This window comes from Tachypleus tridentatus, chromosome 7 (assembly GCF_004210375.1).
Source record: "Tachypleus tridentatus isolate NWPU-2018 chromosome 7, ASM421037v1, whole genome shotgun sequence".
Lineage (NCBI taxonomy): Eukaryota > Metazoa > Arthropoda > Merostomata > Xiphosura > Limulidae > Tachypleus > Tachypleus tridentatus.
The window spans coordinates 129,912,686-130,056,864 of NC_134831.1; the positions used below are offsets into that span (position 1 = coordinate 129,912,686).

Below are 144,179 nucleotides of genomic sequence, written 5' to 3' on the forward strand. Positions count from 1 at the left end.
AAGCTTCTTTGTTCTTCAAGATGAGCTCTGCTTCTGCCACAATGTATCCGGTCTGTGCGAGGCAGTTGGAATTGCCTGTAACCCGAACGAATGGCGCCTCTTCATTTATAGCTCATCCAGAAGCCTCAAAGCTGTGCTGCTCCATAACAGGAATAAGTAACCGTCTCTTCGTCTGACTCATTCGGTGCACCTCAAAGAGGAATGCAACAGCGTCAACATTTTGCTAGAAGCCTTGAAGTATGATGAATATGGCTGGGAGGTTATCGGAGACTTCAAAATGTGGCATTCCTGATGGATCTCCAAGGAGGCTTTACCAAGTTTCCCTGTTATCTTTGTCTTTTGGACAGCAGGGACACCGCAGCGCCCTACAACAGAAAGCACTGGCCACAACGAACCGATTTCTCTGTGGGGAAACATAATGTCAAGTGTGAGCCAATAGTGGACCTCCAGAAGATGTTGTTCCCACCATTGAACATAAAATTAGGTCATATGAAACAATTTATCACAGCTCTTGATAAGGAAGCTGCAACCTTCAAGCACTTTTGACACTTCTTCCCTGAGCTGTCTGAGACTAAGGTCAAAGCTGGTGTCTTCGTTGAACCACAAAGAAAGAAGATCCTAGAGTGCACAGAATTCCCCAAGAATATCAGTAGGAAGGAAAAGAAAAGCTTGGGGCAGCTTTGTCGCAGTTGTTCGGAGCTTCTTGGGCAATCACAAGGCCGAAAATTATGTGGAACTGGTTGAGGCTCTGGTGAAGAACTATGGCAAAATGGGCTGCACGATGTCTCTGAAAGTCCATATCCTTGACGTTCATGTTGATAAATTCAAGGAGAACATGGGAGCATACTCAGAAGAGCAAGGCGAGCGCTTTCACGAAAATGTACTGGACTTTGAACGCCGCTACCAAGGAGTGTATAACGAAAACATGATGAAACACTATATTTGAGGGCTAATACGTGAAAATGATTTACGTTATAGTCGAAAATTTCGAAAAACTACTCACTTCTAAATATTTTTGTATAACTTTACTATAAATACATGTAAATATTGATTCATATGTTGTTTTATTCAGACCTTATGTAAATGAAAATGTGCAAATTTGCCCATTTTTACATAGAATATAGGTTAGTTTCTAAATTTCATTATTCAGGTCACAAAAGCAAAGTTTGAAGGGAATAATGGCCATTTTCTGTACTTTTACAACATAAGCAATTAAGAAATAACACATACTACCCAGGAACAAAATTTGTGTTACATAGTAGCATGAAAGCAACTGACTAAATAAATATTTACCTTCATTACCATACCAAATTTGCTCCATGACCAGTTCGTTGCCTCTGTCCTATCCGTGATGCATCTGGTGAACATTCTAGGGTCCTGGTGACGAAAAACATGTGACAAATATTGAAGGAGTTTTAAATTGTCGCAAAAATCTTTTACCCAATGTTTATAAAACTCACGAGTGAGATTGTTGGAGTTGTATTTTTATTTAGTGAGCACAAATCTACACCATCTGTGCTTATTACAAAAATCAAATCCCGAACGTTTGTGCTACAAATCCTCTGTTGAGCTGTTGGGAAGCCAGCTTGTTGTAAGTTAAAAAAACTAATGAGATGTTTCCGAATTTCAGTTTAACGTTAGTTTTTAGTATCATTGCAATGTGATCGGTCGGAAACTACTCGTACAATTGATGTGGAAATTTTACTGATAATAAAACTCATAACTCTGAATAAAGTAAGATATTTTTAGGTAACAAAAACAAACAAACAGTATACTTATTTCGCTGGGGATATACAAAATACAATATATTGTGGAACCTACAATATAAACCTGGAAAGTACCAAACTGATATATATATATATATGACGAGCAAATTATTTGTTTGTTTGTTTTTGCTTTTCGCACAAAGCTACAGGAGGGCTATCTGCGCTATCCGTCTTTAATTTAGCAGTGTAAGAGTAGAGGGAAGGCAGCTTGTCATTTTCACCTGCAGCCAACCCTTGGTCTACTCTTTTATCAACGAATAGTGGAATTTATCGTAACATTATAACGCCTCCACGGCTCAAAGGGCGAGCGTGATTGGTGTGACGGGGATTCGAAACCGTAACCCTCGGATTGCTAGTCGAGTGCCTTAATCACATGGCCATGTCGGACCGACAAGCATATTGGAATAAGATGACATTTTAAGAAATGGCCTTTATGGTCTTTTATATTTGTTTTTTTGTTTTGAATTTCGCACAAAGCTACTCGAGGGCTATCTGTGCTAGCCGTCCCTAATTTTGCAGTGTAAGACTAGAGGAAAGGCAGCTAGTCATCACCACCCACCGCCAACTCTTGGGCTACTCTTTTACCAACGAAAAGTGGGATTGACCGTCACATTATAACGCCCTCACGGCTGGGAGGGCGAGCATGTTTGGCGCGACTCGGGCGCGAACCCACGACCCTCAGATTACGAAGCGCACGCCTTAACGCGCGAGGCCATGCCAGGGCCCAGGTCTTTTATGTTCTAGCCTTACTTAATTACAAAAGTATTTCAGTTCAAAACAAACTTAATGTGGTTTAAAACTCATGAATCTCCAGCTGACTAATGTCGTATTAATGTATTACTATTACTATGCATTTAAATCCTAAATACATTCTACAGAAAAGGTTTAGTAAACTTACTAATCTTGGATTTGGTACACAGACTGCATTGGCTGCTTCCTCCATGTTGGTGAATTCCATTCCCATATTGGCCAAGCAGGTAATCCAGGTGTGTATAAACTAGCGTAAAAAAGTTTAAGTGCTTTTATCTGTAATGTTTTAAAGAATGTCCTTCAGAATTTATATTAAACATACAAAACGTACACTGAAACTTTCACCGAATTTTAACTGTAAACATGAACGTACGATAGGAGTGGCGAGCGGGGAAGGCGTTCGAACCTCTTATTTTGTTCACGTAAAAGTTCTGCACCTGCTTTTCACCGGTTGTAAAATTATTTGATGTGTACGTAGACCGAAGGGAAATTGAGTATTGTAGTTTTAACACATAACCATTACGACACTGCTGTCAACACTTAAATTGTATGTAAGTTATATATGGAAAGGTACCTCAGAAGAACGGAGCATGCTATACGATAACCAATGACTGAAATAGCTAATATACTATTGTTGAACAGATTGTCTAAATTAGTAATATAATTTTAACAATTAATAAGTGCTCTGTATATAGATAGTATAGTACTTTACTATAATGAAAAATATATATTTATATTAATTGTAGTCTAGCTCCCTATGTGGCGTTATAACAAAATGATGACGTGTTGACTTTTCATTGAGTGCTTGTGATTTTCATGTGAACAGCTGTATGATCGTTTAATCTCAGAGCACCAATGTCTTACAAAATCTACGAAGGAGACACGCCCTCAAACTCTCCTCAGCATTAGCACGTTTTGCATGCTGATTGTGCTTCGTACAATGTGTGTTGAATTTTGATCTAACATATTAGAACCACACTTTTAAACATACTACGTACGGGTCTGGCAATCATCTGTTGTTAAAAGTCCCATTCTAAGCTACCATGAAGAGAAATCTATTTCAATCTGAAGAAACATTCTTATTTAAGACAGATATTGTTGTTTTTTCATTAAGGAACCTAGTTTAAGATTTGTTGATGTGCCTGAAGAGAACAAAGTTCGAATTTCAAGCTGGGATCTTACACAAGATTCATGAGATATCCTTTAAAGCTTATAACTAATTCATGAGAATCTTGATTTATATTTGTCAAACTATAGTCCAGTTTTGTAGATCAGAGCTCTATTATTTAAATATTCAACAGAGAGTTTCACTGACGTGACCATATATTCCTATTTGATTAATTCACACACGTACATACACGCGTGAATTTGAATAAACATGTTTAATGTGGGGATTATGTTCTTCACAATCCTGGAAACTTCTAATGAAAACGTCTGTTCATTTTTTATCACTTCCCTCGTATAGTGGCCACTCTACATCTTCTCACATACAGATATACGAAAAGCAACTGTTTCTCATATCTTTGTGTATACTCATGTGTAACTTACCGCGTTATTCATTTCGAAAGTCTTGTCCACACATTGCAGCAAACCCATTTTGTGTCTTCGTGCTAACGTGAGAAAAATATATTGCTTCTTGTTAAAAGTAGTTAACGTACATTACACTAAATACTTTGTAATTACTAGCAGAGCAGTACTTAGAAACTTGAAAAAAATCTTATAATAAAAAAAACACCTAATTTGAATGGTTCAGCTTTAGTATTAAGTCTTTCTTCATTTAACTTTTGATATGAAGTTGGTTGTTATCATGTGTTCGATGGTTTACCGGAGCTATATGCGTTAAAATAATCTTTCTAGCAACTTACTCTTCACCTGAACTTGAATGTTCAGACAAGTTTATTTTATAACTTTATTATGTATGTCGTCAAAATTACGAAAACTGATCTAACACACATCTTTATATATATAATGGACATCTAAACTGTATCTCCTAGCTACTCGATAGTATACATTGGAATTAGCTCTGTAGCTAGTTTTTTAGTTCATACAAAAGCGTGTAACCTTTCAAGTATTTCTTTAATTATGTACCTGTGTTGTATATACACTAAATATCTGTTACTGATAACTGATTTTTGAGCTAGTGCCCTAGATTATACAAATTATTAATCATTTTATTCAGTTCTCCTGAACGAATAATTGCATTTATCCTTCTAACTTGTAAACAAGTTTTGGCTGAATAACAAAACGTTTGGCAAATACTGAAACCGTATACAGTACTGTATTGAATAGTAAGATACACGATAAATTTCGTGGGGTAATATACATTTTTGTTGGTGTTCTTAAGTGCATATCCCACAGTTCATTCTTTAAGTCTAAATATTAAACTTTCTACTTTCAATATTATTAACATTTTATCAATTTTTGGTTCTTGTAGTAAAAATAAAAGAAAAACCTTGTAACCAATGTAACTTACTACAGTATCCAATGAAACCTTGAACGACTGAAAATTCATCTTCTGAGAACGAATTTGTTGCATCTCTTGTTATAAAGCACGAAATAAAAACCAAAATTAAAGGAACGTGCACGTGAGGCTTAAAAATTTTCATTATAATACTTATCTCAGTATGATTACGAACTTAGTCAAGTCGGAGAATTTTATAACAGTTTAGTTACGTGGTTATGGCTTCATTTTATCCGCTCATTTCTCAACAATATATATGTACAGGAGATTTTGACCAATGTCTTCTTTGTGGGTGGAGTTATCTTTTAACAAACAAGCTCTAAGTTTTTGTTTTCTTTTTCATTCTTTTTTTCTTAGCCGTCAATCTCCAATAGGAATAAGGTCACGTGCACAAGTGATTATGACACATCTCAGCTTCAGTGACACTTTATGAGAGTCACCACATGATATTAAAAAAAACACATAACTAGCGGCATCAAATCAACTATTCACTCACTAAGAGATTTAAATATGTGTTATTTTGTGACATTTTCACAAAACATTGTTGCTTTATGTGGTTTTTCAGCACAAAGCTACATAAACGAGTTACACGAATTCTGTTCACCACAAAGAATCGAGTCTCAGATTTCAGCGTTATAAGTCAGCAAACTTATCGATGAGCCACTCAAAGACCTACAAGGCATTGTATAAATTCCCTCACATTAACTTAACGAAACTGAGAAACCACTTGTAAAAGTACTAATTTAACTGAAACGAAATTCAAAAGTGAACTTAGGCAGTTCACAGGTAAACACTTTTCTTCATCATGTTTCTCTGAATATTACATTGAAACAAATATCCATTACCAAGTATTTTAAGTTCTTTAAAGAACACTCGGTTTTGTTATATTTACTTATATCGTTGTTGTCCAGAAAGAAGTTAGACCATGCTTTTGTGAGAAGTCTCATCCCATCCCGTACAAGGCCTAAAGTTAAACCATGTTTTTGTGAGAAGTCTGCTCCCATCTCATAGAAGGCCTAAGGTCGTTGCACATGTTCTCTATCTATTATGAATAACTGAGCAAAAAATAATAATTGAGGATACCAGAGAACTGTTTCTATTGGCCTTAGGTGTTATAAAACTCATTTGTTTAACACACTTTGATGTAAAAGGCGATGTACCATGATTGGCAGAATAGATCAGTCGTTATACAATAAAAACAATATTAACAACATTTGGAACTCCTTGTATGTGTTAACAACTTTATAAACTGTAATTAAAAGTCAGACACAAGTGTGTTAAGTGTCACTGCTTTATAGCTCACGCGTGCAACAGTGGGGACTTGGCAATTCGTTCTAAAAAATTGAAACAATCATGTTTGTTCTTATATTTATATTGCCAGTACAAGAAGATTCCGAATAAATACAACTACCCCTGGTGGTCCACTTAATCAACGTTTTGACTCTCATTATAACAAGAATTTAAGTTTTGCCGCTGTCAGTTTTGATATTTTCTCTCGTTTGTCTACTGTCACTAGTATAATACATTTCCGAGTTACCTCTTCTAAAATAGTCTCTTATAAATTTCTCATTGCCTCTGTATCTTTCTCATGCCACAAATTATGCTACGAACATCAAATACAAGACTTTCGTCAGATATTAAAACTCTTCTCATGTCTGAATCGCTGTCCCCTTTACTGGTCTGCTTCGCATATATGTTTCATATCCCTGGTGCAACTGGTATTTCCTTCATGAGCTCAATCCTTTCAACGTCCTCAAACGTGTCCTCTTTGTTGCCACTACTTGTCCTCATTGCAACAAATCTTGCCTTTCATGTTATCACGGATCTGTCTCTATTCATGTTTCCAGTGAAGTAGATAACCGTTTTTAATCCATAATTCTACTAATATTACCTTCTGCGTCACAAACGATACAAGTATCTCCTTTTAATGTCCCCTGGAGTATACGATATTACCTTCGTTTTTTTCCCCTTTAATTTTCTATTGTAAAAATATCATTTCGGTTTTCATTGTTCAATTATCTCTCTTTGTGCTCTCCCCGCTAGTACAGCGGTATGTCTCCGGATTTACAACGCTAAAATCAGGGGTTCGATTCCCATCGGTGGGCTCAGCAGATAGCCCGATGTGGCTTAGCTATAAAAAAACACACTCTCTTAGTGACCTTATTTACTTTTGTTTGGTCAGTAAGTTCACTTGTATTCATTGAAATTGTATTCTGTCAATAAGGTAATACGAACGTCTAACGCTTTCGATGGAAATTTATAACACATTTAAGTTTTCTGACATATTATGTGAGTTTATAGGCCCGAAACAGTCACACATTAAGGGTGATTTTAATACTTTACGCTATCGTCTGAAAAAAACAACACTAAGATACGAAAACTGGGAAAGAGGAGTGAGAATGATTTTTTTTTAGTATTTTTCTAATATTTACGATTTTGTTTGCTTGTTTCGAGTTTCGCCCAAAGCTACTCGAGGGCTATCTGCGCTATCCTTCTCTAATTTAACAGTGTAAGACTAGATGGAAAGCAGCTAGTCATCATCGCTCACCGCCAACTCTTGGGCTACTCTTTTATCAACGAATAGTGGGATTGACCGTCACAATATAACGTCCCCCCGACTGAAAGGGCGAGCATATTTGGTGTGATAGGGATTCGAACCCTCCATGCTCCGATTACGAATCGAGTGCCTTAACCCATCTGACCATGCTAGGCCTAATATTTATGAGTAGTTCACTATCAACAACAATTTTGATGCATTTGCCACATTTTAAATTATTTAACTTTGTCAGATTTTTCCGAAATGTTTAACTGTTGAATAGCATTTGGTACTATTGTACCTTTTATTAAGGGAACGTATATAAAAAAAACTCTAAAAATGTGTAAATTATAAAATATCATGTTTTCAATTTACTCTTTCTTTATTTAACATATTTTCCCTTCTGCTCAGTTTTGCCAGCGAGTCAGTGGAAGTAGAAACAGGACAATATATTTTGTTATTTTTAATGGCAAAGTACCCACCCAGTAAAATATATTGTTGTGACTTAACGTCTCAATATCTGCAGTGTTTACCACGTTATATTACAAAACTTAACTTAGTGGTACTAAAACACGTGTTTAATTAAATTATGGCTACACCACAAGAAAAATTTGATTAAAAAAGACCTCTGCTTAAATAAAACGTGGATCAAAATTTTGACACAGTATGAGAAGAACAACAAACTAGTTGGAGATTACACTTGGTAAGCAACGATAAGTAAACCCAGTGCAGTTCTGAAATTTTATTATAATTTTGTGTGTGGACACAATTAAACAAATACTTTAACAGAAGGTTCAGTATTTACAGCTTCAACAATACTTTACGTGATATATATGCTGACCGACCAGATGAGAAACATTCAGGCGTAACTATCTCTAATTTCAAACTGCTGGTCAAAGGATAACTAGCCAATGGCATCTACCGCCTAGATGGCTACCATTAACCGAATACCACCGAAAATAGTTAACACGTGTAAATGGTTTGGTTTGTTTTCAATTTCGCGCAAAGCTACATGAAGGCTATCTGCGCTAGTAGTCCCTAATTTAGCAGTGTAAGACGAGAGGGAAGGCAGCTAGTCATCACCACTCACCGCCAAATCTTGGGGTACTCTTTTACCAACGAATAGTTGGATTGATCGTCACGTTATAACGCCCCCATGGCTGAAAGGGCGAGCATGTTTGGTGTTACGAGGAATCGAATCTATTTTCCTGGGATTACGAGTCAAGTGTCTTAACCACCAGGCCATGCCGGGGGCCCACTTGTAAGTGAAAGTCGAAATAATACATTAGAAACATTTTCGTAAATAACATGCTTTTTTCAGACTAATGTGGTTAAAAACTGTTTGTATATATTTATATATATTAATGAATATATAATTTCACAATCTAACTCTTAATTAAGAAATAAAAATAGTAGCTACTAGATACAAACTTCAATTTAATCTTTCACTGCAAAACCTTCATAACTGAAAGCTCAGACCTCGAACTTTCCTATCAGTTTACTGGCACGTCAAAATCCAGGCCACCCCAAATCATTCTTTCAAATAAACAGACAAACACATTCTATATTCGACGTGCACTGTTATCAGTAAAATACAAATTAAATATAACACGCCATTATTATACTAAATATTACGCAGTCTAAAAGAGGTCTTCCAACCTACATTCAGTGTTTTAAAGATTCTGAATTACGTTTTTCTTCCCTCATAGTGTTTTCTAAAGAGTACTAAACATTAAAAAATGCAGAAGAAACTTTTAAAATGATTTATCAGAAAAAAAAACACGTAAAGAGTAAAACTGTGTAAAAACACGTAAAGAGTATAACTGTGTAAAAAACACGTAAAGAGTAGAACTGTGTAAAAAACACGTAAAGAGTAGAACTGTGTAAAAAACACGTACAGAGTAGAAATGTGTAAAAACACGTAAAGAGTAAAACTGTGTAAAAAACACGTAAAGAGTAGAACTGTGTAAAAAACACGTAAAGAGTAGAAATGTGTAAAAACACGTAAAGAGTAAAACTGTGAAAAACACGTACATAATAGAAATGTGTAAAAACACGTAAAGAGTAGAACTGTGTAAAAAACACGTAAAGAGTAAAAATGTGTAAAATCACGTACATATTAGAAATCTGTAAAAACACGTAAAGAGTAGAACTGTGTAAAAAACACGTAAAGAGTAGAACTGTGTAAAAAACACGTAAAGAGTAGAACTGTGTAAAAAACACGTAAAGAGTAAAACTGTGTAAAAAACACGTAAAGAGTAGAACTGTGTAAAAAACACGTACAGATTAGAAATGTAAAACACGTAAAGAGTAAAACTGTGTAAAAACACGTACATATTAGAAATGTGTAAAAACACGTAAAGAGTAGAACTGTGTAAAAAACACGTAAAGAGTAGAACTGTGTAAAAACACGTAAAGAGTAAAACTGTGTAAAAACACGTACATAATAGAAATGTGTAAAAACACGTAAAGAGTAGAACTGTGTAAAAAACACGTAAAGAGTAAAACTGTGTAAAAAACACGTAAAGAGTAGAACTGTGTAAAATCACGTACATATTAGAAATGTGTAAAAACACGTAGAGTAGAACTGTGTAAAAACACGTAAAGAGTAGAACTGTGTAAAAAACACGTAAAGAGTAAAAATGTGTAAAAACACGTACATATTAGAAATGTGTAAAAAACACGTAAAAAGTAAAAATGTGTAAAAACACGTAAAGAGTAGAACTGTGTAAAAAACACGTAAAGAGTAGAACTGTATAAAAAACACGTAAAGAGTAAAAATGTGTAAAAACAACACGTAAAGAGTAGAAATGTGCAAAAACGCGTAAAGAGTTGAAATGTGCAAGAAAAAAACTTAAAGAGTAAAAATATATAAAAACAAAACGTAAAGATTAAAAATCTGTAAAAAACAACAAGAATTATAAAACAGAAAAGATCGTGATTAGTGTTATTCATTTTGTTATTCCACGTGGGTCGCTATAGCAACAAATGTTTTGAATGAGCTGTCAATCTGTACCAGGTATAATGGAGAACAACGTGTAGGGTATCTGTAGAAGTGGTGTACGTCCCGAGGTTGCACTTTATGTTTACTCACCGGTGCCTGTCGGTACTGTCCACTCTGAACACAGATGTTACTTTAAGCACAACATGATAAGAGAAAACTGAAGCTTCCAACATGGAAGCGTAACACTTCAACTTTATTTTATATCATAACCATATAGTGTTTCCATAAAACTTTATGCACGATTTTAACAGTCAATTTCTTTTCACGGAGAAAACGATTAGTTTTGCAATTAATACAACGTGCAATTTATATCGAGCTTTAATGAACTTGTAAGTTACAAAAATGTAGTTTTTTGTGCCTAAAGTATGCGTTTAATAGCCTAATGAATGAAAGTTTAAATATGTTTCTGAGTGCGTTTACAGTTCACTGAGAAAACATCGCTTTTTACTAGATTAGTTTATCAAATGTGCATTTCACTTGAATACCTATAAATACACTTTTAATATGTTAATCTAGGTGATATTGTAAGATATATTTATAGATTACTTCATCAGTACAATAACCTGGATATTGTTGTATTGTGTCTTGAGTTATTAGGTGGGAAGGGAACTTATGAATGTATGAATTATGTAAGAAACTACAGGTGTGAAATATTGTTTAGCTATTTCGATGAGTAGAGAGATACTGTTTTATTTAAATAGAGGGCTTTGCTGTTCTCTGTTGAAATGGATAAACATGTTTTGACTGCTTCTACTATAAGGTTGTTATTTGTAAGTAATGTTTCTGGTACTTTTGGTATATCCAGATAATAAATATTTGTCAATTGAACATGTATTTGATTTGTAGTTTTAGAGTGCTTTTTTAGCGGTTCTTTTCAACTGTGATTGTGTTTGTTTATTTGGATGAGGTATTTGTTTACTGTGTGGTTGTGAGCAAACTGCTGCTACATAAGTAAGTAAAGGTGTTGACTGTGTAAGTGAAGTTGTGTAATTATTTTCTGTAGTTGATTTCTGTGTGCAGTTTATTCCTACATATTGTGCACCATAGAGAAAAGCAATATCCCTCCACGAGCCTGAACCGACAACCAGATATCAAATGTGCTGTCATCTGGGAGCATGAGTGGGAAACATAAGCAAAAACATTTCTTCAGCTTGTCCACCAGTCAGCACACGACGAGAGGCACCTACACACAGAGATAGCAGCTAGCTGTGGTGCTTTATCTGTGTTTTTACCATACTTTAGGTGAGGTATTGACGCCATAATGTCAACGTATGCAATGTAGGTGTGTCTTATATATCAAGATGCATAATGCAGCGAAACATACTGCTAACTTGCAGTGTTTCTTGGTGGAGAAACGATACTGATTGGGGACTGACTGTGAAATACAATGACCCGATGAAAGGGTTAAATTAATTCGTGGTGTCTTTTATTAACCTCGTTGTAATTCGCCATTAAAGTTGCTAGAATTTATCCTAAAAATAACTGTTTTAGTGGATATTTTGATTAATTATTTCTTTACTGTTATTCCACAAGGAAATACCCTTATATTAACGGTTATTCCACGTGACGTAATTGTTTTTTCATGTACTTCAAACGTTTTTCACTGTCATTCCACAAAAAATACTTTTAAACTAATGGGTATCCACATCATATATATTTCACACAAGTATTTATAGTGTTTTTTGTAGCCATTTCACTCATAAATAGTTTTCAATCAATGTTAATCAACATAAAATAATTGTTTTATGAAGTATTTCATCATCATTTCACAATTAATTAATTTAAATTAATGTGTAATACACGTAAAATACATGTGTTGCATGTATGTCAAGCGGGTTTTTTCACAGTCAGTTTTTTTAAATTTTAGATTAAAGTCACATTTGGCTATCTGTTCTGTGCACAGCTGGGAATCAAACTGCAGATTTTAGCATGGCAAGCCTGCAGACTTACTGCCATCCTATCAAGGGACCAGTTAATTCAACAAAAAAGTGTTTAAAATATAAAGCTAATCCACATAAAATATTGGATTTTATTATACATTTTGAACGCCTAAACACGCTTGGCCATGCACGGCCGAACATATAGTTTAATAGAAAAATTAAGGCCCGGCATGACCAGGTGAGTTAAGGCGTTCGACTCGCAATCTGAGGGTCGGAGGTTCGAATCCCGGTTGCATCAAACATGCTCGATTTTTCAGCCGTGATGAGGCCGTTATAATGTACGGTCAATTCCACTATTCGTTGGTAAATGAGTGGCCCAAGAGTTGGCGGTGGGTGGTGATGACTAGCTGCCTTCCCTCTAGTCTTACACTGCTAAATTAGGGACGGCTAGCGCAGATAGCCCTTGAGTAGCTTTGCGCGAATATCAAAACAAACAAAGGCCTAACATGGCCTAGCGCGTTAAGGCGTGCGCTTCGTAATCTGAGGGTCGCGGGTTCGCATCCCAGTCGCGCCAAAACATGCTCGCCCTTTCAGCCGTGGGTGCGTTATAATGTGACGGACCAATCCCACTTTTCGTTGGTAAAAGAGTAGCCAAAGAGTTGGCGGTGGGTGGTGATGACTAGCTGCCTTCCCTCTAGTCTTACACTGCTAAATTAGGGACGGCTAGCACAGATAGCCCTCGAGTTGCTTTGTGCGAAATTCCAAAACAAACAAACAAAAAGCACAATTAAATGTAACTGACTTGAGAGAATAACGATGAAAATCGCGCAGGTCACGAGAAGTAGAATGTTAACAGTTTATAAAAACAGTTGGAAACAGTGATGATACTCCATAGTTCTCCAGAAATGAATCTAGTTGAAAAAGTCAGAACTGTGTTCTTATCACTGGTGTTTCGTGCAGCCGATTAAACGAATAATCCGATCACAAGTATATTAGAACATCCGTCTGAAAATCTTGGAGAATTTCCACATGTAAGGAAAAGTAAGGCTTATGTACTCTACCTAAAACATGAAACAGTTTAATACGACTTCGACTAGAGTTAACAAAAGAGAACTATTTTGTTGATACGAAACGTATACTCCGAGAGTATTCCCCGCTGGTACAGCGCTAAGTCTACAGATTTGTAACCCTAATATGGTGGGTTCGATTCCTCTCGGTAGACTCAGCAGATAGTGGCTTTGTTATAAGAAAAACACACACTACGAGAGAATGAGATAGTTAGCACTTACATTCCTCAAACGTTATTAAAACTTGTTAATTTGAAGAAAACGTATCCTGACGGAATCATGTTCAAGACAGTTTTAGTGTTTTATGAAAATATTTCTCCCGGTACTATTAATTAAAGCTTTGGTTCTGATACATTGTGTAGTTTTGCACTTAACAACAAATAAAATATTAATGAAACTGAATTCCAATTATAGCTCAAAATATAGGTGAACGGAAACTTACTGATAATCATTTATTTTAGGATTATATTAAAACATGCTACTTGTTCAAATGAATTTAGGCCTTTTATTGATTATTAATATAACATAGAATAACCTTAGTATATGAAAAACTTTTTTTTTAAAATATAACTTCATCGCACAGTCCTTGTCGTAATCCAAAGTTCATAACAGAGATTGCCCATGGTAATATCACCCGAAAGAATTGGGGATATTCCATCTATCAGACAAATATCTGAATATTTATATATTTATATATACAAAATTAATTAAGGCTGCACAACTGAGTGCTTATACAAACAACATATTAATTGTTTGTCTTTCATTGTCTGCGCCAGTTGTGGGTAGACAGTTATCCTTAATGTTTGAAGTAAAACGTGGATAAATGAAACCACCCTAAAAATATTTCTGCTGAACATTACCTAGCATTCTCTGTCCTTAAAAAATTAAAATTCCTATAGCACAATAATAACCGTCCTAAAAAATTATACTACGTGTTACTCATAAACTCTGCCCTTTTGGATAGCGGCCGAGAAATGTTGCAGTTTATTTATTCTAACGTCTCCCGCTGGGACAGCGATAGGTCTTCGGATTCGATTACCTTCGGTAGACACAGCAGATAGCTCGATGTGGCTTCGCTATAAGAAAATATACAAACATTTATTCTACCTGGAAGGTAACAATTTGTTATTTTGTCATTTGACTGGCAATCACTTTTTATAGCGAGGATAGCAGTTTGTTTGTTTATTCGATAGCAGTTTGTTTGTTTATTCGATAGTAGTTTATTTGTTTATTTGATAACAGTTTATTTGTTTATTTGATAACAGTTTGTTTATTTGATAAGTTTGTTTGTTTATTTGATAACAGTTTGTTTATTTGATAACAGTTTGTTTATTTGATAACAATTTGTTTATTTGATAACAGGTTATTTGATAACAGTTTGTTTATTTGATAACAGTTTGTTTCTTTATTTGATAACAGTTTGTTTATTTGATAACAATTTGTTTATTTGATAACAGTTTATTTGTTTATTTGATAACAGTTTGTTTCTTTATTTGATAACAGTTTATTTATTTTACTGAAAGTTGTTTATTGATAATAAACTGCTGTTTTACGTCTTTATAAAATTATCAATATTTTATGATTAAATAATTCATTCTCTTATCAAATCCATTTTCCGAAGAAAACAACAAACAAACAAACCAAAGCAACTACTTATTAAATTTTCTATGAAGAAATGTCAGTACTTGATTAATAAAAAGAACATTAATCTGTGAAAATGTTTCTGGAAATAAATCGACTAATTTTTTGTGATATTGAAATGTTGAAAAGCGAAACAACAGTAACAACAGAGATTTTTATTCAACACCATCTCTAAGAATTAGCTACAAAACACACACCTTACAATGAATCATAATCATTGTCTTACTCCATGTCCATAATGATTTATTTGTGCCGCTTAAGTTCCAACCCTATGGATACTGATCGTTAAAATTCAAGTTTGGAAACACAAGTATGTAACACATATATAGCTGGAAAATTATGGGATACGTATTACTCTTTTTAAAACAGATCCGCAGGTTTCATATTACAAACGTTTTACAACAGGGGAACACCGGAAGTTAGGGCTAAGTACAGCTAACACAGCATTATCCTAGCAGTTCGTCGCTTATCGTGACCCAGGTGTATGTATTTTATAATAGCAAAGTCACATCAGGCTATATGCTGACTCCACCTCTTTAGAGGAGTCGAACCCCTGAATTAGTATTGTAAATCCGTAAACTTACCGCTGTACCTCATTCTTAAATTCTTCAGTACGTCATTCTTAAACTCGTCACTAAACGAAATCGTCTAGAAATAACTCAAAGAGGAGAGACCTCTACTGGTTGCATTGTTGAGATTTATTTGTAGTTTTAACGTAAATATCAATATTCGTGCATCATAAAACTCCCTATGATATATTTTGTAATGCTAATCTAAAAACTATAGATTTCGTTTCACACAAAAAATTTACTGTTAGCATCTCCGTCTAGTAAACTATCTTAACATTACATGAGAAGTCTACTGATCGTTCGTCCTGTCTGCCCGACAAGGGTCTGCAATTCTCTTTTTTTTGGAGTTGTTACGGTTTTCGTACATGAGACAGGCGCTCGATGAAAAACACTATAGTAGACGTGGCCACTCCAACTGCGAAAAAGAAAAATATTCCTTGAAGATCATCCAAAGCTATTCTCCGCTTGTGTCCATCTTCTTCACAAATACCTTGTTTGGGCCAATAGCGCTGTCTCCACTTCTCCATTATCCCTGTCTGAATCATCTTCATTATTCTGAATCACATAAACAGGATTATTTACAGTAAAAATCCCAAATAACTGAAATTAGCTGAAGTGATCTAAGCCTTAAATTTAGGGCTTATAAGGTTAAAAGTCGAGATGGCCAGATTGTTTGTTTGTTTTTTGAATTTCGAGCAAAACTACTCGAGGGCTATCTGCGCTAGCCGTCCCTAATTTAGCAGTGTAAGACTAGAGGAAAGGCAGCTAGTCATCACCACCCACCGCCAACTCTTGGGTTTCTTTTTTACTAATGAATAATGGCATTGACGGTCAAATTATAACGGTCCCACGGCTGAAAGGGCGAGCATGTTTGGTGTGACGGGATTCGAACTCCCGACCCATAGATGACGAGTCGAGCACCGTAACCACCTGGCCGTGCCGGGGCCCAAATGGCCAGAGCATAGATAAAGCGGCTTTGCGTTAAAATTCTCTTTTCGGGTGTATTTACCAGAAATGTAAACTGTAATAATTTAAATAGTATATTGTATAATTTGAAAAAAAATTACAAAATGACTATTAGTAAAAAACGTAAATTCAGCGAGAATATAATTTCCTACACAAAATTTCTGTTCATTCGACAAAATTTTAAGCATATACACGCATAAGACTCTTTGAAGTTTTCCAAACAAGTTGAACGCGAGGCCTTATTCTTAGGTAGTATGAAAATTTCTCAGCCATATATAAGTTTATGACTTACACGCATCGTGCGCAGTTTGTGCACACTTTGGACTAATTATTGAGATGTACATTTATTCAGTTTCAGATTTTTAGCCGCACGACTCAAGCACAAATTAAACACACATTAAATGTACTAAATTTATATATGTATACAAATTCACTTACTTACCAGTTTATTACTTATATGTGTAAAGTACAAATATATATATATAAACGAAAAAGAGCCATCCCCTCAAAAATACACACAAAAAAACGCTGCAGTAATGGACATGATCCCTAGAGCACAAGATATAATGTGGGATATATTAGAGCAACGATTTTGATTTTGTTTGTTTATAACAAATTATGATTGATCAGAGGCTTGTATTAACTGTTTTTAACGTAGTCCTTCTTTTTGATGTGTTATATCTTACTTTACTGTTGGGTATTAATATTCTATATATACATACATTTACTTACCAGTTTATTACTTGTATGTTTTAAGTACATATTGTACATACTTTTGATTTACTGTATATATATATATCATAGGTATATGCATCAATCCACTTACCAATTTATTACCTGCTCATCTCTAGCACAAACTGAATATATTTTGGATTCACTATACACACATTAATTTACTAGTTGATAAGGTATACATCCATTAATAAACTAAACATAATCTAGTTCTTTCATATACCTATATTTTCCGAAAACAAACAAACAACAAAAAATTGAAACAGTGTAACATGTTACTTACTCCATGTTGAAGATTCTTAGGTAAGGAGAGTTTTTCTGTAACGCTATCCCAAAGCCAACCTTAAAGAATTCTTCTTTAGCTAAATGCATTCTGCAGGAATTTGTGTTTTTGTAATCTTCAGACATTTTTACGTCCAGATAAGATTTCTCTTTGATGAAGGCGTATTGACCAGTGAGAACGAGATTAAGTCCATCTTCTGACGAAGCCACCAGTGTCTTTACTTCTTCACCTATTTTTCGGTATACGACATTGTTTGATGTCTGTGAACGACATTACATATAAATATTGGTAGATTTATATCAACGAAAACATAAACCGTTTTAATGATATGCGATCTGAAAGAATAATACTCTTTGTGTTTTCTTATAGCAAAGCCACATTGGGCTATCTGATGAGTCCACCGAGGGGAATCGAACTCCTGATTTTAGCGTTGTAAATCCGTAGACTTACCACTGTACCAACAAGGGACAATAGTCTCTGAGTCATTAGCGGTCTTCAGTACTGATTTTATTTATTGCTGCATAAGGGTATATTTTGTAATGTCATTTATAAAGCTCAAATCAGTAATACCCGTGGTGGGCAGGGCACAGATAGCCTATTGTGTAGATTTGTGGTTACGAATAACAACAACTGTTATAATACTCAAACTAGTAATCAAATTACTAAAGGATTAGCTCCCCGCTAGTAGAGCGGTAAGTATACTGATTTATAACACTAAAATCAGGACTTCAATTCCCTTCGGTGAACTCAGCAGATAGCCCGATGTGATTTAATTATAAGAAAACACACACACCAAAGGATTAATTTTGCTCCTTGCTTTTCAAAGAACATACGTGGCACAAAGAACTGCCAAAAATAACTTATTTTAAATGCATTAATTTATTAAACTCATACTTCCCAGCTACACAAGAAAACTCCCCCATCCTCCAAATAGTTCAGCGGTAAATGGTAAATCTGGAGTCTTATACTGCAAATTATCTGGTTTTGGTCCACCAGTGGTACAGTAGTGTGTCTGCAAACGTATATTGCTAGAAACCAGGTTTCGATACTCATGGTGGGCAGATCACAGGTGGTCCTTTGTGTAGCTCTGTGCTTAATAACAACAACAACAATTTCGAGTTTCGATAACTCTGGTGAGCACAGCTAGTCCATTGTCCGGCTAATATTTTTGTTAGTATTGTGAAGAATTTCGCGGAAAATTGTAGTGTTTAATTTGTATTCAAAACTTCCTTTTGTTTAATATCGTCCACAAATTATTTATTTTGCTTGCAGAAAAACAGACGATAGTTCATGGTAAAATATATATTTTTCTTTCTAATCTCTCAGCGCGTTTCCTGGTGACTCAACAGGGAGTTTGACGCTTCTAAGGAAAAATAGGGTTTCGATACCAGCAGTGGGAAGAGCGCGAATAACCTATTATGTCACTATGCGTTTAACAACAAATAAACGGGATTTTTTTAAAACTACAACATATATAATAAATAAAATAATACTTGTTAATACCACTTACCAATTTTCAAAAGTGGGTCTACGTAAGTTAACAAACGTTATTTAAATTAGGCTTATGAAAATAACAGAAACTTCAAGTCTGTGTTCTTAAATAACGCCTTCTATAAAATGCATTAGAATGTAACTTCTTTTCAACAAATGGACGCAATAAAAATGACAAACAAATATCAGTAAAAGTACGCAATTAGATGTAGTCTAACTGGTTATCTAATCGAAAAAAGAGAAAGAGAGAAATGTAATTTTATATCTTTAAAAACGAAGAAATTACAAGATTAGGTACATGTACAGGCTTCCATAACTCATCAAATATGAAGTCTATAAAAATAAGAACGATCGAGAAAACGGAACCATAGATTCTATTTTATTTTTAGGGCTAAGATTAATCAGGTAAAATATGTCATTTTTATTTCTTCCATAATAAAAGCTTCAATTATTTATTAATTTAAATACCTTAGAGAAGAGGTCTTGATGTGCTGAGTTTTTCAGAAACGTCCATTGGACCTTATTCTGTTCAACCAGTTCTGCTAAAGAGTCTATTGTCTTCATTCGTTTCGGTACAGACAGGAAAGCTACTAAAGCTCCATTGTAAGTGTGGAACAAAACAATGGCAAACAACCACCAACAAGCAATAACCAGTTTTGTACCGTTGAATAAATGTGTCGTATATCCTCCTGCTTGTTATAATCAACAGTACAGGAGATTAATATTTACGTAAAATATTATTCTTATATTACTTTTTTTTTGCTTTATTAATAAATAAAGTATTTCTTTTTAGATCAGTTGAAATCGATTCCACCTTCTAGCATTTCTGAACTCTTTATATTGTATCAAATGACCTTTCTAATATAAAATATTCAAACAAGTCAGTTTTAAACTAAAGTTATTGAGTCAAGAGCACGAAAAATAGACAATAAGACACATATTTGAGCGAAAAATAAATTATATTAAAAATAAAGAACAGCTTACGTTTGAAAATGTATACGATAACGTTCAGGTAATTTTAAAATAAACCGCAAATTAAAATAAGATCAGCCTTTGAGATTTTTTTCACCCTAGTTTGATTACCTTGTTGAACTATTGCCCCAAAAAGATACCAAAATTGTCTGTACCACCATCGAAATTCGTACGTGCTGCCATCTTGTGGTTTTATTTGTAATTGCACTGCTTGATAATTCAGAAAATGGATAATAGCGCTGATGAAGAACAATGCTACCACTGTTGCTAGCCACACCTACTTTTGAAAAATAAAAAAAGTTTTTATTTAAATCAAAAGCATTAAAACTAGAACAAAGATTGATTTATGAACATAACGTTTAAAATTTACGATTTTAAAATAGATTTGCCAACTCAGAAACACGAAAACGATTATGATCTTTAATTATCACCAAACGACTTCTTAGTAAATGATTTCTGGAACACGAGAACACTCAGACAGAAACTCTGAATTACAAGTTTGATAAAATATATTTTATTTTCTATATTTCTTTACTACGATTTCTCATTCACCTGCCAATGAAACGGCTTAGCCACTGCCCACAGTTTGCTCTCTTCTTCGGGCTGTGGCAGCAAAATCTTGGTGGGTTCTTCATAAAATGGAAAAGTAAAGTCGACGGCATCTTCCCGGTCACGTGTTATTGTCAGTGATCCAGCTGCTATGTGGACTTCCTGAGGACAAAGATTGATAGAAGTGTTAACAGTGTAAAGAAGTACTAAATACATTGTATTCAGATATGTTTGTTTCAGTTAACAACAACCACTGGACTTAAAACGCTAAAATTCAGGGTTCGTTCCCCGCGGTGAACACAGCAAGCAGTCAAACGTGTCTGAAGAAAGTAAGTGGGTCAACCAGAAATAAGGTGATGACTAATTTGGATATATTGTGATGAAATGAATTGCTCCTTTCTAATATTTTTCTTTCGAAGAGACTAGAAACGACATAATTTATAATCTACTAGGAACTGGAAATGTTAGCTTTATAGGAGAAGCTGATAAAAAAAAACACTTTTATTTTTAGTATTTTTACATTCAATTGACGTGCTGATAAGATAGTTTGATCAGTTTTTAAGGTTTCTAGTTTTTTATTTTTAACACGCGTGATTCCTACGGCGCCTGTTGCATGGGGTTTATGAAAACAGCGGCTTCAATGACCAACCAAAAGAATAAATAGTTACAAGGAAATGAACTGATTGACTTTTAGACCTTGTGTGGTTATAGACAGCAGCATTAGTGGAATGAGGAAGTCGTTGACCTTATTAGGGGAATGGTCACCGGATGAAGTATCAGTGGTATAAATGATAAAGCTCACAAATTCACACTGAAATGGGCTCGACATGGCCAGATGGTTAGGATACTCCACTCATAATCTAAGGGATGCGGGTTCAAATCCTCGTCGCACCATACTCGCACTTTCATCCGTGGGGGTTTTATAATGTGCGGTTGATCCCACTATTCGTTGGTAAAAGAGTATCCCAAGAGTTGACAGAGGGTGATGATGACTAGCTGTATTCCCTCTGATCATACATACACTTCTAAATTAGAGACAACTAGTGCAGATTGAAATTTACTGTAGATAATTTGCCGAAGAAATAAAAGATCTCTAAAAGTGCTAAACTAAAATATGAGTCCGTTTGACTCCTTGGTCCGTGCAAGTTCTAATTCGTATTGTGAAAAAACCCATCACTCGGTACTACAATGAAAGTTCACTTCAACATTTTACATAGAGATCCCTATCCTTCAGATAAATTTTCCATTCAGACTGAGGCCTATAAACAGCTCATCACACCCATAAGTGTAAAGTGTCAGTTCTAAAAATGTCTTGAAAATTGAAAATGAGTGAATACAGTTCTTCAGTTACCACGTGGCTTATCTGCACTGAAAAGCCTGTTTTGACAGTAACTTGGAGAAAAGTTTGATGAATTAGATTGAGTCGTTCCAACGGTGAACTATGATCCACCAGTCATAGATGAGGTACCTCACAAGATCATTATCGAACTGTGACATTCTGGTGATTGCTGAGATACCTCACAAGATCATTATCGAACTGTGACATTCTGGAGATTACTGCACTGTTTGCATTGATGAAATTTTATGGGAAATTATTTACCTCTTTAAGAGTGTTAAAGCGTCATGATGTGCTGTGTGCAATATCCAGCTGTGGTTTGAGACGAACAGCGTTCAGTATCGGTCAGTGTCAGCCTAGATCCTATGACTGCACCAATTTGAAACGATGCCTGAATGGCAGAAAGAAAAAACTGGCTCAGAAATCTCACGCAGCTCTTAGTAATAAAATGACGATCTATTCTAATATCAGTTGTTGGCAAACATAAAAACAAGTACAGGGAGTGTAAAAGTGTAACTCAAAGAGAATCAACATCAGGTTTGAATGTGATGGTTTTTCGTGTTTAGAAGATGTCGTTGAATCTGAGAGGATGATAATCACTTGTCATCAAAACATACTCGTCAATTTGTAAGAATCGACACTCAAACATATCATTATCGGATCTGATAAGAATTTTTCCGTTTCAGCAATTTCTTAGGCCAACAATGGACAGCTTTTCAACTTTGTAATTATTAAATAAGTTAAAATAACTACCTGATTCAACCTTATTCTAGATAGTCAGTCTATGAAATCAGATGCAAAAGATACAAAGGTATAAAAAACTATTTTCAAAAATCTGTAAAACAGTTTGGTGATCTTAAAGGTCTTAATATTTCCAATCATACCTGCTTATTAAGTCTCTGAGATATTCCTGTAATTATGTGTCATATAATTTAAACCTTAGCACCTGTATACACGAACGTAAGGAATTTTGACTGGATCACTGAAACATATTGTTTACAGGTCAATGAGGAATCAATATAACTTACAATTTATTACCCTGCTCCATGAATTATTTTTTTTATTATATGTTTCCATTAAGAGCTGATATATGTGCAGAGCCATTAGTGGAAACTATGGACTTAAAACTCTACATTGGCTTTAAAATTTTGATCCTCAGTAAAAATCATTCTATGAAATCAAATACAAACGACACAAAGATTACAATGTTATTTTAAAATTTTGAAATATTTAAAGCAAGTTCACGATCTTAAATATCTTAACCTTTACAATAATTCTTTTCCATTAATAATTATTTAACGTTGCTTCAAAGTTTCTATTCTCAGACTATTCAGTTAATGATATTGGACATATTACCTTTCGCTCAACCATTCCAATCATACCGTTCCAGGAACCATTACTTAACTTTGCTCCAAAGCTTCCATCTCCAGGTTCTTCAGTTTGATAACTGAAAATGTGTTTCTTATCAAAATTATTCAAGAATAAATTAACCTTATTTTTATGACTTTCAGATAAAACAATGTTTTTTTTGTATTTGCGAGCTGATTATGAAAAAGGTTTTCAGACAAATTAAAACTGAAGAAGTGAATTTTCTGATTACAGGTTATACTCGACCATGATCAAAATCAGGTTAATAACTCACTAAAAAAAATTGTATGTTATGCGGTTGTAACATTAAAACCATAAATAACGTTAGGCTTAAATTGTGCTATTGTGCTTATACGTTTCCGTGTTTCCATAAAGACAAAGATGTTGGAAGTGTTGGAGAAAAGAAGATACGTAAACTACAGACGAATATAACACTGCACAACAATTGTTTTAAAAAAGTTATTCTTCCTGAAAAGTTTTTGCTGATTGTAACAAGTGCCTGGTGGGTATGCACAGATATAGTTTTGGTTTTGCTTCATCACGTAGGAACTCTGAAAAATAACGTATTTAATTGCGTTGATGTTTCTAATACGCTATTACGTTCAACATAATTAAAAGTGTTTTGCTCCTGATTTTCGTTTGTATTCAATGTCCGGTGCATCACGTTGCAGTGTCCAACAGTAGTCAGCAAGCATTGACGGATTCCGGTTGCCTTGATATCGTTTTTTCATTGTAGCAATATCCTGGTGAAAACCTTTCATCGTGTTCGTCACTGACAGCACCGAGATTTGCGGGGAAGAAGTCCAAGCGGAGGAAATGAATCTTGAGTGACAAGTTGCACTTCGTTGTTTTGTATGCTTTGAGAAGTTTGTCTACCAGCTGAATATAATGTGGGGCTCTGTAATTGCCAAGAAAATTCTCAACAACGTCTTTGAAGGCTTTCCAGGCAATCTTTTCCGGCCCATCTAACAGATCTTCGAACCGCTTGTCACTCATAACATGTCTGATCTGAGGGCCAACAAAAATGTCCTCTTTGATTTTGGCCTCAGTTATTCTTGGGAACATCTGTCTTAAATAATGAAAACCTTTGCTTTCTTTGTTCATTGCTTTCACGAAATTCTTCATAAGTCCCAATTTTATGTAAAGAGGAGGCAAAAAAATCTTTGCCGGGTCGACAAGCGGTTCATGCGCCACATTTTTCTGTTCTGGAACTAACGTTTTACGGAGTGGCCAGCTCTGTCTAGAATAATGTGACTCTTTGGCACGACTGTCCCATTCACAGATGAAACAACAGTACTTTGTATAGCCGAGCTACAGTCCCAGTAACAGAGCAACGACTTTCAGATCTCCACAGATATTCTAATTGTACTTGCTGTATTGAATGTACTTCAGCAACATTTCCATGTTCTTGTAGGTTTCTTTCATGTGTGCTGTATAGCCAACAAGTATTGAAGGGTGAACGTTGTCATTGTGTAACAGAACAGCTTTGAGGCTTAACATTGATGAATCAATAAAGAGATGCCACTCTTGCGGGTCATGGCCACAACCCAAAGCAAAGAACAGTCCTTCGATGTCAACACAGAAACAGAGACTGTCAACTTGTGCAAAGAATTTGTTATATCATTTTGGCGGCTTTGAAAAACAGGAATTTTCGTACCTGCTGACAGCAAACGCCATTCCTACAGTCTCGAACCCAGCAATTCGGCTTTTGCGTTTAACAGACCCAAATCTCTGACCAGATCGTTTAATTCTGACTGTGTTATGAGATGTGGATCGCCTGAGGAGCACGGTTTAAAATCTGTATCAATGTCACTGCCAGTTCCCTGCATTGCAGTTTATTCATCTGGTTTGTCTAAGGTCCATTCTTCTGGTGGTTTCGGAATTGGAAGACTGTCGTCATGTAACACGGGTCTCATTGCTGAAGGCAGATTATGGTATTCAATTGACTTCTTGTTTTTGGCAGTGAAACCAGACACATTAGTCAAACAGAAGTAACAGTCCGTCACATGGTCTTTCTGTTCTCGCCATATCATCGGGACAGCAAACGGCATTGTCTTTCGAGTGCCTCTGAGCCAAGCTCTCAGACAGACAGCACATGCCGCACAACAAATGTGAGGCGCCCATTCCTGGTCTTGATCACCAATTTTACAGCCGAAGTACAGATGATATACTTTCTTCACAAGAGCAGTCATTGAGCGTCTCTGATGAACAAGCGTATACTCGCCACAAATATAGCAGAATGTATCACGGCTGTAACGACATTGACTGACACCAATCGTCCTGTAAAACGTCTATAACATCTAACTTACTTGTTACAGTGCTACTCAGGCAATGCTATATTCTGAAACAATACGTACACAGTATAAGGTCTATATTAATCCAATGAGCAGCATCAGTGTATGCAAGCCACTTTTATAGCCTGCTGAGACAGTGTCAAGCTGGCTCCGGCCTGCCCAGGCATGCTCGGGCCGCATACTTCCACAGAACAGCTTCCAACCTGGCCTGATTTCATGCCCAGACTGCACAAAACATTGTTCATAGGTCTCTTACAGAAACGAAATTTTTTAGACACAAATATAAAAAAAACACATGACAAAACTGAAGATTTCGATGAAACGGTAAGTGATGGGCAAATCTGAATGTGATTTTTGTGATCAGCAGCCAAAAATCTATAAGGAACACCGAACAGTGTTCAAGAAGCAAAAACTTTGTTGTGCGGTGTTATCTAACATTGCTTTCATAATTAGGGATTTAATAAAAAATTAATAATAATTTAAAATAAAAACCTTAAATAGATGATAACTCAAGGTGATAATTATGGTTTCTATTAATTTGTATCCTTTTTCTTGCACAGACCATCTTAGATGATGAATTTTACAACTGGGTTCTTAAGCCTAAATAAATATAAACTTTTAATAATTATTGTAGGAACATTATACCGTATTAACCAAAGACGTTGATAAGTGTTTATTGCTGTTCATTAAGTATTTGAGCCATGCCTGTCATATAATTCAAACCTTATCACCTGTGTACATGAACGCAACAAACATTTACTAGAACATTAAAACATGCAGTTTGTAGGTTAATGAGAAATCACTGTGTAACTCACTACGTCGTTCGATTTATTACACTGTGCCATGAAATGTGTTTTGTTTTTCTATTACGTGATTCCATTAACAGCTGATACACGTACAGAGCCGTTCGAATGTTATTGCAATTATGGCCTGGAAACTCCACATTGTATTTTAACAGGCCCCTTACGAGCCAGTAGGGGACATTTAAAAAAAAAAAAGTCCGTTTTTTTTTAAAACTTGAAGTAAAATGTTTCGAGCACTTTTGTTGGCTAAAAATAAGGCATTTCTCGCAATGTTTTAGCGCTGGGACTGCGCTAAGGTGACTGGAATCCGTCAGCGGATCACGAGTTTAATGGTCAACTACAAGAAGTATGGAAGTCTTCAAGTAACACACAGAGGTATTCAGAAACTGTTCAGAACCTCCTTAATAGATATTGTACAGCAAGCCGAGTACAATATTATGTCTGTAGCTACTTTCAAAGAGTTCCTTTCTGCTCGTCCCACTTCTGACTATCGTGATACTTCAAGCTTCCCTTCTGAATCGCAGGTTGAATTGTTCGTATCTCAATTGAAAGCTAAAGGTGATAGCAGAAGTTTAAAAGATTGACGACTATTTAATGATAATGATAATTACTGATAATGTGGCTTTATTGATATGTACTGAATATACTCCCAGTGGGTAGAGCTTAGTATAAGTTAGTATGGAGACTTGAAAATGATGAATTTCAGTTTAAAATTTATCAACTAACAAACTAAAACTTGTCATGAAGTTGTCTCGTGGGCCGACATGGTCACGTGGTTAAGACACTCTACTTGTAATCCGAGGGTCGCGAGTTTGAATCCCCGTCACACAAAACATGCTCGCACTTTCAGCCGTGGGCACGTTATAATGTGATGGTTGGTAAAAGAGTAGCCCAAGAGTTGGCGGTGGGTGGTAATGACTAGCTGCCTTCCCTTTAGTCTTACACTGCTATAGAGACAGCTAGCGCAGATAGCCCTCGAGTATCTTTGCGCGAAATTAAAAACAAACCAAACCTAGTTGTCTCGAAAACTAACGTGTGGGAGTTTCCTGATTGAACTTACTTTTAACAGTTAATAAACTGTAGTGTATAGACGTCCCGTGACTCATAAAGGACGTGTTATAGTTTTGATCTTCAGGAAAGTAAATGAGTCAGTAATTTTCAAATCCTCCAAATATTCTTAAGTCAACTAACTTAAACTCGTTGTCAGATCGTGTCACACGCCTGTTTGCTGCTTAGTTTTCTTACTTTTGTCAGTGTCAAGAGATTATATACGTTGTCTATCTTCCATGTCGTTGGTTTCGTATATCGACCAATATTGTCGTTGTCTATCTTCCATGTCGTTGGTTCCGTATATCGACCAATATTGTCGTTGTCTATCTTCCATGTCGTTGGTTCCGTATATCGACCAATATTGTCGTTGTCTATCTTCCATGTCGTTGGTTCCGTATATCGACCAATATTGTCGTTGTCTATCTTCCATGTCGTTAGTTCCGTATATCGACCGATATTGTCGTTGTCTATCTTCCATATCGTTAGTTCCGTATATCGACCGATATTGTCGTTGTCTATCTTCCATGTCGTTGGTTTCGTATATTGACTGATATTGTTTTCTTTCTTTATGGGGCGTGGTCTAATGATTAACTTGTTGCGTTCCCGAATCTAAAGGTCCTAAGTTCGAGGCGTGTTGTCGTTAAACACGCTCCACACTTTCAGTAATAGTTCCGTTATAAAAGTGAATAGGTAATTCTGTTACTTGGTACAAAAAAAACTGAGATTCCAGAGACTCATAGGTCATAGGTCTTAAGGTCCATAGCGCTAAAAACCGGTTTTAGACAGTCGTGATTGTCACAACACAGATAACCCATTGTGTAGGTCAGTGCTTATAAATATTCTCATGTTCATAATATTGATATAGAATATACTACAGATAATTTATACGCAGACTCCTAACTATAAATTTTTGAAATGTTATCTTCAAAATTAACGGAAGTTCTCTGGATTATGTATCTATAAAACAGAAATATGATCAGTTTCATTATTCGCGTAACGGAGAAATTATTTTTACTTACTGGAATTTAAACCTTTTGCTTAGCTCGTTCAGGAGGTCGAATACTAATCCTCTATATACTTTCTGTTGTTTGTGGCTTTCAGTCTCCAAAACAAATGGTGGTCTCTGCATCAAAAGACATTATGAAATATCAAAACCAAAACCTACATCCCAAAAAAAAAACTGACAAAGCGAAAGTCCAAACGAAATCTATAATATTAATACATTACTTTATAGTACTATTATAAATAATTAAACGTTTTTATTAAAATTTGATATAGATGTGAAGAAGAAATGCCCATTCATAGTTTCTCTTGAAGGAAAGTGGATTATTATCACTGGATTCGAAACTATACAAATATCAGGTTTTTTTAACATATTTTCCAACAACACGTCCATAACCTGAATTTTTAAACAAAAGGTTAACTATTAAACTAATCAACGTCCACAAAACTCGTGTATTACTGTTGCTTAAACTCACATATCGCCTCATCCTCAGTACTTTAGTGGTAAAAATTGGGTTTGGATACCCGCAATGGGCAGATCAAAAGTAATAATCATTCGTGTAGCTTTGTGCTTAACCACAAACAAGTTTCAACTGCTTTAGCAAGTTAGCTCTCAGTTACTAGTTGGTACGGCCCAGCATGGTTAGGTGGGTTAAGGCGCTAGACTTATAATTTGAGGGTTGCGGGTTCGAATCCCCGTCGCACCAAACATGCTCGTCCTTTCAGCCGTGCGAGCGTTATAAGGTTACGGTCAATTCCACCATTCGTTGGTAAAATAGTAGCCCAAGCCAAGAGTTGGCGGTGGGTGGTAATGACTAGCTGCCTTCCCTCTAGTCTTACACTGCTAAATTAGGGACGGCTAGCGCAGATACCCCTCGTGTAGCTTTGCGCGAAATTCAAAAACAAACAAACACACCTGTTGGTACCAGTTTTACTGGAGTAACTGGGTAAAGTGTTGTTGAACAAGACGTTGTATTATAACAAGCAAAATGAACATTTACCTCTAGAAAATAAAACGATACTGATCTGTAAACAAGACAGACTTTACTGGTGTCAGAAGACTGCTATAAAACTGTAAGCAAGTCAGGTTTTCACTAGTACAGATATAAGACAGTGCAAATTTTAACATGAACTGTTATTTATGTTGTAAATATATGTTAGGTTTCAGTCTCTTTAAACTGTACGACAATTCACTGTAAAAATACGATTTTACTCTTGTTTAAATGTAAAAATATCGTTAAATAATTATAGGCTTTTATTTGCGATAAAGTGATCAACAATGCTCATACGTTACGTTTTAACCAGGCCCGGCATGGCCAAGCGTGTTAAGGCGTTCGACTCGTAATCCGAGGGTTGCGGGTTCGAATCCCGGTCGCGCCAAACATGCTCGCCCTCCCAGCCGTGGGGGCGTTATAATGTGACTGTCAATCCCACTATTCGTTGGTAAAAGAGTAGCCCAAGCGTTGTCGGTGGATGGTGATGACTAGCTGCCTTCCCTCCAGTCTTAAACTGCTAAATTAGGGACGGCTAGCACAGATAGCTCTCGAGTAGCTTTGTGCGAAATTCAAAAACCAACAAACAAAACAAATACGTTTTAACCACTATAAACACTACACTAACTCTTAAAACGCCCCCTAGTGGCAGAGCAGTATGTTTTCGGTTTCACACCGTTTTAAACAGGGTTTCTATACCCGTGGTGAGCAGAGCACAGATAGTCCATTGTGTAGCTTTGTATTTAATTCTAAATAAACACACGAACTTTTAATAACATAGAAAAATTGTTTGTTTCTTGTGAGGTTTGCAATTACAGAAAAATATCAGAAACGGTATGGAAACTGTTTTTGTTGCTAATATCATAAATATAAAGGTTTTTTAGAGCTAATAAAATAAATATATCAGATTCGGTAAGATTCAACTTCTTCGATATGCACTTGTAAATGTCATGTGAAGTGTGTTGCCATGTTTTTAATATAAGGTCAAAGTTAAGTACAATCTGAAATCCGAAGTGTCTTTTAAAAAAATCAAGGCCATGTGTTTGTATATTTTCTTATTAACTATATAAGCTTAAAGCTAGATAAACTGCGTATTTCGTACTGCTTTTGTAAGGTCAAAGTTATGTGTAACGCGGGTTTTCATGCCACTTCTACATTGTCACGATCGAGGTCATGCAAATTATGTTTAACGTTACTGTTATAAGACCAACGTGGCCATCCCTAGAGGCACAGCGGAATGTTTACAGACTCACACCTCTATAAACAGGGTTTTGATATCCATCCATGGTGGACAGAGCACTGCTAGCCCATTGTTGCTTAATTCCAAACAAACAATAGGACTAAGGTCACGTAAAGTCCATGTTTTAAGATTAAGATAACGTAGGCTGTGTTACAGATTACTATTATACTTACAACAATTGTGACAACTTTCAAAATCTTGTTTCTCAGGTATGTGCTGATTATATCTTGATCTCTCTGACGGTTGGACTTAATATTCTGAGAGCATCGCTTCATCGTAGAGTTTACATCCAGTGCTAGGTGTTCCTGAAATAAATCATCGCAAAATCAGTTACATGCATATTGTGTGTAAATAACAAACTAATGGCAAACTTTTTTGCTCAAATATTTTTCACGTTAGCTAATATTTATAGTTGTTGTTCAGTAAGTTTTTATTGTCTTATATTAATTACACTGTGTAACACAAATTTTGTTCCTGGATAGTAGGTGTTATTTTTTAATTGCTTGTGTTGTAAAAGTACAGAAAATGGCCATTATTCCCTTCAAACTTTGCTTTTGTGACATGGATAATGAAATTTAGAAAGTAACCTATTTTCTATGTAAAAACAAGCAAATGTGCACATTTTCAGTTGCACAAGGTCTGAATAAGACAACATATGGATCAAAATTTACATGTATTTATACTAAAGTTATACAAAAGTGAACAAAAATGTTTAGAAGTGAGTAGTTTTTCGAGATTTGCGACTGTAATGCAAATCACTTTTACGTATCAGCCCCCAAATATTGTCTCCCATCATATTTTAGTTATACGATCCCAGGTCACAGAAGCAAAGTTTGAAGAGAAAAATAGGACTTTTTCATTTACTTTAGGCATAAGCAATTGAGAAACAACACTTTCTGCCCATGAACAAGAAAAAGTAAAAAATTTGTTACATAGTGTTATTAATGGGTATTACATAAAATTACTGTTTATATTTATTTGTTAGGTCTAATATTTGGTGTAAACAGAATTTTGTTTGCAGATTTTTTCACATTATTTGTAATGTTGTTTTACATTTCTAATTTCATATGAGGTAAAATAAGCGTCTCGGATTTATCTTTTACAATCCATTGTCAAGAAGGTCTTTTCAATTCCAAAAACTCGTGAGCTCTGATAGATGATGAAAGACAAAATTTTATCTAAAATACAGCAATAACATTTTAGATAGAAATTTTATCGCAAATATTAGGCGTATTGGATTATAATGTTTTGCCATGTTTTTTGGTATTTGCGTCGTAAATATTGACATGTGTCGTTTCGTCGTTGGTTTGAATTTAAGAAACACCCATTTTGTTTAGGCTTACCGTTAACTTTTGTTGCTTACACACTGTTTACTTATGTTTGTGATTTCAAAAACACCTCTTTTTACTTAGTTTTAGCATGAACTTTTGTTGCTTACACACTGTTTACTTATGTTTGTGATTTCAAAAACACCTCTTTTTACTTAGTTTTAGCATGAACTTTTGTTGCTTACACACTGTTTACTTATGTTTGTGATTTCAAAAACACCTCTTTTTACTTAGTTTTAGCATGAACTTTTGTTGCTTAAGTATTGCAACAAATGTTTATGATGTTTATTGTGTACCCTTATTGTTTATGCTATTCACTTATACTTAAGAAATGTCTTCTTCACTAAGATTTGTTATTAAAGTTTACTGCTTACATAGGGTTTTTCAGGTTTGTGATTTTCCAGTACGGTTTAAATTCACTGTGCACTTTGTTGTTGTTTGTTTATGGTTTGAACTGTTCCGATTTAATGTATTCAATTGTTACTTATGTTGTTAATTTCTCTATGTTAGTGATTTATATGTATTGCCTAGATTTACTGTATAAGCTTATTATATTTTATGATTTATATGTTATTGTTTGTACTTATTTATTTATTTCTTGTTTTTATACATCACTAGTTATGTTATAATTGTGTTTCTTTTATTTTCCTTTGTTTATCGGCCTCCGCTAGAGCAGCGGCAAGTCTGAGGATTTACAACGCTAAAATCAGGGGTTTAAGTCCTCTCAGTAGACACAGCAGGTAGCCAGATGTGGCTTTGCTATATAAAAAAAAAAAAAAGACACACACACACTTTTATATATTGCTATTGTGGACTCAGCAGATAGCCTGAGTGGTTTTGCTATAAGAAAAACACACAAACGCATTACTGTTGTTCATGTTTCAAGTCATAATTGTTGATAAAAATTATTACTGTTCTTTATTAAACTGAACACTAATGTGCACAATTAATACTCATTTTTTATTTGTTTTTAAGACTAAAGATACATAATGGGCTATCTGTGTCCTGCCAACTATGGGTATCGAAACACGATTTTAGTATTATAAGCCCTCTGACTTATCTGTAGGCTGTTTGAAGCTGTGTGTCTCCTACTTGTTGTTATTGTCTATATGTCGATCATTATTTTATATATATTATTCTTATTGTTTAGTTTAACGTATTTTAAGTATATCCTTTTATTACTTGAGTTATATGATACATTTTCATGTAATAAATGATCCACTACATATAAACGTATTCGGTGATACAACAATCTATTGAAGCTTATTGCGCGTTTATATAAATAATGATTATTGTTACTTAGCACAATACAACAATCTATTGAAGCTTATTGCGCGTTTATATAAATAATGATTATTGTTACTTAGCACATTCTTTGTTACTTAGCACATTCTTATTTTCATTTTGTGAAATTTATTTTTTTTCCATTAAAACATTACCACCATTAGAAAACAGGAACTCAGTTGTTACCTTTTTCACTGTTGTTTCATTTTGTGCTTGGCTGTACAGGTGACTGACCCACGCTAACAAGCCATCAAGAAAGCATGGAAACCACAGCTGGGGCTAATGATAAAAAATTATTGATCAATTCCATTGTACGTATTACACAGAAACATGTACACATATACCTATATACATACGTATGTAAGCGCGATTTATAAGTTATTATTGGTTTTAAAGATACACAGATACGTGAGTTTATAATCGAAGTCCAGTATATTTTTAAAAAATTCAGAAACTCCAACGTTTTCGAATAGTCCGCAATTCTTCCTGACCTTTTCACTTCTGCACACAATGGTAAACTATATGAAAATACTCTAGTTTCTGAATCGTTTGAAACCCACTTGAATTTTTTGCTTTTGTTTTAGTTATCCTTTACGCTAATTTTTTTCATTACCCTTTATAAAGGGAATGATATATTTTCACCATTACAAATTGCGTCACTGATAATATATACAAACTGTCATTATCGAACGAAATAGCTTCTTGATCAATTACACAGGCCTGCGAATTTAAACTTCTTAAAAGTTGTTTTGGTTTCAATAACAATTTTTCTTTTTCATAATTCATCTACGCAGATTTCGAAAATAATACTCATTTTTTTATCACGTAAGGTGTGAGTGTGTGTGTTTTAGGCCCGGCATGGCCAAGCGAGTTAAGGCGTGCGACTCGTAATTCGAGGGTCGCGGGTTCGCATCCTCGTCGCGCCAAACATGCTCACCCTTTCAGCCGTGGGTGCGTTATAATGTAACGGGCCAATCCCACTATTCGTTGGTAAAAGAGTAGCCCAAGAGTTGGCGGTGGGTGGTGATGACTAGCTGCCTTCCCTCTAGTCTTACACTGCAAAATTAGGGACGGCTAGCACAGATAGCCCTCGAGTAGCTTTGTGCGAAATTCAAAACAAAAAAACAAAAGTGTGTGTTTTCTTAGAGCAAAGCTACATCGGGCTATCTGCTGAGTCCACCGAGAGGAATCGAACCCCTGATTTTACCGTTATAAATCCGTAGACTTACCGCTGTATCAGCAGGAGACATTAGATCAAATTATCATTTCGTTTACCACAATGATTGGTCGAGAGAAATCTATTGTTATTAGTTGTCACTATTTTAAGGGTTACAAAATAAGACCCAATTTCAGTAAAATGACTGCTTAACGTAAATGTGCATGTGATGTTTTGTAAAAAATCTGTACGTGTTGGAAATATATTGATATCGTTTTCGGATTCAGCTTATAGAAATTACGATAAAACACGTAAAACTGTCAAGACAATAAAACCATTGTACATTGTATTGTATTATTCTTACAATAATATTTTTTCACGAAACAGCATAATCACATAAAATCTAGAGAAGTTATTAATTTTTTAGATAACTATTTGATTAATCACCATATTATATTTGTCAATATAAGTGGTAGTATTCTATATCTCTTCTAAATATGGATTATTATTTATCTAGAGGATTGCATAAACTGTATTTTAGAGCCTCGCCTCGTTTGGTCATACTCTGTCTGATGACCATACGTCTTGACAATAACTCTGCAGCGTAGTTTCTATTGAAAAAGATTTCATAGTAAATTTGTCATGCATAAAGTGCACAACTCCTCTTTGTTTGCTTTCCACAAGCCATCTAGTGTGCGAAAATGACGGCTTCCAAATATCCATCTTAACAGCCTTATTGAACAGAAATCCATAGGATTTGGGTCTGAAGATTTAATCGGTATGTCTTCTTATGGAATAAGATGGATGAATAACTATTTCATTGTTCAACTACTTGAGGCATCAACAGCTTAACAGATATGCCGAGGAACAGACCTGAGTACACGTAATTATGCTACTTTTGAAGATCCAACTTGATTATGTTTCATACTTGTACTCTTGACACGTGAACGGTTTTTGTTATTGATCTTTTTGCTTGTGGAATGTCACCTGCTCCAAGACATCGAACTTTGCTTACCACGGTTGTGATAAGACTTATTACAGGCCTTTGTCTGGATATTCCTGGAATCCCAAGTTGATTCATATGCCTTTATATTCTACTTTTATTAAGTACATCAGATATTCCTATATAGGAAGCTCTAAATGGCTGAATTATACGCATTTTTATGATCTGAGTGTATGAATATCTTGCGTGGAAAGGGATTGCAATTGGTTTTAAGTGACATTATATTATCTACATTGCGACGCTAAACAATGTTAAAATTATAATTCTGATACGTGTTATTTGATCAGAAATTATTTTGGTTGTTTTGTCATGATGATTTGCATATGTAGAATGGTTTTACTGTAACGTACTCAATCTCAATCTCTCTAAAGGCTCGGCATGGTCTGGTGGTTAAGGTGCTCGACTTCTAATATGAGGGTCGCGTATTCGATTCCCTGGCGCACCAAACATGCTCGCCTTTTCAGCCGTGAGGGCTTTATAATGTCGGCCAATCCCACTATTTGTTAGTAAAAGAGTAGCCCAAGAGTTGGCGGTGGGTGGTGATGACTAGCTTCCTTCCCTCTTATCTTACACTGCTAAATTAGGGACGGCTAGCACAGATAGCCCTCGTGTAGCTTTGCGCGAAATTCAAAAAACAAACAAACAAACAAAAATATTAAATAATAATTTCAACTTCGTTTTAAAAGGTAACTACTCACTGTAGCGTTCCATAATTTAACGTGCTAGAAATTATTATACTTTTAAGGAAACAACAAAATATGCTTTATTGTAACACAGCATTTGTTACATTTTAATCAACTAAGATATGTGGACATTTATAACATTTAAGTAGGCTTAAAGATATAACGTACTATTTCAGCTGCCGCTTATTATTACCAACAATGTCACCTTACCACCATTTGATAAGCCCTGACTACAACCGTCTGGAGACTTCGAAACCTACACTTTTGAAGCTGTGCAACAAAAACAGGAAGTATGCTCTCGGTTGCGTAGTTTCGAATTTTCTTTTCTGATGAACAGTAGGTAAGAGAAAATATGGCGTCAGTTTGTAAGGTCTCCGCTGTAAATTACATCAACATAAAAAAGGTATATTTTTATTTGGTTAACGCTGGTACTAGTGATATACAAATATTATTAAATATATTTGTATTTAGCTTAACTCTGTTATTATTATGTAAATATTATTAAGTTTATTTTATTCAGTTTAACTCTGGTACTACGGATGTGCAAATATTATTAAGCCTATTTTTATTTAGTTTAGCTGTGATACTAGCGATGTGCAAACATTATTAAGCCTATTTTTATTTAATTTAACTCTGGTACCAGCGATGTGCAAACATTATTAAACCTATTTTTATTTAGTTTAGCTGTGGTACTAGCGATGTATAAACATTATTAAGCCTATTTTTATTCAGTTTAGCTGTGGTACTAGCGATGTGCAAACATTATTAAGCCTATTTTTATTCAGTTTAGCTGTGGTACTAGCGATGTGCAAACATTATTAAAACTATTTTTATTTAATTTAACCGTGGTACTAGCGAACTGCAAACATTACTGTTATTATCATCAAGTTGATTTAAAAACGGAAAAGTAGTACACATTTTTTCCAGAATATATTAGACTTTTGGTTCGGTTGTTGTTAAATGCGAAACTATACAATAGGCTATCTGTGCTCTGCCCAAACAGATATCGAAATCTAATTTTTAGCGTAGTAAACTCGTAGAGTTACATTTAAGTTACTGGGTGAGGTGGGGAGAATTCTTGAGTCACGCGTTTCTCTGTTATACTTCAGTTTCTCATCTTTTTCCCGAGAAGTGTATTCTCCAACTCAGACCCGCTTATAATCTCTTTTTATTTAGGCATGTTAAAAAAGAAAGAAGAGACATTTATATGTATATATTAATACTGCATTTGAAACTCAATCACCCTCTTCTAGAGGTACAATGCCTGAGAACACACAACACTATAAAATTAGTTTCGATACTCGTTGTGGACAGAGCAGAAATATCCATTTGTGTTGCTTTGTGCTTTGTAACAAAAGGAAAAATTTAATTTGAAAATCGTGATAAGACACAACAATTAATATTTTTTATAGGATACAGCAAACGCAGAGATAATTATATAAAAGTTATGAGTGAGTTAAAATTCAAAGTTTTATCATTATCTTATTAAACACTAATGAAAAATTAAAAAAATAAAGCCTGGATATTGGTATTAAATCTAAAACTTGTTCAATAATTTAATGGGAGACTTAATGGAAGTTCTGACTGCTTACGGTTTAATTTTGATGCATAAAGACCCTGTTAAGTAAACCAGCTCTCTTATCTTGCTTCGTAACTAGCTGTCTTTAATATATTATACCATGATGTTTGTTATTACATACTTAAAAATATCGATTAGGCAGAAGATAGATTTAAATTTGATGTTTCATTATTATGATTATACAATTTGCTGAAAACAGTACTTTACTAAATGATTAAAAAGTAGTCCGTGCAAACACCAATAAAATGTTTATTAAAACTTAAATTTACGCTTTAATTTATAAAATTAATTTAACCAGCACCTCCCACGAAGTAATTACTAAGATTACAATGAATACCAGCACGTGCCACAAAGTAAATGCTAACATTATGGCGAATAAACCAGTTTTTTCCCAAGGTTCTGGATCATTATGTATTTAATTTACCAATTTCTCTATCCTAACGGATTACACTACATAACAGAATTTTTACTTTTTCTTGTTCCTTGGCAGAAAGTGTTATTTCCCAATTGCTTATACCTGGAGTAAATGGAAAAAACCTATTTTTCTCTTCAAACTCTGATTTTGTGACCTGGGTAATGAAATTTTCAAATTTACCCATTTTCCAGAAAATTCCAGGTAGATTCAGTGCTGAGTAGCTGATAGAGAACTTTCTCGAACTTACAAGCATTTTCAAGAACCTTTTAGAATTTCTAGAACTTTCCATAGTAATATATATACAGGGGTTCACTACTCACCACTTCAGTTTCGTTCCAGCTAACTAAGTGAACACGTTGACCTATCTGATTTTATCAGAGATGGCAACAAGAAGCTGCAAGCATTCTCCAGACGCATTCTGCTATGTATGTGGCCAATTTATTAAGACGAGAGTGAAAAAGTACTCTGTGACAGCATCTGCTAAAAAGAATGAAGCCTACAAGCCATATTTCAGCATGCCTGTTGGGATCAAGACAAACCCTGGGCACCTCATTTTTGTTTGTTTGTTTTTTTAGAATTTCGTACAAAGCTACTCGAGGGCTATCTGTGCTAGCCGTCCCTAATTTAACAGTGTAAGACTAGAGGGAAGGCAGCTAGTCATCACCACCCACCGCCAACCCTTGGGCTACTCTTTTACCAACGAATAGTGGGATTGACCGTCACATTATAACGCCCCCACGGCTGAAAGGGCGAGCATGTTTTGGCGCGACTGGGATGCGAACCCGCGACCCTCGGATTACGAGCCGCACGCCTTAACACGCTTGGCCATGCCGGGTTGCACCTCATTTTACCTGCGAGCACTGCAAAAAACTCTAGAAGGTAAGACGGACAATTTTTGCTTGCTTGAACAGTAAGATTTTATATTTTACACATTTTAGACCTTCTAAAATTTAAATATCTTTTAATTTATTTTTAACTTTCAATAGTATAGAAGAATATCACATATAAAATATTTTGTATGAACCTGTTGCACATTAGTTGTGGATGAAATAAATTTATTCTTCATAATAACAATTTTATTTTGCTCTTTTGCAGGATGGTACAGAGGGGAAAAGAGAGCCATGAAGTTCGCTATTCCAAGAATTTGGCATGAACCCACTGACCACTCAAGCAATTGCTACTTCTGCATGGTGGACCCTTCCAAACGTTGGGTTGGCAAAAATGCATCTGCTATTATATATCTGGACCTTCTATCATCCATCGCCCCAGTGACACACTGCCCTGAGCTCTCTGTACCCACTCCGCCAGAGTGAAAGCAAAGTTTAAGCGAAGTTTAAAGGGAATATTGACAATTTTCTGTACTTTCGCAACATAAGCAATTAAGAAATAACACCTACTATCCAGGAACAAGATTTCTGATAAATAGTGTTATTGAAGAACCAATTGTCGTGTTGTGGTGTTTCAAGTTTCACGTTGAACATCGATCTAGTCTCTGAACGGGGCCTTGCATGGCAGGGTGGGTTAAGGCGTTTGACTCGTAATCTGTGGATCGCGAATTCGAATCCTCGTCGCACTAAACATGCTCGCACTTTCAGCCGTGGGGACGTTATAACGTGACGGTCAATTCCAAAATTCATTGGTAAAAGAATAAACCAAGAGTTGGTGGTGGGTGGTGATGACTAGCTGTCTTCCCTCTAGTCTTACACTGCTAAATTAGGGACGGCTAGTGCAGATAGCCCTCGTATAGCTTTGTGTGAAATTCATAAAACAAACTAGTCTCTGATCAGGTTACATTTACTGTAACCTTCAAAGTTTTAATGCAATGAAATCTAAGGGTTTGACTGGGAACGGAAAATATTGTACATAAGAACGAATTATCATCATAAAACTTTGGCTGACGTCACAAGATATTTCATACTTATGGATGAAGGTACTTAAGTCTTCAGTACGTTTTGTCTAGATTAGTGACATCACTCTGCAGTACTGTTTATTCCTGCGTTCAGTAAACACTGGTGAGTAACAATAACGTACAATTAGGGTTAGTTAACTGGTATCATAATTTGTTACGTGAGTTTATATATAACGTGAAACTATACAACTTCGTTATTGAGCAACCTGGCTTATCAGACCAAGTGTAGTTAGCTCACAGGGTGTGGGTCTCGAAACCCGAAGTTGTATCCACGAAATTCTGCACTTTCAAATGTAAGGGATCTGTAGCAGCATCGAAGATGCAAAGTCGGAGGACGCTTGTCCGTCGTGTTAGCAGATTTAAATTAATGATGGCTAAGCCTAAATCTTTGGAGTCTCTGACTTGATCTTTTAACATGTGTCACATAACATACCGTTCACGTTGGAAATACCAAGTGCAAAAAAATCACACAGAGTCCTGTAGCATACGAAGTTGTATAGAGGAAATACTATTACGTAGGAAACTCATGTTGAAATATTTAACCTTATGGAACGTTTGTCCTTTATAATCACTTGTATTGGATTGTTTAAAGAAAGCACCAATAAAAGTGTTATATTAAAAGTTATTGTACATTACAACAGATGTTTTATTTAGTAAGTAAGAAGATCGTCTGTTGTCTTCATATTCAACTTAAACGTACTATAGTTATTTTATATTATGAATTTCTGGTTCTCGAGAGGTAAACAGTAACATTTTATTATTATCATGTTTCATCATATAGTTATCCAAAAACAACAACAAACGTAGTTGTCGCAATTTACAAAAATGTGGTTATTATTTTATTATATATTGTTTTAGTCCACCTGTAACAGAAAAAGTTCTTCATTAGTTTCAATGTAATTGTTTTACAAATTGGTCTTGCTACAAAAGGCATTTATTGCGTTTTTGTCACAGACACCATACAATGGTGTTTTTCATTCAAAACGTTTAGTTTCATTGCTATACCATACACAATGAAAAACAATCCATTTTAGGCCAGTTTTCCACGTTGAATATTGAACATTCATCTAGAATGATGGCATTGGTCAATCTTATGTTGTAATCAGAGAGTTCATGGTCCTCACATGCGTTAACTTAACACACCTTTTTATTACTATATTTCATATCGAATGTGGTGTCACGCGAAATCAGAATAGCGTTCAACGTGGAACACCTACTGTATTCCAATCGATCCAAACATTCTTATACTTGGATATAAACTGTGTTTTCAAGGACAGCAAGAAAAGAAAGGAAAGTCGAACGTTTAACTATTTTTTATTAAGAGTTTTTGAGAAAACGATAATAAATTTCATTCGTGAGAGGCGCATTTAAATAATTAATTTAAATATTCAACGTAATAATAACAGTTAACTATAAAAAGAAATATTCGTTCACGTGGAATAAATGTGTTCAAACTATCATAATGATCAATACAGAGCAGTACCACGTTATATCAATCAACAACACTGATCAAAACAGAGTACTAACCATACTAACCAAGGTAACTCAGTACCACGTTATATCAAATAACAACACTGATCAGAACAGAATAGTAATCAAGGTAACTCAGTACCACGTTATATCAACCAACAACACTGATCAAAACAGAGTACTAACCATACTAACCAAGGTAACTCAGTACCACGTTATATCAAATAACAACACTGATCAGAACAGAGTACTAACCATACAAACCAAGGTAACTCAGTACCACGTTATATCAAATAACAACACTGATCAGAACAGAATAGTAACCAAGGTAACTCAGTGCCACGTTATATCAAATAACAACACTGATCAAAACAGAATAGTAACCAAGGTAACTCAGTACCAAGTTATATCAAACAACAACACTGATCAAAACAGAGTACTAACCATACTAACCAAGGTAACTCAGTACCACGTTATATCAAATAACAACACTGATCAGAACAGAATAGTAACCAAGGTAACTCAGTACCAAGTTATATCAAATAACAACACTGATCAAAATAGAGTACTAACCAAGGTAACTCAGTACCACGTTATATCAAATAACAACATTGATCAAAACAGAGTACTAACCAAGGTAACTCAGTACCAAGTTATATAAAATAACAACACTGATCAAAATAGAGTACTAACCAAGGTAACTCAGTACCACGTTATATCAAATAACAACATTGATCAAAACAGAGTACTAACCAAGGTAACTCAGTACCACGTTATATCAAATAACAACATTGATCAAAACAGAGTACTAACCAAGGTAACTCAGTACCACGTTATATCAAATAACAACATTGATCAAAATAGAGTACTAACCAAGGTAACTCAGTACCACGTTATATCAAATAACAACATTGATCAAAACAGAGTACTAACCAAGGTAACTCAGTACCACGTTATATCAAATAGCAACACTGATCAAAACAGAGTACTAACCAAGGTAACTCAGTACCACGTTATATCAAATAACAACATTGATCAAAACAGAGTACTAACCAAGGTAACTCAGTACCACGTTATATCAAGCAACAAGATTGATTAGAACAGAGTAGTAACCAAGGTAACTCAGTACCACGTTATATCAAGAAAGAACATTGATAAGAACAGAGTACTAACCAAGGTAACTAAGTACCACGTTATACCAAGCAACAGCACTGATCAGAACAGATTATTAGCTAAGCTAACTCATTATAATCTTATTCTAAACAAAGTTACTGAAAACAACAAAGCGATATCCCTTCATCAAGAGAAAGCGGTACCATATCATTCTAAACAGCTGCAGGAATATCATAGTATTATTGTATTCTAATCCCTTTCCTGGTTAAAAAAATAAAATATTATACCACGGAATAGTCATGACCAAGATAGACTCGTATCATCTTATTCTAATAAAGAAAGAGCATGTTTATAATCTTATCCTAATTAAGAAAGAGCACGCTTTATTGTCTTACACCAAATTACTGTCCTATTAAAATATATGAGTCATACTGTCATAATCAGTAAATAACATGCATTATTGTAATTTCAGTTTTAATAAATGTTATATTTTACTTGTAAATCCAGTAATGTAAAATAGTTTTAAATTTCTTGTTCTTTTTAGTACAGAGTGTGAGGTTAAGGTCAGTCAGCTTCATTAGAAAACTAGTGCGTTTCGTATTGTGCATTAACAGCTCTATTGTTATACATATCGTATTATATGCGCGAAAATAGTTCGTGTGTTAATGTTAAGGATAGTTGAACATTAATAAATGTGTTTATTGTCGAGGGTTTAAGAATAGTCATATTATTGTGGTGAAAACAAACTAACTTTTATCACTTGGAAACTGCGTTACGTCCAGAGTCCTTGGAACTTCAACAAAGGTCAAGTTTATTTTTCGAACCGAGCTGACCTCTTTCAAAGCGGCAATGACGTCACGGTTGAGATACTGAAGCTGGCATAGCTTGATGGCGGGTTTTGTTTCTACATATGCAACTAGTAGAGAAGTAATAGAAACAACAAATGAGGACAGTCTAAGCCTAAGTTGCTACATAAAGCATACACGTTGTACAATAATAATTTAATACAATGATTCGGTTTTGTCTAAGGTTTATTTAGTAATTTCTAGAAATACAAGTATATTTAGAACAATGTGTTTAAGGAAAACCTTGTGAACATTTTCGTTTAGAAACAAACTGTATTACAAAAGTGGTTAGATTTAATGTTAGTGTTTATCAAACTCAAACAATCGTATACGTATCAACAGTCCTCCGCTGGTACAGAGGTAAGTCTACGGATTTACAACACTAAAATCAGGGGTTCGATTCCCTATGGTGGACGCGGTGGGAAGTGGCTTTACTATAAGAAAACATACGCACATGTATATATCAACGTTGAAACATACGGACACATTCACATTGCTCTCTATATATGCACGTGAAAAGTACGTGTATGAACAATCTAGAAATAACTATTCTTGTTATATACAACAGCTAACTAGCAGAACGTAATAACTACGCATAATATCGTGGATTGAGCATTACAGATTTAATAATGCTACCAACTAACTGTTGTTTTTTACTTTCATATACATCTATCTGTCAGTTCAAGCTTTATAAATTACGTTTAGTACAAAAATTCAACAATGCTCTGTTTTAATGGGCCCCGACAGGGCCAGGTAAGTTAAGGCGTTCGACTCGTAATTCGAGGGTTGCGAGTTCGAATCCCTGTCCCACCAAACATGCTTGCCCTTTCAGCCGTGGGGGCGTTATAAAGTGTAGGTCAATCCCACTATTCGTTGGTAAAAGAGTAGCCCAAGAGCTGGCGGTGGGTGGTGATGACTAGCTGCCTTCTCTCTCGTCTTACACTGCAAAATTAGGGACGGCTATTGCAGATAGCCCTCATGTAGCTTTGCGCGAAATTAAAATACAAACACAAATGAGACATTATCACAAGGCTATATTCAGTAACTGTTGAAAGGAGATTTATTATACAAGTAATTTGTTAATCAAATGTATAGGAGGAGATGCTACAGGAAGGTACTCTGAGACATAGAACTAATACGTAACTTTCAAGGTTTTTTAACCTTACCTGCATTACTACAATAATACAAATTAAATTATATGGTGATACTCAAAAGAGTTAACTTTATAATTCAATGCCATTAAGTAACACGCACGTACGTAAGGGGAGGGGCTTTAAGAGGTTTAGCTGAGCCACTTATTTTGAGATCTGAAAAAAATTATGGTTATATAGTTACAGCACAGCTGATTATGGTGTTGACGTTTTTTACATAATTTGTATTCTTCTGAAGAAGTATTAGCATTTTAAAATAGTCGCATGCAACAGCTTCTGTTGACATTTTGTAACTGGAACTATGAAACTGTATTGTAACTGTTTACATTTCTTTCAGATTTAATCTCACAGCATTTATTTTTACAACTTTTATGGGGAGGTATGCACTCCAACACCCGTAGTGTTAGCTTATGGGGAGGCATGCACTCCAACACCCGTAGTGTTAGCTTATGGGGAGGCATGCACTACAACACCCGTAGTGTTAGCTTATGGGGAGGCATGCACTCCAACACCCGTAGTGTTAGCTTATGGGGAGGCATGCACTCCAACACCCGTAGTGTTAGCTTATGGGGAGGCATGCACTCCAACACTCGTAGCATTAGCTTATGGGGAGGCATACACTCCAACACCCGTAGCATTAGCTTATGGGGAGGCATGCACTCAAACAACACGTTAGCCATGTAGCATTAGCTTATGGGGAGGCATGCACTCCAACACTCGTAGTTAGTGTGGGGAGGCATGCTTATCAGGGGAGGCATGCACTCAAACACGTAGTGTAGCATTAGCGTTAGCTTATGGGGAGGCATGCACTCAAACACTCGTAGCGTTAGCTTATGGGGAGGCATGCACTCAAACACTCGTAACGTTAGCTTATGGGGAGGCATGCACTCAAACACTCGTAGCGTTAGCTTATGGGGAGGCATGCACTCAAACACTCGTAGCATTAGCTTATGGGGAGGCATGCACTCAAACACTCGTAGCATCAGCTTATGGGGAGGCATGCACTCCAACACTCGTAGTGTTAGCTTATGTGGAGGCATGCACTCCAACACCCGTAGCATTAGCTTATGGGGAGGCATGCACTCCAACACCTGTAGTGTTAGCTTATGTGGAGGCATGCACTCCAACACCCGTAGCATTAGCTTATGGGGAGGCATGCACTACAACACCCGTAGCGTTAACATGACTTTAATGTTGGTTGCGCTTCACATAATATAACTTGGCTTTTGATATCACAGATAAGAATTCCACTTTCGAGTACTCTGCGTTCGGCCTAAGTATTATGACATCAACACACTAAAGCTTTTTTAAGTAGAACTACTGTGGTAGTTCTTTGAATGCTCTGACTTCGGTTTGTATAACGTAAGAACACTCAACTATTACTAAACTTTGCAGTTATAATGTGTTACGAAATATTTTAAATGTGGGACTAACATTTATGTTCTAGCTTATTGGAAGTTTATTTTCATTACTGTGATATTGACGTTGAGATTTCTAAAGTAACTCAAACTATCTTTGCATACTATTTTGTGTATGTAAAAGTAATTTTAAAGTCTAAGCTTGTTTACATATAACGAAATCACATTTCAAAGGTCAACCAACTTCGTTAGAAATCGTGTTCGTTTCGAGTTGTTCATTAACAGCTCTATTGTTATGTATATCGTATTATATGCGTGAAAATAGTTCGTGTGTTAATGTCGAAAAAGACTACAGCTTTGAACATTGAATTAACTTTGATTAAAGTTGTGTGAGTTCATGTCCTATGTTCCATGTACTAGTTTAAATATTAACTTGGATTTTGTTACCTATGTTTTATGTGATAGGTTAAACATTGATTTAAGCTGTAGCTGTGCGATTTTGTTTCTTAAGTTTCATATTGTAGTTTAAATTTTAAACTGTGGTTGTATGAATTTGTTTCCCGTGTTTTTTGTAGTAGTTTAAATACTAACTTAAATTACAGTTTAATTCAAAGCCATATTTACTAGTTTAAAGGTTAACATTGATTGTAGTTGTATATTTTTTTTCCTTTGTAGTTGTATATTTTTTTCCGATGTTGTAAATAATAGTTTAAATGTTGGCTTAGATTACATTAGTTTTTTCCATCGTGTCAGAATGTATTTACGAAGTTTCACTTTAGTCCAATTCTAATCTTTTTTAATACCTCGTTGTTAACTTTATTCATCACTGAACTATGTTAAGTAGTACAGAAACTTTATGAATTAGGGATAACTGTATAGATATGCAAAGCCTCATGTTAGATGTTCTGTATTTAATAATTATTAATATGAACCAGCAGTTAAACACTTGTGATTGATGCAGATCTCTCGCAATTCACAGCACGTGAGCATTCTTAAATATAGAAGGTACAAGGTAAAATCATGATTTCTGTTTACTGTTAACCATATTTCGTGATTTCTGTTTACTGTTGACTATATTTCGTGATTTCTGTTTACTGTTGACTATATTTCGTGATTTCTGTTTACTGTTAAGCCAAGTGTTTTGTCTCCTGTCTTACCATTTGGGGCTATTATAATATTTGTCTATAATTGGAGTGATTGGTCGATAGTTTCCAATGTTATTGCATACAACAGTACAGCGAAAGAACAAATTAAATCGCAAATTCTAATAGGTTTGTAGCACGACAGCTTTCGTACAGGCTCTTTAACAAGCACGTGCTTGATAGTTTTCACAGTATTCGTCGCGCGAACTTGTGTCACAGAATCTGAGACATAGAAGGATTCACCAGTTGTCCCTTTCTCCAAATTCTGGGAGCACTGTTATTCCTTATTAACAAACGTACTATCAAGATTTAGAAGGAAACAAACATATTTTACAACATTGCAGATTTTCCAAGATCTCACTTTAATTTCACAAGTTTTTTCTTACCGATTGTCACAAAGCGAAATTCTGCACGTGAAAAAAACACACAAAAAAACTGGTGTTTCTCTATATGTACTCACAGATGGAAATATAATTTTGTTTTGGTTGAGGTTGAGATTCATGGTTTTCAGATAGAGATTGCTGGATGTAGGCTTTAAATCTATATCATTTTGACACAACGTACTCATTCTATGGATATATTGGCTCTGCACAAGTTAGAACGACGTGACATAGTGATCAGTGTTTTGGACTCAAAACTTAAAGATTGTGAGTTCGACACTTTTCCACGAAATGTCGTTGGGAAAGACATTTTATCTCCTCTACTTCATTCTACTAAACTGTATAATGGGCATCAGGTAGTACTTGGTGGTTAGTCTGGGTTGAAATATATCATCTAGTCTGGTAGAGATGTGTCACAAGGAACTGTAGTTAACCACCGGCCTTATGTGCTTAATTACTTGCATACATTGGCAACATAACATATTTATGTTCGTTTTGTGTTTTCGTAAGCTTCGGTCCGACTGGGAGTAACTTTAACGCGATTGTGAATGAATTGTTTATTAACAAGTATAATTATTTTTCAGAGTAGCCATACGAATGATTTTAGTTATCAGAACGCAAAAGGACACAAGTAGGCCCATAGTTACTGTAAGTCAGAAACATGAATGTGTGAACAATACCTTTAGTTAACACAGATAAGAAAAAACGACACACAAGTGAACAGAGGTACTGGTGTAATTATTATGTTAAAAGTCACACAAGAAAATAAACTTTGATCATCGGTTATCAAAACTCAGGAATCATACAAGTTTTTGTAGAGGAACATAAGATTTTACATATAAGGAATACATTAGTTAACAATGTCTTCCACGAAGTGAGAAAAAGTACTTTTAGGGCTAAAAATAGTGATTGTAATTGTCATGAGACTATTCTATTGAGTAACAGATTTTAGCTCTTGACTTCTGTACATTAAAGTATTATTAGAGGTAAGGAAAACAAAAAGACCAGATAAAGATGTGGATGACAAGAAGGTTGACAAGGATAGTCTGTTACAGAAAACCAAATTACAGAGAATATTTACAATTAGATTAAGATTCAATCTATTATTATGGATGGTTTTAATTTCAGGCATATAAACAGGAAAATACTAGGGTCCAACCATGGAGGAGAAGGTTTTTTTGGAAACTATACAGGATGGATTTCTTAACCAATTAGACGAGGAACCTACCAGAAACAATGCTATTTTAGCTACATTTTTAATTTTTTATGTGGAAATGACTGAGAGGTAAAACGTGGAGAGCATTTTGGTGTAAGTAATCATTGCTATATTATGTTGGATGTTTTGCAGAATACAGATATAAGGAATAATGACATTTTGCTTACACATTTCAAAATAAGCTTTTTTGAAATGATGCAACAAGAATTATTTTTTGAATCGCGCAGCTGAGTTATTTGGAGATACTGATCACATGTGGAAAAGTTTTTAAAGGTAACTTTTAAATGTTCAAGGTAAAATTTGTTTTGCGCATAGGTACACGAGAACTATCTGCGCTAGCCGTCCCTAATTTAGTAGTGTAAGACTAGAGGAAAAGCAGTTAGTCATCATCACCCACCGCCAACTCTTGGGCTACTCTTTTACCAACGAATAGTGAGATTGACTGTCACATTATAACTCCCTCACGGCAGAAAGGGCGAGCATTTTGGTGCGACGAGGATTCGAACCCGCCATCCTCATATTACGAGTCGAACGCCTTAACCCACCTGGCTATACCGGACCGCGTAAAAATGCTCCTTATAGAAAGAATAGGATAGCTGCAAATTACAAAAAAACAGGTTGGCTCACAAAAAACTAAGAAATAGAATTAAAAAGAGAATCATAAATGTAAGAAATTTAAATTGACTTGTATGACAAAAGACTTAGAATATTATAGAATATCAAGAAAGTTTGTGAAACAGGAAATTCGGACATCAAAAAGGATGTACGAGAAAAAAGATTTTCAGAAAATGTAACAATGAGTAGAAAAGATTTCCTTAAATAATTAAATGTAAACAAAATGTTGGAATAGGGGTAGGACCCTTGAGGGATTATAAATAGAGATAAGCATCTGATGATTATGAGTTGGATTGGTTGTTAAACGCTGCTTACCTTCTGGTTTCACTAACAAATCTTTAAACAATATTCCACATCTAGAACAGTTGCTAAATGGGTTTGTTTTGAACTTCGCGCAAAGACTTAGGGTTTGTTTTGTTTTTGTTTGTTTTTGAATTTCGCACAAAGCTACTCGAGGGCTATCTGTGCTAGCCGTCCCTAATTTAGCAGTGTAAGACTAGAGGGAAGGCAGCTAGTCATCACCACCCACCGCCAACTCTTGGGCTACTCTTTTACCAACGAAAAGTGGGATTGACCGTCACATTATAACGCCCCCACGGCTGAAAGGGCGAGCATGTTTTGGCGCGACTGGGATGCGAACCCGCGACTCTCAGATTAGAAATCGCACGCCTTAACACGCTTGGTCATGCCAGGCCCAAGACTTAGGGTGACCTGATTGTGGTGTTTAAGAATGTAAATGGAAGTGATAGTGTTGGTGCACAATTGTTTTTCGTATCTGATAGTGAGAATAATAGGACGAGAGAACACAGTATGCATTTTGGCATGGTAGGATTCATCTTCATCTAAGACAATTTAATTTTCTAGCAGGGTTGTTGGCCTTTGAAATGGATTGTCTTCAGATGTTGTAGAGGTAATAAATTTCAATGAATTTAATAAAAACCTCGATGAGTATTTATGTTTTATGTTTTTAAAGTTAATTTAGTTTAGCGTGTTGAATAGACAAGCTGGACGAACAGGTTCCACTTTGTCCCAGAAAGTTATATAATATTATATATATGTAATACAGTTAGTTTTAAGAATACAGTAACGACACAAGTGAACATACATAAAACTACAGACATTAAAACTAAGAAACCATTAAAGAGAACAATGAATACGTAACAACAATACAACTGAACACACATACACAGATTTGTAATTTGTTCTCAAATTTCAGGAACCACTCATGTGAGCATTAACAGAGCAGTGGTTCCTGTAAGACAGAAGCCAAACAAGTGAGCTTATATAGAATTATAATTAGTTTATTGTAATTAAAACAAGTAAATAAATGTAAACATATAGCTACTATCAGCCACAAAACATCACAGGAGCAGCACAATAGTTATTAGAAACTAAAATCCGCCCAGGTGAACAGATACAAAGTTTAGTTTCCATACGAAGGGCCTCCCAGTGGCACAGTGGTATGTTTGCGGACTGACACGCTATAAAACCGGGTTTCGATACCAGTGGTAAGGAAAGCACAGATAGCCCATTGCGTAGCTTTGTGCTTAATTTAAAACAAACAAACAAATCACACGAAGAAAATCTTCCAAATAGAACTGCACTTATTAAAAGTCACAAACCACACAGGTAAAACACAGAGCGAGAACTACGACTTTTAGAACTCAGAGATAACACCAAGTGGATAGATGTAGTTTTATAGTTGCTTTATTACTCAGAAGTGAAGCACATGTTGTTATAAGTAAGAAACTACACAGTCAACACATGTAGCATTATAGTTACTGTACAAGTAAGAAACTACAATGGAAACACAGGTAGAGCTACAGTTATTATATTAGTCAGAATCTAACAAACGAAGACGCACAAAACTTATCACTATATGAATCAAAAACCACAAAACAAATACGTGTATAACCATAAATATTTTTTGAAAACCGCAGTTATATTAATTATATTTATTGGAATAACTAACCAAGAGGAACGTTTAAAACTTACACAAAAATACACTTTTTGAACCTCAAAGATCCTAAACATGTACACGCATACAGGAAATGAATTAAAATTTTAAAAAATTATTACATGTGTGAAAGTTTCAGTTCTACAGTTATCAAAACTTAAAAACAGACGAACAGATAATTGGTACGCTCTTAGTTTTTCAAACATAAAAGTAATGCAATTAGCCATATATATTACTATTATAAAACTAACGAATAATTTTGAAACTGTCACCTCACCCAGGTTGAATGGTTTGACACCAACAGTCTGTGTTAAAGTAACAACTATAAAGAAACACCATCTAAGCGTTGTTGAGCTCATCTTATATAGGTGTTTAGGTGTTAAGAAACTTCTGACACATCTTCATTAAAGAAAAAAACAAAGTTAATAAACAGGCACTGGATGAGCCTCGTGCATTTCGAAAAGCGCTTAGTTATAAAAGTCAAGCAGGTTTCGTTGTTCTTTTATTTCACACGGACAGGCGAGGAAGTATCGATTGAGAGACGTAAGCCTCACAGGGTAGAAGAACAAAACCAAAGACTTTGGACTTCGATACGTTTGCGCAAAACGAAAACAAAAATTTATCCTTTAAACAATTCATTTTCGAGTGGTGGTTAACGCATCGAACCGCGGGTCAGTGTGTCCGAGATGTGATGTCGCTGGACATCTCCGCACTTTCAGCAGTGAGTGCCTTATAAACGGGTCAGTAAATCCTAATATTTGGCTTAAAAGTGCTAATGATTGCCTGCTTCGTGACGACGAGAAATCCCCTTGAAGTGAAAAATGTATTCTCAAGACGGCTGGTATGGGTATTAAAACTCTAATTAAAATAATGTACAGGACAACGTTTCAACTTTCTTAGGTCATCTTCAGGTTTATTTGTTACACTAAAGCTTCAATACTCATACATACTTGAGAATACATCATTGATTGATTGATTTCCTTTGATCATTAGATCAAAATTATACGTGGCTCTACCTTAATCCCAGGGATCTCTGATCTGGACATGAAATTCAAAATCCAAACCCCTTACAAACGTTTCTCGGGGTAACCAGCGGCAAGTTTCCGAGCTTACAATGTAGAAATCCACGATTTGATTCATCGCAGTGTTTGTTTGTTTGTATGAATTTCGCGCAAAGCTACACGAGAGCTCTCTGCGTTAGCCGTCCCTAATTTTACAGTATAAGACTAGAGGGAAGGCACCCACCGCCAACTCTTGGCCTACTTTTTTTTTACCAAAGAATAGTTGGATTGGCCGTAACATTATAACGCCCCCACGGCTGAAAGGGCGAACATGTATGGCGCGAAGGGGATTCGAACCCTCGACCCTCGGATTACGAATCCAACGCCTTAACCCACCTGGCCATGCCGAAGTGAAACAATGCACATATACGTAACTCATTGTGTAGCTTTGCGCCGAAACTCACCACCACTACCAGTAAGATCTTTGAAAGTGTTTTAAAACTTCAGTATTAACGTTTTCAAGGGAAGGTACTGGAAATTAAAAAATCAAATAATGAATGAGAAAAATAATTTGTTACATGGTTTTGTAACGCACATTTTACAAGTAATTAAATTAAACATCAACCGTACAGAACTGTTTATTTCACACACCAGAAAACAACAAAAATATGTCTAGTAAGCCTGAGAACATTTGTTTCTTGTAGCATAGTTTGAATATCTAATCAATTTGTGTGTGTGTGTGTGTGTTTCTTTTAGCAAAGCCACATCGGGCTATCTACTGAGCACACTGAGGGTAATCGAACACATGATTTTAGCGTTGTAAATCCGTAGACATTAATGAATTTAAAACGAGTTTTATAAAGCCAATTCTTCCGAAGCCTCGTTTGGTGTTTGTTATAAGTAACAATTTTCTTTTGACACTAAACAAACATTAAGTAAATTTGTTTAGTTTTTAAATTTCGCGCAAAGCTAACGAGGGCTATCTTCGATAGTCGTCTCTAATTTAGCAGTGTGAGACTAGAGGGAAAGCAGCTAGTTATCACCACCCACCGTCAACTCTTACGCTACTCTTTTACCAAAGAATAGTGGGATTGACCGTCACATTATAACGCTCCCACGGCTGAAAGAGCGAGCATATTTTGGTGCGACGGGGATTCGAACCTGCGACCCTCAAATTACGATTTGAATGCCTTAACCCACCTGGCCATGCCAGGCCGTCGAGTGTTTTAAACGCCTGGCCATGCTGGGTCCTGAGATTTATGATAAAACAATTTTGAACCGTTTAATCAAACAGTTTGTTTGTTTTTTAATTAAGCACAAAGCTACACAATTGGCTATCTGTGCTCTGCCCACCACGGGTATCGAAATCCGGTTTTTAGCGTTGTAAGTCCGCAGACATACCGCTGAGCCACTGGGGGGCATTAATCAAACACAACATTTTATTTTCTTTAATTTAAAGGAACATGAATAAAAATTATTTTAAAAATGTAATGTACTTTCATTGGTAGTTTAGAAGTGGCTTTCTTATTGGATATTTTAAAAACTGTAATGTACTTTCATTAGAAGCGCCTTTTTATTGGAGGTCTTTATCAACTCGAAACTTTGTATTCCTCTGTTTCGATTAAATTTGTAATGACGCTTTTGAGGACACAAATTATCTGTGTTACCGATTTGAGAAATGACAGCAAGAAAATAATCATTTAGTTTGATAATATTTTGTAGAAATGTCATTATTACTTAATTATTCAGGCATTCTTTGTTTTAGAATATAGTTGTGTAAAAGTATTTTTTTCGTTCTGTTCACCATGGAGATCAAGAATCTTAGTGATATAAGTCTCAGGTTTACTATGAGCTATCATAAGAAAATGTATTGAATGAGTTTATGAGTAAATTATTTAACTAATCAAGGAGTCGTTGTTATTTTCTTCGTGCAAAACACGTTTAGTAAGCATAGACCAACATCACAACAGAAAACCGATTCCTAAAGTACATGGCTCGGCATGGCCAAGTGGTTAAGGCACTCGACTCGTAATCCGAGAGTCTCAGGTTCGAATCTCCGTTGCACAAAACATGCTCGCCCTTTCGGTCGTGGTGGCGTTATAATGTGATGGTCAATCCCACTATTCGTTGGTAAAAAAAGTAGCCCAAGAGTTGGCGGTGAGTGGTGATGACTAGCTGTCTTCCCTCTAGGCTTACACTGCTTAATTAAGGACGGCTGGGGCAGATGGTACTCGTGGTGCTTTGCGCGAGTTTCAAAATAAACCTTTTTTATGATACCTGCCAACAGCATTCGTGCACACAGTTTATTTTTTGATACAAATACATTTTAATATACAAAAATTAATACAATTATAATAATGGTTATTAAACATAATACGTACGAAAGTTTTACAAACTTACAAATAATGTTGACTATTTTATCTGGTCTGGAATTTCCTTCACATCTTATTGAGAGTTTAAGATGATCGGATTAATTTCTAATTCTTGTAGATAAAATTCATTTAACAGGGAGCTAGCTAACTCTATATTCTTTTTTCTTTCCTGATCGCACGTCGAGTTTTATTCCACTCATGTCTAATGTGAATCCACCCATGTTATATCGTTAAAAACGTTTGAAGTTTATAAACGTTCCTGATAAAATATATGAAGTTCCCGATTAGTAAGGGTTAATAGTAATTATAGCTACCAAACCCATAATATATGCTGTCTCTTGACGTGTCGTGTTTGTTACGTTTATAGGCTGAACGAGACTTTCTAGAAATTTTAGCATGCACAACAATACTGAAGATACATTATCATTTACGTTCACAAACATATAATGTTGATTCTTATACTCAAGAATCTTCTACAACTTTAGTAAATAGTAGGATATTTTGGGGTATTTTGCAAAAAAAATTTAAGTTATATGCATTTCTAAATATAAATTTAACTTAAACAAACATCGATATAAAATAAATATATGACTGTAAATCCGTCACACATTAAAATAAGAAAAAACGATAACTGTTTTAGTAAGAAACTTAATAAATTTTCAAATAAAATATTTTAATAGAATGAATTCCAAATTCTTTGAATCTGCACATTTTATTGACAACAACAAAACGTCAAATACTCAAAGAATTTGCACATTAACATATCTGTTGTTAATTAAAGAAGAAGAAAAAGAAGTAATATGACATTTGTTGATTACGTTAACGTCACAATAGATAGCAATATAATACTGGTGCACAATAGATATCAATATAATACTGGTGCACAATAGATAGCAGTATGATGCTGGTGCACAATAGATAGCAATATAATACTGGTGCACAATAGATATCAATATAATACTGGTGCACAATAGATAGCAGTATGATACTGGTGCACAATAGATAGCAGTATGATACTGGTGCACAATAGATAGCAGTATAATACTGGTGCACAATAGATAGCAATATAATACTGGTGCACAATAGATAGCAGTATAATACTGGTGCACAATAGATAGCAGTATGATACTGGTGCACAATAGATAGCAGTATGATACTGGTGCACAATAGATAGCAGTATAATACTGGTGCACAATAGATAGCAGTATGATACTGGTGCGCAATAGATAGCAATATGATACTGGTGCACAACAGATAGCAGTATGATACTGGTGCACAATAGATAGCAATATAATACTGGTGCACAATAGATAGCAGTATGATACTGGTGCACAATAGATAGCAATATAATACTGGTGCACAATAGATAGCAGTATGATACTGGTGCACAATAGATAGCAGTATAATACTGGTGCACAATAGATAGCAATATAATACTGGTGCACAATAGATAGCAGTATGATACTGGTGCACAATAGATAGCAGTATAATACGGGTGCACAATAGATAGCAATATAATACTGGTGCACAATAAATAGCAATATAATACTGGTGCACAATAGATAGCAGTATAATACTGGTGCACAATAGATAGCAGTATGATACTGGTGCACAATAGATAGCAGTATGATACTGGTGCACAATAGATAGCAATATAATACTGGTGCACAATAGATAGCAATATAATACTGGTGCACAATAGATAGCAGTATAATACTGGTGCACAATAGATAGCAGTATGATACTGGTGCACAATAGATAGCAGTATAATACTGGTGCACAATAGATAGCAGTATGATACTGGTGCACAATAGATAGCAATATAATACTGGTGCACAATAGATAGCAGTATAATACTGGTGCACAATAGATAGCAGTATGATACTGGTGCACAATAGATAGCAGTATAATACTGGTGCACAATAGATAGCAGTATGATACTGGTGCACAATAGATAGCAGTATGATGCTGGTGCACAATAGATAGCAATATAATACTGGTGCACAATAGATAGCAATATAATACTGGTGCACAATAGATAGCAGTATAATACTGGTGCACAATAGATAGCAGTATGATACTGGTGCACAATAGATAGCAATATAATACTGGTGCACAATAGATAGCAGTATAATACTGGTGCACAATAGATAGCAGTATGATACTGGTGCACAATAGATAGCAGTATAATACTGGTGCACAATAGATAGCAGTATGATACTGGTGCACAATAGATAGCAATATAATACTGGTGCACAATAGATAGCAATATAATACTGGTGCACAATAGATAGCAGTATGATACTGGTGCACAATAGATAGCAGTATGATACTGGTGCACATTAGATAGCAATATAATACTGGTGCACAATATACTAGCACAATAGATAGTATGATACTGGTGCACAATAGATAGCAGTATGATACTGGTGCACAATAGATAGCAGTATGATACTGGTGCACAATAGATAGCAATATAATACTGGTGCACAATAGATAGCAGTATGATACTGGTGCACAATAGATAGCAGTATAATACTGGTGCACAATAGATAGCAGTATGATACTGGTGCACAATAGATAGCAGTATAATACTGGTGCACAATAGATAGCAGTATGATACTGGTGCACAATAGATAGCAATATAATACTGGTGCACAATAGATAGCAGTATGATACTGGTGCACAATAGATAGCAATATAATACTGGTGCACAATAGATAGCAGTATGATACTGGTGCACAATAGATAGCAATATAATACTGGTGCACAATAGATAGCAGTATAATACTGGTGCACAATAGATAGCAGTATAATACTGGTGCACAATAGATAGCAATATAATACTGGTGCACAATAGATAGCAGTATAATACTGGTGCACAATAGATAGCAATATAATACTGGTGCACAATAGATAGCAATATAATACTGGTGCACAATAGATAGCAGTATAATACTGGTGCACAATAGATAGCAGTATAATACTAGTGCACAATAGATAGCAGTATGATACTGGTGCACAATAGATAGCAATATAATACTGGTGCACAATAGATAGCAGTATAATACTGGTGCACAATAGATAGCAATATAATACTGGTGCACAATAGATAGCAATATAATACTGGTGCACAATAGATAGCAGTATAATACTGGTGCACAATAGATAGCAATATAATACTGGTGCACAATAGATAGCAGTATGATACTGGTGCACAATAGATAGCAGTATAATACTGGTGCACAATAGATAGCAATATAATACTGGTGCACAATAGATAGCAATATAATACTGGTGCACAATAGATAGCAGTATAATACTGGTGCACAATAGATAGCAGTATGATACTGGTGCACAATAGATAGCAGTATAATACTGGTGCACAATAGATAGCAGTATGATACTGGTGCACAATAGATAGCAGTATGATACTGGTGCACAATAGATAGCAATATAATACTGGTGCACAATAGATAGCAGTATGATACTGGTGCACAATAGATAGCAATATAATACTGGTGCACAATAGATAGCAGTATGATACTGGTGCACAATAGATAGCAATATAATACTGGTGCACAATAGATAGCAGTATAATACTGGTGCACAATAGATAGCAATATAATACTGGTGCACAATAGATAGCAGTATGATACTGGTGCACAATAGATAGCAGTATGATACTGGTGCACAATAGATAGCAGTATGATACTGGTGCACAATAGATAGCAGTATGATACTGGTGCACAATAGATAGCAATATGATACTGGTGCACAATAGATAGCAGTATAATACTGGTGCACAATAGATAGCAGTATGATACTGGTGCACAATAGATAGCAATAGATACTGGTGCACAATAGATAGCAGTATGATACTGGTGCACAATAGATAGCAGTATGATACTGGTGCACAATAGATAGCAATATAATACTGGTGCACAATAGATAGCAGTATGATACTGGTGCACAATAGATAGCAGTATAATACTGGTGCACAATAGATAGCAGTATGATACTGGTGCACAATAGATAGCAATATAATACTGGTGCACAATAGATAGCAGTATGATACTGATGCACAATAGATAGCAGTATAATACTGGTGCACAATAGATAGCAATATAATACTGGTGCACAATAGATAGCAGTATAATACTGGTGCACAATAGATAGCAATATAATACTGGTGCACAATAGATAGCAATATAATACTGGTGCACAATAGATAGCAGTATAATACTGGTGCATACAAGAGACAATTCATTGCTATTCTGAACCAGTACTTTCCTTTTCATGCAATGTGAATAGACTTTCTGAGCACGTGTTTTCTAAGTTCATCTTATTTGCAACTGCAGAAAACACGTATTTTATTGGATCATTGATAAAACCTCACTAATTTTGAAATGATATATTAGAGAAAAGACAATTAGATAAAAGCACAAACTGCTAACTTCTAAACCACTCCTGTCAAATAAAAAAGTGTTTTTGACATCACTTCTATAACTCAATCATGGACCTAAAGTCCGGAGTATAATTTTGTTTTTCAGTAACGGGATGCAAACCATGGAACGCAAGCTCTACAGCTAATCAGTTGAACATCTATCATCAAGTTATTTGGGATAGTATTGTATCTAAGCTTGTTAAGGCTAATTGGTTTTGGTTTTTTTTTTTTTGCATTTTCATTGAAGAATAATGGTTTAATAGAAAGTCTATTCAAGATCAACTTACTTTACTGCAGAAGGTATGTTAACAATACATTTACTATCTTTGAATCACAACGCCATGTTGAAGATTTTTCAAGTTGACTGTGGAGAAGATTCTTGTGTGTCGTTGTATAATTTAGTATGCACTCAACAGGGTAATATTAAAGCAGATTTACATCATAAGCCAACTGTAATATGCAGACATAATATTCGTTTTCTATCATGTTTGCCCTAAGAGTGGCACAGTGGTATGTCTATGGACTTATACTGCTACAAACCGGGTATTGACACCCATGGTGGGCAGAGCACAGGTAGCCCTTTATGTAGCTTTGTGGATAATTCCAAAACAAACTATTATATTAAGTAATATTAACAATTTAAATATTTGTCCACATAAAATGTGTTTTGCTCTTGATGTAGAAATACGATTTAGGTGAATAACTATTTTTCACTCTTGTTACACATGGAACTGGGTCACACAACTGAGGTGTCATACGAACTGCCTGAAATTATCCCTAAAATCAAAGTTATATATTACCTTTTATTATACTTTAGGTTTTGGTTTGGTTTGTTTAGAATTTTGCGCAAAGCTTAACCACCTGGCCATACCGGATCTGCATCATAAATTGGATGCGTATCAACATTTATTTAACTTCTAAATCTGAATTACAATTTAACTCAGTCTTAGGCTATTTGAAATTGTAATACGTAAAAAACAACAAAAGTAAAAAGTGACGAAAAGTCACCATAAATAAACATATATTTATATATATAGTTTTGCAGGCTAAAACGATCAGATTTAAGTTTACGTTTTTATTGTTCAAACGAAGTCATTTGGAGAGCAACATTGTCCATTTTATTATTTTAAGCAAGACAATTCTCTTTTCAGCGGTTCGTAGAATGGCTCTGAGTTGTTTCAAGTGCAAATTTTTGTCTCATAGCACTATTTCTTTACCAATTTGAAATCTAATTAAATACGCGGCTATTGAGGATTCCCTTTTGTTAGACATTAGACGTCTTCTTTTTGGAAAGTTCTACAAAATACAATTTGCTTTTATTCAACTAAAGCCGATTACATTTCAAAGTAACGAAACATGATTTCTAATATGCTTGTTGAATACTAAACTATATTTTCTCAATCAGGGTTTTAACTCAGTCAAAAATATATCTTTGATAATTTATCCAAACGTGTTATTGTTATATTTTTTGGCTAATATTATCCGAATGTAATCCTTCCTAATATTTCTATATATATATATATACATTGATCCAAATGTAGTCCTTTATAATGTTTCTATACGTAAATTAATTCAAATACAGATCTTTCTAATGTTTCTCAATAAAACTGATTTAAATGTAAATTTTCCAAATATTTTTAAATCGAAGCTCATTACAATATTATTGTTTCTAATCTTTCTTTTTTCTTCATATGTGTGAGTGGGTTATAAGTTAATCCAAAAGTAATCCTTCCTAATGTGTATATATCGAAATTGATAACAATATTGTCCTTCCTAATGTGTATATATAGAAATTGATAACAATATTGCCCTTTCTAACGTTTTTTTCTTTCTCCATATATATATACAAGTCAATCCAAATGTAAGCTTTACTAATACTTCTATGTACAAATTATTCCAGTTTTAATCCTTTCTAATGTTTTTATACATAAACTATTCCAAACATGATCCCTCTTGATGTTTCTGTATATAAAATGATCCAATTGTAATCCTTTCTAATGCTTCTATACATAAATTGTTCCAAATGTAATCTTTCCTGATGTTTCTACATATATAAACTGTTCGAAATGTAATTATTTCTAATGTTACTATATACAAATGTTCCATCCAGTTTTAATCATTTCTAATGTTTCTACATCTAGATTCGTGACAATAATGTCCTTTCTTATGTTTCTCTCTTTCTCAGTATATATATATATATGTGTGTGTGTGTGTGTGTGTGTGTGTGTGTATACATAAGTTAATCCAAATGCTTATATATATAAATTGATTCAAATGTAATCATTCTTAATGTCTATTTATCTAGGTTCATTACAATATTGACATTTCTAATGATTATATATATATATATATCCATGCATGTATAACTTAATCCAATGTAATCCTTTCTAACGTTTCTATATATAAAATAATCCAAGTGTAATTCTTCCTAGTGTTTTTATATTTGAATTAATCAAAACGCAATTTATTTTGGATCAAAATGTAATCCTTTCTAATATTTCTATATATAAATTGATGTAAATGTAATCCATCCTAGTGTTTCTATATCTGAGATGGTCCAAATGTAACATTTTCTAGTATTTCTATACATAAATTGTTCCAAATGTAATACTTCCTAATATTCTTTTTCTATTTAAACTGATCTTTATGCAGTTTTTCCTAATGTGTACTTGTAGTAGGTTTGTATAGACGCTGTTCTGGACGTTATGGACAATACATTTCTATTACATCTATCTCTTAAGAGGTCTAGACAACGACAAGTTGAAACTATCACACATAAATTTTAGCCAGGGCTTTAAAATCATCCGAGACCTTCCTTCTTCCTTATCCAGTGGTAGAAAACTTCCATTACAAATGCTGAGACACTTAAACACAAGCCAATTCCTAGGAGAGCGAAACTTCCTTTTAAGTCAGTAATAGTGAGAGAATGTTCGCCTAATTTTGGCTCAGACAAAGATGCACAGTCGTTGTTGATGTCAAAGTAATCCTTGTGCCATTTAACCAGTAGACCTGCCTGTATCATTCTTTGCATCCTTTAAAGTAAACAAAGATATTATACTGAGTATTACAAAGGTTCAATATTCACTTAATATGATACATGTGGAACTCTAATTTCAAACCTCTGTAATGTTAAACTTAAAGTTCAATATTAACCCAGATAATACCACAACTACACAAAGAATGCCGTAGATAAAATGAATTTTAGTATGTGGCATTTTATCAAATTATCGTTATGCTGAAATATAATACTAAAATAGAACTGTTTAATAAATAATGTATAAAACTGACTATTTTAATTCATTTTCAATGTGAAAAAGAATAGGTTGACAGACAGGGAGATAAACAGTTAGACAGATGAACAGGCAGTTTGGGTTGCCGATGACCAGTAGTCTAGAATTGTAAAATATATATATATATATATCCAACATAGATCTTTATAAATAAATTACCTGAATTGAAACAAAATAAGTTAATAATAAATCTTAATGTTTGGTAGTGAGGATTACTTAATTAAGTTAAATATTATATCGTATTAAGCAATTATTTAATTATTTTTACTTACAACAAATTGAAAGGTTCCAAATAGGGTGAATTGGTTTGTAGAGCTAAGCCATAGCCAACTGGATAAAACTCTTCCTTTGCAAGAGAAAATCGACACTGTCCTGATAAGTGAAAATCTTCTTCAATCGATGCTTCCAGATAAGATTTTTCTTTGATAAATGCGTATTGACCACTTAAAACTCTTTCCACTCCTTCTTTAGAAGTACTGACAAACTCTTCTGGGTTTTCCTCGAAAGGCTTTCCAATTTTCCTCATTACCTCTGAATCCGAATTCTGAAAGTAAGAGCCATTTTAAACAGGACACGTGGAGCAAATGTGAAATTCGCTTCGTTTGTTTGTTCTAAGCGCGAAACCATGCAATTGGCTATTCGCGTTTTGTACATTTCAAAATCAAACCCAGCATTTTGAGGGGTATAAGCTTTCAAACTTACCCCTGAAGCACCTGAGGTTGTAATTTGTGCTGAGCTAATCGAGATACTCTCGGCAAACGTTACCTGCAAATCTGAAGGTATATTATGATCAGTAGACTTACCACTGTCTCACCGGGGAACTTGCAACGCTTAAACCTGGGGTGAGATTCTCTGCGGTAGACCCAGCAAATAGTCCAATGTGGCTTCAGTATAAAACAAACAAATAAATTTCTATTTTGGAGCAATTGTGACCAACTATTTAAATTATGAGGATTCAATATAGCTCGCTTTTTACTACGCTATGGAGTTACTGAGTTTAGGTTTAATGATGTACACAACATTATTTATTGTAACCTGTTGCCTTTTACATTCTTAAAGGATATACTTAAGCTTTAAATTTGTAAGAAAAGTGTATATTATAATAAAAATGTTGACCGCTCTTTATAAGGTCCTGTGGTGACTTTGGAGTTACTTCTTTCGTTGTAAGCTAATGGCCATGATTGTTCAGTTTTTAATTCCAACAAAGTTTATTCAAAGAATAGAAGCTCGATTTTATAACACACACACACACACATATTTGTATTAGAAAACTCTTCATATACCCTCTACTTTGCATGGTTTGGTTTGTTTTGAATTTTGCGTAAAGCTAGTCGTTATGCGCTAGGCATCCCTAATTTTGCAGTGTAAGACTAGAGGAAAAGCAGCTAGCCATCACCACCCACCGCCAATTCCTGGGCTGCATTTTTGTCAACAAATAGTGGAATTGATCGTTACATTATAACCTCCCCCCGGCTGAAATGGCGAACATGTTTGATGTGACGGGGATTCGAACTCGCGACTCTCAGATTACTAGTCAAGTGCCTTAATCACCTGGCCACGTCTGACCTACTTTGCATGGATGATGGCTTTCCTAATCATGTTTTTAAGCACATTAAAGTCACAAAATAAAAACTAATAGCTATTACATAAGTAGACTTGCTAATAATGTGTTTGAAGAAGTTCCTTCGTTCCACTTTCTTCTGCCGTCTTTCTTATTAAAACATCTCTAGCTTGAAGTTCATGAGCTTTTGGCTTTTGAACATTCGTTAGTTTAAAATCCTTTTTTATTATCTAGTCGTGGTAGGCCAGGAGATATGTTCATCTTTATTGCAATGGCTAATAGTCCTCGCTTTGCGAACGATGACAACACTCCTGATTGGCCTGCCCTGTAGTTTTGGAACACACTTCTGCCTCTCGAAGCTTTATAGTTTGAGTTTTCTACTTTAAAAGAAAATATTATGGTCTCAGCTTCAGATTTTTGTGTTCTTGGCTTTATATCTTTTAAAATGTGACGTATTTCCTCAATTTCGTAATAGTAGTAGTCGGAAATGTGCCACAAACCATATAAAGTGGTGTTAAACATTCAGTAGGTTAACACTTTCGGTTATACGACACTGAATGAACCAAGTAAATAAATTTTATAAAGACGATTAATCTTCTGTGTTTTATTAAAATTAGTATATTAATAATTGATTAATTTGGTGTGGTTTTGCTTTCTCAATGTCGAAGTTGCATGTGAATTTTAATTACCATCATGAGAATGTATAGAATATGTAAACAAAGGAAAATGTGATGTTTTTAGATGGCGAGCCCTTTTTTTGTTTTATTTTTGGTTTCTTACGTAATAATGATTCATTTAGGAAATCAAGTCGTTTATTTGTTATCCGAGAGGTACTGGTTGAGCTACTTGTTACCTAGAAATAGTTTAGTGTATAATAATAGGCTTATATGATGGATTAATAGCAGTAGCTACCGGTTTCAATACATGGAAAGATTTGTTGGTGTTCCGCCTATCCAATACCGATTAATTGTAAAATGTTATCACGACATTTATTCATCAATAATGGTTATATTCTAACTTTCATGCAAGTTGGATTTCCTGTATGTTATGAAATTTTCTTTTAAATACTCTTCTTACGTCATACAGGTTAAATTATTTCTCTCTAATCCATTTTGTTCTGATATGTATCTCATTAACCTCGTTTCTATTCCATGCAAATTTTCTCTGTACTGGCTGCAGATTTTAGTCGTTTAATATACACAAGCCCTTAAGCTTCATTTAAATATAATTAATTAGTGAATACTCGCATAATTTCATTTCAATCTGGGTATTTAGGTCGTTATAATCTACTGGTTAGTAATATGTATAAATGCACAATGATAATGATTACGTGTAAAGTGGCTCCCCAGTGGCACAGCGGTATGTCTGCGAACTTATAACGCTAGAATCCTGGTTTCGATACCCGTAGTGGGCAGATAACACATAATACGCTGTGTCCCTTGGTACCTAATTACAAATAAACGTGTAGAGTGAAAGAGTAAAAAGCTGGTTAGAGAGTTTAAACGTCTGTAGCAAATACTGAACTTATAGGGTTAACAGCTACATTTGACTCTTGTGCTGTGTTTGTTTGATTCAGAACGTCACACATATCTACAGAAGGACTACCTGCGCATGGTCGTCCCCGAAATACGAGCTACTAAATTAGAGGCAAAGTATTAATCAACAGTACGTCTGCCAACATTTGGGTTATTCTCATTTAATCGAACTGAAGCATTTGGCGCTTACTACGACCACAAGGTGCAGAGTGTGTTTGTACGGCAACTGGTCAAGAACCTTAAATTTTTGGACTCACAGAACGATAACGCTAACCACAAGTCCATGTGAGACCTTTTGTCTTTTGCTTGGCATAAATGGTGCAGTAGGTATTTTAAATGGAAATAATATGTATATATTTCCCACCTGTTACTCATTGAAATGTATGAGAGCTGAAAACGATGGAAATTGCATTTCGACATTCTCACGAGCATAATCTATATAACCCATTTAGTAACGTTTGGCTGAAAATCTATATAACCCATTTAGTAACGTTGGCTGAAAAGCAAACATACACACATATATATATATATATACTTAAAATTCCATTCAATTTGGCACGGCATGGCCAGGTGGTTAAGGCGTTCGACTCGTAATCTGAGGGTTGCGGGTTCGAATCCACGTTGCACCAATTATGCTCGCCCTTTCAGCCGTAGGAGCGTTATAATATGACGGTCAATACACTATTCATTGGTAAAAGAGTAGCTTAAGAGTTGGCGGTGCGTGGTGATGACTAGCTGTCTTCCCTCTGGTCTTACACTGCTAAATTAGGGACGGCTAGCGCAGATAGCCCTCAGGTTGCTTTGTGCAAATTTAAAAGAAACCAAAACCGTTTAATTTACTACTTCTACAAAATTGGCATAAGTAATGCATTGAAAGTGAATGAATAATGTAATATTTAATTATGTATATAAATCTTCAAGTACAGTAGATAGATGCACTAGAAGAAGCCAAACTATGACTTCATATTTAAGATAAATAATATTAAGTAACCATCTATTTAGAAGATTATAGGTGTTTCCTGATCTCGTATTAATAAATTTGTTTTTTTTTAAATCAGAAGAAAAAGCTTATGATTTTTTTTATTTGTAGAAATTCGTACCATTAATTTCAAGCATACAAGTATTTGAAATAGTTTAACAAACAATGAGAACCCATTAAAATTTAGATATATATATAAAAAAGAATTCAAATATACTACAGCTTATTTGTTTGTGATTTTACAATTTTTAAGTAGCTTCAAATGAATGCAACTTACACTCAGGAAAAGGAAATGTATTTCATAAGCAACACACTTGTCGATGTTCTATTTTGTGAAACAGAGTGGTTTGATTTGAATTCTGCGCAAAGCCACACGAGGGATATCCACGCTAGACGTTCCTAAGTTACCAGTGAAAGATCAAAGGAATCCAGCTAATCATCACCACCCACCGCCAAAAAATCTTAACCTACTCTTTTTATCAAAGAATAGTGAGAATGACCGTAACATTACAAAATCCCCATGGCTGAAAGGACGAGCATGTTTGGTGGACGGATATTCGAGCACTTGATGTTTAGATTGCAAGTCAAGAACTCAAGGGGGTCCGGCATGGCCAGGTGGTTAAGGCGCTCGACTCGTAATTTGAGGGTCGTGGGTTCGAATCCCGTTCGTACCAACTATGCTCCTCCTTTCAGCCGTAGGGACGTTATAATGTGACGGTGAATCGCACTATTCGTTGGTGAAAGAGTAGCTGCTTTCTCTCTAGTCTTACACTGCTAAATTAAGGACGGCTAGCGCAGATAACTCTCGTGTAGCTTTGCGCGAAATTCTAAAGAAACCAAACCAAGAACCCTAACCATATGCCCTTGTCGGGCCATGCAAAAGAGAAAGTCAAGGATATTATTATGTATTTTCGCTGTTGTTATTGAGTAGCAGAAAAGTGTATTATCTATTCAGTAACGTTTTCAACTCACTATTTCCAGTTTCAACAGAAAGACACTAAACGTACAGAGCCCCAGGCTTCAATGGATGACTGCCCTGTGGTGTTAAACTTCTGTAATTAGTGAATTCCACACACACACACTTACAGTCATCGAAAGCTTTCAAATTGCAGCCTTTAACAGAAAAGATAGTACCATAAACTCATATATTGTCTAAAAACTATAATAAAATCATAACGTACTGACACCAAATTTGAATTTAAATGTGTTATCTTGCTAAAGTTCACTGGTGTTTCCAGTGTTTTCTCATTGGAAAGGTACACAAACTTGAATCATTTTAATTTTTGCTTCTTTGTTTGGAATTAAGCACAAAGCTGTACAATTGTCTATCTGTGCTCTGCCCACCACTGGTATCAAAACTCGGTTTCTAGCGGTGTTAGTCCGCAGACTTACTGGTGTGCCATTGAGCGTCTTATTTTTAACTAAATAATATGGATACGTTAAGTTTTATCAAACTTTTTATTCTTGTGTACAAATGGAAATTAGTTACTTCCTAATGTATCATCTGGGTTTTGGTTTCTTTTCTTCACTTCTTACCTTACTAAATAGTGCCTCATAGGCCGTGTTCCTCAGAAAGGTCCACTTGATCATATTCTGAGAAGCAAGTTCCTCCAAGCTGTCGGCGAATTTATACGTCTTAGGAATCGTCAGAAAAGCTATTAACGTTCCTTTGTAAAGATTCATAACCACTAAAACTACCAGTAGCCAAGCCATCAGCAAAATCCGCGATGAATGTAATAAGGGAATGAATCCACCTATGTAGAGAATATAGTGTCCATAATGTCGTCAGCATGTAAAAAACAGGTTCATAAGTCTTAAAATATTCGTAATGGTGATCAGTTTCATAATCTACAAAACATGCATTTGGAAGTCACTTTAGCATTTTTACGTAGACTTAAGCTTGCAAAATAAAGTATAAAATCCTTTGTTTTGTTAGGGTTAAGTACAGGGTAGTCCAGAATTATTTTCCGAATTTCAATTTTAATAATCGACTAACTATGGAAATACAGCCATGCAGTTTCAACAGCTTGCAGCCAAACTTAAACAGTTTTTATTGATATGTCAGTAGATCTCTACATGTGCACTGTTAGTCTAACCAATTTCAATGTCAGTCCACGTTCGCTGCAACAAGTCTACAGTTCCAGTGGCGATTACGTCCGTTATTCTGAACTTTAGCTCCTTGATGCTTGGTACAGTGGTATGTTATACGATATCTTTAACATACCCCCAAACTTCTTTCCTGTATTGGCTTCTGTAATTACGCTACGCTACCTTCACTGACGTAGTTTCTGCAAGCCAAATGACACATTAAACATTTTCTTGCACGGTTACCATTTGACAGGGTAGCACTTCCCATTGGAGTGATAAAAGAAACAAAAAAAGAAAAGAAAACCTGCTTGAGTTGAGCTGTAAGATGTTTAAAACTGTACGATTGTATTTTCTTAGTTATTTAATTATTAACTTTTAAATTAGGAAGGATAGCTTTTGGCTACCCTGTTTATTGTCGTGAATTAAAGGATAGTTCTTTGGTAATAATTTACTGTAGTATGACATAATATAATACAGTATTAAAAATACTCATTTGAAAAACTACAAAGCTGTGCAAAAGTGTTAGGGAAAAGTAAAAAATTATATTTTTGAATATATAAATTATATAAAAGTTAATTATATAAAATTATATAAATTATTATATAAAATTATATATATAGTGAATTATATAAAAGTAAAAAAATTATATTTTTTGAATTTTAAAGAACAAGGAGAGGTAAATCATAAATGAAACATCAAAAATTAATCTTCATATTTAGCACAACAGAAACTCAGTATAAGTGCTTGAGTTTAGCAAACAGTTAATATTTTGTGAGCTTCCCTTTTGCTTTAATAACTGCCGACAGTCTTTGAGGTACTGTTGCAACATATTTAATCAAAGTGTCCTTTGATATTTTACTGTTAATATCCCCAATACAATCCCATAAAGTCTCTTTGGAAGTCGCTTTTGATTTGTCAAGATTTTGATTTATCAAATTCCAGATCTGTTCGATTGGGTTGAGATTGGGGCTCTGTTGGATCCATTGCATTATTTGAATGACTCCAACAGCTTCTTTCTTAGCTAGGTAATTTTTGCATAGGATGGATGAGTGTTTGGAGTCATTATTCTTTTTTTAATGATATAAAATCCACTGTGTTTATAATGACGGATCAGTACCTAATGGTACGTACGTTGGCCCATTATTCCATCTCTTTTGCAACTATCTTCTGTCGACTTAGCAGACATAACACACCCAAACCAATACATTGTCTTCCCCATGCTTCACATTATGGGCTATGCATTGCGATAAGTATCTTTCTTTTTTTTTCTGCCGGACATACACCCTACACTTTGAACCAAATATTTTAAACGTGGACTCTTCCGTCCATAACACCCTTTTACAATCATCATTAGTTCAGCCTCTTTGACAATTTCAGTCTCTTGACAATATTTGGAATAGAAGTAAAGGTTTGTTTTAAACTGCTACGTGACCAAATGTTCCATTTATGTTAAGTCTTCTTCATACTGTAGATCTGGATATTTGTCTGTAATTTGGTACATGGTTGTTTATATCATGCTTGAGACCAGTATCAGTCTTCCTTCTGTTCCAAATGGTACATAAACAAAGATACTCAACATCAGTATCATTGACTTTAGGTGATTTACCTCTTGCTTTTCTATTTTCAGACTTACTTGTCTCAGTCTTACAATCTAGGTTGTACTTGACTGTGTTTGAGGAGCATTTCAAGTCTGTAGCAATCTGTCATCACGTTTTTTATACAAACTCTCTACTCTACTGGCAATTCTCTGCGCTTTTTGGGCGGTGGCATGAGAACGAAACTTAATATTTAGTGTTCTGTGTTGTTTTTATCAAGGCTTATTTTGGGAGAGCTATAAGACTCATTTCTTCCAGAAAATACGGGTACCATATGCTAGTTTTTTATCAGATTATTTCTATATGGTTAAAATACTGTATGAGGTACCATTACAATAATTTCAGACCTTAAATTTGATCAGTACATTCATTCAAACAGAATCCTGATGACATGCCCTTGCTACAAGTGTGTCTTTTCTTATAGCAAAGCCACATTGGACTATCTGCTGAGACCACCGAGGGGAATCGAACCCCTGATTTTAGCGTTGTAAATCCGTAGACCCTTGCTACAAGTATATGGAAATTCTACAGAATGATAAGTATTCTCATCCTATCTCATTCAATAAACATGGATCAATGCAACATTACCATAGTGTTAAAATTTACATTCTATAATGACGTGGAGGAATTTGATTCATAAAATGGAAAGAATGACAAAATATTTTGTTCTTACACCCATAAACAATAGTGCATAAAAATCTGAATGACAGTACAAACACGTCTGCTTGACGAAGGCAGTAATTTTTATGTTTGCTGATAAATCAGGAAGCGGTTGTAGCGCCTTATTCATACGTAAAGAAATTATGTTGTACCCTAATAGACATTACTGTATCTAAAAGTTAACTTCCATTTCTTGGTCACAAAAAGATTGGTAAAAAGGCATTTAGCAAAGTAAATAAATTTTCAAATTGCAACCCTGTAATAACTTCAAATTAATAATGATAGCCCTGTTGTTTTAAGTATAGACCGTAACTTACCTTGTTGCAGAAGTGCACCTATGTTATACCACAGAGGTCGAAACCACTGACTGAACAGTTCAATCTGATTTTGAGGATAAGGTATCGTCACGTGATTAACTTGACGGTTCACAGCATAAATCAGCATGCTGACCAAAAACAAGGAAAAGAACATCCACAGCCATACCTATCAGGAAAGAAACGAGTTATTAAGATATGACATTAAAATACAAAACATTCTCATATGTTATTAAAATGATGAAACTTTAAAGATCTGTGAAACATCAGTAACTGAACTTTAATGCAGAGAAAACAATTTTGTACGTCACCGTATATTTTGACATGACCTTACAGTACTAGCGCTAACTTAAAAGCTGCAATATGAAAATTCCAATAGTATTACAGAATACACTTGCTTTTATAGCCGTGAGGACGTTATAATGTGAAGTACAACCCACCTTTATGTTTAGAGTAGCCTAAGATTTGACAGAAGGTGATGTTAAAAAGCTGCATTTCTTTTTGTCCATCTCTGCTAAATTAGACAGCGCATATAGCTCTCGAGTAGCTTTATATGAAATCTAAGAAACAATCATTGCCGTAAGAAACACAATTGGCCCGACATGGTCAAGTGGATAAAGCAATCCTCTCGTAATCTTAGAGTAGCGGATTCGAATCCCCGTCACACCAAACATGCTTGCCCTTTCAGCCGCGAGAGCGTTATAATATAATAGTCAATCCCATTATTTTTTTGGTAAAAGAGTAGTCCAAGAGTTTGCGGTGAGTGGTGATGTCTAGCTGTCTTCCCTATAGTTGTACACTGCTAAATTAGGGATGGCTAGCGCAGATAGTGCTCGTGTAGCTTTGCGCAAATTTCAAAACAAAAAGTTTGTGATCCTAGTCAGCAGTTCTCAAACTCTGAGGCTCCCTTGATGTGAAGAAAAAAGTTTGAGGAGCCCACCTATAATTTTAACACAGTGTCCTAGTAAAAACAACAGCATCTCCTTTCGACATACTGTATCACATAATTAATACAGTAGAAACCTTGATCGGCTTATTGTTTATTTAGAATAAAAACTGATTCAGCATCTTTACTTTGGGCCCTTATTTTGGTGGCTCGTCAGAAAAAGTATTGCGGCCTCTAGGAGGACCGCGCTCCCACTTCGAAAAACGTTTATCTTGTCTAAAACAGTTTAAATGCATGAGAAACAAGGAAAAGGTTTTGTCAAAGTTTTATTTGAAACGCTTTTACGGACTTCTTCGTTTTAATCGACTCCACGCCTGCACCAAAGCAACAACGTTTGGTGCGATTATCAAATAATCTTTATTCCAGGTTATACATTATTTCTCTAATTGGCTGGTATGGGTATTAAACACATTTACAGATAAAGCAGAGAACAACGTTTCGACCCTCGTCAGGTTATCTAATAGACAGTTTGCAGCTGAACGTTGCCGGGCACATGTCTTCGAGATGAGAGTGTAAATGGATACGGGATTGTAGAGGGCGTTGCATTTAGATGTTAGGTCATGAATTAGTATAGGTATAAAGGTGTTCCTTTATATTGGTTTAATTTTGGTGTTAGTTGTTGTATAAGTAAGGCTTCTCTAATTTTGCGTTTGTTTATGTTTGCAAACTCTCTTTGTTAACCTGAAGATCTGGGTCTGGATGGGCAAGCGTGTTAAGGCGTGCAACTCGTAATTCGAGGGTTGAGGGTTCGCATCCCCGTCGCGCCAAACATGCTCGCCCTTTCAGCCATGGGGGCGATATAATGTGACGGTCAATCCCACTATTCGTTGGTAAAAGATTAGCCCAAGAATTGGCGGTGGGTGGTGGTGACTAGCTGCCTTCCCTCTAGTCTTACACTGCTACATTAGGGACGGTTAGCACAGATAGCCCTCGAGTAGCTTTGTGCGAAAATTCAAATAAACAAACAAACAAACAATAACCTGAAGATGATCTAGGAGGGTCGAGACATTGCTCTCTGCTTTATTTGTAAATATGTTAATACCCACACCAGCCGTTCTGAGATACATTTTTAGTTCAAGTCGGTTTCTCTTCATCAAGAACATTCTTGCTCTGAACACTTCTCCGAATAAATCGCATTGGTGTGGATATACTAAAACGGTTTTGTTTAGCGCTGAATAACTTATTATAAGTAACATTTATTACAAGTTAAAGTTTTTACAGTAAGGATAATGGCCCGGCATGACTAGGTGATTAAGGCACTGGACCAGTATCTGAAAGTCACGGGTTCGAATCCCCGTCGCACTAAACATGCTCGCCCTTTCAGCCGTTGGGGCGTTGTAATGTGACGGTCAGTCCCATTATTCGTTGGTAAAAGGATATCACAAGAGTTGGCGGTGGGTGGTGATGACTAATTGCATTCCCTCTAGTATTACTCTGCTAAATTAGGGACGGCTAGCGCAGATATCCCTCGTGTAGGTTTGTGCGAAATTGAAAAGAAACCAGTAAGGAAAATATAAAAAAAAACAACCAAAAACTGGTACTGCGCTTTGAACACTGAAGCGATATCAATGTGAAATATCTACGTTTTAACGGTAAAGAACCTTCAACTTCTTACTGTGAAAGCCGCAACTTACAATACAATAATATTCTGAAATAGTGCTTCTTTACCCAAGAGTCATGACTCAAAACGTGGATCATGAGGATATGTGAAGGGGTCTCGAACAGACTTTGAAAATATATAATAGTTTTCCTATTTAGTAAGTATTTGAAGGATACGTGAAGGGGGTTGCGAACAGACTTTAACAGTATGGTATAGTTTATCCATTTAGTAAATATTTAGGGGATATGTTAATGGATCACAAACAGACTTTGACAACATATAATAGTTTATCTTTTGATTAAGTATTTAGAGGATATGTGAAGGGGACGCAAACAGACTTTAACAGTATATAATAGGTTAACTGTTTAGTAGTTATTTATCTGCCCAGACTTTTCTTTTACACTAAAGCTATTTAGCAGGTAGTAAATCTGGATTTCAGATCTGGAGAGTGTGGTTAGAATCAATGTGATATAAAAAAAAAATCCTGTACGCTTTAAGCTGTGGTATATTATTACATAACAAACAATTTCTTGGTGTAGATGACTGCAGATAAGGTGCCATTGACAGGGCTGCCTTCCTTCTGGTCAACAGTTCAGGGTGACAACAGGCAGCCTTTGTAGCTTTGCCATTAATACGAAATACAAATGCTGTTATTGTTGTTTTCATTGAGTAAATGGGTCATGAGCTCAACCTAATTTGAGAGCTACTGTTCGAAAAGTCTGTCACTTCTTTTCAGATGACGTAAGCGTGAAGTCTGGTAATATTATGGAAAAGCTAAGTTTCTCATGGATGCCAGTACATATGGCAGTATATCACACTATCAGTGTAACCCAAGACTTAGCAATGGGTGGGGCTGACCAGTTATCTTCCCTCTAGTTCTTCTAAATAGCATTCAGGCACTTTATGTCTGTTGATTCGCAACAAATATTTCCTCCTTCCTCATTGGTACAGCGTTATGTCTGCGCACTTACAATGCTAAAAACCGTGTTTCGATACCCGTAGGGGTCAGAACGAAGATATCCCATTGTGTAGCTTGATATACATGTAGTTACATTTAAAGAATGAAACTGCGTGTAGTATAACTGGTTATGTTGTTCGCATTGTAAAACCAACAATATTTCTGGATTGTTATATCATTACAAATGCTACATCACACTTTGATATATTTGTATTTAATGTCCGAGGTGGCTCATCAGTAAATCAGGGGGCTTATAACGATTAAAAACTGGATTTCAGTACCCGAGGAGAGCGGACCACGGATATTTAATTGTGTAGCTTTAAAATAAATAATAAAAAAAGAAACACATTGAACATACAAGTATGAAGCACTGCGTTGCACATACAAAGCTTTAGTTAATTATCTTACTTGTTTTTTACAAAGTTCACTTTTCGAGGGCATTGCAACTTTTATTAAAGGAAGTAAAATATGTAAGATGAATTAAAGTATATGTTTTAACGAACTAGAATTTGATGAATGATGTTTTAATAACTGGTTTCTTGTTAGGTTTAAAACCACACACTGAGATGTCTGTGCAGGTGTTCGCTCACAAGTTCTCCTGTTTGCTGGTTAGTCAATAGGAAATGAAGTTATCTACACTCTGATCACCAGGGGAGCCATCCTCCATTTCATTTACTGTGCTATGATTTTTTTTTCTCCTGAAAATCATTGTATCTTTCTTTTGTTTACAATTTTGAAGGAAGATATAAATGTGTTTGGGTGGAAGATATTATATCGATTGTTTCTATAGTTGAAATTCGCAGAAAGTTACTTCAGAGCTATCTGCGCGAGCCGTTCCTGATTTTGAAGTGATAGAACAGAGAGAGAGTGAATACACATTATCGACCATCACTGACAATTGAGATAAATTCTTTTATCGCCGAATAATGGGATTGACCGTCACATTATAATACTCTCATACCCGAAAGGGCACACATGATCAGTAATGGGATTCGAACCAGCGACTCGCACTTTGCGAGTCGAACGTCCTGTTGTATTAATTTCCGATACAATTCAAGTTAACGGCAATTTTGCCGGTTTTTTTTTTGTCCGATATAAGCAGATGTGACTTGTTTTACTGAAGCTGAACGATAAAAATGATGCCATGGTTGAAGGTTATCACGGTGCTAAACACGTATTGCTTCTAATCGTTGAAATAAGTAAAACTATGATGAGGTGTTTTACTTGACTGTAATGTTACTGATTAGAGCCCAGCATGGCCAAGCGTGTTTAGGCGTGCGACTCGTAATCTGAGGGTTGCGGGTTCGCATCCCCGTCGCGCCAAACATGCTCGCCCTTTCAGCCGTGGGGGCGTTATAAGTGACGGTCAATCCCATTATTCGTTGGTAAAAGAGTAGCCCAAGAGTTGGCGGTGGGTGGTGATGACTAGCTGTCTTCCCTCTAGTCTTACACTACTAAATTAGGGACGGCTAGCACAGATAGCCCTCGAGTAGCTTTGTGCGAAATCAAAACAAACAAACAATACTGATTAGAAAATAAGTGATTATTGTTTGTTAAATTCATCTTCAATGGCTGTAACAAAGTCACGTTAAACTAATTGGTGTCTGATGACGTGTTATTTTTTGCCTTTTTTTAAATAATAAATAAAATGATTGTGTTGTAGTACAACGTAACTGTGATAATGTTCATGAACAAAGCTTGTAACTCATGATTTCAACTTAATACAAAAATGGAAGCATAATTTGTGTATATACACATACCAGCGCTCTGTTATCTAGGCTATCTATGCTGTGCCCACAATAATTTAAAAACTCAATTTCGGTACGGGGGATTTGTTTTTGAATTTCGCGCAAAGCTACACGAGGGCTACATGCGCTCGCCGTCCCTAATTTAGCTGTGTAAACTAAAGAAAAAATGAATAGCCATTACCACCAACTCTTTTACCAACAAATAGTGTGATTGACCGTGACGTTTTAACGCCCCCATGGCTGAAAGGGCGAGCACGTTTGGTGTGGCGGTGAATTCGAACCTCCCACCCTCGGGTTATGAGTCGAGTGACTTAACTATCTGGCCATGCGGGACCGTAACTGGGAACTGTATTAATAGTGTTACATATTGATATGTTTACTATCACTATTTAAAAATGTTCTTGGAAACTTATTTTAAAGGAACATCATAATTATGTTTAGTACATGTAATAGATTACATTTAGAATTGTATAAGTTCTCTAAGAAGTGTCATTACTATTTCTATAAAAAAAATAATGAATTCAAAAATTAATTTATAACTAGCATTAAAAGTAACTAAAATTAATTACCGACCCCAACTTTGTTTATCACGCCAGTTAAGTTGTTCCAGTTCTATCTAATGTAACAACGTAAGCCGTTGATTGACTACATATTTCATGAAAACGCCCAGTTTTAACGCAAGGAAATATAATTAGGCACGAATGTATTTTTAAAATTATGCATTTTATTTTCCTAAAGAATAAGTTAATAAAATCCGTATTATTAAATTTTCTCAATTCAGTATAATGTATTCAAAACTTTCTCAAAATAATTCTCAAAATGTTGAAATACTTTTATTATTGCACATAACATTACTTCTGTATCTAGAATTTTGAAATCTAGTGATAATGTAGGTTTTCTCCGGTTCTCTTAGTAAAATCTACGTCAGCAAGTGCTAATCAAATGTAATATCAGAATAGAAGCAGAGCTATACGCGAGTTTAGTATCTTAAGTGAATATAGGTATTTCATGCTAAACTATATATGTAATTCTATGAAAATTTTAAAATTATTTTCATTTGACTTTGCCAAAAGTGTTAAGACATTTGACTTGTAATCCGAGGGTCGCGGGTTCGAATCCCGGTCGCACCAAACATGCTCGCTCTTTCAGCCGTGGTGGCGTTATAATGTGACAGTCAATCCCACTATTCGCTGGTAAAAGAGTAGCCCAATAGTTGGCGGTGGGTGGTGAAGACTTGCTGCTTTCCCTCTAGTCTTACACTGCTAAATTAGGGACGGTTAGCACAGATAGACCTCGAGTAGCTTTGTGTGTAATTCAAAACAAATCATTTGTTTTTGCCTATTTCTTTAAAAGTGTATATACCAATCTCTGGTACAGCGGTAAGCCTACGGATTTACAACGCTCAAATCAGGAGTTCGATTCCTTTCGGTGGACTCAACAGATAGCCTGATGTGGCTTTGCTATAAGAAAAACACACACGTTCTCTTCAGAACGCCCCTTTTGGGGTATTGTTCGACTCTTTGTTTGTGACGTTCGAACTGGTTCTTTGGTTTGTGTCAAGCGGAAGTCTTTAGTTCAAATTCCAGTCGAGTGGGATTTTTATAACTTTCTAGTTGTTAACTGATCATGCTCAGAGAAAGTTATTGTAGGGTTAGTTAAAACGACGACATGATGTTTTACAGTAAGCATTTGGTATGGTTAAAATACGAACACTTTGTGTCACAGTGATTACAGAGCTCCACTGTCATGTAGAAGTCTTGGATTCAAGACGTGTGGAGATGTTATTATCATTGTGTCAATCTTTGAATATCCAGAAAACCACGAATATAATTATAGATTAAGTAAAGGAATGATATCATATTACGTAATAAATACGAACGACTGTACTTGTCAAAAAAACAACTTAAATATCTTTTCAACGCAATAATAGATGGCACTGTAATACGTTATTAATGACATTTCTCTCGTTTGGTTAGGTATTTCGTTTTGAATTGAAAGGTTTGGTTTGTTTTGAATTTCGCGTAAAGCAGCGTAAGACTAGAGGGAGTCATGCAGCTAGTCATCACCACCCACAACCAACTATTGGGCTACTCTTTCACCAACGATTAATGGGATTGACCGTAACTTTATAACGCCCACACGGGTGAAAGTTCGCGCAGGTTTTGTGTCACGATGATTCGGATCCGTGACTCTCGGATTACGAGTTGAGCGCCTTAAGGGGCTGGCCTTGAATTGAAAGTTATGCCATCATAAGTTTGCTGTTCACCATAAAACTCATTGACTTTGCCCCTGCAATTAATGAATCAAAGGGTAGATGATTTGATGATGTAGGAATATATGCACGAGAACCAATTTTTTACATGGTTCAATCTATAAGACTTTATCAAGAAGAATATTTGAACATGACATACAAATTAAAAGGAATATTATAATAAGATAACCAAATATGTTGTTTTCGTGAAATACTAGAAAAAGGATAGAAATTTAATATTCATATTTTGTTATGACTGTGTGATAAATATTTAGAAAACAATAGTTATAAAATTTATTTAGATTTAACTTTCAGAAGAATAACACTGGGGAACACTTTTTCAGTAACTTTGAGTTGCATTGGATATTTTAACTGATTCTGAAGGAGTTTTAGGCGCTGATTTCAAATCTGAAATTAGTTTTTCTCTACAAGCTCTAGTTTGTATGCAATTTGAGGTTAATGAAATTGTACAAATGTGAACTTGCGTGAACCATGTATAAGCATTTTCACGTCCATATATATAGATAGCTTCTAATATTTTGATCATTCTTCCTTTGTTTCAGATCAAACATGGCTTCCAAAAATAGATATCATTGCAGAAACAAGCCTGATGCCTTCTGCTACATATGTGGATGCTACACACTCAATCGTCAGAGACGTAACATATCCTCGTTCGTCAAGCGTGCCTACAAGGCATATTTTGAAGTTCATCTTGGTGATCAAGACAAACAATGGGCTCCTCATGTTGTGTGCCACAATTGTGAGGAAATGCTTCGAGACTGGACCAAAGGAAAACGCAATGGTCTGCTATAAAAAATAAATAAAAATGTCAAATTGCATAAAATCTGTAGCTTGCAGACAAAAACCGACTTCAGATTTGAAATCAACACACTCAAATTGACTACAGAAAGGTCTTTTTTTAAATGCAACAAAATGAGTGTTCCCCAGTGTTATTAATCAGTATTTATATGATGAGTAATGAGCTAGCGTACATGTAATACCCAATAACATGCAATATTTTCTTCTGCGTTTCTTCATAATACAACAGTTTCTTATTGATTAGTTCACTGGATATTAGAAACCCCGGTTGTGGCTTTTCTGCGATTAAGTAATATCAGGTTCTCAACGTGTCTAGTGTTGAAAAAAAAAACTATTTGAAAGTGATTTGGTTTCTTTTGCTTCTCGCGCAAAGCTACACGAGGGCTATCTGCATTAGCCGTCCATGATTTAGCAGTGTAAGACTAGAGAGAAGACAGCTAGTCATCACCACCTACCGCCAACTCTTGGGCTACTCTTTTACCAATGAATAGTGGAATTTTCCACCACATAATAACGCCCCTACTGCTGAAAGGGCGAGCATGTTTGGCAGCTAGTCATTACCAACCATCGCAAACTCTTGGGCTGCTCTTTTACCAACAAATAGTGGAATTAAACGTCACATTATAACGCCCCTACGGCTGAAAAAACGAGCATGTTTGGTACGATAGGGATTCGAACCCGCTACCCTCAGATTATAAGTCGAGTGCCTCAACCACCTGGCCATGCCGAGCAAATTTAAAAAGACGAAGTACAATATCTAGAATGTCTTATACAATGTCTACATTGTACAAGAACGACATTTTCCGAAAATTTTTTCAATCATAACTGAGAACGTGGCGTTTAATCACGGACGTTCTTAATTAAAATATCTAAGTTTATATTTAACCTTGTTCTTGCTTTATACAAGAGAATATGCGTGTTTCTTACTCCATCTGTATTCATGACTGTTTAAGAAACACCTCTTTAGATTATAATTAGTATACTCCCATCTACACGATAGGCGAGTCTACTAGAATGCCCTCCGGTGGCCCAGCAATATGTCTGCGGACTTACAACGCTAAAAACCGGGTTTCGATACCCGTGGTGGGCAGAGCACGGATAGCCCATTGTGTAGCTTTGTGCTTAATTCAAAACAAAAACAAGACTACTAGAAAAAAGAAGTTGTTTATAACTATATCAAAACGTAACATGAGCCCAGCATGACCAGGTGTCTAGGGCGCTTGACTCGCAATTTGAGGGTCGTAGATTCGAGTTCCCGTCCTAACCAAACATGTTTGCCCTTTCAGCTGTGGGGACATAATGATACGACGATCAATCTTACTATTAATTGGTAAATGAGTAGTCCAAGAGTTGGCGATAGCTGGTGATGACCACGTGCCTTCTTTACACTGCTAAATTGGACAAGTATGGAGCAAATTGCTCTCGTGCATCTGCGAGGAATTTAAAAACAAATAAACGAATTAATAAAACGTCACAAAGATAAATTGTAGTTTTCACAAGGTAGTGTTATAATCTATTTAAGAGGTGTGAGCGACTATTGTTTTTAAAATGGTAAATTATACTGATATTAAATTATTTCATGTCCAGGGGAGTTTTGTAATCTGTTCCCATAATACCCGAGTATCAAACGCCCATTTATTTGTTATGTAAAGACCTTCTTCTAAAGTTTTTTTTTGTGAAAAACAGCAACAACACCATATTTCAGAACAGCTGGTATGAGTATTAACACTTTTACTAATAAAGTAGAGAACAATGTTTTGACCTTCCTAGGTCATCTTCGGGTTAACAAACTCTCTCTTTGTTCTCTACTTTATTAGTCAAAGTTTCAATACCCATACCAGCCGTTCTGAGATGTTTATATCAAGTAGGTTTGTCGTTATCAAGAAAAAACAACACCAACCTCCCACTCCAGGGGAGCAACAAAACTGAAAATATCCGATTGTTGACTCATTCGAGGCAGTAGGATGGTAGATGACTCTTGAAAGAATGGTATGGTAAAGTCGATCACAGCTTCACGTTCGTCAGTCATAGTTATTGAAGAGGCTGCTACGTCTACTTCCTGATGAAACACAAGAGATTCAATTAAGTGTACTTCCAGAAAATCAATAAATCTTAAAGTAAACAAATTAATCTCCTCACAAAATACCAGTTGAATTTTGTATTAGTTACCTGCGTGAAAATAAAAATTTACTGGTAAAGAGCAGTGCAATAAAAAACACGTTATAAACAGTTTACAACAAAAACTAAAACAATCAAGCATGTTGTATGTAGGAAAAAAAAACACGACAAAGTAACACATGGTCGTAACAATCGTGTTGGATGAAAAGAAATTGGATGAAATATGGAACTAGTAGAAAAATAGAATAATAATGTTAATGTATATGTAAAACTGGCTGGTTTGGATTGAGAAATTTTTTATGTAGAGGAGCGAATAACGTTTCGACCTTCTTCGGTCATCGTCAGGTTCACAAACAAAGAAAGAGGTAACTGACCTATAACTGACCACATGTTTGAAGGGGGTTCTGTGACTGAGTGTAGGAATGTAGAAGGCGTGCTTAGATGTTGGATTATATTTATTAATATAGGTATAAAGGTGCTCCTTTGTATTGGTTTATTTTGGGCTTGAGTTGTTGTATAAGTAAGGCTTCTTTAATTTTGCGTTTGTTTATGTTTGTTTCTTTATTTAGTATTTGAGTGTTTTCTATGGTTATGTTGTGGCTATTTTATTTGCAGTGTTCGAAAACGTGTGAAGATGACTTGTTATGTTCTTTGAATCTTTGAAAAAGCAAAATCAACTAAAAAAAGTAAATATATCTCACGAATTAAAAAACTCACGAAACCATATACTGCTGCATACCATATATTCCCGACATCACTAGAAAAATAACCAACATTTGGCAAAAACTAGTAACAAAATATGACATTCCAGTTTATACCAAAGTTATTCAAAAACCAGGCAGAAATCTAAGGTCTATACTAAGTAAAAACTACACTGACAAACACCACACCAACATTATTTATAAAATATAATGTGAGAACTGCCACGACTTCTATATTGCAGAAACAAGTCGAAAAATGGAAACCAGATTCAAAGAACACAAAAAGTCGTCTTAAGAAGTTTTCGAACACTGCAAGTCAAATAAACACAACATAACCAACGCAAAATTAAAGAAGCCTTACTTATACAACAACTCAAGCCCAAAATAAACCAATACAAAGAAGCACCTTTATACCTATATTAATCAATATAATCAAACATCTAAGCACGCCCTCTACATTCATACACTCAGTTACACAACCCACTTCAAACATGTGGTCAGCTATCGGTCAGTTACCTCTTTCTTTGTGAATCTGACGATGACCGAAGAAGGTTGAAACGTTGTTTGCTCCTCTACATAAATATTTTCTCAACCAAAACCAGCCAGTTTTATATATATATTTTTCTCTCCAAGTGGGTTTTCTCGTCATCACTGATTATTATTAATATGTATTAAATGAATTAAATATAAAGAAACTAGTGAACTATAAGCCTTTATTTTCTTCAGAAATGGTAGAAAAACAGTGTAAAATAAAACGATGAGAAAATTCAGTTTATAATGAAAAACTGTAATTCAAAGAAAGCGCTAATACAAAATCGAAGACAGTAGAAACACTGCATAAAATAAAATAAAACTTAAACTTCATAACAAAAAAAGTGATAAAAATGTTTAGAAAAAACAAGATTGTGATGAAGAGACAGACTGGGCTAATGTTAAATTTCCCGCAAAGGTACACGAGGGTATCTGCTCTAGCTGAAGACTAGATGGAAGGCAGCTAGTTATCAGCACTTATGGTCAACTCTTGGGCTACTCTTTTTACCAATGAATAGTAGGATTCACCATCACATTATAACACCCCCAGCTGAAAGGGCGAACATGTTTGGTGTGATGTAGATTCTCTCTCTCTCTCTGGTATTTGGGTAAATTTATGTGTATACCCAAGAGGGTCAGGTACACTCGACCTCTTCCTCCTTCCATGACTTTGTTTGAGTGGCCAGATTAATATATATTTCGATTTAAATACAGAATGGCTGGAGTAATATCAGAAACTTAGTCTGGTCCTTTTCAGGACAATGTCCATTTATTTTGTTCTTTGATTTTTTATTATTATTATTTTTATTTAATAAGTCTAGAAAGTAGATAACCTGTTTTATTTTATCTCCATTCTAATGCTATTTTTATTATTTTAAATGATTTTGTCGTAATGATCTAATGTATAGATTTAACGGGGAGAGGTGTTTAGGTCTCTCTTCATCATATATGCAATTCCTGTCTAGTTCGCATAACAACTCATGTTTTCTCAAATTTTTATCAAAATATTTTATTGTACTATGTTGTAATCCCTCTGTTATTGTTTGTGTGTTTGAATATTTATGCATAAACTTTGAAGAGGAGGTTCTACGTACTGTATATGCTGTCGTAAGTAGTATATTTTGTAATGACTGTAATTTGGTTTTCAATTGTTCTTTACTTACGTTAATCCATGCTGGAGCTGCATAATATACTACTGGTCTTGTATATGTTTTGTGTATTTTAAGGATGATTTCAGGTGTTGCTCCACTGTTTTTACCAGTTAGATTCATAGCATAGTTTGTTCTTCGTTTAGAATCATATGTTAATCCTAAAAATTTTGAAGATGTAGCAGTCTGAAGGCGTTCCCCATTCATGTAGATTTGGGGTTGAACTTTTTGATATTTCGTAGATTTTGAAAATATTACTAGTTGCGTCTTCGCTGTATTTATTTTACTTCTATATTTTTCACAATATTCACATAATATATATCGTTGTGGTTGTAGGTAAGTGGCTGCTATTTCTGGTGTAGGGGCACTTTTCCGAATTGCTACATCATCAGTGAGCTGAGACGCGTATCCATGGTTTGGGTCTTTTAGTGGCATATTGCTTACATACATGATGAAAAGAATAGGGCTAACCACCCCTCCCTGAGGGACACCAGCTTCAGGAGTGAAGAACTCCGAGAAAGTTCCCTCTAAGTTTACTCTACATTTTCTATTTTCCAAAAAGTTTGATAACCAGCGAATAATTCCACGCGGTAGTCCAATTTCATACATACGGAACCGAAGACCATTGTGCCATACAGTGTCGAATGCTTTCTCGATATCAAGGAAGCAGGCGACAGTGCATTCTTTTTCATTAAAGCTGTTTATTATTGTTTCAGTTAACCTAACTAAATGATCTGTTGTTTGTCTATATTTTCTAAATCCGTTTTGTTCTTCTGGTAATTTTGAATTAATCTTCAAAAATGTGGAGAGTCTGTTGCTTATTATTCTCTCAAGAATTTTACCTCCACAGCTGGTCAGGCTGATCGGTCGATAACTCTTTGGTTTATTGGCTGGTTTTCCTTCTTTGTGAAACATTAAAATATTAGCTTGCTTCCAAGAAACTTGGATGTATCCAGAATGTAAAGATAAGTTAAATATTGCTAATAGATGGTCAAATAATTTTCGAGTGCCTTTTTTGAGAAGTATTGTTTGTATTCCATCATTTTCTGGTGCTTTGTTTTTTGTATTTTTGATTGCTTGTTCAAGTGCATTTAGTTTGATTGTTTTGGTGAGTAGTTGGGTATTATGGTTATATGTTTGATGTGGATTCGAACTCGCCACCCTTAGATTGCGTGTCAAGCGCCGTAACCACCTGGCCAATTAAAATTGCTAGAAGAAAGGAAAGGAGAAAAAGTTGAATGCAAAACAAATGAAGACAGTGTAGTTGGTAAAACAGATAGACAAACTGTTTAAAAAGAAAAATCAAGAAACCGGTAGCACCCGCTAGTGCAGCGGTAAGTCTACGGATTTATAACCCTAACTTCAGGGGTTCGATTCACCTCGGTGGGCTCAGCTGAGAGCCTCGTGTAGCTTTGCTGTAAGAAAACACACACACCAGAAACCTGTGAGAAAAGCCATTTAACGTCACAAAATACAGAAGAACTTGTATCTATTAAGTTGATGGGACAAATCATACAAAGTTAAGCATACAAAAGAATGAATGGTCGGAACAAAAGAGACAAGTCATTTTGTGATTAAAAATACAGGAAAAACGATGTTTACTAAAATGATGGGATAAGTGGGGGTAAAGTACAAAAACATGTGTGGGGTAAAGTACAAAAACATGTGTGGGGTTAAAGTACAAAAACATGTGTGGGGGTAAAGTACAAAAACATGCGTGAAGGGTAAAGTACAAAAACATGTGTGGAGGTAAAGTACAAAAACATGCGTGGGGATAAAGTACAAAAACATGCGTGGTGGTAAAGTACAAAAACATGCGTGGGGGTAAAGTACAAAAACATGCGTGGGGGTAAAGTACAAAAACATGTGTGTATAATAAAAAGTTAAAACTAATAAGAAGAAGGTGATATAAATAAATAAATAATTGATAAAAGTGCCTCATGAAGAGGTAAACGAATCTAATAGAAATTCTAAAAATGTCTGAAAATATTATGTAAAGAAAAAGTTAAGCTGTTGATTTTGGTAGGTGATAACAAAGCTGGATTAATACAGTTTGCAATAGCAAGAGAAAAGAAATTGACAAGTTGATAAAAAAGAGAAAAAAAGCTTAAATTAACAGGTAGAAAAAATCCACTACGTAATGCAATATCAGAACTAAGTAGTATACAATAAAAGTAGAGATAGAAAGTGGCATGTTTTAAAATGTGGTGTAAGTAAGCGATCATAAAAGTGTAGTAGAAACCAGAACACAATAAAATATTAATAGGAACTAAAAGTGATAGAACTGTAATAGAAACCAGTACGCGATAAAAGTTTAGTATAAACTAATAATGATAAAAAAATTGTAATATAATATGTGTCAATAGGAACCAATTTAGGATAAAATTATATAGAAAATGTATTAGAAACCAGTGGTGATGTAGAAATATATTGTAAAATAATAATAGAGCACTACAGAAACCGGTAAATATTAACAATTGTAAATGAAAGTGTAGTGTTAATATTGAATAGAAATCATTGGGTGGTAAATTGTCAAACTGGTATGTAATACAAGTGTAAACAAAATCTGTGTCATTACTTGTGTTTATTGTTGCAGAGAAATCCTAATTCAGTAGCCACCTATAGCTGAACTTACAAGTAGTAATAAAAATCTATAGTAGAAACCGATATGTGATAAAAATATAATAGAAAGAGATACGTAATAAGAGTGGGAAAGAAATGGATACATGATAAAAGTATAGTAAATCCCGATATGTAATAAAATAATGATATAAAGATGCGTTAATAAAATACATAAAAAATAATTGATAGTAAAACTAGTAAAAAGATACTGAACAGAGAAACAAACTGAAATGATATTTGATAGACATATTTTACACGGAATGAGCATGATTCGATTTGATTGTTTGTTTGTTTGTTATTAAGCACAAAACTACACAATGGGCTACTTGTGCTCTGCCCACCATAGATATCGAAACCTTGTTTCTAAGCGATGTAAATTCAAAGACATAACGCAGTGCCACTAAGGGATGAGTAATGTTCGACTAAAAACAATAACTAGGTTTTAAGGAAGATATTTAAAGTACTTAACGTTAGTAATGCTATCAAGTGTTTGGGGAGACGCTTGATGCCACTTACTTGTCTCATAACCATGCCTATCATGCCATTCCAAGTTCCATTGTCTAATTCTTTTCCCCATTGGCCATCATACGGCTCTAAAAGTCTGTAACTGAAAACAAAATAGGACAGTATTCTATGTACGTAGAGTATTTCTATCCTGTGCACATGACCTTATCATACAGATAAACGTCGGATGCTTTTCTCAGCAAACAATATTTCGATACGTGAAAAATTATTTTAGGATTTTCTCGTGAAAGCACTTCCAGTAATAAAACATGCACAAAACATAACATTGTTCATTTTACTAAATCTTTAAAGTTGCACTGAAGAGCCAATCAGACATCTAGCTGAGCTGAGGAATTGAAAAGTGAAGAGTACACGATAAATAATGTTGTTTAATGGAATTATTATGTTGTTTGACTATAAACTATAACTTCAACAGTTAAAAAGGATTAACATTTTTTTCTATAGTAAAATCTAACATTTTAAAAGAATTTGTCTGGTCCTGATTCATCCCATTTCTTTCATTTACATATTAAATATGTAATAAGTACCAGAAACCATAAGTCATCTAAAATATTCGGTGAACTGCGTAAAATACAGTATTTTTTAAACCTTTCAAAACGCATGTTTATTAACGTCATGTTGTAATTATCACTACACCTACCTAAAACCATAAGCCTGTTTAAAAACATTCAAAACCTCAGGCAAAATCCCACGTGATCCAGTTCTCTCTCCAGTGATTTTGTCTCTTTCAAAAATCATGAATGGAGGTCTCTGAAATTACAGTTACATTGTAAACAATAATTTATAGAAAAAATAAATGCTCAGAACTTTATAAATATATTCAACATCAAGAACTCAAAGGTTAAAAATTGTCATTTTGTGACGTTTGAGAGTAGTTTGGTTTGTTTTGAATTTCGCGCAAAACTACACGAGGGGTATGGGCGCTAGCCGTCCCTAATTCAGCAGTGTAAGACTAGAGAAAAGATAGCTAGTCATCATCACCAATCGCCAACTCTTGGGCTACTCTTTTACCAACGAATAGTGGGATTTACCATCACATTATAACGCCCCTACCGCTGAAAACGCGAGCATGTTTGGTGTGACGGGGATTCGAATCCGCAACTCTCGGATTAGGAGTGGAGTGCCTTAACCACCTGGTCATGCAGGGCCTTAAGAGTAGGAGTACACGGTTGTATTATTTTCAATAAGTTTAATTCAAACCACAGCATTAAAAATGTGAAACGCTTGTCATAACGGATCCTGGTGGGTATATTCTGAAAACAAAAGATTTGAAATGGAATAGTATCATGCTTAATATATGCAAGTTTGGTTCATTATTTGTTAAACTTACCTCAATGGTCACTATTAAAAGCTGTTTTTTCTGTAAAAAGTAAGGGTAATTGGAATTGAAGTCTTGACATAAGTTGGAGTCGATGCTTGTTGACCCCATATAATTACAACCGTCTTCAACGTGAGGGCAAGAGTCATCGCTTTGCTGAATGAAACAGAACATTATATCGGATGTTTTGTAACAGTTCAATGCTTTTGGTTTTTATATAGATTACAATGCATCAAATATACAAGACATATACAAGAGCGAGTGTTTTCTATCTTGATTATTGGGTTTACTGTTACAGATGAAACGAAAGAAAAACATTCTAATATACCGCACGATTAAGATTCCATAAACACCACAATCAATGAAAGATTTTGTAGGAAAGAGAATGCTGAAAATAAGACTGACAAACTAAATACTATCTATCACGAGGAATCTACTGAGAAACTAAACTCTAATGGTCCTGATGATAGTGTCGTGAAACTAAACACTTAAGATTCGTAGAATAGTGCTGATAAACTAAATGTTAACAGCCCGGAAAGCAGAGCTGATAAACTACATACTAATTATCCAGAGAAATCGCAGAATAATCAAATACTAATGATACAAAGAATTGTGGTGTGTAATGAAATATTAGCGACTATGATAACAGAGTAAAGAAGACCCGGAGAACACTACTCTGAAACTAAACAACAACAGTCCTGAGAATAGTAAACAGTACTGATAAGCTTAATACTAACAATACTGAGAAGGTAAGTACTAACAATACTGAAAACAGTGCTGAGAAACTAAATAATAAAAATCGTGAAAATAGTGTTGATAAACTAAATATTAACAATCCTGAGAACAGCGCTGATAGTCTAAATATTAACAATAGTGAGAAGAGTACTGAGAAACTAAATACTAACAATACTGAGAACAGTGCTGATAGTCTAAATATTAACAATCAGTATTGCTTTCAGTATTGAGAAACTAAATATTAACAATAGTGAGAAGAGTACTGAGAAACTAAATACTAACAATGCTGAGAACAGTACTGAAAAACTAAATATTAACAATCTTAATAACAGTACTGAGAAAATAAATATTAACAATCCTGAGAACAGTGCTGGAAAACTAAATGATAACAATCCTGAGAACAGTGCTGATAAACTAAGTACTAACAATACTGAGAAGCTTAATAATAACAATTCTGAAAACAGTGCTGATAAACTAAATAGTAACAATACTGAGAAGCTATATACTAACAATACTGAAAACAGTACTGAGAAATTAAATAATAAAAATTTTAAGAACAATACTGATAAACTAAATAATAACAATACTGAAAATAATACTCTGAAAATAAATACTAACAATATTGAAAACAGTACTCTGAAACTAAATACTAACAATACTGATAAATGAAATACTTGAGTTGTGATTATCTTTTTCTATCTACTTAGTTTTTTACCTATTGTTGATTGCTCATTAATATTATAATAACGCATGGCTTTAGTATTCATAAGAAAAGTGTTATTTTATTCAAAAAACACTTTTATAAAGTATTGTATAAATGGGAAGAAATTATATGTCAGGTTTCGTGCAGAATAATATTGTTTGTTTGTTTGTTTTTTAATTTCGCACAAAGCTACTCGAGAGCTATCTTTGCTAGCCGTCCCTAATTTAGCAGTGTAAGACTAAAGGGAAGGCAGCTAATCAATACCACCCACCGCCAACTCTTGGGCTACTCTTTTACCAACGAATAGTGGGATTGACCGTCACATTATAACGCCCCCACGGCTGAAAGGGCGAACATGTTTGGCGCGACGTGGATGCAAACCCGCGACCCTCAGATTACGAGTCGCACGACTTAACACGCTTGGCCATGCCGGGACAGAATAAAATAGTCAATATTTGTTTGACTTACCACATAAAACATTTCAAGTATAATACAGTTTACTTGTTACACTTATCCATTAAACTATTTATATCAGCTGATTCTTATGGTCATGTACATTAAGGTATTATTTTTCCATTCATATATAACGTTGACGTGACTAAGTTAACTCACGCTGATTGAAATCCGTGACACTGAAACGAGTGAACCAGCTTAGCCTAACGTTTATATTCACTCATGTTGTTATTGTTTTGTTTCTTTTGTTTTTAGTTAAATAATATACACTGATTGAAACAGGTCTTGTTGTATTTTAAGTCGAACCAAACGTTTATAAAGAAATACATTACTTCTTACATGAATAAAATATACCAAAGAGTAGTTTTTCTAGTACATAGATGAAAACGACTTCAAGGGGAAGAAATAATGTGACCAAAGTGCTATCTTTGTACTCATCTTGAGAGATCTTTTTTCTTTGAAGTATCAACGATAGAGGCTGTAATGCTTCACTTTCTCAGTAGGTGGCATCAACCAACAAACTCAAATTGCTGCACATGCCAATGCCTTTTGTGAGAGCATGTGGTAGGAGATCAGACCACAGACGTCTGAGAAAATGTAGTTTCATTTAGTTAATGGGCAAAGAAGTAGTCGTTTTTTTTTTTTTTAGAATTAAGCACAAAGCTACACAATTGGCTATCTGCGCTCTTTACACCATAGGTATCGAAACTAGGTTTTTAGGGTTCTAAGTCCGCAGATATATCTCTTTGCCACTAGGGGAAGCTTTAGTATATGTAGAAATGTGTGTGTGTTTGTGTGTTTTCTTATAGCAAAGACACATCAGGCTATCTGCTGAGCCCACCGATGGGAATCTAACCCCTGATTTTAGCGTTGTAAATCCGTAGACTTAACGCTGTACTAGCGGCGGACATGTAGAAATACTCTTTTAAAAATGTCCCTGACATGGGATTAAGCAATGTTTTTAACGAGAATATAACAACCAAATGATATTCATTACTAAATAATTTTTGTTGATATAATGAAATGCAGTGTAAGTAATTTATCTCAAAGTGGCTATTATTTCATTTTTCTATTAATTCATTTTTTAGAGTTCTCAACCAAGGTGACCGAAGTATTGTGAAACTAAACTATAAACGTATGTGAACCCCCGCCTTGATTGCATACCCTTTAAGCATTGTTAAAAATCAATATATTTTATATACGTGTTTACAGGTTACCTAATCATATCAATTATACACGCGACGAAAAAGATTATAGTATAATTCACAAATGTATAAGTTAGTATAACATTACACGTTTATATCACTAGCCTTTTATATCAATTCTTTATATAATCAAACTTCACTGGCCTTTTACATGCATCCTTTACAACTCAGCTTCGTCAGTAGCATTCACTTTCTAATTTATCATACATTTTTCGTCTTCACTTTACCTCGATCAATTTCGTTTGGTTTTCTTCACGCAAGGTTTTCGTTAGCCAATCAAGAAGGGAAGACACAAGACAGGGGTGCCGACGGTGTGCCTGAAAATTGCAATGAGAAAACAGGTTGAAATTACTTTCAAAGTGAGACTGCGATCTTTCACATTATTTAAAAATACACGTCTTATCACGTTCTTACTGAAAATTAGCTTCTCGTCTTTCAGATTGTAAAGAACCTATCTGTCTGTCTTTAGTAATTTATCATTTATTTCATTAGCTGTTTAGTTTCTCTTTCGATCGACCAACAATTTAAAATTTAAAATCATTTATTCCTCTAAGGTTCTAGCTGCAGCGCTATACAAGACATTTGTGAACTATTATGTGTGTGTGTATATATATGTATATATAAGTATTTTTAAAAGTTGTATTTAATTCTTTTAATTTACATATTTTTCCGTGAAATAGGCTTACCTCCACATTTCCAACTTGAATGTGTTTAACAGTTGAAATCGTTGATTTACAAAAACATGGACAGAAATGTATAAACACAGCGACTACGTCAGTTTGGTGAAACAGACGAGTGTATTTATCAATGTTTCTACAAGGTACTATAGCCAGAACAGCTTTGGGCCTTCTAAGTTTTGAAATCAGCTTATTTTCCACTAGAGTACGAAGAAAACAAACAACAAAAGAGAGTAAAATACAGTTATAATATAAATCTAAATATAATGTAAATAGTCGAAATTTCGTGAATTACATTTGACCTCAAAAAAGATTATGAAAGTAAAACCCAAAATGTAGTCATCTGGTAGAACCCGCAATGATCTTGGTACAATACGAGACTTAGTTCCAGAACTACTTCGTGCTTAAGTGGAAACAAACAAATAATTGTATTTACCATTTGGCTTATGTTAGACTTATTACATTTGTAACATTATGCTATTAATCACGTTCCTCAGGGATTTTCCAGAATTAAAAGGGTGTGAAAATCCCAAAGAAACTTGGTTAAGAACGTAATGTTAAAAATATAATAGGCGTAACGTATATTTTTTTAGGACCCGGCATGGCCAAGCGTGTTTAGGCGTTCGACTCGTAATCCAAGGGTCGCGGGTTCGAATACCGGTCGCACCAAAAACATGCTAGCCCATTTCAGCCGTGAGGTCGTTATAATGTTGACGGTCAATCCCACTTGGTTGTGTGTGGTGATGACTGGCTGCCCTTTTTCTATTCTTATACTGCTAAACTAGGGACGGCCAGCGGAGATAGTCCTCGAGTAGCATTGTGCGAAATTCAAAAAACAAACAAACAAAACTACTGTTATTTTCCTGCTCTTTACGTTTCATAACATTAAATCCTAAAGCTGTTTCACGTATTACTATTTGGTTTCAGCCTCGAGTTATTATAATAAAACTGGGCTCTTAAGACATAACGGTTTGCGGGCGTAGAAGTTTAATCCAAGGGTTTTTTTTTTATTAGTGTCATTCCGTTGCCGAAAAAAATCTACTTCGTATTTTGGGGCCACAGGCGCGATATAGGAGTGACGATCAAATCACAATATTCAGCCACTCATGAGCAAGATAAGAGATAACGACGGTAGTTGTTAACTAGAGAAACAAGACTAAAAGCCCTTTATCTCAAAACTAGAGACGGCTAGCATAGATAGTCATTACAGATCTTTGTGCAAAAAGTTAAACAAATTAGCAATATTAGGTAAGAAAGAAATAAAACCTGGTTATATAGTAGCTGGGGTACCGCGCGAAATAACAGAGACGTTCATTAATTGGGTTGATTGAGAAGGAGAGATACACAGCGAGTTCTATAAAAAATAATTATAAAAAAAGGTGTAAAAGTAACATTCATAAGTAACTTTAACATTCTGTATTATAAGAGTGAACCGGCATGGCTAGGTGGTTAAGGCACTCGACTTGTAATCCGAGGGTCGCGGGTTTGAATCTCCGTCACACCAAATATGCTCGCCCTTTCAACCGTGAGGGCATTATAATGTGACGGTCAGTCCTACTATTCGTTGGTAAAAGAGTAGCCCAAGTGTTGGCGGTTGGTGGTGATGACTAGCTGTTTTCCCTCTAGTCTTACACTGCTAAATTAGGGACAGCTAATGCAGGTGGCCCTCGTGTAACTTTGCGCGAAATTGAAACCAAACTGTTTTATAAACCTTAGCTTTTCATTATCCGAACAACGTATGATCAAGCTTATGGCACTTTAGACAGTTAATAAACTTGATTAGAGATAAGAACTGCGACGTTACATCCCAAGTGTTTCGCTTCATATACTGGAAAGAAGTCAGTTGACAGAAGTAAACAAAACGTGTTTGTTAGGAGCGTCAGTGGCTAACTATGGAAGAATAGAATTACACATGTTACTTACTATGAATAATGTCTCATGACTTTCTTCTCTTTAATCTGTCTGTATTCAAAGAGGACATTGATACGTTTTAAGCCCCAGATTTTCTGTTCAGTCTCATATCACACGTATACAACATTTTATTTGAAATCTCATCCTTAGCAGTAGTTTTGAGTAGAGAGGATGAACGAATAGACTTCCTAATTTTGAACTTCTAACTAAAGGAAAGGAATCCGCCTGAAGGTACTTACAGCTACAAGAGTTTTGTACAGCTCTTTGAGTCACAAGTGGGAATTGACTGTCATGTTTATAACGCGCACAGAGCTAAATGTAAGGAACGCGATCAACGGATCACTCCTTTAATCTTTCACTTTTTTATTCGGGAGTCCGGTAAACTGTTCACTAGGTTAGGCTTAGTCCAAACATTTTATAACGTAAGTGGAAATAAGGAAAAAGATAAGAACTTGCGTACTTTATCAGCTCGTGTGTTGACATAAGATTTGCTGTCAAACCGGTGACTTACTTTGCTTAAAGATCAAAAGAAAATATAAATCTTTATCACCATAAATTTACAATTAATATCTCTCTAGAACACGATTATGGGATAGATACACTTGAGAAATACCTAACACTTGTAAATACATATCAATATAGTTTAAGCCTATTTCTCTCTCTACCTACGTATATATGTGTATGTTTATAATATATGAAAGACAGATTTCGAGTTGACATACATATATATGTTACAATACAGAGTGATGCACAAGTCACACTTACTAACACTTTTCTAAAACATGACTTTGTTTATTCACTCTTTCTTTTTAGTTTGCCCTAACAATTGAGTGGTGATCCTCTCACGTGGAAAACCTGCATGTTCACCTGGTCTTATAGTATTGCACTCATAATTTTCTGAGAAACGTCAAACACTTGTTGTTCGTCACACGCCCAAATAACCCGAAAAATCTCAAACAGGGAATCGTAACAGCTTATACAATCGTAAGATTGGTTGTTGTTGTTTCGTTGTTATTTTGAATTAAACACAAAGCTACACAATGGGCTATCTGTGCTCTGCTCACCACGGGTATCGAAACCCGGTTTTTAGCGTTGTAAGTCCGCAGACATACCGCTGAGCCACTGGGGGGCGATCGCGAAGGATACGAAACGTTAGTAGGAGCATGATCGATAACAATGTGTCGTGCACATTTCTGTACTGATAAATGTGCAACTTTTGAATCATATTGTTATACCCCGAGTTACTTAAAATGATATTTGTTATATTTAAGTACTGCACAAATAAATTCAAGTGTAGGTGATCACAAATAATCTGAAAGAATCAAAAGTGTCGTTGTGGAATTATTTTCATTAAATGCGAAAGATTTGTTTGTTTGTTTGTTTGTTTCGAATTTCGAGCAAAGCTACACGAGGGATATCTGCGCTTGCCGTTCCTAATTTAGTAGCTAGTCATTACCACCCACTGCTAACTCTTGGGCTACTCTTTTACCAACGAGTAGTGGGATTGACCGTCACATTATAACGCTCCCAAGGCTGAAAGGGCAAGCACGTTTGTTGCGACCGCGATTCGAACCCGCGACTCTCAGATTACGAGTCGAACCCCTTAACCCACCTGGCCAGGCTGGGCCGATACGAAAGAAGCAAATTCATCTTACGTAGTTTTTCTTTCGCCTCCCCGTCATCTTCAGGAAGCCAGACATTTTGAAGTACTGCTAATCTTGTTCTCACCAGAGTAGAGTTTATTTCCGTAAAGGCTGCCCAGACGACTCTGTGCTCTACAGAATCATACGACCTATGCACGTGATCATGGATTTCAGTTTCTACTAGAATCACTGAAACAGAGAAATCCGTCAAAGGGAACAGTAGTTATGTTGCAGCAAATAAAATCACAACCTCATTTTCTTCGAAGTACGAATATCTTAGTTCTTTACCACCAAACCAGTAAACACCAATCGAGAGAATACCAATCAATACAGTAAGTAAGTAAAGACAGGACTGAAACGTGAAACTTGGTCTCTTGAAGAGATGAAGTGAAAATTAGCGGATGAAATAACCTTAAGTCATGTACAGTTCAACCAGAATAATGTATATCAGACTTAAAGGAAACATTCTAGATACTGAGTCGTTTGCACATTTCATACTAAGGTAAAGAAAATAAAAACAGAACTTCAATCTTGTTTTTCTCCTGTAGTTATAGAACATCCAAAAACGTTCTTTTATTCAGCAAATGAGTTTTAGAGTAATGAGAATGTTTGTACACCTTTTGTTCGTTTTATTAGCTCCTCAGTCGTACATTAGTAAAATAAAATATCATATCACTCGGATGTAATATATCCATACAACTCACCATTCTCCTCTATGGATATAATAAGACAGGTAGGCCTACACGAACAAATATCTAGCATTTACATACAGGACAGACATCTGGATAAATAGAAATACCAAAGCACATGCGGCAAAACTGACAGGTAATAAGATATACGTTCTTAATAATTATTTTATTACATAAATATCATATTTAAAGATTTCTTAATAATTCGCATTATAATAGCATTGAGACAATAAAAAACAACCATCAAACTGAGAAATATTAATTGAATATAAAATTACTAACTGATATATCTAAATCTATGTTTAACTTACTGCATTCTTTAACCTCAGTGATATTAATTTGAAATGATCAAAAGTGCTTGGAAGTAGACGTTCGTTACCCTAAATATGTAAGAAAATGTATATTATATATGTAAAAACGGCTGGTATGGGTAGAGAAAGCACTAGTAGAGGAGCGAACAACGTTTCGACCTTCTTCGGTCATCGTCAGGTTCACAAAGAAAGAAAGGGTTACTGACCGGAGCTCACCACATGTTTCAAGGGAGTTGTGTAACTGAGTATAGGAATATAGAGGGCGTGCTTAGATGTTGAATTATATTTATTAATATAGGTATAAAGGTGTTCCTTTTTATTGGTTTATTTTGGGCTTGAGTTGTTGTATAAGTAAGTCTTTTTCAATTTTGCGTTTGTTTGTGTTTATTTCTTTATTTGGTATTTGGGTGCTTTCTATGGTTATGTTGTGTTTGTTTGATTTGCAGTGTTCGAAAACGTGTGAAGGTGAGTTTTTATGTTCTTTGAATCTGATTTCCATTTTTCTACTTGTTTCTCTAATATGACATTGGAGTTAATACAAAATATGACATTCCAGTTAATACCAAATTTATTCGAAAACCAGACACAAAACTAAGGTCTACAATATGTAAAAACTACAATGACAAACACAACACCAGCATTCTTTATAAAATACAATGACTTCCACGACTTCTATATTGAAGAAACAAGCAGAAAAATGGAAACCAGATTCAAAGAACACAAAAAGTCATCTTATATCTTTTGTGCCCTAGTAATACCAAGCGTGGATCGCGCGTACACCTTATTCGACTTTATTACTCATCGAGATGTCTACCAGCTTGCCCTCAAATTGAAATTTTTTTTAAGCAGGGTTAGAGTAAGTTAATTATGAGACCTTGGGCGTGGTTAAATAAATCAGATGAAAGGGTTTGACCTCTTCAATCCAAAACTGTAATTAGATCACAAATCGGTCAAGAGTTGATGGAGATATGAGCTAGAATTGTGCATTTGAAAAAGAAAACAAAATTCAGAGCCTTTCTATGAGCCACTATGCCGCGGCTGAAAAATACGATAAACTTAGAGAATGTAGTCTATCTGAAGATTTAAAAACACTGTGAAAACTGTAAAAGTACTGTCTTTGCTCATGTCTTCAAACACATCGGTTACCACTAGATATCACTTATAGACAAAATATCTGAACATAACAAGAATGTTAAAATAGTTTTTCTAAGATCTCAAAAACGTACGGCAAAACTCTAGAAGGCAGCTGTACCTAAAATTTCCGAAATGCTAGTAAAGTATAAATGTTAAAAATATATAATTATACCCTGGATGTCCGAACATAACGTACTCTGAAATAGTCAGTTGTACCTAAAAACCTCTCAATAAAACAACAAACTTTCTACCTACAACCTGACACGTTAATAGTTAGGCTACACACACGACCTCTGGAGGAAAGAGAATAATAATAACGAAACAAAAACAAAATAGTCAGTTTCCTTTGACGTCACAGAACAACACATTTGACATGTAGTGAAAGTCTAGGTTGACGTGCATTATTCGTCTATTAGTTTTCACGCTGAGCTTTAACGTTATATTAATAACATTTTTGGCATTTTTTTCCCACATAGGTAGCTTACCTTTCTTTGTAATACAAATTCTACCCACGTGCTCACATCTTTATTGAAGGTAATGTAGTGCACGTGCACGTGTACATAGCTTGCTGGAGCTATAAAAATAGTATAAAACCTGCAGAAGTGACTGAATAGCATTTACATAGAAATCTGTACCACGAAATTAGCTCGTATTGTTAAAATATAAATTCCTATATTTATGGTATTGAGGTACTAGAAACATTTTGATTGGTATTTTCTTTTATATTCTGAAATTTCTTCTTTCATTTCAAAAAGGCGACATGGTAAAAGTCATAACATTTATCAAGTTTTCATGAACAACATATTATAAGCAACACTATTTTTTTTCTTTTCATTGAATGTACAGAATAAAACTTATGTTTAATTTGTTCAGTTTTACCTCACACATCATCATCAGATGAGATACAAAAACTGAAGCTGACACACGTGAATTAAAAATAAGAAAATAACATGCGTATCCATAAAAACAACAATATAGAATAATTCATCAAAAGAATAGTTAATGAAGTAATTATTAATGAAAGTCGATATATAAGTAAAGCTTTACGTAAGTACGGAAAGTGGTTTCACAAATAAGACAGACAGGACACTTATTTGTTTGAATGTATGGTCAAAGCCACACAATGGGCTATCTGAGCGCTGCCCACCGTGAGTATTAAAGCTCGGTTTCTAACGTTGTAAGTCCACAAATAAGGAGCAGTGAACCAGAGTTTACGATGTTTAAGTACTTTAAGGTTCAGTCTAGAAAATGTATCAAAGAAATTAAATATTGTCATATAAAACTGGATAAACATTAAATATTACTATTTTCTGTTAAACATTTTGTAGTGAAGAAATTAAATATTGTCATATAAAACTGGATAAATATTAAATATTACTATTTTCTGTTAAACATTTTGTAATGAAGAAATGAAATATTGTCATATAAAACTGCATAAACAATAAATATTACTATTTTCTGTTAAATATTTTGTAGTGAAGAAATTAAATATTGTGATATGAAACTGGATAAACAATAAATATGACTATTCTATATTAAACATTTTGTAGTGAAGAAATGAAATATTGTCATATAAAACTGGATAAACAATAAATATTACTATTTTCTGTTAAACATTTTGTAGTGAAGAAATGAAATATTGTCATATAAAACTGGATAAACATTAAATATTACTATTTTCTGTTAAACATTTTGTAGTGAAGAAATGAAATATTGTGATATGAAACTGGATAAACAATAAATATGACTATTCTATATTAAACATTTTGTAGTGAAGAAATGAAATATTGTCATATAAAACTGGATAAACAATAAATATTACTATTTTCTGTTAAACATTTTGTAATGAAGAAATGAAATATTGTCATATAAAACTGCATAAACATTAAATATTACTATTTTTTGTTAAACATTTTGTTGTGAAGAAATGAAATATTGTCATATAAAACTGCATAAACAATAAATATTACTATTTTCTGTTAAACATTTTGTAGTGAAGAAATGAAATATTGTCATATAAAACTGCATAAACAATAAATATTACTATTTTCTGTTAAATATTTTGTAGTGAAGAAATTAAATATTGTGATATGAAACTGGATAAACAATAAATATGACTATTCTATATTAAACATTTTGTAGTGAAGAAATGAAATATTGTCATATAAAACTGCATAAACATTAAATATTACTATTTTCTGTTAAACATTTTGTAGTGAAGAAATGAAATATTGTCATATAAAACTGGATAAACATTAAATATTAGTATTTTCTGTTAAACATTTTGTAGTGAAGAAATGAAATATTGTCATATAAAACTGCATAAACAATAAATAAGACTATTCTATATTAAACATTTTGTAGTGAAGAAATGAAATATTGTCATATAAAACTGCATAAGCAATAAATAAGACTACTTTTTGTTAAACATTTTGTGGTGAAGAAATGAAATGTTGTCATATAAAACTGCATAGACAATAAATAAGACTACTTTTTATTAAATATTTTGTAGTGAAGAAATGAAATATTGTGATATAAAACTGAATAAACAATAAATATAACTATTCTCTGTTAAACATTTTGAAGCGAAGAAATAAAATATTGTGATATAAAAGTGGATAAACCATAAACAGGACTATTCTACGTGAAACATTTTGTACTGAAAAATTGAAATATTGTCATATAAAACTGAATAAACAACAAATATGTCTATTCTATGTTAAACATTTTGTAGTAAATAAATTAAATATTGTGATATAAAACTGGATAAACAATAAATATGACTATTCTATTTCAAACATTTTGTATGTACCTGATAAGCAATAGATAAGACTATTCTCTGTTAAATATACGAGGTCTGTTCAAAAAATACGCGGACTGACGTCATAAAACAAAATGTACTTTATTTAGAAGTTACAGGTCTGGGACTCCTTCAAAGTACTCTCCTCCCCAACGCACACACGTATCCCAACGGTGTTTCCACTTGTTGAAACAGTCCTGGTACGCTTCTTTTGTAATGTCCTCCAGCTTTTTCGTCGCATTTGCCTTAATCTCGGAAATCGTCTCAAATCTTCTTCCTTTCAAGGGTCTTTTGAGTTTGGGGAACAAGAAACAATCGGAAGGAGCAAGGTCAGGTGAGTAGGGGGGGGGAAGAACAGTGATCGAGTGTTTGGCCAAAAAACTCACGAGTTCTGAGGGCCGAATTTCGCAGCAACGCGGTGCATCTTCAATTTTTCGGTCAAAGTCTCGTAACAAGATCCAACTGATATCCCACACTCTTCAGCAAGCTACCTGACAGTCAGACGTCGATTTGCCCGCACCAGGGTGTTGATTTGATCGACGTGTGGGTCGTCAGTTGACGTGGAGGGACGTCCAGGACGCTCATCATCTTCAATGGACTGTCGACCATCCTTAAAACGTTCATGCCACTTGAAACATGCCGTACTCTTCATAGCAACATCACCGTAAGCCGTGTTAAGCATAGCAAAAGTTTCAGTCGCAGATTTTCCAAGTTTAAGACAAAATTTCACAGCAAGTCGTTGCTCCTTCAGGTCATTCATTCTGAAATCCGCCAAACGAAAAAATCGCACTTCACTTCAAACCGCGTAGCTAATACACAAATGAAGATATCTGCAATCGGAAAATGGCGTCGTAATCAGCTGATCTGTGCAAACCTAGCGACACCAAGCGGATTTCCTGGAACCAACTGGAGCCGCGCAATTCAAACAGTCCGCGTATTTTTTGAACAGCCCTCGTATTAAGCGAAATACATCTTATGCCAAAACTGGTGCATCGGAAACAATGTTGATCTCCAGTTTCAGTAGCAGAAACAAACGAAACGTAATATGTCCTCACCTGGTTGGTATGGTAGTCAATCGCAAGCTAACGTCCCAAGTGACTTTTTGTAAACTGGTGTAGTACATCTATTCAGTTATCTAGTAAGACTTTGCTCAGATCTTTGAACGAAAGGTCTTATGGGCATTTTCTTGTGGCAGACGAAATATAGATTTGAAGTATTGTTTCTAAACACCCTTAAATTGAAATCCACAATGGACTTGCTATTGAACTGATAAAGAGAGGGTAGCTAGTTAACAGCACCCAGCGTCATTTCCTTGGATGCTCTAATCGAACAGTGGAATTTTACCGCATGTTCCCGAAGTGTAGAGCTTGATTTTTGTGGCAACGGGACATGAACCACTGACTCTTAGATTTAAAGTCTGAGTTGCTAATACCTTGCTCAGTTTGCAAACGACTCATTTCGCTGTATGAAACATTTTAATATCTTGTACACAATGTCATTTATTTATCTGCTTTGCCTCCCCAGTAGAACAGCGGCATGTCTCCACCTTACAACACTAGAAACCGGGTGTCGATACCCGTGGTGGGCAGAGCACAGATAGCGCATTGTTTAGCTTTGTGTTTAACTTAAAACCATTCTCTGTTTTGTAGAGTTTAGTATTAAAGACCAACAAAAAACCCAGTTAAAACTTGCCGTTAGATATATTTTTATTTTCAGCAGAACTTAAAGAAGAAAGCAGTATCCAGTGTAAAACCTAACCTTACAAACAAAAATGATCATGACACTTTGTTACGTAAACTACAGACAGGTTGGTAATGAGTTACAGCAACGGGTTTCAGAACTGAAATCTCGGGTTTGAAGCCGTGCGATACAATAATATACACCCTGAGCTTTAAGCTGTGGGTGCATTATAAGACCGACAGTGAATCCTTTAGAGGGTTGCGGATGATTGGGCGTTGCTTATCGGCTGTCTTCTCTATGGTCAGTAGTCCAAAATTAGAGACGGTAGTAAATAGTTTTCGTAGCTTTGCCAAAATTACGAGTCCATCGTAATTTGATGCGTTCCTCCTTCATTTCACAGACATCAGGAATATTACTGGACTTAGTTATTTTCTCAGAAGTAAACTTATACTTGAGTTTCTTATTTAATCACAAACTATGAGATGTGTTATCTGCGCTGTACCCACCGTAGAGATTCCCCCGCTGGTGCATCGGTAAGTCTACGCATTTACAACGCTAAAATCAGGGGCTCCATCCCCCTCGGTAGACTCAGCAGATAGCTCGATGTGTCTTTGCCGTAGGAAAACACATACACACACCGCAGGGATCGAGTTCTGAGTTATAGCGTTAGAGGTCCTCAATTTTACCACTGAGTCATCGAAAGGATGTTTAGTTTATAAACAGAAAGAAAGAATTGTGATGAGAGGCTCGAATTTGTGTGTCCACAATTTCATGACATATAATCCTTTTTCCAAAACGAAAGACCATGAAAGTAAACGAGATTTTGTTAGTGATAACAAAACTCTAATATAACTCTAACGTGATTGAAGTAATTTTTACTAGAATATGACAAAAAAAAGTTATAGAAGTTAATCACATTTTTACATTTTCAAATAACATATAGATTTAACAGATACACGAGTATTCTTTAAAGGAATCCATTCTTAAAACAATAACACAAAGTTTCCACTCCTGGTACGTGTAATTTGTCCATTTTTTATGCGTTAGTATAAATTTTCTGTTCATCAACTGTCGCTTCAAAACTTTTCTCAGCAAGAGCCCATGACCTTTGAAGACTGTAACTTAAGCGCGAAAGATTTGTAACCTAAAAGTTTAATCAGCGAATTAATTGACGAAAGTAAAGCCCCTCGGTGGCTGAGAGGTAAGTCTGAAGTTTATAATGCTAAAAAACAGGTTTCGATATCCATGGTAGGATTTTTGGTTTGAATTTCACGCAAAGCTGCACGAGGACTATCTGTGCTAACCGTCCGTGATTTTGCAGTGTAAGAGTAGAGGGAGGGCAGCTAGTCATCACCACCCATCGCCAACTTTTGATCTACTCTTTTATCAACGAATAGTGTGATTGGCCATAACTAATAACATTCTTACGGCTGAAAGGGCAAGCATGTTTGGTGTTACGATGATTCGAACCCAAGACCCTCAGATTGCAAGTCGAGCGCTCTAACAAACTGGCAATGCCGGGCCTCCAGGGGCACAGCTCAGTTAATACTGTGTAGCTTTGGGCTTAACAACAGACAAACACAAGGAATTTAGAAAAAAACAAGAATAATTTGATCAACTTTTGCGTAATTATTATCTTCCATAGATTAATGCATTGGAGAAGCTATGATGTTGCTCTATTCTATTTTTTTAGGTTAAGTAATGAAACAGGTCAGCCACGAAAATGTTAAAAACAACAACATCTTATAATTAAGGTCTCGAATGGAGACATTGCTTTAATGCAAACCTTCATAAGTCTTGTGTCAATGATGCAGTGAAAAATAAAAACAAAGAAGCAAATATATATATTGATTGGTCTTTGGTTACCATGTTCGTTCGTAGATAAACATTAGTCAACTAAATTGGAAGCTCTAACTGTAGTTCTTAAAGACAACTACAGCTTATTAAATGACGACTATGTGTTAATGTGTTAGTTGGTTATTTTATTTTGTTTGAACTAAAAATCAAAACTTATAACAATAACACTTAAAAACGGAGTTCCAGACCCGCGGCGTAGCAAATAGTTGACGTGCCCCAATTGTAGCATGACGTTAATCTCTCTGGTCATGTTGCCGCAAAACCGCGCTCAGCACTTCGGGGCCATGGTAAGCAAATCCCACAGTTCGATCCGATAAGAATAATCCAAAAGTTAACAGCGGGAATGTAGTTTACTAGCCATCTTCTCTCTCGTGTTTCTATTTAGTATTAAGAAAAGTCATGAGCCTAGAGAGTATATATATATATATATCTTTGCACGAAAATTTGGAAAACGAATAAACTTAAAATTCTATAAAAAAAACAACATTAATTTAAATATTAGTTATTTTTAAAGCAAACTTATTTGCCTTACTTTCAGCCCCTGGTTGAAAGCTTTATAGCATTACTTTATTGGTGAGACTGAATTACTAATTATAAACTTCAAGGTAATTAGAAGATTTAATCTCAGGTACAAATTTACCCTTTGCTGTAGTTCTTTTTAATCTACGGCGTACGTAAATCATTGGTTTATTTAAATCTACTGTGTATTTAAATCATTGGTTTATTTAAATATACGGTGTATTCAAATAATTGGTTATTTAAATCTACGGTGTATATAAATCATTGGTTTATTTAAATCTAGGGTATATTTAAATCATTGGTTTATTTAAAGCTACGGTGTACTTAAATCATTGGTTATTTAAATCTAGGGTGTATTTAAGTCATTGATTTATTACATCAGTAAATTTAAGTAATCTTTCATTATTCACAAGTTTTAAATTATACGCATTCAAAGTGATCTATTGGGAGTAACATACTATCTATCCATTTAACTATTAGTAAACTGTATGAGTACACTTACAAACAACAGGCAAGTCTTCACTGTTTGTTCCGTTCTTAGACAAAGTATGGACTATAAAACAAGAATAAAACAACATGAAAATTGCTGACCGACTGGACATCCTTCTTGTGATACCTGGACGATTTTGTTAACTTAACTTAGTAACCAGATAAAAGTATTTGGTCCATTGTACACTTGAGGAGTGAGTGGCCAGAACGATCTGGAAACAGATAAAAATTGTTTGTTCATTAATTCTTTGCCTATCGATCACTTTTGTGAACGCATGATGAGATCAGCCAATCAGAGTCCGAAAAATAAAAGTTTCCTCTTCTCGTCAAAGGTTTCTTATTTGAATCACGCAGGTACTGCATGAACTAAGTTCAAACTGTGATTTATGATACGTTTTCTTTTGTAAGATATATATATTAAAACTGATTATATTCACACACAAAAACAACACAAATAAACACCGGAAGTGTAAAGTCATACACAAAACTCACTCATACATTTGGCAATGGTGTTTACGTGATCAACCAGCGTGCAAAGAAATTCACGTACACATACAGAATTGTGCAGCCCAACCTCAGCGTTGACGTTACAAATAGTTCTATTGGGCGTTTCTTTTAGTAACACCCCCCAATGGCTCAGCGGCAAGTAGGAAGGCTTATAAGGCTAAAAGACAGGTTTTGATACCCGTGGCGTACCGAGCACAGATATTCCATTGTGTGGCTTTGCGCTTAACAACAAACAGTTCTATTAACGGAAAGGATTCATTTTTTGTGAAATGAAAGAACACTTGCCATATATTTTATTACTTTACTTGAAAAGAAAAATTTCAAATGAGGGTCATAACATAATAAAAATTTATAAAAGAACTAGCTATACAATTTATTTTCATAAAAGGGAAACATTCCGGTCTTTTACAAAGATTAACTTGTAGATATAACAAAGGAGCTCATTAACAATAGGGAAATTAAGACATAATACAATTCTCGAGTGTTAATACAACTTCGGTAATTTTACGAAGAAGATATAAAACACATAAAGGCATATCTTCAATATCCATTTCGCAACGTGTGCACTCTTGGATCATCTGCACCTCTGGTTCGACGTATAGCACTGCTTCTGCCATGGCACTTCAGAGTTATGACGCTTGTAACGTCATATGTACATTGTCATATGTTATCACCTGCAGATGGTTTATTAACAGTTTCCTACTTCACAGATTTTCAGTTTTTGACAGAACTGTAACCTTGGGAGATTTATAATGTTGTTCGTGCTATTAATATTACCTTGGAAAAGGTAGAAATCTCGATGGTACCAGAATTGTACCCTGTTTGTGCTACTTGTTACCCAAGGAAAATTGTAACATTGTTCATGTGGATATTTCTGAAGAATATAACGGTCTTCATTATATTGCGCGTGGATACCTGTATCCTGATTCCTGATAAACTTGTAATCTTGCTCCTGCTATGGGCAGAGTTTTAACCTTGTTTATGTTATTAAAATGGAGGAATTCTAAGCTATTTTCTGCTATTTCATAGGATGTGCTACTATCTTTTATCAAACTATTACTTAAGAACAGTTGCAACCTGTTCGTGGTGTCACCTGTAAGAAGTTGTAATATTTTCATGTTTGGGAGATCTGCTATTAAGTTGATCCTCAGTGGCAAAACGGTATGACTTCGGGTTTCGATGCCCGTGGTGGGCAGAGCACAGGTAGCCTTTTGTGCTTAAATACAAAACAAACAAAGCTATCGAATTAATTGTGATTTTGATTTATTTAAACACCATCTGAAAAAACATCACACGTATTAGAAAGAAAGTGTTTGAAGCTTGTTTGTTTTTGGAAATTTGCTCAAAACTACGTGAGGGCTGTATGCGCTAGCCGTCCCTAATTTTGCAGTATAAGACTAGAGAAAAGGCAGCTAGCCATCACCACTCACTGATAACTCTTGGATTACTCTTTTACCTTCGAATAGTGGGACTAAACGTCACATTATAACGCCCCCACAACTGAAGGAGCGAGCACGATTGGTGCGACGGGGAATTGAACACGCTACCTTCAGGTTAAGAGTCGAACGCCTTAACCCATATGGTTATGCCAGACCTGTGTTTAAGGCATATACAGATCCATAAAGTAGTTTCTTAAGTTATAGATATTAAACCTTGTTTGCTTGTTGTTAAACACAAAGTTCAATAATATCATATCTGTTCTGTGCCGGTAACGCGTATTGAAACCAAATATTTAGCGTTGTGAGTCTTCACACTTACCGGTGAACCACTAGGGGGAGGCAGATACCAAACCTTACGTTAACCATACTTTCAGCTGAAACTATTTGTTTGTTTTATACTATACTATTAAAAATCTTTATTGAACGAAAGATTCATGCGACAAATAGTAAGAATGGTTTGTTGTCATGGAGACAAGTACACAACAAGACTGTGAAACTCTTAGCAGAAAGCACATAACCCAAAAATAAACTACCAATATCTGACTGAATCTGTAAACTACCAATATCTAAATGAATCTGATTTGAAGGATTTAAAAAATTAATTTATTACAGCATAGAATATCTGCTATTCGTGGTGGCAGAGAGAGTCACATTAGACAATCTGCATACATAAGTTACTCAAACAATGGTCTCAGTCCAAGGTGTCAACATCCCACAAGGTGTCAACATCCCAGACTTCGTGTCTCAGTCCAAGGTGTCAATATCCCAGACTTCAGTCTCAGTCCAAGGTGTCAACATCCCAGACTTCAGTCTCAGTCCAAGGTGTCAATATCCCAGACTTTGTGTCTCAGTCCAAGGTGTCAACATCCCAGACTTTGTGTCTCAGTCCAAGGTGTCAACATTCCAGACTTTGTGTCTCAGTCCAAGGTGTCAACATCCCAGACTTCGTGTCTCAGTCCAAGGTGTCAACATCCCAGACTTTGTGTCTCAGTCCAAGGTGTCAACATCCCAGACTTTATGTCTCAGTCCAAGGTGTCAACATCCCAGACTTTGTGTCTCAGTCCAAGGTGTCAACATCCCAGACTTCGTGTCTCAGTCCAAGGTGTCAACATCCCAGACTTCGTGTCTCAGTCCAAGGTGTCAACATCCCAGACTTCATGTCTCAGTCCAAGGTGTCAATATCCCAGACTTTGTGTCTCAGTCCAAGGTGTCAACATCCCAGACTTTGTGTCTCAGTCCAAGGTGTCAACATCCCAAACTTCGTATCTCAGTCCAAGGTGTCAACATCCCAGACTTTGTGTCTCAGTCCAAGGTGTCAACATCCCAGACTTTATGTCTCAGTCCAAGGTGTCAACATCCCAGACTTTGTGTCTCAGTCCAAGGTGTCAACATCCCAAACTTCGTGTCTCAGTCCAAGGTGTCAACATCCCAAACTTCGTGTCTCAGTCCAAGGTGTCAACATCCCAGACTTTGTGTCTCAGTCCAAGGTGTCAACATTCCAGACTTTGTGTCTCAGTCCAAGGTGTCAACATCCCAAACTTCGTATCTCAGTCCAAGGTGTCAACATCCCAGACTTTGTGTCTCAGTCCAAGGTGTCAACATCCCAGACTTTATGTCTCAGTCCAAGGTGTCAACATCCCAGACTTTGTGTCTCAGTCCAAGGTGTCAACATCCCAAACTTCGTGTCTCAGTCCAAGGTGTCAACATCCCAGACTTCGTGTCTCAGTCCAAGGTGTCAACATCCCAGACTTCATGTCTCAGTCCAAGGTGTCAACATCCCAGACTTTGTGTCTCAGTCCAAGGTGTCAACATCCCAGACTTCGTGTCTCAGTCCAAGGTGTCAACATCCCAGACTTCGTGTCTCAGTCCAAGGTGTCAACATCCCAGACTTCAGTCTCAGTCCAAGGTGTCAATATCCCAGACTTTGTGTCTCAGTACAAGGTGTCAACATCCCAGACTTCATGTCTCAGTCTAAGGTGTCAACATCCCAGACTTCAAGTCTCAGTCCAAGGTGTCAATATCTCAGACTTTGTGTCTCAGTCCAAGGTGTCAACATCCCAGACTTTGTGTCTCAGTCCAAGGTGTCAACATCCCAGACTTTGTGTCTCAGTCCAAGGTGTCAACATCCCAGACTTCATGTCTCAGTCCAAGGTGTCAATATCCCAGACTTTGTGTCTCAGTCCAAGGTGTCAACATCCCAGACTTTGTGTCTCAGTCCAAGGTGTCAACATCCCAAAGACAAGGTGTCAACATCCCAGACTTTGTGTCTCAGTCCAAGGTGTCAACATCCCAGACATGTCTCAGTCCAAGGTGTCAACATCCCAGACTTTGTGTCTCACTTTGTGTCTCAGTCCAAGGTGTCAACATCCCAGACTTTGTGTCTCAGTCCAAGGTGTCAACATCCCAGACTTCATGTCTCAGTCCAAGGTGTCAACATCCCAGACTTTGTGTCTCAGTACAAGGTGTCAACATCCCAGACTTCATGTGAAGTTGCAAAGAAGATTTTACTCATTTTTGCATGATTTGGAATAATAAGATAATTTTGTTATATAGCAGACAGAATTATCAATCTCTCATAGATTATTTTTCCAACATTATCTTTCTTTACTACTTTTATGAAGCAAGTATTTTACCATTTTTATTACCATCAACCACTATTTTATTTTTGCCTTCCCCCTCTCCTTACATTGGTAAATTCTGAGGGCTTACGAGGTCTGCTCAAAAAATACGCGGACTGACGTCATAAAACAAAATGTACTTTATTTAGAAGTTACAGGTCTGGGACCCCTTCAAAGTACTCTCCTCCCCAACGCACACACGTATCCCAACGGTGTTTCCACTTGTTGAAACAGTCCTGGTGCGCTTCTTTTATAATGTCCTCCAGCTCCTTTGTCGCATTTGCCTTAATCTCGGAAATCGTCTCAAATCTTCTTCCTTTCAAGGGTCTTTTGAGTTTGGGGAACAAGAAAAATCGCAAGGAGCAAGGTCCAGGGAGTAGGGGGGTTGGGGAAGAACAGTGATCGAGTGTTTGGCCAAAACTCACGAGTTCTGAGGGCTGAATTTCGCAGCAACGCGGTGCATCTTCAATGTTTCGGTCAAAATCTCGTAACAAGATCCAACTGATATCCCACACTCTTTAGCAAGCTCCCTGACAGTCAGACGTCGATTTGCCCGCAACAGAGTGTTGATTTTGTCGACATGTGGGTCGTCAGTTGACGTGGAAGGGCGTCCAGGACGCTCATCATCTTCAATGGACTGTCGACCATCCTTAAAACGTTCATGCCACTTGAAACATGCCGTACGCTTCATAGCAACATCACCGTAAGCCGTGTTAAGCATAGCAAAAGTTTCAGTCGCAGATTTTCCAAGTTTAACACAAAATTTTACAGCAAGTCGTTGCTCCTTCAGGTAATTCATTCTGAAATCCGCCAAACGAAAAAATCGCACTTTACTTAAAACCGCGTAGCTAATACACAAATAAAGATATCTGCAATCGAGAAATGGCGTCGTAATCAGCTGATCTGTGCAAACCTAGCGACACCAAGCGGATTCCCCTGAAATTAACTAGAGCCGCGCAATTCAAACAGTCCGCGTATTTTTTTAACAGCCCTCGTATAATGCTAAAAATTAAGTTTTGACGCTCTCTGTGTTCAGAGCACGGATACCCCATTGTGTAATTTTGTTCTTACAAATAAACAAAAGTCACTCCCTTAATTTTTATTAAAGTCTTCTAAAAATGTTGTAGGATAATTGGCTTTTCTTTTACAACATGAATCTTCATCTAGCGTTACAAATACTTAATTGGTTTAACATCTAAATATTGGACTAAAACAATCATTACTCTACTGAAAGATAAAGCCAGGACCAATTAAATGTTATCCACTAGTACCATCCAGGATATCAAGATACTGCCTCTTATTCATAGTACCATTATCGTTGACAACATTTCCGACTCCTGCTGTAAGAAAATCATACAAAATCACCACTGGTTTGTTTACACACACTTGCTTTATATTTTCATGGTCAGTCTCCACACAAAAAGGCTTGTAATCTTTCTGTTCCATCTGTCTTCAACGTTGCATTCCATGTTCTAAATCAATGAGTGTTCTAAAATCAATGTTCTAAATCATATTCATCCTGAGTGCGAAAGGTTCAGGAATCTAGTTAGCTAGTTTTTAAAAACAAAGTTACGGAAGAGGCCATCTGCACTGTTTCCACCTGTGGTATCTACATTCGAGTTTTAGGAACTTTAGAGGCGAGAGAAGAGGTTTAATTCGAAATGAATATGAAGTAAAACAATTAATCTACTGAAGGAAAGCGGAAGACGAACAAATAAATATCAGTGCTGGAAAGATTGTCGATTTGTAAAATAAGAAAAATTAAAAAATAGGTATAATGATCCTAGCATCAGAGCAGATTAAAACTACACTGTAGCTTATGTTGATAGAGAAACTCATGTTAAGATAAATAGACGCGATGACCGAGTACAAACACAGTGAAAACAAACAAACAAAACTTCGCTAAGGAGTTTTGGATCTTTCTGGGCATGAGAAGAAATCTTGCTTTAAATTTCCCAAAACTGATCCAATAATGCACATTCTCTTTGCAGTTGACCAATCAGAAAGCAAATTACTATACTACCACTATTCCACAAAATAGTAGATGGATTCTTGGAATGACCAAGCTACAGAAAGTAACACCTCAGGCTGGATTTTTTTTTTAATGCGTGATTTCGACCGAATATAACATGTCTCAAATTAGCACCTAAGAAAGACTTAAGAATTTCGATAAAAAGTACATTATGTTTGTGGTTTATTTACAAACCGTAACAATTTGATCATGATCAAACATGAAATATTAGACTTTTTAACTGTAATATTTCTATAAGACCTTTTTTTTTCTTTTGAACTTGGGACGTTAAAATGTAACAGCCAATAACACTATTCATTGATAAAAGAGTAACCCAAAAGTTGGCAGTGGGTGGCGATGACTAGCTGTCTTCCCTCTAATCTTACACTGCTAAATTAGGAACGGCTAGCATAGATAACCCTCGTGCAGCTTTGCACGAACTTCCTAACAACTCAAACTTCTATTGGGTTACTAAAGTACCATTTATTATGGTATCCCTATGACGTAATCCAAGGGTCTTCTTAACAGTAAAGTAATAAGAGATGGAATAGTTAGGCTTATAAACAAACTTATTATTCTTGTTAGACAATACCTCTGTGATGTGATACATTGGTTCACAAACAACTGTTTGTTTTCAACTTTGTTTAAAAATGAATGAGTGATCGTTACATTGTATTGTATGGGAATTCCTCTTAACGATAGAGGTTATATTTCAAAGAAAGAATAAAGGTTCTTAGATGGTTAACTCAATGGTTAACATATTTCTGATTAAAGCTAGGATGTCAATTTGCTTAGGTCGAAGTTTGTTTTTTTAATGCTTCAAACACCATGGGATGTATATAGGCTATATTTATGCTTGGCTATTGGTGGCTTCTTTGGGCAGGTTATTAGCGTTGTCGTCTGCTTCAAGAGATAAGTTAACTTCCAAAATACCTTATTCCTCTGTCTAAGAGTAGACGCCAACACAAAAAAAAAAGAGTGATTAAGGCCTAATTCTAATAATAAAACTTGTTGTTGAGAAAGTAAAATTTACATTGTTTAAAGACCATGAATAAGAACAATAATTCACACACCTGCTGTAAAAAAGTGCGGATTTACATTGTTTAAAGACCATGAACAAGAACAATAATTCACACACCTGCTGTAAAAAAGTGCGAATTTATATTGTTTAAAGACCATGAACAAGAACAATAATTCACACACCTGCTGTAAAAAAGTGCGGATTTACATTGTTTAAAGACCATGAACAAGAACAATAATTCACACATCTGCTGTAAAAAAGTGCGAATTTATATTTTTAAAAAAAAGTTGAAACATTACATGAACTGTATAAAAATGCAAAAATAAACTATTGCCAGAATAATTTATATTCAGTTCACTTCATGAATACTATGAAATTTTATGACTACAATTTAAAAAAAAAAAAACAGCTACTCTTCAAATTTTATATACTACTATAATTCAATTTACTTTAATGAATTATGGCTTCTTAAAAATACTGGTATTTCATAAATCTATTGTGAATGTGAAATATTTTTCTTTGACGAAGGGCGTAAATTAAAGTGTTTATAGATGTAGCTTCTCTGTCGGCAGTTCACACTGAAAAGACTGTGAAACCACACGTTTTGTTGTTGTTTTTAGCGTGAGGCCTGAGACCTGTGGCCTGTGAATTCCAAACGGTGGCTAATATTCTTATCCGCTTTCAAATAGTGGTCATTTTCTAAAGGCATCTTTTACCTGGATAAGAAAGGTGTCGTGGCCCTTCTGTAGACCCATGCAGTGTTAGACTAGAGGGAAGACAGCTAGTTACCACCACCCGCCGCCAATTCTTGGGCTACTCTTTTACCAACGAATAGTGGAATTGACCGTCACATTATAACGCCCCCAGCTGAAAAGCAAGCATGTCTAAAGTGACGGAGATTCAAAACCGCGACCTTCAAATTACGAGTCGAGTGCCTTGACCACTTGACCATGCCGGGCCAAAAGATGAAACAACTAAACGAATGGCAAAAAAAGAGAGAACATATTTCTAGGTAGGAATGCAATTCCTCATAGTGTGAAATAGAACCAGTCAGTTAGTACTTAATAAAGCGAAAAGGTTTGAGAAAGAGAACCCTTCTTTAATAAAAATAATCTAAATATACTCTTTATTTTTGGTTATTGAAATAGCCAACTTTTCCTTGTTTATTCATGACACGATAAAATCAACTCTGCTTCAACAATGTGGTCAGTTCGTAATTTTTACCTACACTTGAAACGAACAGGCGTTAGAACTATTATTTTCATTTGCCACAACCTAAGATGGATTTCAGTTGGTTTCTCTACTAGATTAAGTTATATGACACTGAGTTACTTATCACAAAACATATTTCACACAGAAGCAAAATAAAATAAAAATCGATATTACACACAAAGAATTACAAACCCAGCTGTGGTAAACAAATGTTTTACTGAATTTACATGAAAACTGTGGTTTAAAGGTGTGATAAAGGCAAACAAAAAACACATTATAATAATATACGTAGTATACGTGAGACTGAGAACATATGAAAATTTCTTTTGCATTAAGAGAAAGTTAAGTTAAAGAAACCTGTTTTTAGAAAAAAAAAACACTTTAATTATTTTAGTGTGCAAAGAACAATGTGATCCTTTGGTGTGTTTTTTTGTCTGAATTATGCGCAAATAAACTCAAGGGCCATCTCTAACTTTGAACAGATAGACTATAAAGAAGGCTACTACTGAATAACACCCACCGCCAACACTTGGACTACACTTACATGATAGACTGTGACCGTCATTCTTACAAAGTACCAACAACTCCAAAGTGCGAAGCGCATTTATGAGGCTATGGGATCATGAATTATAAATCTTGAGATTTATAATGCAGCCACCTAACCAATAATGTTCTCTCGACATGTTACTACCAACAAATAGAAGGCCCGTCATGGACCAGATGGGTTAAGGCGTGAGCAAAAAAAAATATAAAGGTGGTTGTTGCTTTTGATAAAATGAAATATCTGTAATATTTAAGTTTTTTTTTCACTCTTGTGTGTATTGCAAGCTGAGTTTATAACTTTATAGGGTTATGAACCTTAAAATAGAAACGTGGGTTGGATGCTATTTTAAATAACACAAAAATCCTAACTTTCAAACAATTTATTTCTAACATATTACTACACAATTCGTTATTACTTCACTAAATGCTTTGTATAAACTTTAAGAAATCAATACGTATATGCTTAAAACATGGTATACATTGTACGTTTGGTGGGGTGACTTTGTAGGAAGAGGTAGCGAAAGTTGTGGCGGTAGGGGTACTTTCTGTTATCCGCTTTAAACTCGAATTCTCAATGTCCTTCCACAGTGTTTCACGTAACTGATTAATTTTTGGTCATTGACAGTAGAAATGTCTTACAAGCCGAAATTGAAAGGTTCTTCATGTCAATTTTATGAAGGCTCTTGGAGCAGAAACTTCAGTGTAGTGTTACAATACGGCAGCCATTTTTTCATTCCGTTCCTCCATGGACAGTGCTACTGCACTCGCTGATATATATATATATATAAGACGTTTATGTTCCCTTTCTACGCCGTGTGTATGTTGATTTATAGAAAATCTTTTTGTTAGTGTTGTTTTTGATGTGAGGACATGACGCCGTTTATGAACGTAAAAGTAAAAGGTGATCAATAATAAAAATTATGTAGGCACAGCATTTATAAAACCCCATTAACATGCCCCTTCTTCCAACCTATCATCACATAAAGTTTGGTTGAAATTGGCCCAGTGATATAGAAGTAGTTAGATAACAGACAGACACAGAGATAGATACTGCTACCTGCGAGCATGAAATACGTGTTTGCGTATTTATTGCATAGATTTTAAAACCCCTATGTAACTGATGCGATAGTTTGAAAGCTGATAAGTAGATCTTTTTGAAATAATATATGTTAAAGGAAAACAATTAACTTTTATTTCCTCAATATAAAAACATTTAGTAAAACGTTTTCTTTTTTTACACATTTTTCGTTAAACACAACCCCTAGTGATACAAATATACGTCTTATTTACAACGCAAGAAACCAGCTTTCGAAGGGCAGGGCACAAATAGCCAATTGTGTAGTTTTGTACTTAACTTCAAAAACAAACAATACAAACATTGAACACAAGATACGTATTAACGTACAATCACGTTTGAAATATTTGTGTAGCTTTGTGCTTAACTTCAAAGACAAATACTGAGCACAAAATACATATTAACATACATACAGGTTTGAAATATTTTTCCTTATAATCTTTTACACGTTAATATATCGTTCAATTCTTGTGTTTTAAAGTGCTTATTAAAGTCCACGAACTCGTGTTCACTGCTCGCAATTCTGTTATATAGTAATAACATAATGTGTTATTTTAAAGCTTCGCGTGGCGTAGATAGCCTGCTGTATAAGACATTGCGCCGCAAAAAAAAAAAAAAACCAAAGCCAAAGCAACTATAGTCTCTTATCGATATTAGCCTGGCTTATTCTTCTGTTACAAAAGGACATTTCCTGGCAGTGTAGTTCAATACCGAAGTACACAGAGAAAAGAATACTTAACTATTTTTTACACATATTCAAAAATCACATGACTATAACGTGTTATTTATATTAGAATTTTAACGTTTCACAATAACAGTTTGCTTACTTTAGTAAATACATTTTGTTTTTCGTTTATTGTTTACCCTTTTTGTTTCCATAAAGTTCAACTAACCAAAGAGGCGTTAACAGTCACGGTAATTAACATATGCCATATTTCCATTTGCAATAATTAATACATGTTAATACTCTATTCACGGTAATTAATACATGTTATATTTCTAGTCATTGCAACTAACACATACTGACTTCAGGATAATCAACACATTAATTTATTCTTACAAGTACCGAAAAAAATACTTTCGAAGTTTGTACGATTAACTTACATACATTTAAACATGCTCTATATCTCTCTTTTTGTTTTCTTTTTATTTAATGCTCGTGGCTGATTTTTGAAGTTCTAAGAACTATAGGCCCGGCATGGCCAAGCGTGTTAAGGCGTTCGACTCATAATCCGAGAGTCGCGGGTTCGAATCCCGGTCGCACCAAACATACTCGCCCTTTCAGCCGTGGGGGCGTTATAATGTGACGGTCAATCCTACTATTCGTTGGTAAAAGAGTAGTCCAAGAGTTGGCGGTGAATGGTGATGACTAGTTGCCTTCCCTCTAGTCTTACACTGCTAAATTAGGAACGGCTAGCGCAGATAGCCCTCGAGTAGCTTTGCGCGAAATTCGAAACAAACAAACAAAAAACTAAGAACTATATTAAAGAAACATCTCGGAAGAACTGTCAGGACACTTTTACCTGTAGTTAGTTTACCTGTAGTTAGTTTACCTGTAGTTAGTTTACTTTCTAGCGTACAGATAATTGAAGTTTCTCGCTACAGACACTGAAAAAACTTCCACTAGCGGAAAAATTTAATTTTACAGTAAAGCTTATCTGACTAATCCACCTGAGGATATTAGTTTGTTTTGTTTCTTTGAATTTCGCGCAAAGCTACACGAGGGCTTTCTGCGCTAGCCGTCCCTAATTTAGCAATGTAAGACAAGAGGGAAGGCAGCTAGTCATCACCACTCACCGCCAACTCTTGGACTACTCTTTTATCAACGAATAGTGGGATTGACCGTCACTTTATAACGCCCCCACGGCTGGGAGAGCGAGCATGTTTGGAGCGACCGGGATTCGAACCCGCGATCCTCGGATTACGAGCCGAACGCCTTAACTTGCTTGGACATGCCGGGCCTAAGGATATTAGACAGAAATATTAATGTGTGATACTAAATATCAACTTCCGCTAATCGTAAAATAAAGTAAGCTATATAAGTCAACAAAGATTATGAATTTTATTTTTAGAAGAAAAAAAAACTGCTATTTATACCCGAAGTTACCGGATATTTAAAAATAACAAGTTCGGTGTGCATAACAATTCCTTGGGATTGAAATTACGTTACTTAATAAACTTAAAAAATAATTTATGTGCTTTAAGAGCGTCGCTTATATAAACACAATTGGTGACGAAACAGGATTGGTTTGTTATCTTGTCCTCGAATGATAGAAATAGTGAACTTTATATCAGGACATACTGCCTTTCCCAGTGGAAATATTAGTAGAATTAAAGAGTAAACCTAGCGCGGTTTTAGAAACCTTATTTTTAATAATTATTTCTTATTGGTGTTTGATCTGATTTAAGAAAATAAGAATCTGAAAACGAACTTAAGATAAGAGAACAAATGATTTTTTTTTCATATTTTTTGTTTTTAGGAAATATCTGCTCCAAATGTTAATATTGACGAACAGCAGAAATATATTCTATATTTCGATAATAAAGAAAAGAAACAAACGAACGGCGAAACAATTGTGTTTTAAGCCTAATGGAAAAGGTGGGTCGAGAAACTCAGCAGTGCCGCACTGTTCCTATAACTTTCAATCAAAGGCGTTCAATAACTGATAAGAGATTGAATGGTATTTCGTGAGTGTGTGTGTGTCAGGTAAGCATATCGGCGTCCGAGGACGACTGGCATATGTTCTTAAGATTTTTCAAGGTATCATAATATCAGAATGATGACAATCTATACATAGATAAATTTAAATGTATTAATCTATACAGTCACTAATATCTAAACATCAAAACGGAACGATCGTTAAAGCACGACTCATTTTCATCGTTTTTATGACGAGACAGCGTGTCGTTACGACGGAGACGGTACGTGTTCACCTGATCGCAGCGTGGTTTTTAAGACCGCATAACAGTTTCTTTAGAATTGATTGAGCCGATGTATCCCTTGAGAAACAATTCATTTCATCAAAATATTACATTGGCATATTACTAAGTGATTATTTGATGTCTCGCTGTTATTATTGTAATTACAACCAGTGTGCTTCAGCTGCCAACATCTGATAAACCCAAAAGATGAATGACATCTGAATCAACTCTGAATGTTTCGTCATCTCTTTGTGTATAAGTGATCTTATATAAACATTTAGACGGTTACAAATAACTGTGTTCCCCTTTCCTTGTTATTGAAACCATTAGTACAACAGTTTTTGTTATATTTTTAAAGGTCACAAGTTACAGAATATATCGAGAATTGTCATCTCTATCCAAACCAGATATACAATATTTTTCTCATTTTTGTTTGTTTGTTTTTTGAATTTCGCGTAAAACTACTCGAGGGCTATCTGTGTTAGTAGATGTCGGTGTAGTTTGTGTGTACATTTTTAAACACTGAGCTAATAATGTCACCTGTGATATTTTAAACTATATGTACATAATGTGACCGGCAATCCCACTATTCGTTGGTAAAAGAGTAGCCCAAGCGTTGGCGGTGGGTGGAGATGACTAGCTGCCTTCCCTCTAGTCTTACACTGCTAAATTAGGGACGGCTTGCACAGATAGCCCTTGTGTAGCTTTGTGCCAAATTCAAAAACAAAAATATATACATATACACATATGTAAGGATATATTCGTGCTTGAAAATTTATAAAAAAAATTCCCGAATGTAAGTAGATTGTTTTATTTTTCTTAAGTCATGTTCTAATTACCGTAATTAATTTTCAAAAATCTGATTATAACAATAGATATGTATAAGTGTACGAGCGTATATGGTCCGTTCAACACTTGATACTTACTAGTTCGTGCTGCTTCGTAGCGCCATCTATTGTTGGCAATAGTTACTTTTCAAAACACACATACTTCTCTGCAAACAAACCAGTCAACCAAATCAAATGAAAGATGAAGGATAATGGTAGTTACTACTTTCCTTAAAATAACTGTACAACGGCAATGTTTAGAAATAATTATATTTTGGGAGTATGCTTTTCTAATTGTCAGAAACAATATAATGATAAGCGTACATGTTATTTAAAAAGTGATTCACCACCCAAAGTGTGATCTCTTTAATCAGAATATTTAAAGAACAAGCAGCACACTCAATAACAGTTATTTTTCATCTTTTCTTGTTCAGAAAACAGTGTGGTAGTTTTTATCATATAAGTTATAATATTATAATCATCAAAAACAGTTAGATTCTATGATTGGTTTGAATTTCGCGCAAAGCTACTCGAAGGCTATCTGCGCTAGCCGTCCCTAATTTAGCAATGTAAGACTACAGGGAAGGCAGCTAGTCATCACCACTCACCGCCAACTCTTGGGCTACTCTTTTATCAACCAATAGTGGGACTGATCGTCACATTATAACGCCCCTACGGCTGGGAGGGCGAGCATGTTTGATGTGACGGGGATTCGAACCCGCGACCCTTGGATTACGAATCGAGTGCCTTATCCACCTGGTCATGCCGCGCCCTTACATTCCATGAAAACAAAGTGAGTCAGTGATATGAAGCCGGTCCAAGAACAGCGTGGTTGTTGCAGTGTTATTACACCACCATGTGAAATGTGTTTTGTTTTCTAGGAATAGTTGCTAGGGCTTAGGGCTTAAAGTTGCTAACAGTAATAATGCTTAATTTACTGGGATGTTTAATGTTAAAAAGTGTAACATTTTAATTGTTTTGTAAACATTCTTTTTCAACATTTTTTGTGGCTTATACTTTTTGTAAAGGAATTACTATTATATATCTATTTTAATATCTGTATTTGTTTCAGTTTAATATATATTTAGCAATGCATGTAACTTATATTGTTAAATATGTGTTTAAAATTCCCGCTTCTTCTTTAAATTTGTAAAATATTATTGAATGTAAGAATCAGCAATGTACAATGTATGAAGTAAAATATTTTTGTCAACTGAACTTTCGAGAACCCCGCTAAAGTATATAAATCGACGCGCCAAAAGACACTTTTCATATATTGTTGGTTTGCTACAGTTAGTTTTTTATACATCTCGGAATATGTAACGGTAAACAACGGTCATCAATCACGAAATTATAGATATTTGATCAGCAACGTGTGTGGATTGCGAAAACCATTTAACTTCCGTGAATTACTTAGGACGTTTGTATTCATTGGAAAATATTGTATACCTTCAACGGAAAAACTTCACGTGTGAAGATATAACTAGCTTACCCATTAAGTAAGCGTACCTGTGTAACGCAGAATTAATACGCTCATCGCGAACGGTGGATAAAATACTTAGTTCCACGCCAGATAGAAGACTCGATGCTATTTGCAAGTTTATAAAATTTTTATATATGAATTATAATTTGTAATAATTATTTGTAATGACTGTTATTATATATTGTATTATTGTTTGTATATTAAAATATATTTGTGTTAAAACAGAAAATTGTGTGAATCTGTCTTGTTGGAAAATATCATAAATTGGATACATATCGACATTTAATTAACTTCTATATTAAAATAAAAAATCTCAGGCTATTTGAAATCATAATACATAATAAATAGGAGACTTATCCAAGATAGTATAAATTTAAAATGTTGCGTGTTATAATTTAGCATAATATGAACAACTCTTATGAAATTGACCTTTCTTTCATTTAATAAGTAATAAAAAGAAACTCACCAAAGGTGGCAGGGGTTATGTTTTCACGGCTGTTTGTGTGTTTGTCAGCGAAATGGTCGAAAACACTGAATGGATTGCGATGAAACTTGGTAAACATTTAGACTGATCAAACTCAGAAGTGACTTGTTTTGGATAGTCAAAAACATGACATCACAGTCATGTCATGAAATTCCAAAAAAATACCTATCTGTTAACACTGTTTCTGCTCTATAACTCAGTCAAAAATGATCGAATTTTGATGAAACTTGGCGGACATATATAAAATAATATTCCTCGTTTTCGTTCAGAATATGATTCATGTTTATAACGACGGGCGAAGGACACAGTTTTGTATTTTTTTGAAGGTCAAGTACGGTCAACTGTACTTGGCTGAGGTTTGTTTGTTTTTAAATTTCGCGCAAAGCTACTCGAGGGCTCTCTGTGCTAGCCGTCCCTAATTTAGCAGTGTAAGACTAGAGGGAAGGCAGCTAGTCATCACCTCCAACCGCCAACTCTTGGGCTGCTCTTTTACCAACGAATAGTGGGATTGACCGTCACATTATAACGCCCACCCAGCTAAAAGGGCGAGTATGTTTGGCGCGACCGGGATGCGAACCCGCGACCCTCACATTACGAGTCGCACGCCTTAACACGCTTGGCCATGCCGGGCCGGTACCAAGAGACATATTTGTTTACCCACACTGATAGAAATGTTGTAATTTCTACTAGCATGGTATTTAGATTTGAAGGGTAGCACATTAATATTATTTTCTTATAAATGGAAGATGTGATTCATTTTTGTTTTAGGGGCCGATAACTTCATTTACGTTTAACATGTTATAAGTTAGTTTTCTGAAAACCTTCTGATTTTTAGTGCATTTTATACACGACTAAAATTTAACAAAGTAATGATCATGACAAATGTATCATTGCGGTTTTTATCACATTTAAAGTCAAGCGAAGTTTATCTGTATAAAAGCGAAGCGCCTTCATTTTGAGTCAAACTGTATCTTCGATTTCACGTACGATTACGCCTATCTTCTATTTTCATCGCCATGTGGGGTGGGTCTTTCGAATGTAGACTGACAAGACTTTGTCCTTGGTTAAGCAAGTGAAACTAAAGAGGGCAAGATTTAGATTAACAAATAGTTGTAGATGGCGCTGGTTGAGAACCTGATGGCCAGGTAGAAGCTCTTCCACAGGATTTAATACTTCTTGAGAACTGGAAGATGTAAGGGTTACAAGCATCTTAGTTGAATTTCTCGTTGACTTCAAGCCAAGAAGTTAAGAGTTAAATAACAAATCAATCATGAATGGTGATTTGAGTTTGAATTCTGAGGGTGGCAGGTTCGACTTCGCGTCGCATCAAACATGCTCGCCCTTTCAGCCGTGGGGGCGTTATAATGTGACGGTCAACTCCACTATTCGTTGGTAAAAGAGTAGCCCAAGGGTTGGCGGTGGGTTGTGATGACTAGCTGCCTTCCCTCTAGTCTTACACTGCTAAATTAGGGATGGCTAGCACAGATAGCCCGTGAGTAGCTTTGCGCGAAATTCAAAAACAACAATGTATGATTTTGAATTATGTATAATTATATAGTTATTGATCTTAATATTATGTTAGCTGTTAAGGTATTCAGTTTGCCGTCTGTGTTTGCTCACAGAGGTTATGTAAACTAGATTTTTAGAGATATAAGTCACGAGACTTTCCTCTGTCTTTGAGCTATCGGCAGACGATACCGTTCTTATGAACGATACTTTGTTTTCGACATTTTCTTTATTGTAATTTTATTATTTTTTAATTTCCCAAGTTAATACTCAAGGTTTTAGTGCTGACAGTATCCACTGTCATTCACTGTATACGGAAACGACAGTATCCACTGTCATCCACTGTATACGGAAACGGAATATTTCTGTAAGTCTTGTAGCTTAATCTTAAATTGTAGATACAACATAAACGCAACGCACTTTTCTAAAATCGGCAAACTTTACAGCTTGTAAAAATAAAAATAAAACACGAATCATCACAATTGTGAATACAAATGTAATTAGTATATCAAACCAATAACATCATATTTATGTTAAATTCACAATAATGTTTCAATACCAAATTCAAATGACCTACTGGATCTCTGATAACACCGCACAACAAAGTTTTTGCTTCTTGAACACTGTTCGGTGTTCCTTATAGATTTTTTGGCTGCTGATCACGAAAATTACATCCAAGTTTGCCCATCACGTACCGTTTCATCGAAATCTTCAGTTTCACCAGGACATTGCTACAATGGAAAAATGATATCAGGGCAACTGGAATCCGTCAATGCTTGCTGACTACTGTTGGACATTGCAACGTGATGCACATTGAATGCAAACGAAAATCAGGAGCAAAACACTTTTAATTATGTTGAACTTAATTGCGTATTAGAAACATAAACGCAATTAAATACGTTATTGTCGAAAAACAGTTAACTGTCTATTTCTCAGAGTTCCTACGTGATGAAGCAAAACCAAAACTATATTTGTGCATACCTACCAGGTACCTGTCACAATCAGCAAAAACTTTTCAGGAAGCAAAACTTTAAAAAAAAAAATTGTTGTGCAGTTTTTTCGAAGGAAAAAACAACAACAAAGCACATACTTCCATGAATCGTCTATTTATCTAAGTTATTAATCATTTTATCTTTTCTATTCAATGGTAGACAAAGACGAGTACGATCCTTACACTTGTTTCTCATGATAAATATTTTTATTAACTTACTTTTCAACAAGCGACCAAGAACATAAAACCAGATATCAGGAAAACATAGCTTTCAAGCATCTGTTTCATTACAATGTGAACATGGTTTACAAGTAGATATAATAAGTGGACTGTTACAAGATATTCTCCTGGTCTGTGTTCAGGAACAAATTTAGAATTTTCAGTTAAGGAGGATTTGAAATATTTGTAGGACTTTGTGTTACTCGTAAATTTGACTTTAATTGTGGGTAAATAATCGTTTCTTTTGTTGTTAAACAAAAAGCTACACGATAGGCTATCTGTGTTGTGCTCTTCTTTGGTAGCATCGAAACCCGATTTCAGCTTTATAAGCTCTCACACTTACCGCTAAGATACTAGAGAGAGGACAAAATCATCGTTTGGTGAACAAAGGCTTCCAGTTTTTGTATATAAAACACGTTAATTTCATTTTACTTTATGTTTTTCATTCATTCTTAACATTTCATTCCAATGCCTATAAGCATTAGCACTTAAGAATTCATTTGCCCTTTACAACATTGATTATTTTAATATGGACTTCTGAGTAAAAGTTTGTTTGTTTTAAATTTTGTGCAAAGCTACACGAGGGCTACCTGCCCTAATTTAGCAGTGAAGACTAAAGGGAAGATAGCTAGTTATCACTACCTACAGCCATCTCTTGGGCTGCTATTTTACCAACGGATAGGGGAGTGACCGTAACATTATAACGCCCCCACGGCTGAAAGGGCGAGCATGTTAGATGCGACGGGGATTCGAACCCGCCACCCTCCGGGTACGAGCCAAGCTCCTTAACCACCTAACCATGCCAGACCATGAGTGAAAGTAAAGAAGTCTTTATAAGTATGTAAACCACACATAAGACTTTATAATGGTGTATAAACCACAGATAAGACTTTACAATAGTATTTAAACCACACAAAAGGCTTTATGATAGTATGTAAACGACACATTACCTGCCATAATCAGTTCCTATGAACCTTTTACCCAATATAAAAACTCTTCAGGTTGGATGGGATATGACAAACATAACATAAACGCCCAAAACATGTACATACATTATTATTGTCGGATATGTTGTATTGACTTAACCCCCATCCCACACTCACACCAGTTTTCAGACAGTCACGAGACACACTAGTGGTTAAAATGTTATTCATATTATCATCCAACACGTAAAGTAACGTCAACTTTGACCTGATATTTACTCGATCTAAGATATTCATCAAGGGGAAATACAACTCGTTGTTGCTTAGTGACACAGTTACAGACAAACATATTTTTATTTTAGGTGATTTTTAAACTAATTGTAATAAAAATAGGTTTTTAAAGAAACAAAACAGAAACATGGAATAAAATAGTGTTAACTGTTCTCTACTAATATATAGCAAAACAGTTCCGACTACCCAGTAGCACAACAGTACGTCTGCGGACTCACATCGCTGAAAACCGGGTTTTGGTACCCGCGGTGGGCAGAGCACAGATAGCCCATTGTGTATCTTTGTGTTTAGTTCCAAACACAGAAACAACACATTTGTTATTCTTCCCTCCAGTTGAGCATGAACACAGAAAACTTCCTAGCTACTGAGGTTGGACGTAAGTTGACAAAGCATGGAAACCTGGACTAGCGCACCGTAATGTGTATCGGAAGGTTCAAGGCTCGAGTCGCGATATAGCAGTGAACATGCTATAGGTGTTCAACTTTTATGGATTATAATAAGGACAACCGTTTGCATTATTTGGTAAATAATATCAGCGTAGGCGCCGGATGTTGTTGGCAAGTTGCCCTACCTCTGGTCAGCAATTCTACCTTAGGGACGGATATACTTGAACCTTAAGGAACTCTGACCTGGCTGTTTTGCTCATGAGTTATGTTACAAAGGTACTGTTTACGTTGCAAATAATAGTACACACAGTCATATAGACAAGTAAAACTTTGATTACGCTCGAAAAGTTATGTGCACGTATTAACTACAACAACAAAAAGCCGTTAACAACTTACTATATCTTAGGCACTAAATGAAAAAAAATCGAGAAAAAGATAGTTAGAAAATATGTCACTCACAAACCGTACCTGTAACACGGGGAACGAGGGCTGTGAGAAAAAACACTGGACTCGATCAGCCTAAAAACTGAGTTTGTAAAGTAGACGAAATTTCACGAGACGCAACAAACTGTTAATTTTATCATACAAGATATTTATATGATAGTTCGGTTTACAAACTTTATGACTCTCAAGGACATATGAATATAGTGGAGTTGATTCTTTTTTTGAAAAATGTGGACAAAACTACATGAAGTTAGTCGTCCCTAATTATTACCTGATATACGAAAGGCAGCTAGTCAACAGAACCCACCGCCAACTCTTGGACCACTTTAAACGAATAGTGGGATGTGACTGTTAATTTTATAATTCACCCTTGGCCAAACCTTGTGAGATATTTTGAAAACAAAAGTTGTTTTAGAACATATCAAGCCTAACTGAGATTAACATCTTTAGGGATGTAAGTGTAGAACAGCACTTAAGTTACCAGTTTAAACACCTACATGTAGTTAATAATGGTGATCCAAGTCTAGATACCTCAATACCGTTAATAATGGTGATCCAAGTCTAGACACCTCAATACCGTTAATAATGGTGATCCAAGTCTTGACACCTCAATACCGTTAATAATGGTGATCCAAGTCTAGACACCTCAATACCGTTAATAATGGTGATCCAAGTCTTGACACCTCAATACCGTTAATAATGGTGATCCAAGTCTTGACACCTCAATACCGTTAATAATGGTGATCCAAGTCTTGACACCTCAATACCGTTAATAATGGTGATCCAAGTCTTGACACCTCAATACCGTTAATAATGGTGATCCAAGTCTTGACACCTCAATACCGTTAATAATGGTGATCCAAGTCTTGACACCTCAATACCGTTAATAATGGTGATCCAAGTCTTGACACCTCAATACCGTTAATAATGGTGATCCAAGTCTTGACACCTCAATACCGTTAATAATGGTGATCCAAGTCTTGACACCTCAATACCGTTAATAATGGTGATCCAAGTCTTGACACCTCAATACCGTTAATAATGGTGATCCAAGTCTTGACACCTCAATACCGTTAATAATGGTGATCCAAGTCTTGACACCTCAATACCGTTAATAATGGTGATCCAAGTCTTGACACCTCAATACCGTTAATAATGGTGATCCAAGTCTTGACACCTCAATACCGTTAATAATGGTGATCCAAGTCTTGACACCTCAATACCGTTAATAATGGTGATCCAAGTCTTGACACCTCAATACCGTTAATAATGGTGATCCAAGTCTAGATACCTCAGTACCGTTAATAATGGTGATCCAAGTCTAGAGTCTAGATACCTCAATACCGTTAATAATGGTGATCCAAGTCTAGACACCTTAATACCGTTAATAATGGTGATCCAAGTCTAGATACCTCAGTACCGTTAATAATGGTGATCCAAGTCAAGTCTTGACACCTCAATACCGTTAATAATGGTGATCAAGTCTTGACACCTCAATACCGTTAATAATGGTGATCCAAGTCTTGACACCTCAATACCGTTAATAATGGTGATCCAAGTCTAGATACCTCAATACCGTTAATAATGGTGATCCAAGTCTTGACACCTCAATACCGTTAATAATGGTGATCCAAGTCTTGACACCTTGACACCTCAATACCGTTAATAATGGTGATCCAAGTCTAGATACCTCAATACCGTTAATAATGACACCTCAATACCGTTAATAATGGTGATCCAAGTCTTGACACCTCAATACCGTTAATAATGGTGATCCAAGTCTAGACACCTCAATACCGTTAATAATGGTGATCAAGTTTTGACAAGTTAATAATGGTGACAAGTCTTGACACCTCAATACCGTTAATAATGGTGATCCAAGTCTTGACACCTCAATACCGTTAATAATGGTGATCCAAGTCTAGACACCTCAATACCGTTAATAATGGTGATCCAAGTCTTGACACTTCAATACCGTTAATAATGGTGATCCAAGTCTAGACACCTCAATACCATTAATAATGGTGATCCAAGTCTAGATACCTCAATACCGTTAATAATGGTGATCCAAGTCTTGACACCTCAATTCCGTTAATAATGGTGATCAAGTCTTGACACCTCAATACCGTTAATAATGGTGATCCAAGTCTAGTACCTCAATACCGTTAATAATGGTGATCCCTAGACACCTCAATACCGTTAATAATGGTGATCCAAGTTTTGACACCTCAATACCCGTTCAATACCGTTAATAATGGTGATCCAAGTCTTGACACCTCAATACCGTTAAGAATGGTGATCCAAGTCTAGACACCTCAATACCGTTCAATGGTGATCCAAGTCTAGACACCTCAATACCGTTAATAATGGTCCAAGTCTAGACACCTCAATACCGTTAATAATGGTGATCCAAGTTTTGACACCTCAATACCGTTAATAATGGTGATCCAAGTCTTGACACCTCAATACCGTTAATAATGGTGATCCAAGTCTAGATACCTCAATGCCGTTAATAATGGTGATCCAAGTCTAGACACCTCAATACCGTTAATAATGGTGATCCAAGTCTTGACACCTCAATACCGTTAATAATGGTGATCCAAGTCTTGACACCTCAATACCGTTAATAATGGTGATCCAAGTCTTGACACCTCAATACCGTTAATAATGGTGATCCAAGTCTTGACACCTCAATACCATTAATAATGGTGATCCAAGTCTAGACACCTCAATACCGTTAATAATGGTGATCCAAGTCTAGACACCACAATACGGTCGGACATGGCCACGTGGTTAAGGCACTCGACTCGTAATCCGAGGGTCGCGGGTTCAAATCCCAGTCATACCAAATATGCTCGCCCTTTCAGCTGAGGGGGCGTTATAATGTTACGGTCAATCCCACAATTCGTTAGTAAAAGAGTAACCCAAGAGTTGGCGGTGGGAGGTGATTACTAGCTGCCTTCTCTCTAGTGTTACACTGTTAAATTATGGACGGTTAGCGCAGATAGCCCTCGTGTAGCTTTGCGCGAAATTCAAAAACAAACAAACGATGTAATTTACCTAAAAAAACACCAAAAACCACTGTCAAACATGTGCATGCAACTTCAACGTAAGATCATTACATGTTTTCTTTAATGTACTGAATGTTTCCAAATATCACTACAGCAAAATCCATTTACAATGCATTTCGGCAATAATCGTTTCCAATTGCCGAATTTCAAACTTCATAGTATTCAGGAACTTATAAAGCAATTAGAGAGTATTGGAATATAACAACTGTGTTATTCGGTTTAAAGCAGTCGCTATAAGTACATTTACATATCTAAGATTAATGTCCAAGCTTATTGATTCAAGGTGTTAGTTCAGTTGTTGAATTTTGCACAACGCCACCTGAAGGATACTTGCGCTAACGGTCCCTAATTTTGAAGCGATAGACAAGAGGAAAGATAGTTAATAAATACCACTCACCACCAACTCTTCACCATCGAATACCGAGATAAACCGTCACATTATAACGCTCTCGCGACTAAAATAGCGAGCATATATATTGAGTGAGGTTTCGATCCAGCGACCTACGGATTGCGAATCTTACATTGTAACCACTAGTCTGTGACAAGTCCGTTAGTTGTCAGCGAAATGATATACTAAGTTCTAATAAAAACTATTAGGTAAATTATCTCACTCTGTCCGCCCACAGTCGTCCTGTATCAATGAATTACGAATCCCCAATAAAACATTTAGATCTAATGTGAGTTAGAATAAAATACTGATCTCTCTCACAATTTCTGCGGAAAATACACCTAGTCTGTACGTGATAAGGCATGTCAACTAAGTAGAAACCTCGTCGTGGTAAATACATTTTATCTGTATGTGATGAGTTATGTCAACTAAGTAGAAACTCCGTCGCCGAACATGCTTGCCCTTTCAGCCTTAGTGGCATTATAATGTGATGGTCAAATCCATTATTACTTGGTAAAAGAGTAGCCTAAGAATTGGCGGTGGACTAGCTGCCTTCCTTCTAGTTTTAGTTCTTCATCGCTGCCACTCTATGAGACAGCCCTAAGACGACGGAATTACAGCGCTAAAATCTCGATCTCAATTTCTCGTGATGGGCACAATAGAAAGTCCATTGTGGCTTTATTCTAGAATAATCAAAATTAGTTTGCTAAATTAGGGATGATTACCTGGAAAATATAAGGGTGCCACTAGGTACAAATCTGTCTAAGAAGCACCGATGATGCACAGAGCATCTAAGGTGTCACGACGGTCCTTAGCAGCTTCGAGGCTAAACAAAAAAAAATACAAACAAAAGTAGTATTTTACTGACAGTCAAGCTATGGTACACATATATTTGAGGTTAAATTATTCTATTCTGAAAAAAAAGTGTTAAAAAAATTCGTCCAAGAAAAAAACAAACTTACACAGTACAAATTCATCTCTCTTATAATCCTTTTTGTTGTTTAGTTTGACTCGTTACTGTTTTGTTAATTAAGGAATATGTCCTTGAAGATTATGTCGCTTAAATTCTCTTTGCAGGTTGTCGTTCACTTTTTATTATAGCGACATTCTGCTAGTTTTTATTTCACTTGAAACTTGATCACTGGGTGCAAATCATTTATAATCAGACCTTGAAAGGTTCATTGAATGTCTTGGTATGTATTCAACTTGTGATAATTTTTTTTTACTTTTTTGCAAACAAAAAATGCGCATGAGCATTCTTACCAATTAATAAAATACTTGCAAATAAATTTTGGGTTGAAAAACGTTGAAAGTATCTCATTAATAATGATAATATTGAAGTCCCACTACAGTAATGGAAATAATTATGAAAACCATAAGTATACGCATAATGGAATAAAAAACACCTAGTAATGATAACTGTATAGTGAATATATTAATATTAAAAGGGAATGAACGTATGCAATGTGCTAGTCGTTTGTATTCGATCTTTTTTCTTTACATATGGTATTACACCATGAAGTCATGTAGCTTTTCAACATACGACTTTGGAACATCGTCTGTTATATTCTCTATTGTTTCCCTACATTTGGTCAAGTTGCTTAATCACTTCTCTATCTTCTCAGTGATCCATCGGTTTTTAATACAGGCCTAGTCATTGTTGTGAGCGATCTAGCATCCTTAGTGCAGGTCAAGCCATTGTTGTGAGTAATTAATCGTCTTCAGTGCAGGCCAAGCCATTGTTGTGAGTAATTAATCGTCTTCAGTGCAAGCCAAGCCATTGTTGTGAGTAATTAATCGTCTTCAGTGCAGGCCAAGCCATTGTTGTGAGTAATTCATCGTTTTTAGTGCAGGCCAAGCCATTGTTGTGAGTAATTCATCGTCTTCAGTGCAAGCCAAGCCATTGTTGTGAGTAATTCATCGTCTTCAGTGCAGGCCAAGCCATTGTTGTGAGTAATTCATCGTCTTCAGTGCAGATCAAGCCATTGTTGCGTGTAATTCATCGTTTTAAGTACAAGCCAAGCCATTGTTGTGTGCGATCCATCGTCCTTACTGCAGACCAAGTTATTGTTTTGCGTGATTCATCGTCTTTAGTGCAGGTCAAGCCATTTTCGTGAGAAATCCATCGTTTTTAGGACAAAATTGCACTTTTCGGAGTGCAGTTCCAATCTTTTTTACTTCGTAGTCATCATCAACATTGATCAATTTTCAATCCAAGAAGTTTCTTCAGCAAGTTTTTAACATATTTTTTGGTTCATATTTCAACATTCATGTGTCTTTTTTTAAAACCCTGTTTCAAGTTGTTGACATTTACAAAAGTAAATGTATGTATTGCATCATCACTCTTATAGTTTGCCCCAATCACATCCTACTTGATTCGTATTTTTAAGCATAATCTACTGGTAGTAAATACAAACTGTGGATTTCGAAAAAACTTTTATTTTGTTTCTTCTCTGAATAAACCTGACCTTCCCATAAAGCAATTCATGCAGAAAGGTTTAGACACTACTTCCAAGTTTCTTGACCTCTAGCAAAACTTTGTCAAGAGGATACGATTGTGTTTGAAGTAAACTATAACTTGAATCGCTCAGAAGAGCTAAATCCAAAGACAGAGTATAGATCCCACTGACAGAACAGTTACTCTGTTATCAAGTACTAAGCTCGAAACATACAATGAGGAATTATAGTTTGCAGAAAACGTTGCTGTAGTTTTCAAGATGGCTGATTTTGCTACACTGTAAACTTTCATATTTGAGTTGTTTGGCTTTAGAGGTCAACAACTTCACTCTACATGATTCAAATGCAAGCTATTTGTACACAGTCCAGGGTTTAAAGATGAAATGTTTACTGGTATTTAATGAACATAAGACAATCGCTTGCAGACGTGTCTAATAAGAACACTAATACGAATGCCATTTACATTGAAAAGGCTGAAAAACTGCGTCCAGCAAAGTGTAGCATTAAGTGGAAAATTTATGTCAGATTTTTAATAACTTATATATCTAGAACTGCAGGATTGGTCAGAGAAACTAACTCCAAAATTCATACACAAGCAGTGCTATACAGCTAGTCCCATGGCACACGTTAGAAATACAATGATGCTTCAAGTAGATATACAACCATTGCCACTATACAGCTAGTCTCACGGAACATGTTAAAAATATGATGGTGCTTCTAGTAGGTTTACATCCATCGCCACTATACAGCTAATCCCATGGCACATGTTAGAAATATGATGGTGCTTCCAGTAGGTATACAGCCATCGCCATTACACAGCTAATCCCATGGCACATGTTAGAAATATGGTGGTGCTTCTAGTAAGTATACATCCATCGCCACTATACAGCTAGTCCCACGGCACATGTTAGAAATACGATGGTGCTTCTAGTAGGTATACATCCATCGCCATTATACAGCTAATCCAATGGCACATGTTAGAAATACGATGGTGCTTCTAGTAGGTATACATCAATCGCCATTATACAGCTAATCCCATGGCACATGTTAGAAATACGATGGTGCTTCTAGTAAGTTTACATCCATCGCCACTATACAGCTAATCCCATGGCACATGTTAGAAATATGATGGTGCTCCCAGTAGGTATACATCCATCGCCATTACACAGCTAATCCCATGCCACATGTTAGAAATATGATGGTGCTTCTAGTAAGTATACATCCATCGCCACTATACAGCTAGTCCCACGGCACATGTTAGAAATACGATGGTGCTTCTAGTAGGTATACATCCATCGCCATTATACAGCTAATCCCATGGCACATGTTAGAAATACGATGGTGCTTCTAGTAGGTATACATCCATCGCCATTATACAGCTAATCCCATGGCACATGTTAGAAATATGATGGTGCTTCTAGTAAGTATACATCCATCGCCACTATACAGCTAGTCCCACGGCACATGTTAGAAATATGATGGTGCTTCCAGTGGGCATACAACCATTGTTAAATAATTCAGTGCTATGCAATTTGTGGTGCAGTAATCAAAACACGTATTTTTAGCAATGGAAATAAGTCAGGAACTTGACCACAATAACAATAAAGTTAAAGGACCAGAAGTGAAACGGTTGAAGGACATTAAACACAAACTAAAACAGTATTCTTCATCAAGATCAACCCAAACCTTACAAGTCAGATACAACAACAAAAAGAATGTTGGTCAAAGGTTGGAGACATTGAGGACCTTGAAAACCATTCTTAGGAAGATAGCAAATATTTATTAACACTTAACACAAAATAAAGTGTTGATTCTTCAAGCATTTAGACAAGGAAATAAAGAAACTTCTCTGACAGCAGTACGGAAAGTTTGGAAAAAAAGGACTAATTTAATGATCCAGGACAATAATGGATATCATCCTAAGAAAAGGTTCTGGCTCTTCAAAGAGTGATGCCTCCTGAAAAATAAAGATGAGATGACAACAGGCTCAAACCGACTTCTGCTACAAATAATTGTCAGCTATTTTCACACCTCTACATTGACTGTAGAAACTATGATGGAGATCTAGACTGATGTTTTACAGATAAGCATCGTGCCTACCCACACTCTTTCCCTCAGAGATTGGAAAACTGAGGTTAAATACTAAACCTGACTTGCTGAACTTGTTTGATGTTAAAGGTGATAAACAAAATTATACACCACATGTAGCAGCGATAATTGTGGTAAGTGCTGGTTTACTGAAAACGTTAAAGACAGGCACTGTTAAACCTTACATGGGATACAAACAGGGCATCTTCACTATAACTAACTATAATACTCTGTTTTACTTCACATCAAGTTCAACGAAAAGAAAAATATTTGACGGCAACAAACGAGACAATTCTTCTCGTACTTTACAAGTACGTGTGTTTTTTATTGTAAAGCCACATCGGGTTAACGACTCTATCCACCCAGAGATTTTGGCATTGTAAATCCATATACTTACCGCTGTCCTACCGGAGGACACAAGCACTCGCTGTCTTAAAGATAAAACTAAGTTCCTCTTCCAAGTGTTATGTTCTCGCTAGGAAAGCGTCGAGTCTTTGAGGAATGGATTCACCTCGGTGGACACATCAGATATATGCTTTTCCTCCAGTAGCACATTGGTATATCTGCAGACACAAACTGCTAGAAACCAGGTTTTAATACCTGTAGTGGGCAGAGCACAGATAGCCAACTTTGTAGCTCAATTCCAAACAGTCAACTAAAATTGACATTTCTAACAATAAAAACAATACGTTTACAAAACTGTCGTTTTTACCTCATTTATTAAGATAAAACCTGATGATCGTTTTATTTTTCTATTGGAATATTTCTTTTCTGGTCATTAAGGTCCAACAAACTAATGAGAACATAGAGGGATTTCATACTAGCGACCAGTAGAAATATCTGCTCGCCGTTCCTAATTTATCAGTAGAAATATCTGCTCGCCGTTCCTAATTTATCAGTAGAAATATCTGCTCGCCGTTCCTAATTTATCAGTGAAAGACCAAAGAGAAGACAGCTTGTCATCACCAGCCCCCGCCAACCAATTTTAGTCTACTCTTTTAACAGCGAGTAGTGGGATTGACCGTCACATTATAACGCCCCCATGGCTGCATGAGCGAGCATGTTTGGTGTGACAGGGATTCGAACCCGCGACCCTCTGATTACGAGTCAAGCACCCTAACCACCTGGCCATGACGGGCTTAGTAGAAATATTCGGCATTATTAAAGTACTGGTTGGATGCAACCAATGGTAGATTTTTAATTAAGACTGAAGTCTGACAATATAAGAATTCTGAGAAATTTCGTTTGAAGTTACAGAAGGGCATAACTGAAAGGCAAACCCCTCGTGTTTTGTTTTTTTACTTTATTTATTTTTTCGAAATTTAACGGTGTTTGTTACTAAAAAAACAAAAAAACAAATAAAAATCAGGGCAAATAAACTATTAACTGTTTTTGTTTTTGGCAAATATCTAGATTTATTAGGTAATGGAAAGACAGGGAAAATTTTCAGTATACTAATGCTCTGATAAACAGGATTGAATGTGATTTGCTATAGAATTATAAGAGGTCAAAACACAATGCCAAGTTTAAGAAAACAACATATCTCTTGCCTCCGAATAAAATTTTTCATTTGAAAAACAAAAACAAAGCAGTTTACTGTTGTAGAATTAGAATTACTAGCCTGCAAGCATTTACATTTAGGCTTAATAACTGGCTCCAACATTTTAAAGTGTGTACATAAATATATACGTCACGACTCACGTAGTGAGCGTGAGATTCATCAGTGCGTTCAAATTTGCACGCATTTCAAATCTTTGTGTGCTTGCCAAGTGTTTATTGTGTGTTTCGTCTAGACTAATACATTGTCTTATATAGTGAGTGAATAATTATGTGCTGTTCAATGATAGGTCAGAGACTAACATGAAGGCCCGGCATGGCCAGGTGGTTAAGACACTCGACTCGTAATCTGAGGGTCGCGGGTTCGAATCCCTGTCACACCAAACATGCTCGCTCTTGCAGCCATGGGGGCGTTATAATATTACGCTCAATCCCACTATTCGCTGGTAAAAGAGTAGTCCAAGAGTTGGCGGTTGATGGTGATGACTAACTGCATTTCCTCTAGTCTTACACTGCTAAATTAGGGACGGCTAGCGCAGATAGCCCTCGAGTAGCTTTGCGCGAAATTCAAAACAAACATTGCCTTATCTCAACAAGCAGCCTTGTATATATACACAGACTGGTGTATTATATTTATACATATATCTCGTGCAATGTATTTTATTTTCCTAATAAAACACTTTATTATCTAATATATTTGAATAATATAAAAGTTGGGTGTAATCTGGCAAAACAGAATACTACTTTCTGTAATATCCGGAATTTTTTCGGTAAAAATTGGTTTCACACAACACTATAATACAATCAGGGTTGAATATAATGTTCAAGATACTCCAACAAAGAAAATAATAATGGTCAAAATACTGTAAGAAGAAAGGTAACAATCGAGAGAGTAATAACAAAAGAGACGGGAAATGGTCAAGATGGTAATTAAGAGAAGGGTAAAAGATAAACTAAGTTGAGAGATAAAGAAAAAACATAGCGGGAGGACTTACAGTCAAATTATTGAAACGTTACCAAGTCTTCTTGAGCATCAGATCCCCAGAACGTTTCACATACTGACTGAGGCCCCCACCCAATCAAGTTACAGAAACTTTAATAAAAGTATTGTGTATTTTGTAAATTTGCTATCCCTCCCCTGAAACTCCCTGTCTTAGGAACCTTTGGTATAAGTAATAGTGGATATGATTGAGGGCTAAGATGCAGATCGTGTGTCAGGGGCGTAGCCAGAAATGGCCATTTTGAGAGGAGGTTAGTTTGAGTGCTTGATGCAAGCGCCACAGGTGCGAGGCCATGCTAGAGGGTCCGGGGGCATGCCTCCCCCGGGAAATTTTAAATAAAAACATAAAAGAAAAGCCTGAATTATGCATTCTAAGACCACCTTTTTGGCAAATTTCAGAATGGCACACTGAGGTGTTTGTCTTATTTTTTTAATCATAAATAAATATATAGGCCTATATATATAATATATAACTTAATAACTTAAAGTTATCAGGCCCAGCAAAGCAGGCTTGCAGTCCTGTCATCAACATATAAAGTATAGTCACTCAGGAAAGAGCAAAATATATGTATTGTGTCTATAATCTGTATTCAAATATCATGGACAGTGTATGTTCTGATTCCATGGATTTCAAGAATTAACTTCACAAATAAACAGTAGGTGGCACCGTGGCAGGCTGCAGCACCATGGCACTAACCTAGTATCATTGGCGCCAATGGTACTGTGAATGTAACGTTGACAAACAGAAGTTGCGATAAACAGTCATTCACTTGTCAAGCCTGAAAAAGCAAAAGACACTGCATGGGTTCTTTAAATCCGTTCATGAGGCTGAACCTAATCAATCTGCTTTAGCCAATCAGGTTAAATCAGAATTGTCAACTGAATTGTCACAGTCATCACCGTGGCCTTCTACCAGTGCTGCCACTACTATCTCAGGTCCAGCCTGGGACATTGGAAATTACATTTCTGTTGATGTCAGCATTGGTAAACAGGTAAGTCGACCTTTCATTATATTAATTTTGTATTAAAAATCATGCAAACACTCTAATGAGTTTTAGACTGAATATTCATTGCTGCTAGTAATTGTAGACCTACAGCCACAGGACGTTAGGCCTGCTCTGTGAAGTACAGCTCTAAGCCTTTCTCTTCGAGATTATTGTACTCTCATAACAAACTTTCCTATGTGCAAAATAACTTAATTGGAACTATGTCTTTCTGTCTCTTTTAGATAAACGCTGAAACCAAAAATGCCTCCTTGAGAATGCCTGGAAGCCAGGGAGTGATTATGTTGTCCCCCAGTGTGGTCCAAGAAAGCTGCGTTTTCAGCATCGTTGGCTTTTACAGTGGAGATGGCTACTCTACAGTCAACATGCAAAGGGTGCTTTCTGCAAGTACTGCTGTCTTTTTTGCTCCTGATAGTGCTGGTGTTGGAAGCCAGAAATTGGGACAACAAGTGAAATTTCCATACACAAACTGGAAAAAGGCTGTTGAAGACTTCAAGGCACATGAATTGAAACAGTACCATCAAGACAGCAAAGAAAAAGCTAACAATTTTCTACAGGTCGTAAACACAAATTCATCTGTACACTTGCAGCTTGATGCAACTTACAAACAAGAAATTGAACAGAACCTGCAATATTTAATGCATATTATTCACACTGTATTGCTGTGTGGGAGACAAGGTTAAGCTTTGAGGGGAAAATATGATTCTGGTCCAATGTTTGTTGGTGAAACTGATGAGGAGCCCATCAATAATGATGGGAATTTTCGGGCAATTTTGCGCTACAGGGCAAAGGGTGATGTCAAGCTTTCAGCAAACCTTAAGAGTACAAAGAGGAATGCTACGTATCGGAATCCTCAAATTCAAAACGAAATCATCAATGCCTGTAATACTCATGTTCTTGATGCTTTGGTCAACAGGGTTAATGCTGCAAAGTGTTTCTCAATATTAGCTGATGAAACGATATTTCAGGCATTGAACAGTTTTCGCTGTGTGTTAGATATTTGCATGCCAATGACAACTCTGTTGCAATGAGAGAAGATTTTTTGCAATTTATACCCATTTATGATGTGACAGGCAGAAACTTGGCTGATGTTATCATAACAAATCTGACAAAATATGGTGTTGACATGGCTTACCTGCGAGGACAATAGTACGACAGTGCTGCCTCTATGAGTAGAAAATTTAATGGTGTCCAGAGACAGATAACTGATAAATTCCCACTTGCAGTCTATTTACACTGCAGTGCCCATTCCATAAACTTGGCAATTTCTGATGCTTGTAAAGAAGTTCCTGTGCGAAATTGCATGGGAGTAATTTCTAACATTGAAAACTTTCTCAATGCACCCAAACGAAAGCACGTTTTGGATCTTTCGATGGAGAATAAAGCACCTGAATCGAAAAAAAAAAATTTTGAAAGGTCTTAGCCCCACTCGGTGGGTTGAGAGGCATGACTCAGTCATTGTCTTTCTAGAATTAATCCATGCTGTTGCAGATGCCCTTGAGACCTTATCAGGTTCACAAGACAGAGATTCTGCCATGCAAGCCAATCAATTGTTGTGTTCTATAACACAGCCATAATTCATCATCACTCTACTTACCATTGCTGAATTGTTTTCCTTTAGTTCACCTCTGTGCAACTTACTGCAGCAACAGAACATTGATTTAGGTGCTGCGATGCATCACGCAGAAATAGTGGAAGATTTAATCTATTCACTCAGAAATAATACTGTGAATGAATTTAACATTTTCTGTGAGGCTCAAACTCTGTGTAGTGAGCTTCAAATTGACATCATAATGCCAAGGCAGGCTAAAAGACAGATGTACCGTGCTAACCACAAACCACTCGGTGTAAGGAGTACTTTCGTATTGTTGTATTTGTACCATTTGTTGATCACTTTCACAAATATGTGACCGTCTGTCCAGTCACAAATTTCTCCTTACAAACTTCATGTGTCTACTACCATCAGGATCTACCACAGAACGGTCAGAACCTACAGCACAACAATATGACCAAATTAAAGAGTTGGTCAATATATACAAGGCTGACATTGACAGCACTTCACTAGCTGCAGTAGGTGAACTTAGAGTTTGGTACAAATCACTTGCGAACAAAAGACCAAAAAATGTCATAAATGCATATGCAATGTGCAATGCAGAAATTTTCCCAGTTATTTCTGGACTGTTGAAAGTATTTGCCACATTGCCGTGTCACCGAGCTCAGTGGAGCGTTCGTTTTCAGCTCTCAGAAGACTCAAAACGTATTTGAGAAATACCACCACTGAATATCGACTGAATGGCCTGGCCTTATTGTACATTCACCGTGATATTAAAGTTGAACCAAACTGTGTTGTAGATGTCTTGGCAAGAACGAACAGGCGTTTGAGCCTTTCATAGATATTGGATTGTATTTCTCTAGTTCTGACAAAACTTATTGTATTAAGTGTTCAATCAGAAATTTGCATTTGACCATTTGTTGTGTGTAAAATTATCTGTCATGCAACCACAAATCTTTATGAAACTTCACAGGTAGCAACTGAACTTGTCTAAAAGGTTTGGGTCCATGGGGGGTTAACCCCTTCCTTGGCTACGCCCCTGTCGTGTGTTCGGTAGCTATAATGGAGCTACGTGTTCAATGGTGACAATTCATTCGATTGGTTTGGTTGAATTTCGCGTAAAGCTACATGAGGGCTAACTGCGCTAGTCGTTTCTAATTTAACAGTGTAAGACTAGAGGGAAGACAGCTAGTCATCACCACCCACCGCCATCTCTTGGGCTACTCTTTTACCAACGAATAGTGGGATTGACCGTCACGGCTTGAAAGGACGAGCATGTTTGGTGTGACGGGAATTCAAACCTGCGACCCTCAGATTACAAGTCGAGTGCCTTAATCACCTGTCCATACCAGACCCATTTCGTTCGAGTCCGTGTCTCTTCTTTACCAAGTACAAACCCATGTAAGGCCCAAACAAGTGAGGAATGACATGATTTAGGCTATAAAGAAGTCACATTATACTTAAAACACTAGTAAGACAATAAAATTTAGAATCTATTTTTAAGGTAGTGAAAACGCTGACAAAGAAAGGGTAAACAGTCAACGTTCTAATGAGTAAACAGTAAGTATTCAATCTCAGTAACGAGAGAAATTCGCGCACACACAAATATATGAAGGTAACTAATATATGTAATGTCCAGGATACTATAAGAAGAAGGACAGTAAAAGTAAGATTTTAAAGACTGTTGTATCTTCCTTCTCCAAGGGTTGCCATAAATACTTAGCTACCCCGGCATGGCCAGATGGGTTAAGGCATTCGACTCGTAATCCGAAGGTCCCCTGTTCGAATCCCCATAGCACCAAACATGCTCGCCCTTTCAGCCGTGGTGGCGTTATAATATGACGGTCAATCCCACTATTCGTTGGTAAAAGAGTAGTCTAAGAGTTGGCGGTGGGTGGTGATGACTAGCTGCCTTCCCTCTAGTCTTACACTACTAAATTAGGGACGGCTAGCGCAGATAGCCCTCGTGTAGTTTTGCGCGAAATTCCACAACAAACAAACAAATACTTAGCAAAAAGGCGTGTCTCAAAAATCTGCCAGATCACAAATTCTTGGGCTTGCCTTGAATTAAACGAAGTAAAACCAGCAGTGATGATGTTCAAAAATGAGAAATATTTTATAATTTCTTTCAGATATTAATAAAGAAAAGGAAGTGGTTAATGGAAGGAAGGTTCCCTAAAATGTCCATAAAGACATCTATCTTTGGATATTAGTGCATTGTTAATCCACTTATAAAATTTAATGAGGGTTATTGTTCGTTGCTGGAACGGAAGTTGAATACTTTTAATCTTTTACTCAAAATCGTCTTATTGTGGATGTCTATTTCACTGCGATGTTACTATATCCATGTAGAGAACTTCGCGCTACAACGACTAGTCAGAGGTGTTGGTTTTTAGTGCGCGTTATTGAAAGAAGGTGGCTACAACCTGCCCAAGGCTATCGCACCGGAAACAATCGTGGGAACTTTGTGTTCAGGGAATTTCATCGCGGTTACGCCGACCGACTGTAAACAGTTCACCTCCTTAAATGCCCACTCCAACCCCCCATAAAAATATAAAGATGGTATGTATGCCTTAAGTTATGACATTCAAGTAAGAGCTTGAATTAGCACGAATATATTTTTTAATAGTTAAAATAATTTCTGAAAACAAAGTTTCTTAATAAAGATATACAATTAAAATATATAAAGAAGAGGGAATCCTCAATAGCCGCGGCATTTGAAATTCTGTTAGGCAAGATCAGAGTAAACTAATGTTTTCCTTTTGTTTTCTTCTTGTTTTTATTAGTTGTATTTTTGTATATCAGCAGTATCAATTAGATTTTTATTCGGCCTTGGCATTGCCAGGTGGTTAAGGCGCTCGTCTCATAATCTGAGGATCGCGGGTGCAAATCCTCGTCGCGCCAAACATGCTCGTCCTTTCAGCTGAGGGGGCGTTATAATGTTACAGTCAATTCCAATATTCGTTAGTAAAAGAGTAGCCCAAGAGTTTGCTGTGGGTGGTGATGACTAGCTTCCTTCCCTCTAGTCTTACACTACTTGTTTTTGTTTGTTTTTTGAATTTCGCACACAGCTACTCGAGGGCTATCTGCGCTAGCCGTCCCTAATTTAGCAGTGTAAGACTAGAGGGAAGGCAGCTAGTCATCACCACCCACCGCCAACTCTTGGGCTACTCTTTTACCAACGAATAGTAGGATTGACCGTCACATTTTAACGCCCCCACGGTTGGGAGATCGATCATGTTTGGTGCGGCAGGGATTCGAACCCGCGACCTTCAGATTACGAGTCGAACGCCTTAACACGCTTGGCCATGCCGGACCCCTTACACTGCTAAAGTGGAGACGGCTAGCGCAGATAGCCCTCATGTAGCTTAGTGCGAAATTCAAACAAAACAAACAGATAAATTCGACTACAAAAAATGCTAGCTGGCAAGAATATAAAAAAGAATTAGATAATATATTACTAGACAATATTAAGCATACAACCAACAAGAAATCAGAAATTGACAGTTCCAGTCAAATAATCGTGGAATGCCTCCTAAAAACAACTGAGGACACCATGCAATAACAGAAAACTATAAATAACGCATGTAAACCAAACAAACAACTAATAACACTGATTAAACAACAAAGATAATTGAGAAGACAGTTCACGGCAACAAGAGAAAAAGAAATAAAAACACGAATTAATAATATTAGAAATAAAATCAGAACAGAAATTAAATTGCTAAAACAGTAAAAAGGGGAAAACTTCTGGTCCCAACTAAATGAAAAAAACAGACCCTAGAACGTTTTGGACACATCTAAAGAGACTCACCAACGAAGCCACAATAAGAAAATACCCGAAACTAGAACATAACAACACCTTAGCCTACACCAATAACAACAAAAACAGCAGAAGCCTCACACACCAACTACAGTACACTTTCAAAACACGTAACGACCCAAACATGAACAACTATTTTTACAATACAGTAAACAATCATGTGACAAGTAACACAGAATTATACAAACCATATTTTCCAGCCAATATCAACAACAATAACACTAATAACATAAACGATTATAATAACATACTGCTAATAAAAAATCACACTAACAGAACTGAAACAAGCAGTCAAGAACTCAAAAAACAAATCACTAGGAAATGACGACATACAAGTAATTCTCATCAAAAAAGACACTTCGAAATTATTTGATCATCTGTTAGCAATCTTTAATTTATCACTTTACTTTGACTGCATCCCAGGTTTTTGAAAGCAAGCCAATATTCTAATGTTTCATAAAGAAGGTAAGCCAGCCAATAAACCAAACAGTTATCGACCAATCAGCCTGACCAGGTGTATAGGCAAAATTCTTGAACGACTATTAAGCAATAGACTCTCCACATTTCTGAAGAAAACATTAGAACTACCTGAGGAACAAAATGAATTCAGAAAATTTAGACAAATGACAGGTCATTTAGTTAGGTTAACTGAAACAGCTTTAATAAAATAGAATGCACTGTCGCTTGCTTCCTCGACATCGAGAAGACATTCGGCATTGTATGGCATAATGGTCATAACCGTATGAATGAAATGGAACTATCGCGTGAAATTGTTCGCTGGCTATGTAACTTTTAGGAAAACAGACAATGAGTTCTGTTCTGTATCTCTGAGTTTTTCACTCCAGAAGCTGGCGTCCCTCAAGTAGGGATGGTTAGTCCTATTCTCTTCATTATGTATGTGAGTAATATGTCACTTAAAGATCCTAATCATGGATACTCGTCACAGTTCGCTGATGATGTAGCAATTTGGAAAAGTGCACCAACACCAGCAACAGCAGAGCCACAAATATACAACCACAATTAAATAGAATATGTAAATACCGCCAGA

General features: G+C 35.7%; 3 protein-coding genes across 3 annotated transcripts in view; all 3 read right to left on the reverse strand.

Moving 5' to 3' along the window:
• Positions 1 to 5,210, reverse strand: part of LOC143258115 (uncharacterized) — an 8,293-nt gene extending 3,083 nt beyond the window's left edge. Inside the window, exons 1-4 of the mRNA XM_076517131.1 lie at positions 4,990 to 5,210; positions 4,065 to 4,126; positions 2,665 to 2,763; positions 1,294 to 1,377 (exon numbers count right to left, since the gene is read on the reverse strand). Of these exons, the coding sequence (XP_076373246.1) occupies positions 1,294 to 1,377; positions 2,665 to 2,763; positions 4,065 to 4,126; positions 4,990 to 5,122 (378 nt within the window). The 5' untranslated portion in view covers positions 5,123 to 5,210. The remainder of the gene's footprint in view (positions 1 to 1,293; positions 1,378 to 2,664; positions 2,764 to 4,064; positions 4,127 to 4,989) is intronic.
• A 10,068-nt stretch (positions 5,211 to 15,278) lies between these two features.
• Positions 15,279 to 51,951, reverse strand: LOC143258116 (putative glutamate receptor). Its single transcript, XM_076517132.1, has 12 exons — positions 51,634 to 51,951; positions 43,444 to 43,608; positions 36,417 to 36,583; positions 33,551 to 33,643; positions 30,926 to 31,057; positions 28,538 to 28,641; positions 23,360 to 23,450; positions 20,671 to 20,829; positions 20,230 to 20,395; positions 19,615 to 19,835; positions 17,656 to 17,915; positions 15,279 to 16,229 (listed from the first exon to the last, which is right to left on the reverse strand). Exons 1-12 carry the CDS (start codon positions 51,713 to 51,715, stop codon positions 16,025 to 16,027), a joined length of 1,845 nt encoding a protein of 614 aa, XP_076373247.1. The 5' UTR covers positions 51,716 to 51,951; the 3' UTR covers positions 15,279 to 16,024.
• A 9,708-nt stretch (positions 51,952 to 61,659) lies between these two features.
• On the reverse strand, positions 61,660 to 96,025 carry LOC143258117 (glutamate receptor ionotropic, delta-1-like). Its single transcript, XM_076517133.1, has 11 exons — positions 95,823 to 96,025; positions 92,266 to 92,456; positions 91,807 to 91,896; positions 88,496 to 88,639; positions 87,806 to 87,915; positions 87,157 to 87,247; positions 81,421 to 81,579; positions 71,202 to 71,367; positions 68,078 to 68,295; positions 62,739 to 63,010; positions 61,660 to 62,208 (listed from the first exon to the last, which is right to left on the reverse strand). Exons 4-11 carry the CDS (start codon positions 88,592 to 88,594, stop codon positions 61,977 to 61,979), a joined length of 1,347 nt encoding a protein of 448 aa, XP_076373248.1. The 5' UTR covers positions 88,595 to 88,639; positions 91,807 to 91,896; positions 92,266 to 92,456; positions 95,823 to 96,025; the 3' UTR covers positions 61,660 to 61,976.
• Between the last annotated feature and the right edge of the window lie 48,154 nt (positions 96,026 to 144,179).

Coding starts and splice junctions, on each gene's coding strand:
- LOC143258116 (XM_076517132.1), bottom strand. CDS start 51,715: ATGAGCTCAACAACGCTTAGATGGTGTTTCTTTATAGTTGTTACTTTA. Junction 28,642..30,925: donor TGAAAGTTGTCACAATTGTT/GTAAGTATAATA, acceptor CTTTTGATGCAG/AGACCACCATTTGTTTTGGA. Junction 20,830..23,359: donor TTGGAATGGTTGAGCGAAAG/GTAATATGTCCA, acceptor CTTTGTCCTCAG/GAAGTCCACATAGCAGCTGG.
- LOC143258117 (XM_076517133.1), bottom strand. CDS start 88,594: ATGGGGTCAACAAGCATCGACTCCAACTTATGTCAAGACTTCAATTCC. Junction 71,368..81,420: donor TTGCTCCCCTGGAGTGGGAG/GTTGGTGTTGTT, acceptor CTTTCCTGATAG/GTATGGCTGTGGATGTTCTT. Junction 62,209..62,738: donor TTGGAACCTTTCAATTTGTT/GTAAGTAAAAAT, acceptor TTTACTTTAAAG/GATGCAAAGAATGATACAGG.